The following is a 134,851-nucleotide window of genomic DNA, read 5'->3' as shown; positions in this document are numbered from 1 at the left end:
CCCACATCCTCTTGTTAGTTATTTTAAGCTGAAAGCTGGGTAACAGCAATCCTGCCTAACATATTGCTTGTTTACCTAAGATGACATCTTAGAAGTTGAAAAGTGGCACATGACAGTCCTGCTGTCCTTTTCTTCTAGTCATCTGCAATGAGTTGAGTAAAATCTGTTGACTTTGATGAGGAAGAAACATCAAGGTTGGGGGATGATACATAAAATAATAAACAAGTTTGAACTGTATGTAGACTCTTGGTAGACTCTTATTTTTTTCTAGTAATTAACCAAGTGATATGGATTCACTGACGAAGAAACATCTCAGTGTCATTTCACACACACTCACACACTCACACACACACACACACACACACACACACCAATCCCCAGCCAGATGAGGAATCTCATTTGTCTGTTGTTGGGTCAGAAGATGCCCCCTGCAGCTTTGGGGAATATTGTTGCCTGGGTAAAATAAGAGGGTGTATTTCACAGGACCTATTAGTATGGGCTGCAAGCCCATTGTGAGAACAAAGCCAACCGCTGGATGAAAGTACAAGTACCAGGCCAGCTGAAACTCTCTGCCTTTAAGTTTTGTTTATTGTACACACATGCACACTCACACGCTCTCATTCAACACACACTCACACAACCAGCTTGTTAAACAGCTCCAGATTTATTTTTTAACATGAACTAAAATGTCTAGTATGGTCTGGAGGTTTGACAGAACCAGACAAGCCTGCTCCTTCCTGCCACAGGCTGGAAGCATCCAGGCCAGGCCTGAAAGCTGTTGGCACTCCATGGAGATGAAGGGCTTGAGACGGTTTGCCCTGCTCCTCAACATGGTCATGCGAAAAAGGGAGAGAAAATAAGGAGCAACATATGCCATCATGGCCTCTGACTGATTGTCTAGTCAAACTCCTACTTTTAAAGAAGGAAACTGAAGTCCAAAGCACACAGTGAGCCAAAGAAAGAACCAGTGCCAAAATCTGCATTTTCTAATCAGGATAAGATTAAGAACCCCAAGGATCCTAGTAAGTTCTACAAAGATTACGGTGCTAGTCCCATATGTTATTCAACAGAAAATCAGTAAGCAATGTATCATTCGGTACTGTAACACACTGAATTTTCTCATGTAAAGTGTCTTTTTGGAAATATTTCATATCAAATGCCTTTGGACATATTCTCTCCCAACTTTTGATTCCCTTGTCTTGCTAGTGCTCTAATCTTAAACTCATTCTCCTCAACAGAAGCAGACTGAGCAATATCCATGCCACCATTTCCCTCCTTATCTACCCCCACCTGGGTTGGAAGAGGCCTCAATTTTAGGCTGCCTCCATGGAGGAATCCTCTCGACCTTAAGTGGTCACCCAGCCCCTGCTTGAGGGCACCATGAAGGCAACACATGATCTCCTTGGATAGCCTATTCCATTTTTGGACTATGGCTTTGATTATTATAAGTTCTGTTCAGTGTTGATTTGGAATCTGTCCTGCTAAAGTTTCCACCTAGGGACATTGGGGCTTGAGGCCCATGCACAGAACTTTGAAGTAATCCTGTTGAATTTTCTTTCTTTTTAAAACCACCAAGATATTTATAGATTTCATGTACTATATTTATTATACCTCCCAATCTTAATTCAACCACCAGTATAATAGCCATCTCTCCCTTATATATCAGTGATGATATATATCAGTGAAGATAAAGTAAAAAAAAAGGAAACAAGGAAAATACATCAATGCATGCCACTTGAAGCATATCTTCAGATAAACACTGTTCTATTCTTTGCATGATCATATAGCAGGTCCTGGCCCATAGAACAGGTTCAATAAATGACTATGAACCACCTTGCATTTTGGGGAAAACCTCATGCTGGTTACTAGTGCTTATGTGTCTTTTCTACTAAGTACAAAAAATACAATACTTAAGCAAGCCATCCTAAAATTTTTCTATGATACTCATCTATAGTTTGGGACCATCTGTTTTTCTCTCCTTTACAAATTAGAATTGTAGTTGCCTCTTTCTGCTTGTTCCTATCGTACATTGTATCTTAGCATTTATGAGCAGTGTTCACCAATATAACATGTAGGTTTCTTGGAATACATAGATGTAATTTGCCAAGGGGATATACACTTATTTAGAACAGTCAATTAAACTGATTTTAACAAACATTCTTTTTTTTTTTTTTTAATTACGTGGGCAAGCACCGGAAATCGAACCCAGGTCCTCTAGCATAGCAGGCAAGCATTCTTGCCTGCTGAGCTACCGTGGCCCGCCCTTAACAAACATCATTGGAGCCTATTTTGTGCTAGGTCTTGTACTGACACTAGAAATATGCAAACAAATATGATGCAGTCCCTACCTCGAAGAAGCATATAGTTCAGGGAGGAAAAATAGAGAGTTTTAACACAATATATAAGGGATATCAGTGATACATTCAGAGAAGGCAATGAGCACACAGGGGAGAGCCACTGAGCCCAGGCTGGGGGGTTAGCAAACTATGCTTGCAAAAGATAGTACTGGACATATGCTTGAGGAATAAACAGAATTCGCTACACAAAAGTTCAACAGAAGAGCATTTTGAGGGGAAAAACAATTAACAAAATATAGAGGTGTGAATTTACATGAAATGTGTAGGAGCTAGAATGTTCTTGAGTGGAACTCAGTTTGAAGCCCAGAGCCATGGAATGTGATGCTGGAAAGATCTAGGGTTTTGGTCACTGAAGTTCTAGCTTTCCATGGCAAATGGCATGGGTTTTAGGAGATAAGTAGGAAGATGTTATTGAATCATGATATCTTGTTAAGAGTTACTAAAGACGTAACTCTTGTTAAGAGTTCTTGGTTGCAAACAACAGAAAAATAGCTCAGCTAACTTAAGGGGAAAAGGAATTTAATGAACAGGGATGAGATAATTCATAAAGTTGATAGGAAAATTGGAAAATAAGGTGTGGAAAATATCACTTAGGTCAATGAAAGAAGGAGAACCATCGTGCATTATATGTTCAGTTATGGGTTTCTGCCATGCAGTCTATCCATGCTATTTGGGATTCAAATCTATCTAAGTTCATCTGATCACATGTCAAAAATTTCTTCTGTAATGGAGCAAATAAATATTTTAGGCTTTCATGCCCACAGTCTCTGTATCAACAACTCAGCTCTTCTCTTATATCTCAAAAACAGCCTTAGATAATATGTTTAAAAAAATGGGAAGTGACTGTGTTCTAATAAAATTTTATTTACAATAACTGGCCACAGGCAGGATTTGGCTTGCAGACAGTTTGTGGGCCCCTTATCTAATTGAGTCTACTGTGAAGATTGCTCTCCTTAAGAAAGATGGAAGCAAAATAAAAGCTGATGGATTTGCTTTCCCTTTGTCATCCATCAACATTTTACCCCTTGTCACAATCTCTTCCTCCTTTCTCCCTTCACTTTTTCATTTCCTTTTTTCTCTTCAAAGTTCATTTTTAGAATCTATCTGGGTTAGTCCACCATTCCTTTGTACCACAATACTTATTCTTCAATGACCATGGTCCTATTAATTTTAACTTTCAAACAACTCTTTAAATCAGTAATTCATTCACATGTGCCTTCTTTTGCCTCTTTCATTAAGAAAAGTATCACTTGCCTCCTTCCTTTCAGTTGCAAAGATTTGGCCTGAGTCCTGTTCCTCATATGGCAATATACTTGTCATATGGTCTTCTTGGCTTATCACCATGGCTTTGATCTATCGAGAAGAGTCATGCATTTAGTACGAAGATTACAATGAGCTCTACTCTTTGGGAAAAAATTCCCTGCAATACTTTCATGTTTCTACATGTGTTTCTGAGCAGAAGCACCTCTGGCCTTTTGTTTTGGACTATATTTTCAAGGATGTTTATATAGTATCTCCTCTGGAGCAGAGAGCAGATTTGTTTACTGTCTAGTATAATAAAGATAATGTATTCTTTGAACACAAAGTTTGGGTAGGTTTTATTTGCAGCACATTGTAAAGGATTGGGGATTTCTAAATTCATTTGTTCCTATCTTGTGACCCAACCAATGGCAGGTCAGCTGTGAATTAGCCTTTTTCACATTGCACTATGTATATACTGGGGCATGAGGAACTAGTATAAATGCTGATGGTTTGGTTACTGCTATTGTTGTAGCAATAATTTATTCTTTGTCTCTGAGCCAGGGGTCTCATTTCTCCTGCCAGTATTCATGACACTATGGCAGGCTGACTTGTTAGCTTGAGTGACATGAAATCTTGACACACTCCACCTCCCCAAGAGTAGAGAAATATGGGAAATACCCTGACTCTAGGAATTAAACTATGGTATGGTAGAGCAATGCTGTGCAAGGATACCCTAAAAGAGAGTGTCTTATCTAAAGATGTAATTCTACCCATTCTCTAACTACTCAATGGTATAAGTGTTGAAGCTGGTTTTCTAGGGATAACTTTGCATTCTCAATAATTTAGAAAGAGAAAAACCTAATAAGTCATTTATAAATGACAGTGCTATAACTATTAGTTATAATTTACTTGCAATATCCTGCTCAACCATGACCCAGTTCCAAGGTCAATAAGAACTGATAGAATAATTTTGGCCTAGTGTGGGCAGCTTTGAATAGATACTGCATCAATAGAAGGAGAATTCTATGTATTAAAAGCAATAGAATCTGAACAAGATGAGGCAACTTGTCCCCTTCTTTTGTTCTGTCAATTGATATCGAACCTTGTCTGTGTAAAGAACCACTGTATTTAGCACTAGGATAGGAGGTGGGGGGAAATGATAGGGAAAACTCAAGGAGTTCAATGATCAGAGAAACAAAAAGCACAAAATAGTATTAGGAAGTGGAATAAACACCATTATATTAATATTATGCAAATTGAATTTATTTGTGTATATGTGCAGGATTAGAGGGGTAGGATTCAGGGAAAGATGTTGACACTACATGAAAGGAAGTTAGAGCCAACTGTAGTGAAAGGGAAAGTTGTCCAGAGTTGCTGAGTTTTGGAGCAATGTTTTGGGGCAATGGAAAGATATAACTTAAAAAAAAAAAAAAAAAAAAGGTTAGGCAATGTCAGTATTGATTAGTAGCATAAAGGTAAATGAAAGAATTGGTCAGCAGCACAATGGCGGACAAAGATAAGAAGAGGTAGGATAGGTGGTCTGGGCCTACATCTGCCCCTCTTAGTAACTAGCTCTGTGACTCAGCCTATTCCAATCTGTCTTTATCTGAAAACAAGGAGGTGAATTAGATAGCTTTTCAAAAGACTCTGAAATTTTGTAATTGGGTTTTAAGGAAGTAAGAAGCAAGTTAGCATAACAGTGTCAGTGTTGAGTTATAATGAATATTGGATTGGAGAGATGTGCTGAGCAATTGGCAGTGGGAGAAGAAGCTGGTATTGAATTTAAGGATCAGTAAGGAGCCACTATTTGTCCTTGAACAAAAATTACAAGATTAAAATACCTGTAAAATTCAATCAAATAAATTTCTTAATAAGGCTTTCAAAGTAACTATATTTAACCCAGACTCTTTTTTTCAGGAGGTTTGTAAAAGCTACATTTCCATCTATTCAAATGAGGGTAATAGCAATTAAAATATCAATTAAATTATTTCTCTTATAGCCTTTGAGAGATGGGAAGTTCCTTGAGCAGTACACAAGAAACGTTTGAGACACAAAGTTAATGACTATTAACAGATGAGCTAGATTAATCCTTTATTATTTAGAGTGGTTTTGAATCTGGGGGACTTAAAAGTACTTGGTTGCAACAGATTTCTTTAGGATCTGATTGGCTTTGCTTTAACTGCAATTCACAAGACAGTATTGAGCACTGTTTTAAAAGCCTACATGTCTATACCCATATTAAAACTAAATCCATTTTCTTATTCTATTCCACTCTGTTGTTTTCAAGCATTCATTTTACCAGTCAATTATCTCCCTGGGGATATCAATCTCTGTAGAAGTCCTCATTTCCCTAAACCTAAGGCCTTGGATAGAAGCAGAAAAGGCCAGTCGCCACCTTCAGTCTGATGTGTCTATCCTAGCAGAGTCAGGAGCTTCCTGGAAATGCAGGCCAAATTGGGACTGTCCTCAGATGGTGATCTAAGGCTGTCATGCAAAGAATCTAGAAAAGTCTTTGGAAGCTGGAGCAAGCACAAACCTGTTTGGGGGACAATGAGATAAAGGTCCAATTTGGGAGCTTCCAGGTACTAAAAAAGGCAATATATGGACACTTAAACTCATTTGTAGTATCTTTACAGCCAGGATAAACCCAAGCTCTTTCAAAAAATTATCTTAATTCTCACATTACATCTCATTTCTTATCCTCATTTTACAGATGATGTAGCCAAAGATATGCTTTCCAAGATTCAAGAGAGATATCTGAGCTATGGTATTGAATTAAGGGCACAGGAAGAAGTTGAAGAGTAGGTTTAAAGAAGAGGTTAAATATGTATATGGGTAAGGATTGCCAGGTAGATAAGATATTCATAAATTTTCTTTCAAAAGAAATCTCCTCTAACCTCTCAAAGTTCATATTCAACTTGTCTGCATAAAAGAAAACAAAAATATCTCTAGTTCCAGATTGTTTTCCCCAAGAACATAGAGTTCAAATTAATGTCATTTGTAGATTAAAAGTAGCTCAAAAGGTTACTTCAGTTAAGGTGTGACCTTCTTCAATCAGGATGGATCTTAATCCTATTACTGGAGTCCTTTACAGGAAGAATGAAATTCATGCAGAGTGAGAAAAAAACATGGAAAGCAAGAGCTGTGGATCAGTGGAACCTGGAAGAGAAAGGAGAGGCCAGGAGAGGCTGTTATGTGCATTGCCATGTGACAGAGAAGCTAAAGATCAAGGATCGCTGCAGCCAGCCCTAGAATGCCAGTCTTTGAGAAGAAAGCATCATTTTGATGATTAATTGACTTGGACTTTTTCCTGGTTTTAAGACCATGAACATTAATCCCCATTATTTAAGCAAAAAAAAAAAAAAAGTGGCTCAAAAACTTCTCTGATCTGACGGGATCATCTGTGCTAGACACTCAGACTTTAGGATTTACCCATAAAATATATACTTGTCAAATAAAACTGACTATACACATTTTTCTTCAGAGTAAATTGTGTCAATGGTTTGCTGAGGTAGGAGGAGACGGTGGGTATTGTAAAAGGAAGTGAGAATAAAGTACAAGTGTCATCGTCAATATCTTCCTTCCAAAAAGTAGTTCAGATTTTGCTTCCTCAACCCCTAAAATAAGCCATTTGAAAAGCTACAGATGAAGCTAACTTTCTCTTAAGTTAACATTCCAAATAACTTTGAAGCTATCTGTACAATACATTCGGGTGCTTTTTTTTTTTTTTTTTTGCCAATCTAAAAACAAAAAAATGGTATGAAGTAAAGAGGTGGGTGGGTTTATCTTCCCATTTTTTCTTCCATGAAGATTTCTGTCAGGTCATACCTTTAGTCTTTATAGCTGTTCTTTAGAAAGCAATAAATTTTTAGAAGATATGCCTAAAACCATCCCATAGGTAAAATTTAAAATCAAAACCAGAGGAAAAATAGCTTTCTGGAATGGAAATCAGGTAGGTAAGCCTGAGTTGGGTGGGTTGGATTCCAGAAGACACCCAGATTGTGTATTTTAATGGTCCTTAACTTCTGACAAGGGATTTGCCTCAGGTGAACAGGATTAAGATAATAGGATAATGGGGATCTCAGAATTATTCCTCAGAAGAAAATTTACTGACTATTAAGTGCTAAATGATTTATGCACATTCTACATTATCTTTCCCCAAAACATTTTATAGTTGTGGAAACATCAGAGAGGTAAAATAATTTGCATCAGAGCTTTCACTCATCCATTTAACAAATATTAATTAAAAATATAATATGTATCAGAGACTTTAATGGCTTTGCATATACAACAAGGAACAAAAAAGATAAAGCCCTTGCTCTCATAAAACACACATTCTAGTGAGTGAGGCAGATAAGCAAAAAAGTTCACACTAAATATCATGAGGTTGAGAGACACCATAAAGGAAAAGAAACCAGGGAAGGAGAATTGAAAGTGAAGGGAATGTACCATTTCACTCATGGTAGTCACCACAGGCCTGTTGGACGACCTGACGTTTCAGAGAAGCAAAAAAAAAACACAGACACACACTATGCTGATACCTCTGGGGAAAGTTCATTAAAAAGAGGGATGGACAAGTGCAAAGGCCCTGAGTTAGAGAGCACTTGGCTTGTTGAGAAACAGAAAGAAGGGCATGTGGCTGGAAAGAAGTGAACAAGGCAGAGACAAACTCAGTGAGGTGACCAAATGCCTGATCACATAGGGCTTTTTAAACATAGGAAGGCTTCAGAGTTTATTTTGTGTGAAGTTGGGAGGGTTTTGAACAAAATAATATAAACAGATTGTATACATTTTTAAAATCCTCATGGCTGTTATGTAGAAAATAGACTGACAGAAAAGGGGAAAATAGGGCATAGTATAAGCAGTCTGGACTGATGAAAGGCTACTGAAGTATTATTCCATGTAAGAAATAATGGTTGCTCAAATGAGAAAGCTAATGGTAGAGCTGGTAAGAAGTCTTTGGGTCCTGGACTTGTATTAGGGTAGAACCTAGATGATTTGATAACAGATTTGATGGTGATTGGATATGTAAGTGAGAAAAAGAGAAAATTTGATGATAAAAATGGATTTGGATTTGGGGGATATATAAAGTTTCAATTTAGAGAGATGAGGTTTGTTGAAGGGGAGGGTTCAAGGTGGTCTTTGAACTGGTTAAATTTAAATGTCCTACTAAGCATCCCAGTTGAAATGGCAAGCAAGCAGTTGGCTATATGAAGTTGTAAAGTTGATAAATAAATTTGAGAGATCTCTGTGAGATTGGGCATGACCATAAATCAGAGATTAAAAGGGAAACTAAGAGAGTATGTGGGTCCTAAAACCAAAGTGAATAAAATGTTCCTAGAAGAAGGGAAAAACAACTGTGTTAACTGGTGCTGCAGAGTCAAGTAAAATAAAGACTGAGAATTGACAATTAGATATGGCAGCATGGAAGTCAAGTGGAGCCATAATCTGAAATTGGTAAGGTTGGTTGGTTCCCATGGAGTGTTAGGAATGGGAGGCTGATTGGAAAAGGTTCAGGAGAAAATGGGAAGTGAAGAAGTATAGAGACTAAATCCAGACAACCCTTTTGAGGAGTTTGGCCCTAAGGGGAAACAGAGAAAAAGGGTCAGAGCTGGAATGGGATATAGGGTCAAGGAAGAATTAAATACTTTCTAGGATCCAGAGATCTATCTATACGGACAGACGATCACACAGCTAATGAGAGGCTGTGTTGGTATTAGGCTTTGGTCAGTCAGTTCCAAGTCCGCCCTTTTACACTCTGCTTTGTGATTTTGGATCTGGAACTCTCTAAACTACAGTTTCTCATTGCTAGTTGGTTCTTGTTTTGTTCTGCCATTAGGAAATTCTAGAAGGACACTGGAACACTGGAAGAGGAATAGGGTCCATGCTGCTTCCTGTTTCCTACCCTGGTAGCAGTAGTTGGAACCAATAGCAGCAACTGGTTCCAGGTGTTGTGTATTTCTACACAACCCAAACCAATATCAACACACCCTCTCATCAATACCACAACCGATGGCAGCCCCTCTGCTGAGGCCCTGAGGCTCTAGGACCACACCAGCTAAGCAGTCAGACCCCTTCTCAGGAGGCTCTGTGAGGACCCCTCCTCCAAGCTTCTAAATTCTAAAGCCCAACCTCTCCCCTTTGTTCCTACAGTTAATACCTCTGGGTTTCTTCGGTGTTTCCTTTGAACGTCTTTGATCTTTCAGTATTTATTTAACAATTTTATGAATTATGTTCCTTCTGTTCAAATAACTTGATGGTTTATGCTTTCCTGACTAAACCCTGACACCGAATCAGAGTCAGGATTTCAAGTCAGGACTGATGGGGGTCGAACTCTACACCCTCGCCACTATAAGATACTGCCTTTCCAATAGACATGTTCACATTTTAACTTTTCAAAAATGTTTTAACAAAATGTAATGAGGAATTACTCTCCATAAAACTAGAGTCATTCTGATACATCTTCAGACAATAGTCAGACCCCTTTACTTGCCTCTGCATTCCTCTGTCCTCCTCCTTACCACCACATGACTTTTCTTGGTCTCCCAATCTTTTATTATAATTCTAGCCATAAATCCATCAGTGTATTTTATATATTGAATATATCTTTCTATATATCTTATCTAGCTAATCAATCTATCTCAACTATCTTATCTATCTAATCTATCCTTGCCTATCTAAAATTATGATCTTCTATTATAATGCCATATATTACAATGCTTGCTTTTCCAGGTCACACTTCTCATTCTTATTTCATTGTTCTGATTGAAATATTTCAGGTCCCTGATCCTATTTCCCATTTTCCATGATTGGTTAATGGAAAAGAGAGAGTTAATGTTCTAACTATTTTTTGAAATCCATGCCTTGATCATAAATCCACAGTCCTACGAAGTCTTGTGCATCTTATAATCAAGATCCCATCATGCAATAAGCTTAGTCACATGTAGAATTAATGCCGTCTCTGTGGTCTCAGTTTCCCCAGCTGTAAAGTGAGGAGGTCATAATAGGCAATCCCCAAGAATCTTTTATCAACATGTCGCTAGGCCAAAAACCTTAGCTATATTAGGCTTCCAGAACTTGCCCTGTCTTTTAGCTCTTTTTTTGATCCTGGGTTTTGCAGCTAATGGACTGTTACTCCATTCCCTAAAATAATATAAAATTCAATTGAATTGGTAACAGTTCTTTGATTTACCCTAAAGCTTAGCCAACCCTTAGAAACCTTGCAATCTAATCTCTTCCATTCCCTCCTTGGTTCCTTTCTGAGAAGTCTTTAAATTGCATCTTTAGCTCACTGAACTCTAATTACTTTCCTTCTTTTCTTCATTGTTGCTTAACCTTCTTCATCCTTGGTTTCTCCTTTAACTCATCCAGTGCCCTCTTTTAAGAACCACATTTTTTCTTCCTTGATTTATACTCAAACCCATATACATTACTGATGTCCCCTCAAAGTTATAAAGAATGTGGTCATTAATCATCTGCTGCTACTGGACCTTCTTTTGGAGACTGGATGCCGAACAAAAGGGTTTCTGTGGGTGCGTGTGAGGCTACTGCAAAGGGCCCAGGCTGAAAGCCGAAGAGTGGAATCAAAATTCCAACTCCTTTATTTATTAAGTAGCTGCAAGTCCTTAGGAAAATGACTTAAAGACCTTGGCCCATAGTTTTCTTATCTAGATACAATAATATCTACACAGCTATTTATTCAACCAACATTTTTGATAATATTATGGAAAAGATCATTTAACAGCTACCCATTCACCCCCACTCCCACCCCTAATGTTAATGAAAATCTTGATCCTCTCCTCAATACTTTACAAGTATGTCATGTAAATTGACTTTCATTTCTTTGTAAATGATGTTCCCTTCTCTTCCACCATCCTTTGTTTCTTCACTCCCTCCTCCAACCTCTCTCATTCTCTTCCTCCACAATTTTCCACCCAATACTTATTCAATTCTGCTCTTTATGAATCAACTCAGCATGTCTCTCTCCAGAACTATATTCCCTTTGTTCTCCCATCCTCCAGCCAGGGTTAAGGGGCCCTTCTTCTACACTCCTAAGCCCATGAAGTATACTTCATCCTTTCTGCCCTAACACTGTTTACACAATATTTCAACTTTTGGTTTACTCATTATTTTTCACTAGACTAACTCCTTGTGGAAGGACATAGACTGATTTATTGTAATAGCCTCAAAATCTACCTTAGCACATAGTAGGCTATCAAATATTGAATGAAGAAAATAGTTTCCCAGCATTCACAGTTTCAGGCTCAGTGTTTTCTTTCCTTCTGTTTTAAGGATGTTTTTGGAGGTATCAGGACAAAAAAAAACTGCAAGCCCTTTGTAGGGACATAAAGCACATTCAGCCAAAGAAGGAGGAAGAATATGTATCACTGCATCTTATTAAGTAGAAAATATCCTAAGGGGAATATAGGAGAGAAAGAAATGCATTAAAAAGGCAGAGAGAAACTCCCCCAAAGAAGCTTTTGTTATTATTGTTATTATAATTAAAGGAAAGGAATTTGACAAGATCCACCAATTTTAAGGAACAAAAGAATGTCAAGGGACAACTACTAAGAGTGGATCTTCACCTCCATTTTCTAGCATACTGTTCAGCTGGCCTGTAAAAGTGCATCCACCATGCAGCCACCATGGGGAAGGGGAAGCCAACTTGCAGTTAATTAATTCTAAAGAAAAACCTGGCAGCTAGATTAAAAGGGCAGTGGATTAATCTTGAAATTGAGAAAGAACACCATACATCTTTCTGCTCCTTTCCATAGAAGAAAAATGCCTGAATGTTTGAAGTTTTACATCTCTGAATATTCTCCTTTGGTGATTGAAAAACAATGGGTCTATTCAGAAGGCATTTTCAACTATGTGCACACACAGATATGCCCAGGTACTCTCAGGATCATGGATGTAACTTGAAGCCTCCATGCTTTGCTGCCAACTAGAAACAAAAACAGGATAAGGCACAAGAGCCCTGGCTGACCTGCACACCTCACAAAACTACTCTGCAGTGTCAGCAGACCTATCTGCTTCCCCAAGAAGTTTTGCAACCTGTGAAAGCAATCCCATGTCCTGAGAGATGGATGCCAAGTCTGGCCCAGTAAAAATAGGTTGCACAAAACAGACCCAGGGAAAGGAGAATGGCTTTAGCATATTCTTGAAGATACAGACTGAAACTTTGTCTGTATTGTCTAGTAATTTCAACAGGACAAAACTTACTTAACTGTGGGCACGTCTCTCACACCTGCCTCTTGCACTACTCGAGGTACTGGTCACCATGAGCTTATCATTCTCTGAAAACCCTTGACCCATTCACGACTGCTTCCCCTGCCTGGTTTGTCTTCTCCTGCTTTCTTCTAGTACAAACTGAGGGAGATTTCTGCTGACTACCTTAGACTCTCATAGAATACTGAGTGAGATTGTAGTACTTATCATATTTGCAGAAATCATACTTGTATGAACCCAGTTCACCCACTAGGCACAGAGACCTCAGAACAGTGCTCATGTTGTTTCATTTTTATATCCTTGGCACTTAGCACCACATGTGAAACATAGTAGGCTCTCATTAAATGTTTCCCAAAGAAATGAATTTCACTTACTTAGTCCTCAGTTTCTACAAATGCAAAATGTAGAGGCAAGACTATACTATCTCCAAGGCTTCCCACAGCCCTGATATGATATGCTCCTACAAAACTTCCCCAAAAGTCACAGAAATGAAGAACTTAGAGTTTACAGACAAAACATTTGCAGCTCAAGTGCTTGCTGAGCACAAACTGTTTAACTGGCAAAAGCAGTCAACTGCTTTCCTCTGCTCCACCCAGTGTTGCTTCCTTTGACATTCCCACAAGGAAATTTTTCCTGGAAATTCCTGACTTCCCACAGGATCACAACTCTCTCACAGGATCTCCTGAGCCTTACTAGTTACTAAAGGAAAGGAAGAGACCACTATTAGCAAGGTTCATTAATGCAGCAGGTTTCAGTGAATTGAAAAGATGCTCATTACACTCCAAGTTCTTTAGCCCTATGTGTGTGGAGAACTCTAAAGGGATTCTGTTGATAATTCAGTGTTGCAGCCTAGAAAACATGCCCTGTCACTACTGGTCACAACTCATTGACCTGGCCAGACCCATGACCCCACCCAGCCACAAGGAGGACAGAAAGTTCAGCCTTGTTTATGCCAAGAAGAAAAGATCAGGTAACAGGGAGAAGCACTAGACATTAGCGCAGTGAAGCCCCCTGCATGTGGGAAATATGCAATTAACAAAAGGAAAGAAACTCATAGGACTGAAAACATTTACTGTCATCCTACTTATCTAGCATGCATTAAAGCAAAGCCCTGATATTTTTGAATGGCCCTAATGCTTGAATGTGTCTGAGAATCATCTCGTTCAAAAGGCAGATCCCTGGGCCACATTCCCTAGGAGATTTTGCTTTTGTAGTTGGAATAGGGCCTTTGGAGTCAGCCTCCCAATTGATTCTGAACACAGCTGGTATCTGTATCACTCTTTGAAGAAACTTGTCAAACTTTCCTTCCCATTCAAGCAAAAGCAAATCTGAGTTTTGCATACATACCCATTTGTAAATGGGACATTTTCAAAGTATTACACATCATAATTTCCACAATTGCAAATACACAATCACACAGTCCTTGTAAGGCAGTTAGACAAAAAAGCAGGGAGGAGGAAGTGACTTTAAAACCCATAACAGGAAGTTCCTTTTGCACAGGCACACCTAGTCCTTACTCCAGTTAGTGTCCAAGAAGAACGAATGAAAGGTGCAGCTCATCTATCCCTCATTAGAATAACCAAAGGGGAACAACCCCTCCAAGTCCTTGTACTGTAGGAATCCCAAGCTCAGGGTGTTTCTCTTCTCTTGAAGAATACCCATGCTCACCCCCTTAAAGTGTGTACTTTCACTTTTGGGGTCTGACTAATCCTTCCTGTGACAAAGTCAAAAACCTTCACAGAGTCAGCCCCTAGTTGATGTCTCTACCTCTCTGAGAAATCTGGGGGGTCTCCAGCATCAAGCTTGATCACCTTCTCACTCCACATTTCTCACCCTTACTTCACTGAGGATTCATCCTTTGTTCTAACTCCAGAACAAGGGAATTCCTCCATCACTTAGGGGGTGCCACTGTCCCACTCATAATTCTGGATGTGGGGAGATGGGGGGGATTCTACTACTGGGTTTGGTGATCCCAGGACAGTATGTTTTTTACTCCAGGTCATGATGTCACATCTATAAGGCTTAGATGATCCTTTCCTAATAATTGGATGTCTCTTTAGGCACCTCCTACTTTGCCAATGGGTTCCCCCAAGTCCACTCAGAGACCTGATTTATCATTCACATTCACCTGGCATCAGACTTTCACTCCTCACAAGACACAGTTCTTCCATAGTGTATACTGTCTAGAGAACTACCCAAATACCTTTAAAGACTTCCTTCTTGGGCAAGTAATTCTATATAGGGATGACAACTTTACTATCTGGTGCTCACCTACTTGCCTTGGAGATACCCAGGCAAGGGTAGGTCTCTGGGCATGCCCAGAGATCTCATCACCTGGAGAGTCAAAATGACCCAAGATGCTGGATCTAGGACTGGGTTCAAGGATTGAGTCCCGTATACAGTCCCTTCCTACTTCTCTTTTATACCCCCCCTTCTATACTTCTCTCTTTTTATCTTTCTCATAGGCAGAAACATAACCAGGAGAACAGCCAAATGTGGGTAATTGTTCACCTATCTCTACTGACTTTCTCCTTCTCTCCTGAAAGAGTGGGACACTTCTCAGCTTATATGGCCTAAAAAAAAAAGCTAATTTTCCTCTGCAACATAGCTTGGCCCTAGTAAAAATTAGATAGAGAAGTTTGGCCAAAATGGCATCCTAAGGTTTAACACCATACTTCAATTAGACTTCTTTCGCATGAGATAGGGGAAGTGGACTGAGGTTCCATATGCTCAGACTTTCATGGCCCTTTACCAAAACCCTAACTTGCAAGGAACCTGTTGCTTGTGTTACTCTTAAACCTCTGATGATACTCAGGATGACATTCTATATAACCCTCTCTTAAGTTCACCTTCTGCTTACATGGGAACCCCTTCTGGAAATCCTGAGGCTGCCCCCTCACCAGTCCATGAGTCTGCCAAACACACTCCTATTGGTCTGGTAGACCACTAACATCCCCCACTTTATCAATCCTCCAGCTCTCCTTTTCCAGGACAAGGACAGGGTAGTACCACTGGGATTCCCCAGAGCAGACTCTCCTACTACACTCTATCTTGAAAACTTCTCCCTCTCCAGGAGGTGGCAAATGGAAGTGTTGGAACTATCTGGGTACGTGCACCAATTTCTATGACTGACCTGGCCCAATGTAAACAACAATTAGGGTACTTTTCAGAAGACCTGGCCAAATTCACCAAGGAATTTTAGTCTCTTTCATTCTCCTTTGACCTTGAGGAGACCTTCACATCATCATATCTATCCATCTGCTGCACCCTGAAGGAAAAATTCCATATATGGACAAATGCCCAAGCCCATGCAGATAATCTAGCAGCAGCCCAGACAAACCAGTACCCAGTAGAAGCTACTTTGGTCTCTAATAATGACCTTAACTGGAACTACCAATGAGGGCAGGCAGACTTAAGACACCAAGACCATAAAATTTCCTGTCTTGTAGCAGGAATGAAAACAATGCACCACTAAACCAATAAATTTCAGTAAAATTAGAGGGATAGCCCAGGAGAAAGACAAGAACCTTGTATCCCAGGAATGCTTAGAAGCCTTGAAGAAATATACTTACAAAGACCTCAACTCCCAGAAAGGGCAGATTTTATTAGGTACTTACATTATCACTAATCATACCCAGATAGTAGAAGGAAATTGCAGAAAATGGCTATAGGACCAAAGAACCCCTTTAATCAAATGCTAGACCCTGCTTTTAGTGTTTTTAGTAAAAGAGACAGAGCTGAAGAACCTAAGAAGGTCCAGCAGGGTTAGCAAAAGGACAAAAGGTAGATTCATTTAATAGTAGTTGCTATAAGTAGCACCATGTGCCCTCATGGCTATTCCAAAGGCCAAAAGGGACAAAATGGTGGCTATTTCAAATGTGGAAAGTTGGGACATTGAAGCAGAGAGTGCCATGGCTTTGATGGGCCACAAGGGGCTTGTCCTAATGCAAAAAGGCCACTAGAAAAGGGACTGTCCCCACCTCCAAAGAGAAAAGGGGGGGCATCCTACATCAGTGAGAGCCTTGAGCAAGAATTGAAGAGACCCCAAATCCCAACTGGCTCCCACTTCACAGCTAGCCATAGTAATGGAGGAGACTCAGGTGACCCTTGGCATGGCAGGTTAGACTACTGACTTGTTAATTGATAAGTGAGCAATTTACTCTGTCCTTGGCCACCACTCTTGGACCGTCCTTGAAAACTTGCACCATGGTGAAGTTGACTGTAAACCAGTTCATATCACTCTTACATTGCAGGTTAGGAGATGTTCTCATAAGCTTTGAGTTCCCAGATGTCTCTGGATGTCCAACCCCTCTTAGACAAGAATCTCTTACAACCCTTAGGCTTTATAAACAAACTCTACCTTCCTTTCACTCACATGCAGACTCATCCTTGCCTTAGCATGGTCCAGCATGCAGTTGATCTCTTTAATCTATGCCCTGCTATATACATGTCCCATATTCTTTGTGATCTGACATGCAGACTGCTGATGTGAAACTCTGGGCCTCTGCCCTCCTATTTTGGACCCCCAAGCTACACATGAGGCACACCAACATGAAGCTAACACCCTCTCGTATGCTTCCCACATGGTCTTGATTACTTCCTTCATCTCTTGCTGAAATCTAACATCACCCTAGCACCTCCCACCACACCAGTTGAAAGTGTTCTGTCCATAGGTACCTACTTCATCACCCCTAGTAAATACAGTGTCTTTTTGTTTATATTCTAACTCCACACATCCAAATCAAGTATATTCGGCAGCCTAAGTTCATCACTCTACAGCTACAACTTTTGGATTAATGAGGACCACACCCCATCACTATCAGCATTGGCCACAGAATCATCCACCAGAAAGAAGGCACTACCATGTATGACAAGGGGTGCATACTCACCATCTCTAAGTTCCCTAGGAGAATTACACTCCTAAAGAAAAATGTCATTCACTCCCAAGGGGTGGGGCTGCCTGGTTTTTCTAGGATCAGTCAAGAGACAGAAGCAAATTCCTTGTATTATCTTCAGGCATTGCGCCCAACGCTTGCATCAAATTCTATGACCACCTGACAAGAACACCAGGAATAGTCTGGGATAAAATTGGGGCATCATGTTTAACTCTAATGACAACTCTCTAGGGTCTTGCTTTCAGCATGCAGTGGAGCATGGATCACTCATGAACAAATCAAACTCTAGCTGGCTACATCATCAGCCAGCTGTGCATCATCTGAGACAGTAGCAATCTAACATTCACTGTCTCTCTAGACCCCAATTAGGGAGTATTCTTTCTTTGTGGGCATAAAACCTATCTTAGCTTAACCCTGTGGTGGTCAGGGACACGCATTTAAGTATATTTGGCCATAATACTCAAGTTTAAGAATGGAAATGAGCCTTTTCCACTCTCATCTTCCCAACTAGTCATCCCAAGCCAGAGTCAAAAAGCAGTCCTGTTCCTAATCCCACTCCTAGCTACCATTGGGATTGGGGAACTGCAGTACTGGAGCTGCAAGGATAGTCCATGTAGGGTGAATCCACCATAATATCTCCCTTGAAAGATCCACTAGCATCAAGTGAATGGCCTTTACCTTAGCCTTCTCCAAAACCAAGTAAATTCATTAGTTGGCATTTTCCTCCAAAACTGATGAGCCCTAGATGCTCTTACAGCAGCACATGGAAGAACATGTGCATTTCTAGGATTGCTGTTTTTATGTTAATTAGAGCTCAAAGATGTCACTGAATTTTAACTCTCTTAAGGACCTGGCCACTCGATTGTCTACCCAGTCCCAAAGCATCCCATTTAATTTATTGGGGATTTTGCCACCCTGGATAGATATCATTTTTCCTTCTTTTCTTTTTGTCTAATGCTGCTAACCACCTTAGTTCTCAGTTTTGTGGGCTTTTGTCTCTCTCTCTCTCTCTCTTAGAACACTGAACCTTAATAGTAATAGAACAAGTCCTGGTACAGATTGGACTCCCTTGTAAAACATCAACAGAAAACCAAGGAGTCACACCAGAACAGGAAAGATGCAGAAAAAGCCCATACCCTCCCAAAAGTATCCTTAGATATGATAGCCAAAGAATTCTACTACCATTACAGGCAGGGACAATGCCTCCTCTTTCAGCAGGAAGAAGTTAAAGAAGACTGATCTCCCCACTTCAAAACCCCTTCAGATTAAGGGATGGAATTTCCTGAGGGGGAATGAGGCAGTTAGAAAGGGAAGCAGGGAGGGGGAAGTGACTCTAAGATCCATAATAGGAAGTTCTTTTTTGTGCATGCACACCACTACTGTTGGCACGCAAAGAAAAACAATGAAAGGTGCAGCTCACCCATCCCTCATTAGCATAACCAAAGGGGGACAACCCCTCCAAGTCCTTATAATACAGGAATCTGAGATAGATGAGCTCACATAAGTGTCTGTGCAGGTGCACATGGCATCCAAAAAAGTCATATAAAGCGGACTTCCTGATGGTGATCTTTTAGACTGACGACCAGTACATATTACGGACACTCCAGTATTCATGGAAATGCAAGAGAGTGGTCTCTGTGACAATCCATGTAACTAAAATAATTAAAAAAACAACAAGCAAGAGTTCTTGCCTGCCATACTCTCTTCCCTTGGAGAATGCCCATGCTCACCCCTTTCAAACTTGTACTTTTTTGCTCTGCATTTAAGTTTTTCTGGCTGTACACACTAATTCTTAAATCCTTTCCTGAGACTAAGTCAAGAATTTCCAGGGTGACAGTCCCTGGTTGAGGTCTCAACCTTTCTGAGAACACCAGGGGCTCTCCAGAATCACTTGATTTTCTCATCTTCAATTCTTAATTATTTGATAGTAACCACATTCCAAGATTCACTATTTGTGCCTCTTAAATGTTTACTTTCTTTGAAAAATCAAATTAGACACAGCTCAAGCAACACTTCAGTCTCAGACCCTTACAAAAATCAGGAAGTAGGAAGTTTGAGAGTTTCAGCAAAAGAGGATAACTATTTCTGGAAGCAGTCCAGAGACACTAGAAGTTTTCCAAACTCAAATTAAAAACAAAATACTTTTCCTCTCACAATGAGACTCATTTGGGCTAAAACCCTCATTAAAAAGCCAAGGAATCTTTGGGTTTGAAGCTTCATTCATACCTTCCTGTCAGTTTATCAGCTCTTCAGCTATACTTAAAGAACAGAGGTCTTAATCAGAGGAGGTTGAAGTAACAGAAGTCTGGGGAACTTACAGAAGATGTTTTAGGTACTAAGGCAGGAGGGAAGGAAAGGATGAGAAAAGGGTACATACAATCTAGAAATAGAGAAACAAGACCAAAAGCCTCCGACTTTGCAGTCATGCCAAGGATACTGGAGGCTGCCTGAGAATCACTCATGATTACTACTTTCAGTGATATCAGTGTCAACAAAAGGAGAAAAACTTATCAAAGTCCATCCTTCCTTATCCTAAGTCTGGAAGCACATACAGTCCTCAAAGAGATCACTTTGATCCCCTGTCCTAAAGAATGAGTTGCAAACTGCCTCCATGCAGCTTCAGGTCTTCCCCAACCAAGTCTGATCTTTCCTGGGGTAAAAAAAAAAGAATAAGGAACACAGGGAGAGGGAGGAGCAATGCCCTCCCCATCACCACCACCATAGCTTGTTGCTTTTTTTTTTTTTTTTTTTTTTGGTTCTTGGCAAGTACCAGGAATCGAACCCAGGTCTCTGGTATGGCAGGCAAGAACTCTGGCTTGTTGTTTTTTTAATTATTTTAGTCACATGGATTGTCACAGAGACCACTCTCTTGCATTTCCATGAATACTGGAGTGTCCATAATATGTACTGGTCGTCAGTCTAAAAGATCACCATCAGGAAGTCCGCTTTATATGACTTTTTTGGATGCCATGTGCACCTGCACAGACACTTATGTGAGCTCATCTATCTCAATTATTTCACAGAAACAATGCAGCTCATTCTTTGGCAAATACTAGCATATGAAAAAGATTGATTTCCCAGCACTTTAAACCCAACATTTCTAAAAAGGAACTTATATTCCCCCCTGCAAACCTGTTGCTTCACCTATACCACTTGTCTGCTGCTGAATTGGTAGCCAAAGCCAGAAACCAGGCATTCTCCTCCATTTCTTTCTCTCTCTCACTCCCCTTAGTGATCCAAATTATCACTAAGTCCTTTAAACCATGTCTGGTAATCTCCTGTTAAACTGGTCTATTTCTATCCATTTTCTCTGCCATCACCAGTCATTCAGATGAGGACACCGTAATCTTTCACCAGGACTACAATTAAATCTCCCAGCTGGTTCTACCTGCCTATCTCCATTCTCCACAGCAGCTAGATAGCCTTCTATAGCATACTGGACCATCTCATGTCCTTCCTTACTACTTTTCAATTGTCCTCAGAATCAGATTAATCATCTAAATGTATGAGGCTTTTCATGATTTCTTTAGCCTCAGCTTCCACTTTTCTAAACCCAGCTTTTTGCATATCGCACTGTCCTTGTTCCCATTTTCTTGACTGTCTCTGATTGTGCTAAATTCTCCATGCTTTTTCTAACTGTAGAATTTCCCAAATGTATTTTTCTGGACTATGCATGCCCTCCCCCCATTCCAGCCCTAACGTTCTAGTCTGGCTAACTGCAAGTTATCCTTCTTTCAACTTAAATGTCATTTTGTCCTACAAGCCTTCTCAGAATCCTTTCCCTAGCCCTGTCCCTGGCTACATTAGAGGGCCTTGTTATAAGCTTTGAAAAGTGCCAAAACACTTATTACCCAGTATTATAATAGAGTGTCTATTTGTCTGTCTTCATATGTAATATATGACCCAAGGCAGGAAACAATTTGTCTTACTCCTCATTAGTTTTCCACATTCTGACAAGAACCTAGCATGTAGTAGGTACTCAATAAACTTATAATGTTATCAAGAGTCTTAATTAAAGTGGGCTGGTGCCTATCTACACAAAGCTATTAAATGAAAACAGTGCATAGCATCTATTAACATTGGCTGTGTTCATAATTACCAATAATAACATGCCTTGAAAATAGAGGAATTATTTTTGTATAGAAAGAACCACTTTATTTTAATTTAATTTTTAATTATATGTATGTAATTAGAAGTTCAAACAAAAAATGCATATTCTGAATATATTCAATTTAATTTCAATTTTCCAACAAAAGCTTCTAGTTAAGTAATTCCATAGATTCTTTGCCTTGATAAGATCACCACGACTGTTGAAAAATTCAAAGAAGAAAAAACCCTCACACTGATTTCTTTTATGTGTATATTTTTTAAATACAAGAATAACTGACACCAAGGGATATCCATTAACATTTTTAGTGGACAATAAGGGGCCTTTCATGGACACAGTACTGAATTACATTTTACAGGATTGAGTTTCCAAGCACGTTGCTCCTCGGTGATTTCTGGCTCATAATGTATTGACTTTCTGCTTGGGCCAGAGCTTACAGAATTCCACTTCACCTAGCACCGTACCAGGTTACCCATATTTTATACAATTCTACTTTCAATAATATTCCCATAGAGGGGACAACCTGGGCAGTATGCACCTTGCCAAACCATATCTCCTAGATAGTGTACTCTTAGAAAATAAAAAAGCATATGGTAACAAGCAGTCACTATAAAGCTTATGTTCTATGATGATGACAGAGTACATTTTCTTATAACAGCTAGTTTGCTTGTTGCCCCCGTTTTAGACATGGGGGATGGGCAGGTGATATGGAGAATGAACCAGCCTTGTGAGTCTGACAAATGTGAAGGTCCAAATTCTGGCTCTGTTCCTATTAGCTGTTTGCACTTACCTAGGTGAATGTTCTGAATCTCAGTTTCTTTATCTCAAAAATGTCTATAATGATATTTATCAAATATGATGTTATAATGATTTTAAAACTTCGCCTATGTGAAAATATCTAGCAAGAGCCAGGAATCTAGTGTGCCTATTAAAAATTAACATAGGCATCCCCCCAACCACTCAATTTTGGGAAAAGTCAATGAAATGCAATGTGTGATGTGAATGGAAGATAAAAGATACTGAATGACTTTTCTGCCTTTCACTCTCCTTCCCCATGTTTCCAACTTACGCAATATTAGAGTAAAAGGATCAAGTTCCTTACACTACTAATGCAACCACCAGTGTCTAACATGTTAAAAAGTAATTGAAAGTCTTGTTACACATCTGATACATGGCAGGTGGGGAGAGGATAATTCACATGGGTTTGGCTCAGTTTTAGCAAAAGCCGACACAGACCTTGTAAACAGCTACCATATTCAGAGAAGATCAAGAAAATGAACTTTAGGAAATCTCTGTAAAGTATTAAATTTCTATGAAATGCAATTATCTAAATCACTTAGAAAGGCACAAAGTAAACTGTATATTCCACAACTTAAATATATGCATTTCAGCCCTCATTTTTTAAGGCCAAAGTAGAATTTGTCTTTGTTTGGGAGTTATCCAGACATAAACTGTGATGAGTTGAAAGGAAAGTAGCAATGATAATTTTACATTCATCTTTCTAATTCAGCTTCACACCTCGAAACCAAGTCACCATAGTTAGCCACTTTGATATATATTTCTTAATTCAGTGTCATTTTCCTTGGCATTTTGCCTTCATATTACTGTTCAAGTTTTACCCTTATGAGTGACTATCATATTTCCCATTTTTTGTCCAGGTTTTGTTTGTGAAGTTAAACTTTAATATTAGCATTTTGCCTCAAATCTTGGCAAGTCAAATCACTGCTTTAAGAACCTGCCAATGCTGCTGAATTTCCTTTTCAGTGTGACAATCTTGAATATGCTTCGATCCTTTGCAAAAACTTAATCTTTTATTTTTAGGTTAAAAAGTGTGACCATGTCAAAAAGACTTAAGAGTCAACCAGAAGAATCTCTCACTGACCAAGGAAAGAATGATGGATATAGATCATCACCACTTTGCAATCTTTAATGGAAAAAAAATGAATTGAAGCGATGGCCATTGATGGCTGCTAAAATCATTGAGTGAAAAGCTGATGGAGAATTTAATAATGGATGGATCAGCCCCAACAACATCTAATCCCATCAACCAATCCTAACATCACCCAAAGAGAGGAAGGCAGAACTTAAGTGTCTATTGATGGTGATAGAATGTCACCACCACACCTATGAGGCATTCCAGTCAAAAAAAGTCTAGCTTGAATCTGATCAAGCCACTAGATCTAGCTACTAGTTTATGGGCAGACAGGAGGATATGTAAAGGATCATTATAGGGATTCAAACAGCACAATCAAGAGTGTAAATAGCAAGAATGTGAGTAGCTCCATAGGACATATGCCCCAGTTCTTTCTACATTTGCAAAATTCAAAAACAAATGTGTTAAAGATACTTAAGACATATCAACCAAATGCTGTATCTGGACCTTGCTTGGATCCTGATTTGAACAAATCATACAATCAAGGGGAAATTTAAGTACTGACTGGATATTTGGTGTTTTAGGTGTGATAATAATATTCTCTTGGTCTTCTTATAAAATGAGTACTTATCTTTTAGGCATAAACATTGATGTATTTTCAGAAGAAAATAATATGATATCTAAGATTTGCTTCAAGATAGATGGAACAAGCTTTGTCCCTTCATTGATGATTGTTGAAGCATGGGTACACGAAGGTACATTTTACTCCTCTCTCTACTTTCCTTTATGTTTTAAGTCTTTTCCATAATATAAATAAAAGAAAGAATAAAGAGACCAATGCCTAGTGAATGGTTTGCCTCTTTCTCTGTCCCCTCCCACAAAGCAGACTATATATATATCACTGACACGAAACTACAGTCCTATACCTTTACAGAAATATTTATTATTCTCTAGTGCTTTCTCCAATATTTTCCCTATATTCCATAAGGAGATAAATGGGTCATATATGAGATGTCAAAAGAAATTGCCTTCCTTTGCAATCACTTCCAACTTCCACTAGTACAAAAATCCAAGTGAGTGCTAAAAGGGAAATGCCTTGTGACAAGGTCAAACAAGACAGATGAGAAATATGGCTCGTGAAGAAAAACTAACAGGTGCATGTTTTATTGGCATGATAAACGTGGAGAAAACAGATGTGGATTCCCATATAACATCATACTAAACGATTTAGAGTACATTTTCCCCCAAAGAAGCTTTTTCCCTAGCTCCTATTCTTGTCATTCTGATTGCAACTTCTGTAAGCCTCTTAGGGACTGGGGCAAAAGAGTTTGTGAAGATTCTATTTTTGCAGGAAATTTATAGAACCTGAGGCATGACCCCTATTGAAGCAGGCAAACCTGTTTGTTGAGGAAGAAGGGGCAAAAGTCAGACTGACACCAACCTAGGCTTCTATGCCGGGCAAAGGGGGCTGATGGAACCAACCAGCCAGTACAGCTGCCAAAGCAAACTGACTCAACCCTCACCCAAAATTCTAGAAAGTATTGGAAGGAATGCCAGCAAGGTTATGGGGCTTTGTTTGTTTGGGGTTTGTTCATTTCTTTTTGCCATACCTACTTGCGATCATGTCCAGGAAAGGCTTGAGTGTCATGAAGAATCAGTTACAATTATGGAGTTCCTCTTAGGCTCATCTTTGAAGCTATCATTTCAGAGCTATAAGTGGACTAATGTGAGATCATCTAAATTAAACAGTGTGTTCTGTGTTCTATCAACCTTCACATCCTCAGATCTCAGCACAGTGCCTGAGATCACATTTGTTTCTCAATAGATGATAGTACAAATGAACTAAGCAGGAAGGGGGAACGTTTGCTAGATTGTTTCTATGGGTGATTGACAGGAAAAGACTTGTTTTAAGAATCCATGCCTCAGATGTTCAGAATGCACCCTCTCATTACTTTCATCCAAATGCTCCACAGGTCCACACAACTGGGTACAAATTTTCCTCATCTCCCACTTGGACAATACAATCTCGTTGTCTTCTAACTGGTCTCCTCCTCCCTCCAGGTCCCCTTCCCCTTTGACTCCATCTACCTCACAAACCTGAGTAATTTCTAAACTAATCTGATTGCACCACTGTCCCCCACAATACCTTGCAGTGTCTTCTGTCACCCTTACAGGTTGCGTTACCCTACCTTCATTCCTTCTGGAGTCTCAAACAGTTCCCACATGAGTGAAGTTCAGCATTCATCACCCAGGAGTGAAGCAGTTGAATTGCTTACTGGACAGTCCCTCTATTTGCCACGTCTCCTAATGGTACAAATGATTTCTGCTGACTGAGATTTACAAGAAAGACTGGGAGGGATTACTTAAACATATGCTGAGATTTTTCTTTAGCAATTGAGTACAGCACAAATGCCCTCAAGTGCTTAACAATATTAGATTGTAATCTTTAAAAAAAGAAAACAAAAACATTAAGCTGACTGTGGTAATATTGAGGAAATGCTGCATTATTAAACTTTTAAAAAGCTCTTGCTAGGATTCATTTTAGTCAACCCCCCACACACCAAAATGTGTTCAAGCTTGTGTACTTGTTTTTGTCTGTACTGATAGATTTAGAATCTATTAGCTAGTGAATTAGCTTGGATGCTCAGAGTAGCTCATCAAGACACAGACTTGTATCATGGCATTTGTAGACAGAGTCCATAGCACAGTCATATTTCCGGCAGAGACAGGCTCATTCTGGTTCATTGCCCAGGAAGGGATATAAAAAGGGAGGAGACCCGAAGGTGGCCTTTCACTGGACCCGGGCAAAGCTCAGCAGAGGGAGCCAGCAGTGGGTCCTGAACTCCCTCGATTCCAACTGTGGATAAGGAAAGATAAAAAGGTTGAGAAGTAACCAGAACAATGCGGTAACTACCTTCCAACACTATACAACTCAAATTCTCCAGAATCTCCTTCTTCTAATCCTTTCATAAACTACTTACTGTGGCAAGCTACTTAACTACTCAAATACCTTTAATACGTTCCTGCTAATTACAGAACAAAGCCCCACAGTTCTCTGCCTGATATTCAAGCTTGCACCTTCTCTTCTCACCAGGATAATCCAATTTTATTTCCTCAACCTGGAGTGTATACCTTCTTCAAGATCTTCTACATGAAGTCTTCAGCTACTCTAAACAACACTGCTCTGCCTTCTCTCTGAAAATCAGGGTTTAACTGATTAATGTGTGCATGCATGTCTTAACATCGAAACCATAAACTCCTTGAAGGCAAGGGTTTCAAGTAAAAAGAATACCACACTAAGAATCAATCTAGCTCAGCTTTGCCACTTACTTGGGCTGTGCCCTTGAACAATTTACTTACTTACCCTGCAACTTATTTTAGTCATATGGAAATAATCCTGCATATCCTGAAGACCTCTCAGAGTTGCTGACAATCACGTTAGTAAAGAAGTACCAAAGTAGTTTATCAACCAAAATATTGCCGTGCAGTTTTGTGACATATTAGAAATACCTACACACACACACATACATTCACACACTTATAATTAGTATACCATAGAGCAAACTACCAGGAAGCTAATGTTAGAATTAGCCACACGTTCTATTTTCTTCAGCTTGGAAGTTTGCCAACAACATCACCAGCTAGAATTGAGTTTCAGAAGGTCACTGACTAACACTTTACTTGACAAAGAAGATTCTGGATAAATGTTTGATGAATAAATGAATAAAGAAATCATATGAAAAAGAGTTTATTACAGTTATCTGCTACATTCTAAAACCATAGACATCCTGGCAAATTGTACACCACCCTGCAGATTTCATAAAGTGCCATGTTCTAATTATCTAAGAAACTAACATTATGTATCAGAGGACACTAAAGAAGCCCAATATCCCTGTTAGAACTTTGTTCCTTGAGAAAAAAATTACAGATTATGTGTCACATTTAAAGTACAACATTATATCAGTAGGTCAAGATGTGCTTTGGGAGAATGGCTGACAAAGCATAGTGTCAACATAGCATTCAACTCCAGACCTAGATTAAAGGTTAATAGAACAGGGCAGGTGATGGTGGTGCAGTGGCAGAGTTCTCACCTGCCATGCCAGAGACCCAGGTTCAATTCCCAATGCCTGCCTATGTTAAAAAAACAAAAAAAGTTAATAGAACAGAAATTGTGTCCAATATGGCCTATGGCAATGGAACTGGGCTCAGCTACAAATCTGACATACAACCTCTTCAACAATCTCATCAGAGTATCTCCTGGGCCATAATTCACATAAAATATAAAGTTGGAAATGGCAGCCAGCCACACTGCCCTAGAATTACATCATATGTATTCATTTAAGTCAATGTAACCAGAAATGAGGCCCCTTATCCTGGACATATGCAGAAAAATAGATGAGTGCAGGTAGGTTGTCCTCAAATAGTTCTAAAGAGTAAGCTGAAAGAAGGCAGAAGACCTATAATGTCTCACTGATAACAGCTTCTATTCAAACAAATATGTATTGAGCATCAACTGTTTGCTGGACTATGGGGGTAAAAGTTAGGAATAAAAATGATTCCATTGAGGGTGCAAGGGTAGTTCAGTGATAAAATTCTTGCCTGCCATGCGGGAGACCTGGGTGTAATTCCTGGTCCATGCACTTTCCAAAAAACAAACAAGCATAAAAAAACAAATAAAAATTCAACAAATGACACTGCAATAACGGAATACTTACAAGGAAAAATAATGCAATATGAGCCTGCCATTCAGCATACAAAAAAAAAAATTCAGTTATAGTCCATGCCCTTAAGAAGATGACAGTCTCATAGGAGGGAAGACAGAAATGCTAACCAGAACGTTTTGATTAATATGATAAATAATCAATAGAGATAGGTGTTCCTAACAACCTCTTGCAAGGGTGGTCATGCAGGGGCACAGTTGTGGACTGGCCAAGGGCAAACCAGCAACGGGAACTTCAAACCTTTCAAAGGATGGCTGCTGCCAAGAATTCCATGAGGTCATAGTAGGACACCACCTTCAGAAAGCCAGAGAACATAAAAACCACACAGTAACATGTAGGCTTTACATTTGAATTTAATTAATAACCCCTGATTACCATGCCCAGTGCTGGCCGTACCCACTGATGTTCGTTTGGCTTTGCTGGCTCAGATGCTCAACTACCAAGGCTATGGAGCAATCAGGGAAACCAACCTGTAAGTAAATAATTATGTACAATAAATGGTCATGTTATAACCCATTTAATTTCTCACACCGAGACTCAAGGGATGAGAATTATTAACCTCACCCTATAGATGAGGAATTGTGGCCCAGCTGGGTGAAGTAATTGCCCAGCATCACCCAGTTGGTGTGTAGAGTGAGAACTCATTCAGCAGAGCTTCTGGCTCAAGTTCAGAATGCTTTCACTGAGAGCAACTTGACCCTCAGCAAACATGCAAACAGTATCTCTTGTGCCTTCTCCCTCGAACTGTGTGCTGATTATCAACTCCTGAAAAGTCACAAAGCCACATAAAACCAGGTTACCCTTTCCAGTACTTTCTTCAGATCTGGCTCCTTAGCTTTTATCCCATCAATGCTCCTCTCCTAGTGCTCTGCCCTCATAAAGTTCCACCATTGGAACACATGAGTATTTGAGTTTAAGACGGTAAACTGAGCAGATACATATTTATCATGTCCTTCCTGGGAACCCAATATACTTGTGGTCAAGGAAAAAATAGCTAACAAAAGTGGGAGGCCTTAAGGAGATGAGAGATTTTGCAAATGTTCTGGAAGTTAAAAGCATTGATGGAATAAAACTGCAGACTCCTTGATTTCATAGGTGTAGCAACCAAAGAACCAGAGAGTCTTCATGAGTCTTAACATGTCAGCATGGCAGGAAGGAGAACGTAGGAGAGAAGGAGGGTAGGAGGGTTGGAAGGAGAAGAAAGGTAGAGAACAGGGAGATTTATGGGGAAAGGAACTACCTCCAGCCTTACTTTTTCATCTAAGATGTTTCAAAGCAATAAGATTATGTCACTGTCATAATAAAATTGGAGGGCCATTCTCTAAACAAAATGAGCAAATTGTCTGAGAAGATTTAGAGTGACTAATGGGTGCATGAATGCCCAAATAAAATTACTAGGCATTCAAGTACATACGTTTGCTTTATAGGATGGCCCATCAGGTGACAATCTCCGGACACATACATGGAGCTCCCAGGCTGTCTCTCTGTGGCCCCATTCTTACCCAAAAGCTAAGACATTTGAGACAAGCCTGAAACATGAACTAGAAATACCAAAATAAGAAAAAAGGACAAACAAAAACAAAACAAAACAGAGGAAGCAGAAACAATTTAGGAACCAAAAGGAAATTTCAAAATAGCTTAATTGTTATCATCAGAAAGTTGGCATCATGATATTCAAGAATACATTTATGTTCATAAGACAAAAATAGGTATCTTTGGAAAAGGAACAAGAAGGAGCTTTTGGAAACTAAAGTTATGATTGCCAAAATAAAACATTTCACAGGATGGTAGATAAGGTATAGGAAATCTCACAGTTTATAAAGCAAAAAACACAAGTGCCCCCAAAATTATGCTTTATTTTTTATATAATTATCTCATCCTGCAATCACATTATTTGCTTACTTGTCTATTTTCTGTGTACTCCCCAAAATATAAGGTGCTCAATGAGTATTTGTGAAATTAAAATAAGTGAAAACACAAAGAGACAATATGAAGCAAGATAAGAAATAGAAGAATCATGGGATATTCAATGCTTGATTAATAAGAATTTTAGATAGAATCATGAGAAAAAGAAGAGAGCAAGAAATTTTTGATGAAAAAATTAAGAGAATTTCCCAGAGGTGACAGGGAAATACAAAAACCCCAAAGAACTTGAACAATGACAAGAATTCATGGGGGAAAAAAAAGACACCTTTTTAGAAAAATGATTGTAAAATTTCAGAATACTAACAAAAAAGGGAATACTCTAAAATCAACCATGGGGATAGAAGTGGTGGAGGTTAGGGGAGGAAAGTATAACACAAAAAGAACAAGAATCAAACTCACATCAGACTTGTCATCAACAACAGTTGATGTGGAGCCAGAGTGAAAACTCAAGACATTTTAGCCATTACACAGTAGCATAACAGGTAGATAAAATGAGCATTGACTCTGGAGACAACTGCCTGGATTCAAATTTGACTCTATGATTTAACAGCTGTTGTGTCTTTGAGTAAATGACCCAACTTGTCTATGCCCCAGTTTCCTTATCAGTAAAATGAAGATCATAACTCCTAGCTCAAAGTGCTGCTATTAGGATGAAATGAATTAATTTAATTTGGGGGACAACCCTGAAGGACAGTGGTGAGGGGAAATCCTCCTAGTCAGCAGAACTTTGAGCAATACACCTGGTTGTTCATTTTGCTTGGAAGGTGGAACAGCCAGAATTGCATTTGTATGTGGATTCATGGGCTGTCACCAATGGTTTGGCTGGATGGTCAGGGACTTGGAAGGAATATGATTGGAAAATTGGTGAAAAAAAGGTCTGGGGAAGAGATATGTGGATAGAACTTTCTAAGCGAGAACAAAAAGATATTTGTGTCCCATATGAATGCTCACAATAGGACAACTTCAGCAGATGAAGATTTTAATAATCAAGTGGGTAAGATGACCTGTTCTGTGGATACCAGTCATTCTATTTCCCCAGCCACTCCCGTCATTACCCAATGGACTCATGAACAAAGTGGCCATGGTGGAACTGATGGAGGTTATGCCTGAGCTCAGCAACATGGACTTCTACTCACAAAGACCGACCTGGCTACAGTCACTGCTGAATGCTCAATCTGCCTGCAGCAGAGACCCACACTCAGTTCCTGCTATGGCACCATTCCGTTAGGTGATTAGCTTGCTACCTGGTGGCAGGTAGTTTACATTGGATCATTTCCATCATTGAAGGGGCAGTGATTTGTTCTAACTGGAAAAGACACATACTCCAGATATGGGATAGCCTTCCCTGCATGCAATGGTTCTGCCAAAACTACCTCTGTAGACTTATAGAATGTCATGAAATTCTCTGATCTTACCATGTTCCCCTTCATCAGAGGCAGCTAGTTGATAGAAGAGTGGAATGGTCTTTTAAAGAATCAATTGCAGTGCCAACGAGGTGGCAATACTTGCAGGGCTGGGGCAATGTTCTCCAGGAGGCTGTGTTTGCTCTAAATCAGTGTCCACTCTATGGTGCTCTTTCTCCCATAGCCTGGAGTCATGGGTACAGGAATCAAGGGTTGGAAATGGGAGTGGCACCACTCACTATTACCCTTAGTGATCCACTAGAAACCTTTTTGCCTCCTATCCCTGCAGTTTTAACTCTGCTGGTCTGCAGTCCTAGTTCCAAAAGGAGGAATGCTTCCACTAGGAAACACAATGATTCCATTGATTTGGAAGTTAAGACTTCCACCAAGACATTTTCATCTTCTCATAATTCTGAACCAACAGGTAAATAAGGATATTACTGTACTGGCTGGGGTGATTGAACCTGACTATGAAGGGGAAGTAGGACTGCAACTATACAATGGCGGTAAAGAAGAGTTTGCCTGGTATATAAGAGATAGGACATCTCTTAGTATTACCAGGCCCTGTGATCCTGTGATTAAAGTCAATGGGCAATTGCAAAACATCAATCCAGGTAGGAGTACCAATGGTCCAGAAACTTCAGGAATGAAGGTTTGTGTCACCCTACCAGGCAAAGAGCCACAGCCAGGTGACATGTTTGCTGAGGGTAAAGGGAAAATGGAATGGGTTGTAGAACAAGGTAAATATGTACTATGACCATGTGACCAGTTACAGAAATGAAGACCCTAATAGTATGAATATTTCTTCTTTGTTTTATAATGAGTATGTAGGTATAGGTACTTAAAACAAATATCTTTGTTTTCTCCCCTATCTTATCCCCTTATCATATGATGCAAGTTGTATTAGTTCATGTCATAGTATTTAAGTTATAGGATATCAAGTTTAAGAGTGAATATTACCTAAGGACTTGTACCCTATTCTGGAAAGATTTAGCATATTTCTGGTTTTATGCAGGGCAGTTAGGGTGAGTATTGTTAGGTGAAAAATAATCCATTATTGTCTTATTTAGTGATTAAGTATCGCTTATGGTGATGTTTATAGCTGCCAAGTTGACAAGGGGAGAACTGTGATGCTTAAGTTCGTGTGTCAACTTGGCCAGGTAATGGTGCCTGGTTGTTTGGTCAAGCAAACATATTGGCCTAACTTACTGTGAGGACATTTTGTGGACTTAAATCATCAGTAAATTGATTGCATCTATGGCTGTTTACAATGGAGGAAATTGCCTTTAGCAGTAAGAGACATTTAATCTAAACTACTGAAGGCTTTAAAAGGAGAAGTGATGACTTCAGCAGTCAGAAGAGAGAATTTTCATCCATACTTCAGCCAGCAGCTTCTCCTGAGGAATTCATTGAAAACCTTCACTGAAGTTCCCAGTTTGCAGCCTGCCCTGTGGAATTTGGACTCGTGCGTCTCCACAGTTGTGTGAGACAATTTTATAAAATCTCATAATATTTACAGATCTCTCCTGTCAGTTCTCTTTCCCTAGAGAATCCTGACTAAAGCAGGGGGAAATTGTGAAGGAAACCAAAAATTATACAATAAAGGCTGAAATCATAGCACACTGCTATATTCTTTAGTGGTGAATAAGTGCATTAACATAATAGCATAAATGCTCCCCATTAGCCAACATCCTAAGTCAACTTGAAGATTATACACAGGAGAAAATTTTTGTTATAGGACAGAACGTGAATGGCATCAATGTTGACAGTATAAAAGTAAAAGTGTTGGAGTCAGATGGAGGGGGAAGGACATTTATGGAAAAAGATGTGAGTGCACTAATAGCTCTTTCTTATAAACTAGAAAATCAAGAGAAATTGTCTATAATTAATGGAATAAGAAATAGAGTATAAAAGGCAATTGACAAAGGAAAAAAGGCAGTAATGTATTTATTTCAGAAGAAGTGAAGAATAGAGATGGGGATATGGGTGAGGTAAATACTTAATACTGATAGCAAGAAGTCAACGGGAAATATCTAAATTAGACATGGTCTCAAGAAAGGAGCATATGTATACTTATATTTAAAGACATGGAGGTTATTTCTAGAAAACACAGGAAGCAATAAAAGTGGCAGCCTCTACGTAGGATATCAAACTAGGATACTTTGCAGGGCAATAATAATAATCTACGTGGGGGAGGGCAATAAATAAATCAAGGGTATGCAGGATGTATAGCCATCCTTGCTAAAAGAGATTGTTTTTAAGAGCTCTTTATTTGGTACAATCAATAAGATGGTCTTGGGAAAATCCATGGAGAAGGGGGCTTGAGGGACATTACAAATATAGCATTTGATATTTGTAATGATGTGTATGCAGTACTTCGATAAATAAAAAACTTATTTTAGAAAACTGAAAGCTGATTTAGGCCATGATACTTATGGGTTTACTAAGAGTTTACTACAGAAACTTAAAATCCTAATAGGATATTCAAGGAATCACAGTGTCTTAAACACTAGCAATGTTATTCTCCAGAGTAAGTGTTGCCTATTATAGGCATACTGATCACGAATAGACATAACGAAGATGTTGACCCATCAATTTACAAGGAATTTTTTTGTTGTTGAACTAAGGGGAAAGTCACATAATATAAACTTAACCACACTACAGTAAACAACTCAGTGACATTTAGCACATTTACAATGTTGTGCAACCACCACCGACATCTAGTTCCAAAACGTGCTCATAATTCCAAAATAAAATCCAGTTGCCATCAAGCAGTTAATCTCCATTTTCTCCTCTCCCCCAGACCCGTATAATCACCAATAGTGAATTGACCTACTCTGGATATTTTATAAAAATGAATTCACAAGCACAAAAAGGAATGAAGTTGTTAAGTATGCAATGATGTGAATGCACCTGTGGGACATTTGGTGAGGCAAATTAAGCCAGGAACAAAAGAGCAAATCTTATATGATAACATTTAGAAAACTTATAAGAAAACTGGGGCAGATCGGAAACTCTTATAGCAGTCGCTTTTAGTCAAAAGTGGTAACTATTATTTCTGGATTTTGAGAAGGTGTTTTATATATGTATGGCCTGGTATTTAGAGATAAGAATGAATCTGATTGGGTCAGGATTAAGGTAATTCAGAATACAGGGGTAAGGGAGATATCACCTATATTTTAGAACTTCACCTACTCTTTGATACCAAAGGAAGAAAGGTTTATTATGTCTAAAACCTAAATTTTCTGCAGCACATAATCTACCTCAACCTGTCTGGATAGATCATTTAAACAATCCAAACACAGGAAGCCCAGAATAAGAATGAGAGCCTTTAATCCTGTATAGCTTAATATAATGCCTGGATACATCCAAGAGTATATTAAGCAGATAATGAAAAAGTATTATAAAAGTCCCTTGAGGGATAGGAGAAAAATTATGGAACTATTAAACTTTACCACTGGGGAAACCCTAGATACTGTGCCAAATATTAGGGACACCCGAATCAATAGGTGAAGCCCTTGATCTTGAGGCTTGCTCTTGTGAAGCTTATGTCTATAGCACAGATGCTTAGCCTACTATAGGCAAGCCTAAGAGTTACTTCCAGAGGGCCTCTTTTGTTGCTCAGATGTGGCCTCTCTGTCTTTCAGCCCAACTCTGCAAGTGAAACCATTGCCTTACCTCCTACATGGGACATGACATCCAGGGATGAAAGTATCCCTGGCAGCATGAGAAATAACTCCCAGGGATGACCCTAGCCCTGGCACCATGGGATCAACAATGCCATCTTGACAAAAAGGGGTATCAGTGGCTGAGAGAGTTCAAATAGAGTAGAGAGGCTACACTGGAGGCCACTCTTATGCATGCTTTAGTTAGACATTGCTACCTACCATAACTTGCCAAACCCCAATCAATACCATTCCTGCCAATCCTAAAGAATTCCTAGGCCATTACATAATAGTCTACAAAGGTTCCATGCACTAGGGTAACTTTCCAAAACCTGCAACTTCTGGATGGGTCCCTGGACCAGGAAAGTCCTGAAATGCAGTGGAATCAGGCTTTCTAGAATATCAACTAGTTCCATCCCCCATCCCATATTATCAACAGCCCCTTCCAACATTAAAAAATTAGAATAGATATTGCCCAAATAGGACTAGAGTGGGAGAAAGATCAAAGGTGATGGTGGAGTTATACAGAGAACTTCATGTTTAACAAATGAGTATGAGTGCTGTATCATTCTGCTGATACTTCTTTTAGTCTCCAGTATCTTAGAGGAGCTAGAAATAAAAACCTAAAAGTGTGGAATTGCAACCCATACCAAACTCTGAAATCTGTTCTGCAAATAATTTCTGTGCTGTACATTGTAATTTGTTACTTTTATGTATCCATGTTATTTAAAGAGAAGGAGGAGTGTAACAGAGAAGATAGGATTTAACAAATGAGTATGACTGTTGAATCATTATATTGATATTTCTGTTGGTCTCCAGTGTCTTGGAGTAGCTAGAAGGAAAAACATGAAATTGTGGAACTGTAATCCATACCAAACTTTGAAACCTATTCTATAACTACTTGTTACAAAGTACTTTGAAATTTATTACTTTTTCATATATATGTTATATTTCACAATTTAAAAAATGTTAAAAAATGAATTCACAAATATGTGACCTTTTTTTGCAGGCTGTCTCCATGTGATGGAAAAATATGGTTGGAAGCAGCTCTGGAATGATAATCTTTCAGCATCACAACTCTGACCAAGAGAGTCCTCACCCCTAGCGCTATTCGAAAAGTCCTGGTACATGATTGCTCAATGTAGGTCACATGTCCACATCTTAGATTCATCACCAAGGTCAGGAGAGTTAGTTCCTTTGATTGATCCCATTGTTCAGGACAGTTTGGTTGGCTAAACCTGCCAGAATGCAACATAGCAGAAAGGGGTTGAATTTTCCAAAGGGGATTTATTAGGTCAGAAATTTATAGTTCTAGGGCCATAAAAATGTCCAAACTAAGGCATTGACAACAGGATACCTTCACTGGAGAAAGGCAGATAGTGTCTGGGAGTCCGGGGTTCCTCTGTCACATGGGAAGGCATTAGACCTTCTCTCCAGTTAGGTTTTATAAGGGCCCTCTCAGCTCCTATGGGTCCTTCTGGCTTCTCCCGGGATGTTTCTTTCTCTCTTAGCTTCTCTCAGCCCTGAACTTTCTTTCCAAAATATTTCTCCATTAAAAGACTCCGGCAAGGGATTAAGACCCATCTTGAAAGGATAGGGTCATATCTCCATGGGAACTATCTAATCAAAAGGTCCCATCCAGCTCTACTTCCAGAATTGGATTAAAAGAACATGGTGTTTTGGGGGGATGCATAACAGTTTCAAACCAGCACACAGGGCATGTTACCAGGAAAAGTAGGTAACACTGACAGTATCATAAGCCAGGCAGCCACCCCAATTTGAGCATATAACAAGGCCCAACAACATTTAGGTTTCATGTTTGGGTTCTTATCGTTAATGATACCCACAGAACTATGTACTGGTTCAAACAGAAATCACTTTCAGCTAGCTAGATTTAAAAGGGGGGAGATTTATTACAGTATTATTTGGCCTACATGGTGATTGGAAAAAAGCACCCACAGCACCCAAATTGACACATTTCAGAGAGATTAATTGGCTCTCAATATGAATTCAAAATTCCTGGGGAAGATACCTACTCTTCACTAAGTTACCTGTGACCAGGGGGTCACAACCTGAAAAAGGCAACAAAGAAATGGAGAGTCTAAAGCTAGAATTGACAGTGGTCATTCACCCTCTGTTAACCCAATGGCAGACACGAAGGCCATGATTTTATGAAGTAATTAACTTCATTATTTGACAATTCTCTTGTTAGAAATTTATAGCATAGCTTTGGAGTTAATTCTGAGCTCATGTCTTAACTGACTCAAGTAGCTTGGATTGAGCTCTTTGTCTCTTGAATCAGTTACAGCTGATTCAACCACCAAAGCCACCCATGTGGAATTCTATGCCCTTTGACAAGTTCTTTAGTTTCTCTGAGATTCAGTTTCCTCACCTGTAAAATAACGTTAATAATAGAACCTTTCTCATAGGAGTATTATGAGGATTAAATGAGATGCACTAATTTAAGTACTCTGCTTAGTGCTGAACACAACTGTTTGAGAAATAGCTATTATTTGTGTTTTAATTATTAATATCACTTACAATAAATTAAGCTAAAACATACCTAACTTCATTTTTTTACCTACTGAGCCATATTCTATGGTCTGCAGCAACACAGACCAGGGCTGCCTCTTTCGCATGACAGCCCTTCAAAGATTTGAAACCAGATTTCTCCCCTGTTTAGAATAACTGCCAGGTATGGAGCAATATAGGCCAAAAAGGCAGCTTTTGGAGCTAAGGACATGAGGTCTGATCTTTAAAAAACTGTGTACCACTTTTAGGGCCCTAGACTATGCTTACTTTCTCTGAAATTCAGATTTCTCATCTGGGTACTGAAAGCAATTATATAACTCTGATGAGTTTAAGAGCTGAATGAGATAATACCAGCAGTGTTCCAGTATTGGAGTAGGCCCTATATAATACATTTTATTTTGTCAGGAAAAAAAGGTGATGACTCAATGTTTGACTATGATGAACAGTGAATCGTGGATGCATTATAAACAGGTAAAGATAGGACCAGAAAGCATTAGAATTATCTTATCATCTGCAAAACTTCCCAGTTCCTTTGTCCATTTATTCAGAGCCCTATTCTCTGCTGAGGACAGTCATGATGACTGATTGTAGTTTGAAATGTTATCACTCCAATTAACATGATTGCATTTTAATTGGGATATATAATGGTAGCTATTGCCAGGTCTGGAGTAGGATATTGGGAGAGGAAGCCCTAGGCAGAAAGAACCAATAATAATATGTAAATTGGTGGCTTTCAAATTTTATGTGTATCAGAATCATTTGATTTAGTAAATCTGGACAGGATCATCCCCAGGTGATTATGACGAAAACCAGAATTTGAAAATCAATGTTGTTAAGTCAGTGGTTCTCAATGTCAAGGGCCCCACTAGAGTCATCTGTGACATTTTAAAATATACAAGCCCAGGCATCACTCTCCAAAATAGTTTTGATTGGCCTGGGGTGGGTCCTAGGCAAAGACATTTTTTTTAAGTCCCCAGGAGATTCTGATGTTCAGCCAAAGTTGAAGATCACTGTTGCGTGTCTTTCTGCACCCAAGTAGGCCAGGATGAGTGATAAGTGGGGACCAAGTAATGCAGTCCTCCAACAGATTTCCAAATTGCTGGACCCACCTGTCAAAGTCAAAGTCCCTTTTGAAAGAATGTTCCACCTCTCCGTGGTAAGTTGCATATTTACAGCTATTTCCTCTGTTCATTGCCAGGCCTGAGACATTGTTGAGTGCTACAGAGGAGCTGTTATGCTTCTCTCCAGGTGGGTAAAATGATTCTGAAATGTAATTTTCTGAGTACAATAAAGCAGAATGCATTATATATGTATAAATTAGTAGTCATAATAATAATGAAGCTTCAAAAAACACTTACTAAAAATGGTGTGACTTTCAAAGAGGCGAAAGCAATTTAATGTAAGGGTAAATTACTATTCCAGTGTAGAGATCTGTTGGTGTGGCTTCTATTGATAATAATGCTAGTTACATATGCTTATTCAGTAGGCATGGTAATCAAACACTACACTTAAAGGGTGACTTAAATTGTACCCCACATAGTTGGGCAACATTCTGCTTCCAAGAGTTATTCATCTGCAATTAAATACTGAAAATCTAAAACCATGTCATTTCAGATTTTTCTAAATCCAAATCAAGGAAGTTTGCTCTTGTCCTTGTTTCCACTTATGAAATATATGAGAAAATAAGGCAGAAGAAAGATGGTCTATTTTTAAAAAGTTAACTGTATGTGTTACCTGGACTCGCCTGTGCACATGAAACAAACACTCAATGTATCTTAAGTGCTTTGGGTGAGGTAGAAGCAGAATCTCAGCCTGTAGCCATATCTCAAAATAACCCATAGAAAAGTGAATAAGCAGGCATTGTCATAAGAGAAAGCATAATGGAGCTGGCCTTGCCAAGGCTGGTGAGTCCAGAGAACTAGGTCTCTCAGGATCCAGTGAAGCCATAGAACTCAGGTCGTCTCCTCATGTGTGCTCAGTAGGCTACTTGGGCTGGAAGAACAGCTTCTTCAGCCACCTTTGGCAAAAGAGTGTAGAAGGGACTATCTGGCCAGAACTGCATGTGTACTGGAACAGTAAAGCTGTGCCAAATAAAGCTGCTTTAGGAATCAGCTTCATTCCTCATCTCTCTTTTTCTCATGAATCTCTGCTTTTTCTTCATGTCTGCTTTACTCTCCTCTAATTACTGACTTTTCAACTCATCCCAAATTTAACTGGGATGAGTTTGGCTAATTTCTGTTAGTGCTTTGCACCAGTGATCCCATGAATTATCAGCCAGCCAATAGATGGGTTCCCTGGTCTATTTTGAGGGCTATCCCTGCACAAACAAATAGACCAGTCCTGGTTTCTGAAGCAGGGATCTGTGGATAAAGTAGAGTCATCTAGAATGAGAAGTTGGGTGTAGTGGGCACCCTGTTTGATATGCTCTTAAAACCACTCCTGCTCTTTTCTAATTCTGCTATTCCTAACCAAAAAAACACCCTAATCTATATGACTTTTCAGTTTCTTCTCATACATGCTTCCTATTGCCTTCTCAGCCTTATACCCTCCCTCTCTTATTTTTTTCTATGTCTTTCATATTTTCTTTCCTCTACGTCAACTGCCTTTTTCCGTTTTTGCAGTTCAAACATTCAGTAAAGAGGATCTGTTTGATCCAGATGGTATTGTCCCTATTTGGCAAAGGTCTCCCTTTAAAGCCACACCTTAGGCTACTCGTCAACCAATCAATTTGCTATCTTGATCAGTATCTTCCCTTGATCTAAACAATTGAGTCCAAAGTGGAGTGGGTGTCATACGGTCATGTATGTGTACCTTAACATTTCTTCATTTGGCTGGAACCATGAAGAAAAAACACCTCATAAGGAGTTATACTGGTCATTGTTTCAGGGTGTGAACAAGATCAATCAAATTTAAGTAAAAAGGGGTTTTATTAAAAGTTGTTAGCTTTACAGAATCTCAGGTAGGCTCCAAAAACCAGACTTGGATCACATACCATCAGGGATAGAGCAGATTGGAGAAATACCCAACTACTGAGTACTGTTCTAGTAAAACACAACTGCTACGAAATCTGTTGCTCACTCACTAGGCTACTTGGCACTAAGGAAATTCTACGTTGGCTTCACCACAGGACCATCAGATGCCTCTATTACTGGGCTTACCTAGTAGTAATCTGGTCTCACGTCTGGTATCTGCTAGCTCACTGAGTTCATCTCTACTTCCAGGGCTCACATCAGGGATTTATTTGGCAGAAGTAGGATCATGGGTGAAACCTTAGATACAAAGGATTGAGAGGAAAGATATGTTTTAATTTTCTAGCCTCTGTGGTTTCAGAATCAAACTAGTTAATAATTCAAAATGGACTGAAAGAGTCAAAATATAGAATCTATCACGGGAATTCTGATATTTTAACATTCCAGCATCTCTCATTCAATCATTAGAGAGTACTGTAAAGAATGCTTTATTTGGGAAACAGTCAGAGAAGTACTCTCTTGCTGTTCTCCTTCTAATAAATGTGGATTCTCTCCATTGAATTAGTCAGACTTCTAGTTCACTCACTCCTTTCTTCATGGCTTTGCTGAAATTCTTGTAGCATCCTTTGGAAACTCCTGCTTCTTTACCACAAATATGTGCAAAATGCCAAATTTCAAGATCCAGCTTCTACCTCACTTCTTTTAAGATACCTGCCTTCCTTAAGTAATACTATCATATTGTTATCTCTTCTTTAATCCAAAACTCCTTATTCTTTCCCTCAATGAATGATACTGGGTTTATTAGAATTTATCTTTCAGGTACATGTTACACTGTTCTTGCCACCTCATTCACACAATAGAACAGGCATATAGCACTCATACAATTGTTCCTTATGACATAAATATTGATGATTTCAAACACAAGTAACGGGACAAAATCCTTTTAGAGCTATTGGTAAATCAGAACTTTCCCTTTGGCCTGAAATAAAATTTATTCATTTCAAATTAGAATCTTTGGTGTGTCTTAGAAACTTGGAAGAACAAATTAGTCATTTATAAATTTGTAAAAAATTACAAAAACACAGTGGACTGTGTTTTTTGGCAAGTTTCTGACAGCAGTTAGAAGCTTGTCTGTGAAAGGGAAGGGGCTAGTTTTGGGATATGAATGGAGTGTGTGGGAGGGAGATGGTGAAACAGGAGAATTGGGAGGACGAGCTCATTCATGATGAGAGGACAGAAGGAAATAACAGTACGTTCAGCCCTTTTGTCAAACTCTTCCCAGGACTCTCTTATTGCAGAAGAAAAGCACATACGTAGAGAAACTGGGAAGGTGCAACTAAACCTAAGTACAATGAAGACATGACAATGTCATCTATTAATATATTCTGTTCACAGCACCTGGCACAGGGACGTATATGAATAAACCGATTTGTGCATATTGATTGATTATTACCTCATGAACCTAAAATTTGTTATTTCCATTCAAAATTTGGAAAATGGTCTCCATAAACTAGACTGTGTAGTAGAAAGTCATCCAATATAATTCCTTTCATATATTCCTCATGCATATGCATCCTCACTAAACTCTTCCTGCTGTCACTGCTAAACCAGGCCTCCCACTCTCTACCCTACCTTTTCCAAGCCAGGCACACCTGCTACCCTGGGCACTCACTGCTGCCTCCACATCTTGCTGCGTAATGCCATTGTCAACCTCACTGCCTGGCGTGCATGTCATTCTCCTTCACTGGAAGAAGGAATGTTTAATTATTTTTAATCAGTGGACATGGCATCTTGCTAGACAGCGACACTTGGGGGATCCAACACCATCTGCCTTCTACCAGGCGCCAGCTGCTCTGGTGGATGTGGGTAGAACACTTTAGGACATGGCACTTCCGCTGCCAAGCACCGACCAGCCGCTGCCTCGCGGCACGTTCTCCAACGTAAGGCGGCCACTTGGGCTCATTCCCTATCATGGATCGCCTCTCACCCCTGTACCCTCCCACAGCGGTGCTCAGCAGCCCCAGCTCCCAGAACGCTCCCCAATGGGCCTGCCAGGAATAATGGGGTGTCCAAATATAAATGTCATCCTAGCCCAATTGGCCACAGATCCTTCCATCACCATTAGTCCACCTAATGGAGCTGCTGACTTCAGTCCCACAGAGAACCGTTCCCGGCCTCGCAGCAGGCGGACCCGCCGAGAGAAATGTCAGCCAGCTACAAAGAAAGAAAGGAGGGGAATGTCTCTTAGAAAAATCGCCTGGTAGTCCAGGGTGAGCGGTGCCCCGGTGAGTGAGCGCCTGATCATTTGTGCTCTGCATGCTCTCCTCCCAGAGCCATCCCTTCCACCACCTACCCTCCAGGCAGTTCCTCTAGCGGCGCCAACGCGCGCTCCTTGCAAAGCCGCTTTCGTTTGCTGCAAGCGCTGCCGGTTCTGGGGACGCTGGCCACCTACTTCCCAAGGAGCTCGAGGGACTCCCAATTTAATTCCCACACTGAGAATCAAGGCCCCCAGGTTCTTTTCACCCTCCTGCCAGCCCGTTCCTTTGTAAAAAGCCGAATTAAGCGGCTCCAATTTCAGCTTTTATTTTCATGCAAAGTGAAAGATCATCTCCCGGTCCTAGCTGAAGGCAAGATAAAAGCCCCAGCTGAGCCTTCTCCGGGAGTCAGTTTCACCTCCCCCAGGAAAGCAAACTGTTTTTGTGCCTGAGGGAAATTACGGAGACTCACACTTTCATCCAGCGAGGGACAAAAGGGAGGTCAGGTGCTGAATCTACCAGGAATCGGGATGTGTGAAATGTGATTAACCCAGGAAGGAGCCAGACTGAGCGAGGCTGGGGCTTCTCTTGTCTCTGTGTGTTTCCCAGGGTCAGGGCAGGAGGAAGAGTAAACAAAAGCATTAAATAAATATTTTTCCATTTAACCCGCGTGTGAATGCATATTTCACAACTCCAAAAGTACTGATTGAATCGATAGTGCAGCATTAGCCTAAATCACGAATGTGGTGCATATCTGTTGCATTCTCAGCATTTGTGGAAAAAAAGAGGGGAAGGAGAGTTGAGAAGGGGGAGAGGTCCCAGAATGAGCATGAAGCACATTGTGTCCCAGTCCATCAGAAGCACTGTTGAACCTTTTGGGGCCCATCAGATAAGCTCACTTAATGTTATTTCTCAGGCTAAACACAACCCACCAGTGCCTGTAGAATTAAAGTCATCAATAGCTGAGCTCCTGCATTTACAGGAAGACACAAATAAAATCCCTACTGATATGCCCATCAGAGCTAGAAGTTCTCTGTCCCCTTTCAGACAGATTTTCTGTAGGCGCTCTGGGTGGTAAATGAAGCTACAAGTACATTCGTCTCTTCATCTTTTAAATACGTAATGCCAATTTCATTTTCAAGCACTTTGCTTGGAATGCATTTATTATTATGTTAGGGTTCTGTTTCCACCAAACTACCCCCCCCCCCCCCAGTCTCCCTGCTTGGACAACTTGTCTCTGGTGTGAGATGTGGGCTGGAAACAGATACTGTCTGAAATTGACAGGCGGGGTATTAAATAATCACATGAAAAATTCCAGTAAAAATAGAGTCAATTATCAAAAGATTAACACTTTTCAAGACAGGCATGATGCTTTAAAAATATTCTTCAAATGTGAATTATTTAATCCTTTGTGACTAAGGAAATCTTTGTGTGTACTGGGGCAGGAGAGAAGGGGGATGTACAATGGTGAAAAGTAAGAATATAATATATGGCACAGTGAGAACATATAAGTTATAAAACCTATGAGATGGTTGATAACTAAATCAAATCTTGATTACTCTCCTATATGAAGAATTCATAGATATTTTCTCAAATATCCCTAAAGGATTAACATAATAAGCTATCAAGTGCCATTGCAGCTACTTCACAAAAATGTAGTTAAGGCGACACTTATCTAGCAGTGGGAAACACAGTTCTGAGAGAAGGCACTTCATATATTAAAGCTTTAAATAGTTTTCATTTAGGACCCTCTTCACTAAGGAATTGCTGCTCTGGAGGCTGGCAGGGGTCGAGCATTTACCAGTGTTTTTCAGCCAGGCGTAGGAGGGCTTCTTGTGCCTGAGCAGGGCTGATGCTTAAGGCTGAGAAGCAACTCACCTCCTAGTGAGTTTCCACCTGATCCTCTGGAGGCAGAGAGCTGTTGAGATGCACAGAACAAGACTTCCCTAAAGCCAGCTCAAGTGGGATTACCTTGGAGGAGGGCTAATATTGACCTTCAAAATCGAGAAGCACCAATGTCCCCTAGGAGACTTCCCCAGAGGAGCTAAAGCAGATTGCTCCTGATCAATACGCTCTGTTTCTTTATTACTCAACTCCAGCCACGGAGACTTTCAGCGGCCTTTGCACTAGGTAGAGCTCTCTCAAGCAAATGAATCAATTGACTTGCTTTAGAAGAGTTTGCTGAAAGGGCTAGTCCATACAAGAAGGGCAGTTTTGTCTCTCCAGTTGGACTGAAGGTCCACGGATGGGACAGAAACCGGTAAAATCAGGGAGTCTTGCCTGAGCACATATGGTTTAGAGAGGAGAAAAGCATGATGTGAGATGCAGAAATTTGTACTTGAACTAGCTTAAAAAGTTTGACTACTCTTACCTACTCCTTTCCTTCTACTCATTTTATGAGCAATATATATTCTGAGTGATCATCATACATATTCTGTAATTTTTCACTTAGAAAAATAGCTTTTGCGTTTCACCCAGCTTCTAATTCCAAAATTAGTTCAACATCTAACAGTGAATGTAGAAATATGTACCCCTTTCTTAGACATTCCCAGGGCTGTTATCGATTTATGCTGCATCGTGATTTTAGTCTTATGGGACAATCACTTTGTTAAGACTATATTTACTGTTGTGGCTATTAAATCATATTAATTACTTGGCAGTTACACAGAGGGAAAGCCGCCACAAACTGCAGCAGTGACAAAATTCAGTTTTCCTTCCTAGATAAACTCAATACAAAGATAGCCCTGTCCTAGTTTTTCAATGGCATTCCAACTTCTTTTTTCTTTTGCATATCTTACAGGAGCATTAACCTTAGGGTTGCAGTGAGCATTTTGCTTTAGATTTGAACTCTGGTGGAAAAGCCCCTTGAGGGAGAAGAAGCAGGATATAGACAAGTGCTAATGGTAACACAGCACAGAAGCAAATTGCCCATCAAATGGGACAACTTTAGTTTCACAGAAGAATTTGCAGGGGTAAAAAAAAAAAAGGAAAAAACAGAAATCTTCCAATACTGGCTGTTCTTGATTTAAGTTGTTTTTAGTGGATTTCTATGGGAATAAGGATTCTCTCTGGAGCTCAGGGAGTTTTTAATAACACTGTCCAGATCTAAGTTGCCTGAAAACTCCCGAGGTGGCTTAGTCAATACGAAAGTGAGAAAATGAGGGCTGTGCAGCGAAGAGGTTTCTTACACTGGGATATGAGTTAATAGGATCCTTTTGAAGATATGCATGAAGCCTGCAGCAGATTCAGCATGGATACAAGGGCTGAACTCACTCCTTGGTGGATGCAAAGTGGGCTAGCAAGTGGCCACTGCAGACCCTGCACATATTTGGCGCCTGCAGAAGGCATCCCTGAGAGAGCAACTGCTTCCCTGTTTCTGCTCCGTGCCCAGCCCCATCCCACTCACAAAGATCTAGCATTACCTCGTACTTAAGAATTCTGGCCTCCTACCAGAACTATCTGAGTGAAGGTTGCTGACTCTTTCGGATCTTTTGGAAAGATTCTGCTTTGCTCTGTATTTTAATAAAGCGTCGGGTCGAATTTCATCCAAACTGGTTCACCTGCCTTCTTGCCTTGCATATTGATTTTGGCCATTAATTTTGGGCCAGCTTTTAGCTCAGTTGAAGCCCTCGTCTGTGATCAAAAGACCTGCTTAAATGCCTCTGATGATCTTCATTTTTTGAGTACCAAATACCTTTCATTTACAACCCACATCTTAACTGAAGTCCCCAAGCCAATGAAGAAGGAGAGAATAATGAGGAACAGGGATGATGCACAAGGGTCATTCTGGATTCTTACTGTTATTTATTCATTTGGGACTAGCAAACAGGCTCACCCTTAACGGTGCACTAAGTTTTGACTCCAGTAGAAATGATAATAGGTGCATTTTAAAAAGTAGATGCCTCTTCTGTAACAACATATTGAACTTGTTAGAAGCAGGAAATAGCCTTTGTTGCCCCATTATGAGTTTTGTAAAAAGAAAAGTACCACAGAAAATGCTGGCACTTCATGCAGCCAGCTCCTAATTTAACTGGTGCCCGTTCAGTGGTTTTTTGTTTTTGCTTCTCTTTCTAACGAAGCATGGAGACCTGAACTATGGGATATATGATTTTTGCTCTGCATTTTGTAACATCGAGAGAAGTAGCAGAACTATTCTCACTTGAAGAGGTCTGCATTTCACTAAGTGTACCTGTGCTAGTTTGAAATGATGTATGTACCCTAGAAAAGCCATGTTTTAATCCTAATCTCATTTTGTAAAGGCAGCCGTTTCTTCTAATCCCTATTCGGCATTGTAAATTTGAAACTGTAATTAGATCATCTCCCTGGAGATGTGATTTAATCAAGAGTAGTTGTTAAGCTAGATTAGCTGGAGGGGTGTCTCCACCCATTTGGGTGAGTCTTGATTAGTTTCTGAAGTCCTATAAAGGAGGAAACATTTTGGAGAATAAGGGAGATTCTGAGAGAGCAGAATGACATAACCACAAGAAGCAGAGAGTCCACCAGCCAGCGACCTTTGGAGATAAAGAAGGAAAATGCCTCCCGGGGAGCTTCATAAAACAGGAAGCCAGGAGAGAAAGCTAGCAGATGACGCCGTGTTCGCCATGTGCCTTTCCAGCCAAGAGAGAAAACTTACCTGTGTTTGCCATGTGCCCTCTCACTTGAGAGAGAATCCCTGAACTTCATCGGCCTTGAACCAAGGTATCTTTCCCTGGATGCCTTTGACTGGACATTTTAATTGGGACTTTTTTGGCCTTAGAACTGTAAACTAGCAACTTATAAAATTCTTCTTTTTAAAAGCCATCCTGTCCCTGGTATATTGTATTCTGGCAGCTAGCAAACTAGAATAGTACCTGTCTTGATAGTAAACTACTTTTCTTTCGATACCTCACATCAACCCCTTACCTCCTTCTTTCATTCTACTTTGCCCAGACATTTCCTCCAGGCCACCTTTCCATTTCTACCTCTCATCCCTTCAAGCTTTCGCTACACATTTTTACAGGGTGCTCTAACTTCAAGGGCTTTTCTTTCTTCTTTAATTTTATAATAGATGTGTCACTAAGCTGTCTGCATAGGAAAGTCCTAAAATAGACTTCCCCACCAGCATGCCTACTAGAGTAAAAAATGTAACTTTTTTACATGTATCCTTCTCACCTATGTAATCATGCTAAGAAACAGCTTAGAATCCATTTCCCATGTGTGGTATTTAAGGCTCATCTGCCCCAGACCCTCTTTCAAACTGTAACTTTTGAGAGGATGGAAGATGTTAATTTCCCTTCCTTTCCTGCCTCCCCCGCTTTCCTTATTATGGCTCTGTAACTTGACCTTCTCCATTTTCCCCTTAATCTCTCTCTCTTTTTCCTGGTCTCTCGGGGGTGATACAGACATTCCTCTACTTAATAATTCTCCCTTACTGTGGCCAAAAGCAGGTCGTAATGCACTACTCTGGTGCTCTGTCTCTCTTACTCTCTCTCTCTCTTACACCTAGTTTTACATTTCCCCACCTGTTTTTCTTGCTACTCATATTTTCCAGGAATTCCATGAAACTTTCACTCAAGCTGTTTAAGCATATATTCCTTCAGGCTGCCAAACGACACTCTCTAGGTGTGTTTTCCCCAAGTCCCCAAGTACTTTTGCTAACGAAACTGCTGAACAGGAGCTAATTTATCACTCTGTTATCACTATATTAGGGCATGAGAGAGCCATAGGTAAGATGAATTATGGATCCAGCCAGTGTCCCATGCATCCTGTATGTCAAGGTAAGCAAGTGCTGTGTTGTGTTATCTGTCAACCTCCTAAACAGCTGACATTTGTTATTTTAATTAATAGTTTACTTTGCTGAAATAATTTCTGTGAGAAGCTGTGACTTTTTATTAAATCTTCACTGCAGCATTGTTTTCCCCAGATTGCGAGACAAAAGCTAATTTTCAAAACTGCTTCATCCTACAAGGTCACAGTCAACAGCTTGTGTGCACATGTCAGGGAAACATCTGCTTCTGTGCCACAGATATAAGTAAAATTTGCTTTATTTTGAAATTTAAATTTACTTTTAGTTGGAGAAAAATGATGAATCAGTCATTAAATAGCTATTAAGTGATGTTGATTAGGGAAGACTTTTTAACCAGTCATTTCATTTCACAACTGACGCTGAAATTTCCCCGACCTCAGCATTCTGCTTAGACATTGCAGGGAGCTGTGGTCACTGGCACATCTGGAGTTGGACCAACTTGTCTTTTCATTAATGCAAATCATTATTATGTAATTACTCAGCCTGCAATGGAGAGATCATTGATTTTTTTTGCCCAGTAGCAGTATTTTGAAGTCACTGATGACAAAGGGAACTTTCAGGACACTCCAAACTATACAAATTAGCTCCAGTTCAAGAAAGGCAAACTTACTTAAAAGGTTCCGACACTAAATTTAGTTCTGAGATTTTCTCTTTGCTTGGAATAAATTAACCAAGGGAAGTTGGTTCCTTCATGTTGTTTTAATTACTTTGGGCAATGCATTTTACTCATCACATTTCCAAGACAGTAGCACTTTAGTGCTCTTTCCCCAAATGGACTTGTGCTCTTCTGCCCTTACTCATACTACTGTATCATATCCTAATACTCGGGGGGAACCATCACTTTTCTGAGAATGCCAGTAACGCCTTTGGAGAGCGATATTCTAATCTGAGCAGTCGCTTATTCCTCTGATGTTTCTGGGTCTTGTTTCCTTGAGGTCACAGATGTCCTAAAATATTGGCTTTCAAATAAGCAAATTACTGGCTTTTGATTATGAGATCCTCATCTTTTTGAACCATAGAGGCTACTGATTTCTTATGTTCAGTGTAGACTGAATGATTGGTCCCCATTCTCTACAAGTCCTTGAATCTATACCCTTGCCATGGTCCCATTATAGGAAGGAGTTTTTCCTTATCTCTGACTTTGTACTCAACTTGTGACTTGTTTTTTTTTTTCTTTTTAAACAAATGGCATGTAGGTGAAAATGACAATGAGCCAGTTCTAAGCCGAGGCCTCAACTATCTCCCCATGTTTTTACTTGGCCTTTTGCCCCTCTACTATCGCCATAAGAAAGCCATACCCCTGGCTAGCTCACTGGTTCATGGAGGATGAGAGGCACTGGAGCACAGCTGTCCCTGCTGAGCCCCAGCCTGGGCCAGCTGACCTCCAGCCCACTTGAAGGCACACAAACTGTAATACATGATTCTTGTTTTAAGTCCATTGACTTTGGGGTGGTTTGTTGTGCAGCAATAGCGAATGTAGCATGTGGTGTTTTTTTATTCCAGCCGTATGGAGGTACAATAAACTTCACATATTTAAAGTATATAATTGATAAATTTTGACATATTTATACACCCATGAAACAATCATCACAATCATGATGATGAACATATCCATCACTACCCAACATTTTTTACTTTCTGTTATCTCTCCATCTTGCCCCTCTTCTCCCTCACCATCTCCATTCCCATCCCCAGGGAAAGTGTCATTTTGGATATATTTTGTGTTCATTTATTTTCTTGCAGTCTACATCTAACAGTTTTTATGTGGGCTATGCTCTATCATCCCTAGTTCATATGTAAGCACTGTGCTCAGATTTAACTTTTACTGTCTTTAAAGGCCCAGTGCCTCAGATGGAAATCCTTGGTAGGAAAAAAATCAAAGAATTGGCCCAAGAGCACAGACTTTGGAATTACGTGAGACTATTTTGGATTCTAGCTCTGATATTTAATTGCTCTGTGATTTTGATCAAGTTGAGTAAACTCTCTGAGCCCCCATTTGCTCAAACTGAAAATGGTCATAAATATACCTAGTCTCATTTGGGTTGTTTTGGGGACCAAATGAGATAGTGCATGAAAAGTGCTTAACATGAGTGGCAAATAGCATATTATCAGTAAATTGTAGCTGCTGTTACGAGCTTCATGCCATCAGGATAACTGCCACTTACATACACAGTAGAGCCCAGAGCAGCAACCTGCACTGTGCCTGGCATATAGCAGGCACTTAAAACACACTGATTGACTAAAGAAATGAACACATTCACTTCAATGTTTATTTCTTTGGCCACAACTGGACATTACACTTCGAAAAATGAGAAGTTCATTACATTGAGTCAAGGTTGGTATTTATTTCTCCCTTTTTAATAGCCTTACTCTTAAATTGTATACCCAACATTTCCTACAATCCCTAGGTCATCAGTGAAGGCTGCAGCAGCAACTACGGTGGGAAAGGGGACCCATGCCCCAGACTGATATCCGGTACTTACTTTCCGTGGGACTCTGAGGTCTAGATCACTCAGAGCCTTTTCTGGGCACTTGCACTTGCCTCAGATTGTCTTCTCTCTTCTTCCAGTCCCACCTTCTTTGCAAAAATAGAATAAAGAAATATAAGAGAAATAAAGGGCCATCATTCTGCTTCAGATGGGGGCTCTAGGAAGCAGGAAACAAGTTGTACTAGCACAGATCTGATCCCTTCCCTCTCTTATTCTGTCTCCCTCTGCTGTGTTTGACCCCAAAGGGTCTTTCAGCCTCTCCAGGCAACTCTTCCTGACTTCCCTGGAGGTCATCTGGTGCCATTCTATGTCCATCCTGGTTACTTTAGGAACCTACTGCCGACCCTGCTCCTGGGCTCCTGCCAGCCTCAGACCCTGATACCTTACGTTAATAGCCCATTTTCCTGTCTATGACCCTCAGAGATTTTCCTCAACAAAGTAAGAGGACAAATGCTCCCTCTTTGGCCGAACACTTATAGACCCCAATTGGGAGTCTGCGAGGCTGCTTTGCTACCTCACAACCCATAGGTGAGTTTCCCCAAAGGTGTCCTTTCCATGGTCAGACCCTTCCCGGGTCAATTATCAGACTCCAAATCCCATCTTCCTATAAATTTGCTTTTGTTATGCTCGGGGCAGGTACTGAAAACTACAGCTCCCATTTGTTAGCTGGTGCCCTGCTTGGTTCCACCAAGAGAAGTTTCTAGAGGAAGACTGGCAGATGAGAGGCATGGTAAGGGGCTTGCTTCTTTCTATGTGTTTGCAATTCCTGATTACGTCACCCCACCAATGCCTTCAACACCAACAGCAGCAGGTAATTCCAGGCTCCAGCTATTTCACTGGCCTCTTCATGCCCCTCTGAGCTGGAGCACTAGCCATGTAGCTCTGGCTAGGCAGAGCTCCTTTTCTGAGCTGCTGGTTCAGATAACTCCAACCTCTTCCCTTTGTCCCCCAGCCCTCAAAGTGGTAGCTGCTTCCTGTAGTTATTATCCTCATTTCCTTTTACAATCCTTCAAAACTCCAAGATCCTTACCTCCTTGCCTCACCTCCCCTATCCACTCCTACCTCCTCACCCCCCAGTTTACTTAAACAACAGTGGCCTGACAATACTGTCAAAAGTTGAAATTCCCAGAATAGCGGCCCTGAGGGTAGAAGATATTTGTTATGCTGGTATCTGTATTAAATTTTTATATTGCTGCTTAGTAAACTACCACAAACTTAGTGGTCTAAAACAGTATATATATGTTATCTTACGGTGCTGTAGGACAGATATCTAACACAGGTATCTCTAGTCTAAAATGAAGGTGTCAGGAAGGCTGCCTGGTTTCTGGAGGATTTAGGGGAAAATCTATTTCCTTGCATTTTCCAACTTCTACAAGCTGCTGCTTTCTTCCATCTTCAAACAAATCTCTCTCTCTCTCTCTCTCTCTCTCTCATGCTACCATTTTTCTGGTTCTCTGCAATATGTGTCTGCTTCTAAAGATTTATGTGAGTAAATGTGACCCACCTACATATTCCAGGAAAACCTCTCCTTCTCTCGGTCCTTAACCATAGTCACATCTTCAAATTCTTTTGTGAGGTACAGTAACTAATCACAATTTCCTGGGATTAGGGCATGGACTCTTTAAAGGGCCATTCTGCTTACCACAGAGTCTTTCTAATTTCCATTTAATCTTCCTTCTTTCTTGTTTGACATACCTCCCATCCTACCTACAACTGAGGGTTTTGCTCAAACTTGGAAGCATGTTTATGAGGTTTTTGTTTGTTTGTTTGTTTTCTTTTTTTTTTACATGGGCAGGCACTGGGAATCGAACCCGGCTCCTCCGGCATGGCAGGCAAGCACTCTTACCTGCTGAGCCACCGTGGCCCACCCTGCTTATGAGTTTTGAAGGGATAGCAGGAGACAAAGATCTGATTCTTGGTTGAGAAAGTGTGTGGTGACTTTTTACCAGCCGGCGCACCTTTCTTTGGGCCTCAATGTTCTTACCTGTAAAATGGAGAGATTGATCACAATGGTCCAACCTGGCTCTAAAATATCAGGATTCCAGCCAAGGGTAAAAGGGGCATCCTAACTGCTGTAAGGAAGAAGTCAGAGAGCAAAGCAGGCTGGCAGATAACTGAGAAATAGACAACAGACGATGCGGATGCCAAAAATATATTGGCACCTTTCACCAAAGGCGCAGAGTAAGGGTTTTCTGCTCAGGTTTTTTCCATCCTGCTCTGACTAGGCTGTGCCAAGGTAGAAACCTCCACTCATCCAGTTCCTGCAGTGGGGGCAAGCAGGCCAGGCCACCAAAAGAGAGGTACCAGCTTCTGGAAGGTGGTGTTGGCAGTTCTCAATGATTGTGGCAAGACTCCAAGACTGTAATCCTTTTCTCAGGGGCTTGTGAGGTAAGCTGAGGAACTTCCCATATGCCTTTCTTGGGAGGGAAGGACTCTGGGAGAAGGAGCTAGAATGGAGTAGGGTGGGGGGAGTAAGCTCGCTAGCCAGAGTCTACCTACCTATCCCCTTTATTTTTAAATTGATTGATTGAAAGAAATAGTGGAGAGAACGTAATTGTAATTCCACACTCTGGGTTTTTTAATTTGTTTGTTTGTTTTTGTTTTTGTTTTTGTTTTTAACTCATTCCAAAAGTCAATACAACGCTTTGTTTGCTTTGAGACCAGATGATTTCTCTGAGGTTTATTTCAACCATACTTTTGTTTTTTGGATGTGGTGAAGAGCTATCTGGCCATAGTATTTGGTGAGGAAAATTCAAACAAATGTCTTCTACTAGGGCCCTCAATGTGACTCCAAGTCACTGGGCTTCTTTGCAGGGCAGGGCCGGGGGCAGGGGTTGGGTTGTAGATAAGCGGCAATAGGCCTTCAACTCTCACGAGTCATCCATAAAATGCGTCTCATCCATTGAAATGCACCTCACTATCGGCTTTTCTGCCGTTTGTGTTCCTTTATTCTCTGAGTGTGTGTCTGCGGATATGGAGAAAGTAACCACTGGAAAAAAAAGAGAAACATGCTTTCTCCCTGATCTATGGTACGTTTTGTATGTCTTTTCTGTTTTTTAGGGATTTGTGTCTTTTAGAGTCAGGCTTCATTTCAGAAGGCAGTTGGGTTGACTCTGCGATGATGTATTTGTGTGGAAGAGGGAGGTTATTGGTTTTTCCTCATTTATATGTAAGGCCTCTCACAGGGAGATATTTTTAGAAACATTTTTTGTTTCTCCTCATATTTTTTTCCAGTTGCAATGTATTTGCTCACTTTTGGGGTCAGTGGTCTGTATCCCTTTGGTGTGCAAAGTTAGAAAAAGAAACATTTGAAGAGTAGAAAACTTCCTTGGTACCCATCATGACATCATGTTTGTCACTATCATCTGACCAATAATGGAAGGGCCCCGAGTTTCTTTCTGAGGTGGTTTGGCTTTTATGGATGGTGAGGCTGAAAGACTCTGCATTCTTTTCTATCCTATTCTACCTATATGCATTCATGGATGAACTCCACCGTTGACAGTTCTGATTTTCTTTCTGCCACAGTCAGCTCTGTTATCCTGCCTCAGGCTTGAACCTGCAGCCGCTGAATCTTGTATTTGCTCTGCCTGAGGCCTTAGCCTGCTGCTCTTCCCTTCATCCCTTATTTGTTCCTTCGTTGTGCCACCTGTTTGTCTCATCTGGCACTATAATAAGGCATCCCTCCATCTCCTTATTCTACCCCTAGTTAAAAAAAAAAAAAATCCCAGGTGGCTCTCTTTCACCTTGTGTGTGTTTGAATCTGCCCCAGCAGCTATCGAATTGCATTTTCTTCAGGCACATGAATTCCAAAGCCGATTTCCATTTGTTCTAAGAGAACAGACCTCACTGCAAGACATCAGAAAGGCATGCAAGTACTCTGTGCACACTTAAAAGAAAAATTAACAAACAGGAATGGTGATGTGTCCAGCACCAGTGACACTGATAAGCCAAAGGCCCTAGTAAAATCTCTTTTTAAGTATAGACTCAAAGCACAACTCCTGTCAAGGTCAGCAAATCCCATCCTGCCACCTGGCTAAAAATATGACTCCATGCCATCTCTTGTCCTAGCGTTGTGTTGTTCATCTGGCAGCCACTCACCACATGAGACACTGAAGCACTTGAAGTGTGGCTAGTTCAAGTTGAGATGTGCTATAATGGGAAAATACGCACCAGAGTTCCAGGACATAGCATGGAAAAAATGAATGTGAAATGTCTCATTGATAAAGTTTTTTTTATTGATTACCTGTGAAATGATAAGATTTTGGACATATTGGTTAAATAAAATATGTTATCAAAATAGATCTCACCAGTTACTTTTTGCTTTTCCCAATGCAGCTAGTAGCAAAATTTTAAATTACGTGGCTTGCATTTTATTTCTATTGGACATTGCCATTGTAGAGTCTGGTTAAGGAATGACACTTGGAATTTTTGTTTTTCTACCTCTTGAAAAGCAATTTTAAAACACTGAAAGTAAGGAATTTATTACTTTTCATTTTCTTCTCAGGATATTTTGCCTGATTTTGGGTCACCAGCAGCAAAATTTCTGTAAAATTTGGACATGTGCTTTTTTTTTGACACATGCTATTTTTAATGGATTTAGTTAACCTCTTTAACAAAAGTTGGTTTCCATATTTATATACTACTTTATACTTAATAGAAGTTGTTTTCTGTCCTTTTTCTCTTTTCCTTGCTTTTTTCTTCTTTCTTTGCTTTTTCTTCCACCAAACTCAATCTGTTTTGAGATTAGTTTAACATTTATGAGTACCCCCACTTAGTACAAGAGCTTATAAATAATATACTCCCTGCCCTCAAGGAGAATATACTTCTAATGAACAAAGACTGGCAAGTCTAACGTCCTCTGATCATAAAATTTTAATAGAAGAAAAGGCTGTGGTATAGATTACATTTTCATCATGTTTTGTCTGGTTTTTGACAGTGATTTTTGTAATAAAGCTGAACCAAATGGAGCAATAGGTTTGCTGCTATGGATGAAACCCTGTTGTTGACATAAATCACAGGATTTGGGAGACCCCAAAAGACGTTTTCCAGGATCTGAAAAAAGCTAATAGGGAGCAGTTATAGACTGCTTAGTATATGCCAAACCCTGTTCTAGATGCTTTGCATATGCAGATTCACAATAATCTCAAGAGGCAGAAATTTTTTTATGCTTATCTTACAGATGGGGAGATTGAGGCCTGGAGAGGTTAAGTAAATTGTTTAACATCACACGGCTAATGAACGTAGGAACTAGGAATCATTCTGGTTACAAAGGCAGGGTTTTTCGTTGTTGTTTTGTTTATATACCAGTACTCCTCTTTTAAAGAATCACTTTACACCTACACCACACAGCATGGCATTTATAAGCATATATGACTCCCTAATAAGATAAAGCAAAGGCACTATTGTTCATCTTATTAGAAATGAGATACACCAATACTTTATAGTCTTCAAGCATTATTGCACTTTAACTTTCATAATTTGACAATATATATATTCATGAAACCATCTGCAGACAACTACTGTTTAACAAAGAACCCTTTTAGGTTGACATAACAGTCCTAAGTTGTTTATTAGGTATGAATTTTACAAACATTACTTAAATTAGCTGTAAAGGAAGGAGCTGGAGGGCATTGTGCCTTCTCCAAGCTGTACAGTGAGAACCACCATCAGTTTGGTAGAACTTATGGCCCCTTCCAAGCGTCAACCCACGCATCTACCGGTACTTGCGGAGTGGCTTGGTGATCCACTGGGTGTCAGGATTTCTTCTGATAGCTTTATGGAACGGATCAGTGAGGATAACCGCAAAGAATTTGTATGTGGACTCTTCACCAACCCAGTAAGAATTCAGGACTCTCAGCGCCCCACGGTGGCATCCAGCTCACTCTTTAGCAGCAGACTGGAGGCTTCTAGCAAACTTCAGCTGGTTAACACCACCATGGACACACTTGCCTTAGGTTGCACCCTTAGGAACCCAGTGTTTGTGCCCACCATGGGACACTCGAATCCTATAGATAACATGACCTTGCTGCGCCTTGTATCCCAGGCTGCACGCTTTATCAAGCCAGGTGGAACAGGGGCCCCTGGGGAGCTCAAAGAGCTGTGTGGTACTGCCAGCAGCAGACCCTCAGAAAAAAGCACATTGCATTGGGCTGCTTTTTCCTCCATTGCTCCTTACAATGGAGGAAGTGTACTTACAAGCTCCCATCCTGGCTTACCAAACTCTTGCTGCACAGGAGGCAAGAGGAGCTACCAGGAGGCAGAGTCCCTGCATCTGGATGGTTGAGGCGAAAGGTGACTCCAAAGCAGCAGTTTTAACCTCCACACCACACTGCTTCATTGGTATGATATAAAAGACTCAAAATTACAGCTCCTTCCAGCTATGCATGCTAAACTTTGAAGGTCACCTGCGATTTGGAGCACAGTCTCTCTAAATTTCATTGTCACCTGCATTTTATCCCACCACATCTTTTGCCATACATTAAGTAAAAAAACAATTCACCTTGTTTGCATCCTTGCTTTCCTTGACATCTGTATGAATTGAACCTAATATGCCTAACAGGTAAGAGACAAGTGGTATAAAGACGTGCCCAAGATAATCCACAAAGTGATCTAGAGTTTTCTGTACCTACTTTCTTTGCAGTTCTTTAAGGAATGCAGTCCATATCCCACTTTTTGTTCATGGATTGTTATGAGAAACTCATTTGCATATCTGAAGAAGGAATGTGGCTTTTAATAATCTTAATGGGAACTAGAAATAATGTCATTTTCCTGATAAGTTGTCATTTTGGATATTCATCTTCCTGGCACCAGAATACAAAGCATGTAAATCTGTGAACAGCTGCCTGTCATTAAAGAAACTGATGTGACATTCCCAGTTTTTGCAGTCTTTCCCGCACCAATTTTTATACTACAGGCTGCTTTGATTTCATTTTTTTTCCTCTGGATTTTTGTTCTTAAAAACTAATTTCCAATGTGAGTCCATAGTAATTCATATACTTCTCAACACAAAAGCACATTATTTAGAGAATACACTCCCTGTTTGATCCAGGGATTCTCTCCTAGCAAGCCTCTGAATCACCTTGGCAAAATCTTTAGCAATATTCTTGGAACCTTCTGACATTATGCTTAATTAAAGTTTACATGTTAATATTGAACAATAAAATGAAGATAGCATAATAATGCAGAAAAAATAGAATGAAAGTAATTAGCAGCAATGATACTTGTTCGTTCAATTGTATCATTGCACATACATGTCCTTGCCAATTTATAATTTTTTCAAGTTATTAATTATAGCTTCGGAAGCAGTATATTTAAAATACCACAGGAACCATCTCCTAAGCATCCCTAGATTTAATGAAAAGCTGGTGATTATTGCCTTAAATAGCAGCAGAGATGCTTCCCGACCTTAGAGAAATCAGTTAATCTCTAATTTCTCTTGTGTGTGAACAAGCAAATATTATTTCTCACATTTTTCTTGAAGTTCATTTAAAATAATATAACTTTGCTTTGTTTACATATTCCTTACAATTCAAATGGGATTTTCCCTTATCTCCAGATTGTTTTATTTATTTTTTTTGAAAGAAAATAATACCAGTATCTCTTATGATTGAAAACTATTAGGGCAAAATCTAACAGATTAAAAATATGAAAGTTGTTTAAAATTGTGCTGGCAAGTGGGGGGGTGGGGAACCAAGGTGTATGAGAGACATAGAAATTACTTTACACATGTCCTTCAAAAAAGTTTAATACATAGTCAGGTCACATTACTGCACATCAAATTCTCTAGGTCTCTGGCTGCCAGTAGCAATTATCTGTAAAAGAACATGTTTTCCCCGGTGACTCGCTATCGGGAATTTTTGAGTATACCTAAGCATAGCCTTGAGCAAAACTCCTACGGGGCATATTTGGAATACAGGATTTCATTTGGATGCAATATCAAGGTTTCAGTGCAATATGTCTATCTATATATTTTTACATCTGTTTTACCATATTGATGTGTTTATCTGTTGACTTTAATTACATGATGTAAGTATATATAAATGTAAATAGTACTCCTGAGCTTCCACCCAACTTTTGTCATGAGTTATACAAATATATTTCCCTTGATGCCTAGATGATTTTATATTATAATGATGTCTTCTGAATTTTCATGATTAGTTTGCTCAAAAGGTATTGGCTATTTGCGGATTGCTGAGGCATCAGGTCTCATTCTACATGACCAGGCCACATTTCATTAGTTCCCAGTGACCAGAGGGGTATCAGTTCGCAAAATCATCTTTCATCCCAACTCTGCACAAGTTAATGATGATGCCTCCTTTTAAAGGCAGTTAAAGTATGAGCACACATTTTTCAACATTGCATTGCCAATTTGTAGAACCACCAAGAACTGGAAGAATAAATGTTTCATTCAGAGTTCTCAAAGTAAGTTCAAATACTTAAAGGTTTAAATGTAATACCTTCTGTTCTAGGACTTTAAAGCCTCGATTTTGCATGCTTTGATTTGGATCAGATTTACTCCATAATGAGATGGTAGTTCCCAGGAATGTGCTTTTCTAATGTATATGTATCAAATGTTGGGGCGCCCACTGAGTTAGGATTTATAAAGGAGCAAAACGTATCATTGGCTCTAAAAAGAAGCATGCAAAAAAAAAAAAAAGCTTAGTCTAAAAATTAACCTTGTGATCAGCCTACCTCTTAGCAAACTTTTGAGTAGTGCAGGACAAATCCTTTACTACATTTGACGTAGCCAAATTCTACATTGTACTAGCCAAAATGAAATAACTCATTTTTATGTTTCTTTCCATAATGAAAATATGGTCCTCTTAGTGACAATAATAGTCCTCACCAGCTCACCCAATGTGACCTAAAGAGACTGTCATCCCACAGGAACAGTGACAAGTAAGTTGCTAGGTTGCAAAGTACATCATTTGTGAATGGCTCTCTGGTGATCACTGAAATTGGCTAGTGTGGACCTGAGTGAGCTAGGCAGGCACGATGGACAGTGTCACTCTAATACCTGGACTTGGGCCACATATACACCCAACTTAGCTGTTGGGAAATTTACGAAGGTATCTGACTTATTAACTCTTCAACTTAGGGACTTCTCCAGTAGATTTATAAAGGGTGAGGCTCAGTCATGCATGTTTATAGGTGCCTGGGATTTACCAGGAATATCTCCTTTCAGGATTTCAGGTGATTCCCCTCACTAAGAAAAAAAAATTAGAACCTCAGTTTTCCTGTAATTCTACCTTGGTTAAGGAAAGCTGGAAAACATCAGTTTTTACTCTAATGCATTAGGTTTAATGTTTGCAAGAGCCATGTAAACCATTTGGGATTTTTATAGAGCCATATGCACTTTTACTACTGCAAAAGACAACAGTGTTACAGTCATGATAAATAAAATTATTTGCAAGCCATTGCTGCTTGGACAATCCAATAGTGTGTTGCATTTTAGCTTCTGTGGCTACAAAATGTAAATGAAGTTGTAACAGCAGAAATTTTCATCTTTTCTACTTGTAGTAATTCTCACAGAATCACAAATGCCTTTCTTTCCTCTTCCTGGATCTCTCCAAATAGATCCCATTTATCTGATTGGCTTTCTGTCCCATCTTTCTACATATTACAGCTAATTAGTACCCCCTGATGAGAAACAGTCCACTGATGGAAAAAGCAGTTAGATAAGATCTGCATTAACAAATGTAGTTCATTTAATATCATTTGTGCTGCTGCATTATTAATAATACATAATTACCCTGCACAGGCTGGAAGGGGAGAATAAAACTGTTCTTTAATTTCTTGGCCTTTGCAAAGAAATAGTGTATTACAGAGAATGAAACAGTGTTGGGCTATTGGTTGCCATCCATCATAAAGCTTCATGTGCCACACAATTTTATTAACTTTGGGTCTAACTAGAAGTTCTATATTTCGACACAATTGCAGACGACCAAGAGACAACCATTCTGTGGAATTTTGAAAGGGCTAACTTCTTGTTTCAGAATGTTAAATTGGGAAGTCCAACAGATGGCTTCCAGAAAGTTGAGGTTTTCAGCCTATCAAGAGTATTTCACTGTAATAGGTAATGGATACCATAGTGGTGGATAATTAATGCTCACGCTGATTTATTTAAGCACAATAGAAGAAACCTGACTTCATTCTCCCCGTTCTCCTGAATTAGGGTGGGCTGGATCAGAAAGAGCTTCCTGCAGAAAACCCATGTTAAGATAGTTAAACCAGCAGTGGTGGCAGCGTCAGAAGAATGGCTAACTTTGATCAAGTCCCTACTTTATGCCAAGTTTTATTCATTCTCACAACAATCTTATGCTGGGGGTTACTATTTTGATGGTAGAGGTCATTCAAATCTGGCAAGACCTCACACATTGTGTTGAAAGAAAAATCTCCAGAAAAGAGGCCACACTCCCTGCATGTTTCTTTACTATGCATTCTACCTAGTGAAGCCAAGCCTCTTAGACGTGGCTGGCCAGATGGGGCAGTGTGAATGCGTGTAGAGCTGCCCAAGGCATATGTTTGCACAGGTGAGGCAGGCTGGGGTTGCAGATCTAGCAGCTGGCCTCAGAAAACTGCGGATCCCTCCCCATCCCAGGTCTGATATAGTACCAAAAGGAATAAGGGAACAAGGGAAAAAAGGCATATGCAGACCTGAATGTTTGAGGCATGTTTATTTTTTCCATGTTTATTTTCTCCAATTAAAGCCACACATAAACCATTCTACTTTGTTCATTAGCCCACTCATTTAGTCATCAAATACCTATTGAGTTCCCACTATGCCAGACATTTATTTGCAAAGGGAATAATGGGGATTCAAAGAGGAATGCAAAATGTTCAATGACAAATAAGAATACTTCTGCTGTCATCAGAGAGTATGGTTGTGAAAACAGACATTAAAATAAATTATTAAAATTTGTTGTGTTTGGGTACAATATGGGCACAATGTAGGGTCAGAGATTCTCAGAGAATGATTGCTGCTTTTCGTGTAGACTAGTAGGAACTTATTTTCTCCTTAGGATTATAATCAATTTTGTTTTTAATGATAAACTACAAATAGCATTTTATTAGCCTTCCCTAATAGTATTGTTACTTAATAGCACAAGGCATCTTTCTTTTTAGGACCATGGTTATCAACATTTCAATATCCCTTTGAAACACTTGTCAACCAGGGATATGTAAGAATGGTTAATATACATGCTAACAGCATGATAAAGATAAACTGGCATTAGTGTTTGTATATAACTAGTAAAATATTAGGATAGTATCTTTATCTGTACTGGATTTTATTTTCCCCAGCACACAGATACTACAATTTTCACATGGGATCATTTGTATTTTTCTCCCAAGTATTTTAATGTCTACAAGATGCAGGACAGAATTAAAATCCTTCGAGAGTTAAGATAACTTCTATACTGTCATAGCAATTAATTCAGGTCTTAGTGCAATAACAATCACTTATACATTGAGGATTTCCAGTGTCATCTACTTCCCCTGCCAACATGTGGGTCCCCAACTCCCTATTTCGAACTTGAGGCACTGCTGCAGTCTCCCTAGGGCATTGTAAAAAGATAGCCATAGTATGGTGGAAAGTACCACTGTTCACCAAAATATATCCTCTCTTCCTCCTGGGCACACAGCTAGACTATATTTCCTACCCTTTTCTGAAATTTGATAGGAAATGTGACTGATTTTTAGCGAAAGAAATGCAAACAGCAGTGATGAGCTCCACTCAAAGTCTAGCCCATAAAACCTCCTGCAGGCCATGATCCGTTTTCTTTCCTTGCCTACTTCCTAGAAGTAAAATGAGAACGCAAGGCCCTCCAGGCCAGCAGAGGCTCACTATGGAAGGAGCCTGGGTCATCGACTCACTGCTTGAAAGAGAGCTTTCCAGGAGAGCCCAAACCAGGAGCGCTACTTGTTGTATAATCAAGAAATAAATCCCTATTGTGATATTTTAAGGCTGCTTGCTTTAGCTGTTGGCCTACCCTAAAACACATAAGCTCTTCAATTCAATTATCTAAAATAAGTAGTTTGGAGGAGTGTTTTGGGCAGAAAATACTGGAGGATGTTGCATGGAACAATGCTACCATGCAGGGTAGAGAGTGGGGTGGCATTGAACACCGTTATTATGTGGAGTAGGGATAACATGGATCACCCATCTCCTGTAGGGTGGGGGTGGGCATTGAACACCACCATCATTCAGAGTGATTACAGCTTCCTCAATTTCAATGTCACTTCCTTTTGCAAGACATTCCTAATCCCACTGTCCAAGTTGGGTCTCTTTAGGATACTGCTCTTGCTTGGAATACTGTGCTTTTCCTTCATGGTACATTGAACACATAATTAAATAATTGATTTGCTTGAATGAGTGTTTTCTTCCCATACTATTATATTTCCCGAAGGCTGGAAACTATTGCATCTCCTGTGTCTAGAATGGTGCCTGATATATAGTTGGTGCTTATCAAGTATTTGTTCAATGACTAGCTCTCATCCTTTTGTTATCTATCCCAGCTTGTTTTTTCACTCCCCTAACAGAAACGAGATTTCTATTTTAGGAAGTTACAATCAATGACCTGAAAAGCCCTTTCTAATTATGAGAATAGGATTTAAATCCTCATTCCCAATAAACATGAGTCTCCTACATCCATGGAAAGCAAATGCACACATATAAACTGCCCCCACCATACACACACATGGACACCCTAGGAGCAATTTCACACGGACACCTGCCAAGAGCTAGCCCTTGCTACTCATACAGTCGCACACCTTCATCCAAAACACACACAAAATAGACACGGACATCACAGAAACGAATCTACTCCCAAAGACACACCCCCTCCACTATTAATACACACTCAGACAAACACACACACAAACACTTAAAACCATTTAACACCTGTCATTTAGGTGACATTTATTCTATGCTTTCCTACCTCATCCAATAAAAGGGGAATGCATAAATCCAAAACTAAAATAGCATTCTTACTTCCATTGTCAATTCTGTTTTTGGAGCTGCTCTTTTTAAATCGGTGTCCTCTGTGGGAAGAAGAAGTACACGGGGCACAGAGGGGAACAAATGTCTCTCCTCAAGTCATCAATTATTCTGTAATTTACATTGCAAATGTTATCAAAAATGCAAATGTATGTGACATTTCTAATTGTTTCTAGATCATATGCTAAGATAAACATTGGCTTGGTTAAATCATATTTCTAAGAATAAGAGAGCTGAAGACTTTGTTGTTATTCTTTATATTTAGAGGTACTTAGAGAAAACGACAAAATATTGTTTTTTAAAGTTATCCATCCACACTAATATATGCAGTACTCATGTGATAAGATATTTTGGAGTAAAGAATATGATAGACAATGTCACAAGTCAGCCAGCGACGTGTGAGGGTTACCCACAAACATTTAGCCCTATGTTGGGGAAGGAAGGGATGGGAAGATATACAAGAATAACAGTAATAAGTCACTACAAGGTTTTCTCTAGGAGACCTCAATATGCATAATCAGTTCTGTTCTTCTCTACCCATCCAGAAGTTTCCGGACATAACCTCTCTACCTCTTTCCACTTTCCTGGTTACCCACCCTGATGCCCACTTCAGAATAAGAAAGATACTTAGCTTAGAATTATCAATCACTTTCAGAAGCTAAGTAGGCAGCTGGAGACAGAGTGGAAAGGACTAGCAGTCAATTGTCCCTGGTTTCTTGCCCCCAACAAGGCCTCTGTCTTTTTTTCCAATGAGTGCTATCCATGCATATCATAAAGTTGCTGGGACATGGTCCAGAGCCTTCCTTAACAGTATATGAAGTCAGTCACAATCTCGCCATTGATGCAAATCCACATAGAAGTCCACTCATCCACATTTTTATGTAGGAGACCCATGTACACCAAGGGGAGTATTTAAACAGGTGCCGTGTAGAAAAGAGTAGGTGGCCCCACCCTTTTGATGGATAGAGATCACCTGCATTAAAGTCTCAGGACTTGATTGAACATCAATTTCTGGAATCACTTTCTCCTTACCTTCTGCCTTTCTCCAACCCTGCCCAGCAACTAGGTTTGCATGAATTGTACCTTCCAGTGGGCCTGAGAAATTCCTTTTAGTGCAATGGGAATGCCAAGATGTTATCCACAAACACTCAAGGGAAAGCCAGTTCTTCACTAACAGGGCTTTGTAGGGATTCTGCTGAAAGCTGTAGAACCTTTCCTGAGGGTAAATTAAAAAACACAAGAAAGACACAGTCATAACTTTTCATTACGTTTTAGAGGGCTCTTTCTTTTTCTTTTTCAGCTTCTCAATAGACAGGGTATAATCCCTGGAGTTTTTGACAACTTGCTTCAATAGTCAAGCTCAATGCCATACCACATGGGAAGATCATGAGCCTGAGAGTTAGAAAGACCTGTCTCTGTTGCTTACTAACATGCTTACTAACCCATGAACTTACATGAGTTGCCTAACTTCTCTGATACATCCATTGTTTCACTCTAAAACTGCAAATAATACCCTTCATCACAAGCTACTGCTAGTTCTATGAGATTTTATTCACCACTATATCCCTAGTAACTTAAAAACTGCCTTGGGCATGTAAGAGGTTCAATGAATGATCCTGCTTGACTGAATATTTCTAAACTCCTGTATAGTGTCTAACTTCTAATAGGTGCTCAGCAGATATTATTTTCCATTTCCTTACTGCAAAAGCAGAAAAGAAATCCTGGTTCCTGTATGTTTTTTGATTGCAAATTTCACTTTTCTCCTTGGTCAGCCACACCAGGACACATTTCCCAAGTAGTGATCCAGCAGCAGCTAGAAGAAAGGGTCAGAAAAAATTCTTAAATGACATCATTGTCAATGGTACAGGGCTATGTTTTTAAAAAAATTTTCATTCCCCATATATCCTGTTGTCTTCTGAATTTCCCTCACTAAATGGATGGTATTTACCCATATGAAGAGTCATCATCATTCAGCATCATCTCAAAACTGACCTTCTGTTTTAAATCAACAGCCTGGAAATAGACTTGAGAAACAAACGTATTTGAAGAGAAAAAGGAATCCCTATTTCATCAAGTTTCTACTAACAAACAGAGTCAGCCATGAACAATTTGATAATATAGTTTTACTTAAGAAAGTTGCCTTCCAAAGAGAAAGTGAAGAGAACTTGTCCTACCCATCTGCTAATATAGAAGGAAAATGGAAAGAGAGGCAGAGAGTGGAAGCTGGCCACTGGAAATGGAACAGCAGACTGTGGTCTGGGAAGGGAGGAGCATGACAGTCAGGTGAAGGGGAAGCTGAATTCAGGTAGGGAAGGGTCTTCTGTCCACTCTGGGAGGCTTTGGCCTCTCAAGGATCCTCTCACCCATGTACCTGGTCAGCCACAGCCTGGGTAGACAGAAAGCAAGACTAAGCTGGCACTGCCAGAAGTCCTAGGCTTCCCATGGCCTGAGAACAATAGGAAAATAACAATGATAAGGGCTTAGACTGTGCTGAGCAATGTTCTAATTCCTTTACATATGACATCATTTAATTTGCACAGGAAACTCATGGGGAAGTTACTATTATGATTCTTATTTTACCTATGAGAAAACTTAGGCAGGGAAAGGTTAAATTACTTACCACAGTAGTTTTCTAGCGGCTAGTACTTACCAAGCATGTACCCTTTACTTAGCACTCAGTACCGTAAATTCTTTACATGTATTAACTCAGCTAATCCTCACAATGACCGTATGAGGTAGGTATTATTGTTAATCCCACTTTATAGATGAGCAAACTGAAGGCACAGTGATGTGGTTTTCCTGAGGTCACTCAGCTGGTAAGTGACAGAGCTGGACTTACATGGAACCCAGGCAAGCTGGCTTCAGAGTTCGTGCTCTTAATCAGAAGTTTTTTCAATACACCTGAAGTAGGGTCTAGTACTTAGCAGAAAATCTGGCTAGGGATTGAGCAATAGGTGACCCTGCTGCCAAATGATAGCAAATAGATCTTCAAAGCCAAGGCCAAGTGGAAATCAGAGCTCCAGACCTTAGAGGGTCTACAGAGCCAGGGTAGAATGAAGTGGTTCCAAGTCCACCAGCAAGGTGGGAGGTGGCTGAGCTCTCTGCGAGTCTTAAATACGCCGAGGAACAGATACAAGTTGTATCGGTCATAAACTTCAGCTTTGACAGCAGCAGAGTGGGACCAGAACCTCCAAATGTCAGTAGACATCCACCAGGGCACACTTACTGAACCAAGCAGCCCCCACCTCTCACCCCTACCATCACAGCAGAGACCAGCCCAGGGACCAGAATGATATTAGCAGAATGCAACCCCCCAACACAATTTCACAAGTCATGTAAGCTGCCCAAATGCCACCTAAAAAAGTGCAGGAGGAAGAAAGCAAATCTGAAAAATGGAGCATTCATTTCTTCTGGACAGAGTTCAAAAAAGATCATTTAAATTAGCAAAGGCAGATATTGTATATGGGAACGTTGAAAATAAGGTTGTTTTTTGTTGTTGTTGTTGTTTTACCTGCAACACATTGGGGTGGGAAGCCTGTAAGGAAGAATAGATGATTAGTTCCTGAAAATTAAGAAACCACATTTTCTTTGAATATCTGAGGCTCGTGTGAATAAATGTGAGCTCAGAACTCCAAAAGACTCCAAGAGACCGTCTAATGAAACACCTGCAGTATATTTATTAACAATTAGGATGAAGAAATGGATAATATACTGATTGAATTGGTGGTTGATGCGAAGTGGAGGATTATATTGAATGCATGATGTGGCAGAATTAGGATCTGAAAAGCTAACCACTGGCTGGTCCAGTGAGCCCCATCTGGCCAGAACAAATGTAATCTAGATAAAGTTAACTGAGCTAAGGTACAAAGAACCAATTGGACGAAAATCGTTTCTGAATAAGGATGTCTAAATATCTGAACATTTACCCTATTGAAGATGAATTCGATTATGGACTCCAAGGGAAGAACAGTAATGATGTTTCTTGAGCCCTCCCTATGTCCCAAGCAGATGTGCCATCTCATCGAATCCTATGATACATATAGTGTTATTCCTATTCAATTGGACAAGGAAATTGGAGTTCAAAGACCAAGGTCACACACAGCTAGTAAGTATCAGAATCAGGATTCAAACCCATGTCTGTCTAACCTCCAAGTGCCCAGGTTCTCTACACTACACAAAACTGCCTCCCCAACATACGGCAATCAGTTTTGGGGGGTAAACTGTTCTAACAGCCAGGATCATTCTCTGAAATTTAGTTCATCTCTCAGTATTGGAGGAAGAAGTAGGGCCAGTCCTAGAGTGGGAAGGTAGAGACATAGGAGATGAGGTGCCATTGGCAAGGAGTTTTCCTAAAATTCTGAGGTTTTTTTATTCCACCTCTGAAAATTTGCAGAAGCTCTGGTCTATGTATTAGGTAGGTCTTGCTGCAATAAAATGCAACCCCAAATCTCGGTGACTTACAGAAACAACCTTTATTTCTCTTTCATGCATTTGAGGGTTGGCTGTGGCTCAGTTGTGGCTCAGCTGGGCTGGGCTGGGCTGGGTTGCAGCTGTGGCTTGGCTCAGGTCAAGGTCTGGTCAGTCTCACTTTTCTTCTTGTTCTGGTTTCTCAAGTTCAGGGAACAGCTGCAACCAGGACGTGTGGGTCACACATGGAGGGCAGAGCTCAAAAGCATATTTAAAGCCTCTGGCTCAGATGTGAACATCATGTTTGCTCACACTTAGCTGTCTGCCAGAGAAAGCTCTTTACCTGCTCATAACAGCTACTCAATAGCTGTATTTGAACTGCAGCAGATTTAACTCATTTCCCCGTTAGAAAGAAAATCCATTTTTTCAGAATTCTTCATTGCGCATTGATGGTGCAACTCCACTGAGAGTTTGTTTCCTCTAGTACTTTTTTGCTTGTTCATTTCTTTTTGGTTTTGTGTTTGTTTTACTTTCAAAAGAAACTGTCCGGAGTGATGACAAGCCCAGACCAATATGAAATAAAGGAGTGCAAAGAGGTGAGTGGAAATATTCCAAATCCCCCACAGCTTCCATGCTACAATGAAAGGGTGTAAATAGCTATGCAATTACATCTTTAGCCATGGATGTTTATTATTTATTTCTTTAAACTTTGGATACATCCCTCACATATAAGCCTCGGGGCACATTTACAAGCACTGCTGAAAAAAAGATTGAGAAAGCTGTGTTATCTATTTATTCCAGGGGAGATTTACTTCATTTATTTATTTGTTTGTTTATTTATTTATTTATTTGATTTATACAGCTGGGTCTGGTGCAAGCCCCTGGGCACACTCACATCAATTAAAACCACAGATAGAAGCAGAATGCTGAATACAAACAAAATCAACAATTAATGGACTATTCCCAACTGTAAAGCACTTTGGCAGAACCTTCAAATCATTCCTCCCCACTAACCCCCTTGGGCAGAAGGCTGGGTTAACAGATGGTTAAACAATGTTAAGAGAGGAGAATACAGCATTAATAGTATAGACGGAGATGGGAAGAGAGACAATGTGAGAAATTCACTGAATAATTCATCAGTAAAGATTCAGGTTGAATTTGTGGACTTGGGGCTGGAGTTCAAAGTAGCAGTGATCTGACAGGTGAGCAGACACCACAGTTCTGATGATGGAGAGAGCAGAGCATGAGAATAGTAGAGTAAGAAGAGTTAGATGCTGACTAAAATTAGGTACCCAGGAATATCCCATCCTTAGGACTTACTGGGAGTCTGTCCAATTGCTGCGAGTGATCTGGTTTTATTATTATCTCACTATCGGCACAATCAAGTTGTTGGTCAAGTAAAGCTCAGCTTCTTTGGGTAGGTAACCACCCCTGAAATCGTGTGCTATTGCAGTTGACCACTTAGGCAGCTGCTACAGAATGGAGTGATGCCTTTAGATGGGAATTAGAATAGGGCAAGCAATTTTGACCTTTGGTATTATATATTAGTGAAAACATAAAAAGAAAGGAAGAAAAAGAAAGGCTAACTTTTTCGTGGTTAGGGTATAATTATATTTTGTAAATTCAGACATTTATATCTCATGAAGGAAAGCATATAATCCAATACATTTTTACCTATCCACTGTGTAATAACCGATATCAAGATATATAACGTTTCCAACAGCACAGAACTCCTCCTCGTGCCCCTCCCAGCCAATATTCCAGCCCTAAAGATCACTATTCTGATTTCTGCAACCACAAGTCAGTTTTGCCTGTTCATATAAATGCTTCATGTAAATGATATCATACAGTATACTTTCTTCTGTATCCGCACTTCTTTTACTCAGCATTGTATCTGTGATAGTCATCCATGTTTTTGCAAGTAGCAATTCTGCATTTTTTACCGCCTTGTAATATTCTGTTGTGTGAATATACTACAATTTATCCATTCATTCAATTTTTGATGGATGTTTGAGTTAGTTCCTGTTTTATATTATTATTTTTAATAGAGTTGCTATAAAGATTATTGTACAAGTCTTCAGGTATTTACCTAGGAATAGAATTGTTGAGTCATTGAATTATGTGCACTTAACTTTAATAGATACTGCCAACCAACTTTCCTTAGTGGTTGTACCAATTTACACTCCTATTAGAAATGTATGAGTATTCCAGCTGCATCATATCCTTGTCAACACTTAGTATTGACAGTCTAACGGCAGCAATGATGATATGCACTCACATTCCATTGTGGTTTTGATTTGCATTTTCCAGATAATGCTACATACCTTTTTAATAGCCCGATTGGCCTTTTTGATAGTCTCTTTTATTAAGTACCTATTCAAGTCTATTGCCTATCTCTTCATCAGGCTGTTGGTCCTCTTCCTTTTTCTTTCATTTATTTGTAGGAGTTTGTAATATCAAGGATATAAGCTTTAGTTAGGTATGATGATGAATTGCCAATTTCTTCTTCTTGTCCATGGCTTGCCTTTTCACTATCGTAATGGTATTTGTTTGTTTTTTTTAATCGTATTTTTGATTAACAGATGTTTTACAGTTTACTGAAGCCCAATTTACCAAACTTTCATCTTTTATAGTTAGCGCAGTTTGTATCCTCTTTAAGAAATCATTGCCCACCCCAAGGTCATGATATTCTCCTATGCTTTTTTTTCCCCCTAGAAATTTTACTGCTTTACTTTTCATATTTAAGTCTACCCATTTCAAATAAATTATTTTTCTATATTGATATTCAATTTTTCCAGCACCCTTTACCAAAAAGGCCACCTTTCCCTCACTGAATTGCAGTGCTCGCTTTGTTGTAGAGCAGTCACATATGTATGGTATACTTTTGGTTTCTAGTCAGTTCCCAGGTCTACTTTTCTCCCCTTGCACCACGACAACACAATAAGTCTTGAGACCTGTTAGTGTGGGTTCTTCAACTTAAATCATTTCAATATCTATGTATGTTTATCTTTCACTTATCTTTCTGTGACTTTCTTGTGTTTTGTTTGTTTGTTTGCATGTCTCTGCATTTGACTCCTGTCTGACACCATCTCTATATTTTAACGATTTCTCTTCTATGACTTTATTTCTCTCTCTCTGTCATGCAAGGGGGGTCACTAGCACCACATAGTGCAGAAATAACAGGATTTATTTGGGAGAAAAAATTACAAGCATGGAAGTAACAGGGTGCATGATGCCTCCTGAAATCTCATTATTCCATAGCCAATGCTGAGTATAGACATTTTATAAATAATATGGATGAGGTTTCAACAAAGAAGAGTCACCATTGCTGGTAGGCTAGGCATGCCAACAGAAACACAGCAAGAGAGAACAAGCCTTGCCCCCACACCATGTTTCATGTTTATAGATTAATGTAGGAGGAGCTAGAGATCATATATTTTTTCTAAGTAATAAGGAAAATAGCAAAGAAACTCTAAGGCCAGTAACAGTCTAAGGAATGTATAGACTGAGGATCAAGGTCTCCTTTCTGAGGACCCTGAGAACAGCTTTGCCTGCCAGGACCATTAAATGCAGCCAAAGACCTTGTCTCTGCACAAGTTGAGCCAGCTCTCTGCCAGGCTACCAAAAAAGGAGGACAAGGATGCACCTCTAGAACCGCTAGATTTGTCTGTCATTATTCTCCATTCTCTACATTCATTTTTTCTGAAGTTATTTCACTGCTCAACATTTCTTGAAGGCCTTCTAGGAGGTGAACGAAGCATTAAGCCTTCCAGACACAAAGTGACTCAATGACATTGCTACCATGAAGAAGCTCACATTCTCACCAGCAGTCACAGTAAAGAGAGTTCTAGGAATGATGACAGGCAGGGGAACAGAAGTCGCCAGGCCTCACTAATCCTTCAGGCAGTTCACACTCTGATCGTCTAAGTTTACAGATGTAAAGGCTCATACACTTGTAAAAAGAATAGAAGTGAGTGGTTTTAAAAATTAGTTGTTGCTTTGTATTTATATCTGCTAATTTTCAAAGCAGATGCATCCATAACTGCAAAATTTAGAAGCACTCTAAATATCCAGTAGGAAAGGAATAGTTGAATAAATTATAGTAAATTAATGAGATGGAATATTAATGTAGCATTAAAAGTGATCATTAAAAAGACCAAGTAGCAAAACGGAAAAGTGATCCAAATTGTGGGTATGTAAAAATGCTATGTTTATGGTCAAAACGTGTTGCAGTGAAAAACTCGGGGATAACAAAATGTTTGCTTTTACATTTTCCTTTAATAGAATTGGTTTTCGAGTAAATCTAGGAGCAAAAAGCAGAAGTCAGCTTTTCTTATTTCTTTTTCTGTTTCCAGACTTATCTCTGCTGCGTATTTGCATAGATTAATATAAATATAAAATAATCATTGTTTTTTTAAAGTTATGTGAATATATATGTATGTATGTATGTTAATTCTCCATTAAAAACAGTTCTTATCAAAATGGACACAGGAGCAGTCCAGCTCAGAATAAATAGCAAAGGAAATAAACTTGATGGCTCAAATTTAGGCACTGAAATTTTTGTTTTTTGCACTTCCCATTCCTAAGAGGAGAAGGGATAATTCTAACATTTCTTTTGACTACACCTATAACAGAGGCAAATGCCAAAAACACTTCAGCCTCCCTGTAGCGAGGACCTCCAGCTATGTCAAAACTCTGGCCTCTCCTGTTACCAAAACCAGAAGGTCCACTCTGTGGTTCTGTTGTGGAAGGGGAAGAGCAGGAAGCTTCTGCCTGAATCCTGAGATTCCTTCCATTAAGAGGGCATGCCACCCTGGCCTTCTCTGTATTCTTGTACCCCCCACTACGAGAGGTAGAATGAGTAGCTGAAGTACAGGATCTGGAGATATTTAGCCCTACCCTCTGACTCCCCTCTCTCTGTTCCTCCACGCTGTACATTGTTACAGAGCAGGCTTTGTCTCTACGCCGTTGGTCTTGCCCAGCCCCATGCTATTAGGCGGATAAGTGGGTAGAAATCTGTTTCTGAGAATGAGGCAGCTCTGCCCACAAATACATGCCACATTTTTCAATTTTACCTTTATCAATTACAGTGATACTTTGGTTTCCCGTCTCTTTTATTCTTTTGTTTTAACTTTTGATATGCTCAGAATTCGTGCAAGGGAGAAGGATGCTACTTGTTGGATGCCTTTGAGAATTATTGCAGGTCAGTTTCTCTGGGAAGTAGACTTGGAGAAAGAAATTGGCCCACAGGAAGTTCATTTGGGAATGCTGTTGGAACTATGACCTTGGGCAGAAGAGAAGGAAGTAAGTTTGCCAGAGAGGATCTGGGCAGTCACAACAAAGAACTCAATTGCCTTCAGGGAGAGTTCTGACACTCAGATGGTCTTTTAGGGCAAGATGGATTTGGGGGAGCGTTCACCCTTTATACTCTCCCCAGTGCCCAGAAAGGGGGGTAACCTTGAGTGAGACAGTTCTCTTTGACAGAGCACTTTTCAGAGAGGGCTGAAACCTAGGCCTTCAATCAGCAGCACTCCTGAAAGCTGAGGGATAGTCAGTCCTCCAGTCCTAAAAGGAGATCTATCTATACCTACCCCAACAGGATCCATGGTGTGATGGTTACATTCTGGTGTCAACGTGGCCCAAGTGATGATGCTCAGTTGTCTGGTCAGGCAAGCACTGGTCTGATCATTATTGCAAGGATATTACGTGGGTTGTTGATAAACTGGAAAGCTGGTGTATTAAACTATCAGTCTGTTGATTGCATCTACAGTTGATTATATCTGTGGTTAACTAAGGTGCATCTCCCACAATGATATAATCTAATCAGTTAAAGACTTTTAAGGAAGAAAAGAAACTTTTTCACTGCTTCTTCAGCCAGTGAGCCTCTGTTGTAGAATTCGTCCAGACCCTTCCTTGGAATTATCAGCTTCACAGCTTGCCCTGTGGATTTTGGGCTCTTCCTTTTCCATGGTTGTGTGAGACATCTTTATAAATCTCATATTTACAGATCTCTCCTGCTAGTTCACTTTCTCTAGAGAAACCTGATTAATACAGCTTGGTACTGAGAGTGGTTCTTGAGAAACAGAATCTTAAAAATGGGTTTTTACATTTGGTTTTCTACTCTGATTAGACTCAGAGGTACTAATGACTCTGTTTCCAATAATCAAGATAACACTGACAGTCCATGAGGTGAGTTAGCAAGAGAGTTACTCAAAATATTACCATCCGATTCTTCTACTTGCATGCTTATATGAGGCAAGATTCTGGGTGAGAGTGTTTTTGACATCTTTACAGAGTTTTGTGGAGTTAACAGGTATGATGATGTTGGCTGGTTGTTGTTAGATGCACTAGATACAATGATGAGGAAAAAGGGTGAGCTAAAGGCATCAAATTTGCAATGTAAGCACCGTATGAACAATATAAAAGTTTCCATGTGTGCCCTGAAAGAAAATCTTATTTCTTGTGGTCGCAGACTTGAGATCTCTGAAACCAGACACAGAGCTTCGTTGTGTGAGTAGCAGATTTACAATGTAAACTAAAATCCCAAACTTTCAGGGTGTCTGCTATTAAAATAGGGTCTTTGATTGGAAAAGAATAGGATCCTGAAACCTGCAATGAAGAAATATGGCTTGATAATGATGGCGATGGGGGGATGGACTCCCTAGAATGTACTGAGCCTTTGCTAGACAGACCTGTAATGGATTGCCCTGAAGAAAGAGTTTCCCTACCTCCAGTCTGCTTGGAGGAAATAACTTTCTGGCCTCCAGTTACCCAGGGAAGTTTACCATCCAGATTCCACCTAACAAGATTAACCCTTCAGTGTCTGCTAACCCTATAACCACCTTCCCTGGGGAAACAGCCCTCACTTTCTGTCTGGAGTGACTAATCCTGTTTCACCAGATGAAACTGTAATGGAACGCCCTGAGGTAATTGATTTGAAAGACACTTCTATTTTTTTTCATGACCCACTCCCACCAACCCTCTTTGCTTCACCACCTATAACTAGACTAAAATCCCAACAGGCCCCGAAGGGTGAGATACAAAATGTGACCCCTGAGGTGATGTTCTATACTCTGAAAGAACTTCATGAGTCTTCCAATCTATATAGGCAAAAATCAGGGAATATGTGTACGAATGGATATTAAGGGTGTGGGATAATGGTGGAAGGAATACAAAGTTGGATCAAGCTGAATTTATTAATTTGGATCCACTAAGCAGAGATTCTGCATTCAGTGTTGTAGCTTGAGGGGTTAGAAAGTGCATTAACAGTTCGGATGGTTGGCTGAAACTTGGATCAAAAGGTGGCCAACATTACCTGAGGTCGAAATGCCAGGTATAATGTAGATGAGGGGATCCAGAAACTTACAGAAATTGGAATGTTAGAGTGAATTTATTATGGAAGATCTGCTCACACACCCAAGGAAAGTCCAGAGGGCACTTCTTTCACCAGAACCTTGAGAAATAAGTTCATGAGACTAGCTCTGTCATCCCTGAAGAGCTCTGTAGTTGCCCTTCTCTGTAGATCAGATATTACTATGGAAGCTTCTGTCACTGAACTGGAATCCTTAAACATAATGGGGGGATGATTAGATCCCGAGTTGATAGAAGTCATGTAATGACAGTTAATCACCATAGACAAGGTGGGTGTGGCCACTATAATGGACAGCAGACTCAAAGCAGCAGTCAAAATAACCTGACTTCCTGAGACTTGTGGTGTTAGCTAGTAGATCATGGGAGACCTAGAAGTAAAATAGAGGGGCAGTCTACTAAATTCTTGCTTGAGCTGTATAAGCAGAAGAATTCTAGGTCAAGTGAATAGAAGTCTAACTTGAATTACAAAAACAGAGAGTCATGGCCCCTTAATCAATTCCCAGACTTGAGACAGTTTGCAGACCCAGAGCTCCTTGAATAAGGGGAAGGCCAAATACCCTTGGGGAAGAACCCTTTAACAATGTCCAAAATTTACACCCTTAATCTTCCTCCCAGCCTTCCCCAAGGAGACTTACGGCCTTTTCCCAGGGTGACTGTGTACTGGGGAAAAAGAAATGATCAGATATTTTGGGGATTATCAGACACTGACTCAGAAGTGACACTAATTCTAGAAGTAGGGACTTATGGAGATCAGGTGATTGATGGAGGTTTAAGCTCAGGTCCATCTCACAATGGGTCCAGTGGGTCCTCGGAACCATTCTGTGGTCATTTCCTCAGTTTCAGAATGCATAATTGAAATTGACACAATCAGCAGCTGGCAGAATCCCCACATTGGTTCTCCAATTCATGGAGTGCAGGCAATTATGGTAGGAAAGGCCAAATGGAAGCCACTAGAACTGGCTTTACCTAGCAAAATAGTGAATCAGAAACAATATGGTATTCCTGGAGGGATTGAAGAGATTAGTGCTGCTCTTAAGGACCTTAAGGAGCCAGGGGTAGTGATTTCCACCACATCTCCATTCAACTCTCCTGTTTGGCCTGTGTGGAAAACAGATGGGTATGGAGGGTGACAGTGGATTATTTTAAATTTAAGCAGATGGTGACTCCAACTGCAGCAGCTGTTCCAGATGAGCTATCATTGCTTGAGCAAATCAACACATCACCTGGTACCTCATATGCAACTATGATCTGTCAAATGCTTTTAGCTCAATAACTGTCAATAAGGACCATCAGAAATAGTTTGCATTCTGGTAAGGCCAGAAGTATACTTTCACTGTCCTGCCTCAGGGGTATATTAACTCTCCAGCCCTATGTCACAATCTTGTTCGCAGGGACTTTGTTTCTACCTCCCACAAGACATCATACTGGCCCGTTATATTGATGATATCATGTTGATTGGACCTAGTGAGCAAGAAGTAGCAACTACTCTAGACTTATTCATAAGGGATTTGTGTGTCAGGGGATGGGAGATAAATCCAACAAAAATACAAGGGCCTTCCACCTCAGTGAAATGTCTAGGTGTCCAGTGGTGTGGGGCATGTCGAGATATCCTTCCTAAGGCAAAGGATAAGCTGTCATATCTGGCATTTTTCTACTACCAAAAAAGAGGAATTAATGTGTAGTTGGCCTCTTTGGATTTTGGAGACAACATATTCCTCATTTGGGTGTGCTACTCCAGCCCATTTACAGAGTGACCAGAAAAGCTGCTACTTTTGAGTGAGGACCAGAACAAGAGGAGGCTCCATGACATGTCCAGGCTATGTGCAAGCTGCTCTGCTTCTTGGGCCATGTAATCCAGCAGATCCAATATTGCTGGAAATGTCAGTGGCAAATAGAGATACTGTCTGGAGACTTTGTCAGGCCCCTATTGGAGAATCACAACACAGACCCATAGAATTTTGGAGTGAAGCCATGTCATCAGCTGCAGATAATGGTTTAGCTGCAGATAATACTTTCCTTTTGAGAAACAGCTCTAACCTGCTACTGAGCTTTAGTGGAGACTGAACACTTAACCATGGGCCACCAAGTTACAGTGAGACCTGTGGTCTAACCCACCAAGCCATAAAGTTGGGTGTGCACAGCAGCACTCCATCATAAAATGGAAATAGTATGTAACAGATAGGGCTTGAACAGGTCCTGAGGGAACAAGTAAATTACATAAGGAAGTGGCCCAAATGCCCATGGCACCCACTTCTGCCACATTACCTTCTCTTTCTCAGACCAGAGTTATGGGAAGTTCCTTACAGTCAGTTGACTGAGGAAGAGAAAACTTGGGCCTGGTTTACAGATGGTTCTACATGATGTGCAGGGGCCACCCAGAAGTGGACAGTTGCAGCAGTACAACTCATTTGTGAAATGTCCTTAAAGGAGAGTGATGAGGGGAAATCCCCCTGGTGGGTAGAGCTTCAAGCAGTGCACCTGGGATGTTCATTTTATTTGGAAGGAGAACTGACCAGAGATGTGTTTGTATACTGACCCATGGGCTGTTGCTAATGTTTTGGTTGGATGGTCAGGGACTTAGAAGGAGCAGGATTAGAAAATTGGTGAAAAAGAGGCCTGTGGAAGAGGTATATGTATAAACCTTTTTGAGTGGGCCAAGAACATGAAAATAATTGTGTCCCATGTGAATGCTCACCAGAGGATGACTTCAGCAGAGGAAGGTTTTAATAAATAAGTGGATAAGATGATACATGCTATGATCAGCCTCTTTCCCCAGTAACTTCTGCCATTGTCCAATGGGCCTACGAACAAAGTAGGCATGGTGGTAGGGATGGAGGCTATGCATGGGCTCAGCAACATGGACTTCCACTCACAAGGCTGACCTGGCTATAGACCCACACTCAGTCTCCGATATGGCCCCATGTTAATGGTGGCATATTGGACCACTTTCAGCATAGAAGGGGCAGCAATTTGTTCTGACTGGAGTAGACATGTACTCTGGATATGGGTTTGCTTCCATGCATGAAATACTTCCACAAAAACTAACATCCATGGACTTATGGGATGCCTTATCCACCTTCATGGCCTTTCACACAGCATTGCTTCTGATCAAGGAACCCAATTCACATCAAATGAAATGTGGGAAAGGGTACATGCTCATGAATTCTCTGGCCTTACTGTGTTCCCCATCATCTAGAGGTAGCTGGGTTGATAGAATGGTGGATTGGCCTTTTGAACAGCCAATTATGGTGCCAACTAGGTGACAATACCTTGCAAGGTGGAGGCAGTGTTCTCCAGGAGACTGTGTATGCTCTGAATCTACATCCACTCTGTGGTACTGTTTCTCCCATAACCAGGAGTCATGGGTCCAGGAATCAAGGGGTGGAAATGGGTGTGACACTACTCACCATCACCCCTAGTGATCCACTAGGAAAATTTTTACTTCCTATTCCTGAAACCTTAAGTTCTGCACTACAGTCTTAGTTCCAAAAGGAGAAGTGCTCCTACCAGAAGACCAAACAATGATTCCATTCAACTGGAAATTAAGACTTCCACCAGGCCATTTTGGGCTTCTCATGTCACTGAATCAACAGGCTCAAAAGGGGATTACTGTTCTGTCTGAGGTTATTGAGACTGACTATCAGGAGGAAATTAGACTGCAACTACATGAGAGAGGTAAGGAAGAGTTTTTTTCGAACATAAGAGATCCCTAGGGTGTATCTTACTGCTACCATGCCCTATTATTAAAGTCAATGGAAAATTGCAACAATCCAATCCAATCCAAGTAGGACTATCAATGGCCCAGAAGCTTCAGAAGTGAAGGTTTGGGTCACCCCACCTGCCAAAGAATCATGACCAGCTGAAGTGCTTGCTGAGGGTAAAGGGAACATGGAATGGGTAGTAGACAAAAGTAGTGATAAATGTGAACTACGACCATGTGACCACTTACAGAAACAAGACTGTAATTGTAGGAATATTTTGTCCTGTTTTGTTATAAGTATGTTTGCATTTGTTTTCCTCTTATCATATGGCATAAGATGTATTGTTCATGTTATAGTATTTAAGTCATAGGGTATGAAGTTTAACGGAGAATGTTACCTCAGGACTTGTACCCTATTCTGGACAGATGTAGTGCATTTCTGGTTGTATGCAGGACAGTTGAGTATTAAGTGAAACAGATGTCTGTTATTGTGTTCTATTTGGAAATTAAGCATGTTTCAAGGTGATATGTATAGCTGCCAAGTTGACAAGGTATGGATTGTGATGGTTAGGTTCTGATGTCAACTTGGCCCAGTAATGATACCTAGTTGTCTGGTAAGGCAAGCACTGGCCTGACTATTACTGCAGAGATATTTCATGGCTGGTTGATAAACCGGAAGGCTGGTATGTTAAATCATCAGTCAGTTGATTGTATCTGTGGCTGATTATGTCTGCAATCAACTAAGGCATATCTCCCACCAGTTGAAGACTTTTAAGGAAGAAAAGAAACTTTTTCACTGCTTCCTTTTCAGCCAGCAAGCCTTTCCTACAGAGTTCATCTAGACCGCTCATCAGAACTGCTGGCTTCACAACCTGCCCTGCAGATTGTGGACTATTCCACTCCTGCAGTTGCATAAAACACCTTTATAAATCTCATATTTGCAGATATCTCCTGTTGGTTCTGTTTCTCTAAAGAACCCTGCCTAGTACACATGGGCTGTTGATTCTTTCAACTAGCTTAAGGTTGAGCAAACAGTGTTATTTCTGAGGATATTCAAGACAATTTTCAGTATCATGTGGTATATATGCATTGGCATATGTGCATGTGTATTCATTAAATTCTTTTTAAATATACATATATATACATACACACATATACACACATTTTAGCCCAATATTATAGAACCTATAAGCTATTACGATTGATTGGCAGAAATTGAATTCTAAGAAGTACTCAAACACCACTGTCAAGATAGTATACATGTTTTTCTCTTTCTCTGCCAGCCCGCCGCGCGGCACCCATGCCCCGCAGCAGCCGACCCGCCCGCCCTCCTTCTCCCCTCTCTTTCTCCGCCGGCCCGCCGCACGGCGCCCACGCCCCGCAGCAGCCGACCCGTCCGCCCTCCTTCTCCCCTCTCTCCCCCCTCCTGCTCTGGCGGCTCTCCAACCACCACGGTGCCCTCTTCCCCCGCCTTCACCAGCTCCTCCACCACCAGCCTCGACAACATTGCCGCCCTCACTTTTCCTCCTCCAGAACAGCTACTGGGGAAGAGGAGACAATACAGAGCAGCTCCTGGAGCCACGATGGAGATCAAAGGGACAGCGTACCCCATCCTGGAACGGCTGACTGTCTGGGAGAACCAGCTCCGGTGAGAACACCGAGGGACGCGAGCTTTCCTGGGCGGGATGGCAAGCGGTCGGAGTCCCTCCCTTCCTCCTTCCCAGGCCAGCTGGCAGAATTGGGCAGGCGGTCCCCTCAGGCCGCGGTGGCTGGTGTCCCTACCACGCGAGGCCCCCCAGACCAACTGAAAGAGTTGGGTCAGAAATCCCCAGACTGCGGAGAACGGTGACCATGGGGTCCCTTCCAAACACGTGACTCCCCGGTCCGCCTGGGAACAGTGCACTTTCACGGGCTGCAACAGCTGGCGCCCTTCCGCCACGCTTGGCGCCCCGGGCCAACTAGGAAATTTGGTCGGGCGCTCTCACGTGCTGCGGCGGCCGGCGACCCTCCCCGCGTTCGGACCCCCGGGCCGGCTGGCACTCTTCCAAGACGCTTCGGCTGCCAAACCTCCCCTAAGGCGAGAGTTTTCCAGAGTTAAAGGACCCACAGCAACTTTTACTGGTGGGACCCGCAGACAAACGTGTGCCACGAGCGCTACCTACTGGGCAGGATAAGAAAAACAGAACCCAGAGACTTCACAGAAAAATCTTACAACCTGTGGGGTCCAATACTCAGGGAAATCTGACTAAATGCCCAGACACCAGCAGAAGATAACGGATCACGCTCAGAAAATTGAAAATATGGCCCAGTCAAAGGAACAAACCAATAGTTCAAATGAGATACAGGAGCTGAAACAACTAATACTGAATATACGAACAGAAATGGAAAACCTCTTCAAAAAAGAAATCGATAAATTGAGGGAGGACATGAAGAAGACATGGGCTGAACATAAAGAAGAAATAGAAAAACTGAAAAAGCAAATCACAGAGCTTATGGAAGTGAAGGATAAAGTAGAAAAGATGGAAAAAACAATGGATACCTACAATGATAGATTTAAAGAGAAAGAAGATAGAATTAGTGATTTGGAGGATGGAACTTCTGAATTCCAAAAAGAAACAGAAACTATCCGGAAAAGATTGGAAAAATTCGAACAGGGTATCAGGGAACTCAAGGACAATATGAACCGCACAAATATACGTGTTGTGGGTGTCCCAGAAGGAGAAGAGAAGGGAAAAGGAGGAGAAAAACTAATGGAAGAAATTATCACTGAAAATTTCCCAACTCTTATGAAAGACCTAAAATTACAGATCCAAGAAGTGCAGCGCACTCCAAAGAGATTAGACCTAAATAGGTGTTCCCCAAGACACTTATTAGTTAGAATGTCAGAGGTCAAAGAGAAAGAGAGGATCTTGAAAGCAGCGAGAGAGAAGCAATCCATCACATACAAGGGAAACCCAATAAGACTATGTGTAGATTTCTCAGCAGAAACCATAGAAGCTAGAAGACAGTGGGATGATATATTTAAGTTACTAAAAGAGAAAAACTGCCAACCAAGACTCCTATAACCACCAAAATTGTCCTTCAAAAATGAGGGAGAAATTAAAACATTCTCAGACAAAAAGTCACTGAGAGAATTTGTGACCAAGAGACCAGCTCTGCAAGAAATACTAAAGGGAGCACTAGAGTCAGATACAAAAAGACAGAAGAGAGAGATATGGAGAAGAGTGTAGAAAGAAGGAAAGTCAGATATGATATATATAATACAAAAGACAAAATGGTAGAGGAAAATATTATCCAAACAGTAATAACTCTAAATGTTAATGGACTGAATTCCCCAATCAAAAGACATAGACTGGAAGAATGGATTAAAAAACAGGATCCTTCTATATGCTGTCTACAGGAAATGCATCTTAGACCCAAAGATAAATATAGGTTGAAAGTGAGAGGTTGGGAAAAGATATTTCATGCAAATAACAACCAGAAAAGAGCAGGAGTGGCTATACTAATATCCAACAAATTAGACTTCAAATGTAAAACAGTTAAAAGAGACAAAGAAGGACACTATATACTAATAAAAGGAACAATTAAACAAGAAGACATAACAATCATAAATATTTATGCACCGAACCAGAATGCCCCAAAATACGTGAGGAATACACTGCAAACACTGAAAAGGGAAATAGACACAAATACCATAATAGTTGGAGACTTCAATTCCCCACTCTCATCAATGGACAGAACATCTAGACAGAGGATCAATAAAGAAATAGAGAATCTGAATATTACTATAAATCAGCTAGTCTTAACAGACATGTATAGGACATTACATCCCACAACAGCAGGATACACCTTTTTTTCAAGTGCTCATGGATCATTCTCAAAGATAGACCATATGCTGTGTCACAAAGCAAGTCTTAACAAATTTAAAAATATTGAAATCATACACAACACTTTCTCGGATCATAAAGGAATGAAGTTGGAAATCAATAATAGGCGGAGTGCCAGAAAATTCACAAATACATGGAGGCTCAACAACACACTCTTAAACAACAAGTGGGTCAAAGAAGAAATTGCAAGAGAAATTAGTAAATACCTAGAGGCGAATGAAAATGAAAACACAACATATCAAAACTTATGGGACGCAGCAAATGCAGTGCTAAGAGGGAAATTTATTGCCCTAAATGCCTTTATCAGAAAAGAAGAAAAGGCAAAAATGCAGGAATTAACTGTCCACTTCGAAGAACTGGAGAAAGAACAGCAAACTAATCCCAAAGCAAGGAAAAGGAAAGAAATAACAAAGATTAGAGCAGAAATAAATGAAATTGAAAACATGAAAACAATAGAGAAAATCAATAAGACCAGAAGTTGGTTCTATGAGAAAGTCAATAAGATTGATGGGCCCTTAGCAAGATTGACAAAAAGAAGAAGAGAGAGGATGCAAATAAATAAGATCAGAAATGGAAGAGGAGACATAACTACTGACCTCACAGAAATAAAGGAGGTAATAACAGGATACTATGAACAACTTTACGCTAATAAATACAACAATTTAGATGAAATGGATGGGTTCCTGGAAAGACATGAACAACCAACTTTGACTCAAGAAGAAATAGATGACCTCAACAAACCAATCACAAGTAAAGAGATTGAATTAGTCATTCAAAAGCTCCCTAAAAAGAAAAGTCCAGGACCAGATGGCTTCACATGTGAATTCTATCAAACATTCCAGAAAGAATTAGTACCAACTCTCCTCAAACTCTTCAAAATAATCGAAGTGGAGGGAAAACTACCTAATTCATTCTATGAAGCCAACATCTCCCTCATACCAAAACCAGGCAAAGATATTACAAAAAAAGAAAACTATAGACCAATCTCTCTAATGAATACAGATGCAAAAATCCTCAGTAAAATTCTAGCAAATCGTATCCAACAACACATTAAAAGAATTATACATCATGACCAAGTAGGATTCATCCCAGGTATGCAAGGATGGTTCAACATAAGAAAATCAATTAATGTAATACACCATATCAACAAATCAAAGCAGAAAAATCACATGATCATCTCAATTGATGCAGAGAAGGCATTTGACAAGATTCAACATCCTTTCCTGCTGAAAACACTTCAAAAGATAGGAATACAAGGGAACTTCCTTAAAATGATAGAGGGAATATATGAAAAACCTACAGCTAATATCATCCTCAATGGGGAAAAATTGAAAACTTTCCCCCTAAGATCAGGAACAAGACAAGGATGTCCACTATCACCACTATTATTCAACATTGTGTTGGAAGTTCTAGCCAGAGCAATTAGGCAAGAAAAAGAAATACAAGGCATCAAAATTGGAAAGGAAGAAGTAAAACTATCACTGTTTGCAGACGATATGATACTATACGTCGAAAACCCGGAAAAATCCACAACAAAACTACTAGAGCTAATAAATGAGTACAGCAAAGTAGTAGGCTACAAGATCAATATTCAAAAATCTGTAGCTTTTCTATACACTAGTAATGAACAAGCTGAGGGGGAAATCAAGAAACAAATCCCATTTACAATCGCAACTAAAAGAATAAAATACCTAGGAATAAATTTAACCAAAGAGACAAAAAACCTATATAAAGAAAACTACAAAAAACTGCTAAAAGAAATCACAGAAGACCTAAATAGATGGAAGGGCATACCGTGTTCATGGATTGGAAGACTAAATATAATTAAGATGTCAATCCTACCTAAACTGATCTACAGATTCAATGCAATACCAATCAAAATCCCAACAACTTATTTTTCAGAATTAGAAAAACCAATAAGCAAATTTATCTGGAAGGGCAGGGTGCCCCGAATTGCTAAAAACATCTTGAGGAAAAAAAACGAAGCTGGAGGTCTCGCAATGCCAGACTTTAAGGCATATTATGAAGCCACAGTGGTCAAAACAGCATGGAAGATATGATATATCGACCAATGGAATCGAATAGAGTGCTCAGATATAGACCCTCTCATCTATGGACATTTGATCTTTGATAAGGCAGTCAAGCCAACTCACCTGGGACAGAACAGTCTCTTCAACAAATGGTGCCTAGAGAACTGGATATCCATATGTAAAAGAATGAAAGAAGACCCGCATCTCACACCTTATACAAAAGTTAACTCAAAATGGATCAATGATCTAAAAATTAGGTCTAAGACCATAAAACAGTTAGAGGAAAATGTAGGGAGATATCTTATGAATCTTACAACTGGAGGTGGTTTTATGGACCTTAAACCTAAAGCAAGAGCACTGAAGAAAGAAAGAAATAAATGGGAGCTCCTCAAAATTAAACACTTTTGTGCATCAAAGAACTTCATCAAGAAAGTAGAAAGACAGCCTACACAATGGGAGATAATATTTGGAAATGACATATCAGATAAAGGTCTAGTATCCAGAATATATAAAGAGATTGTTCAACTCAACAACAAAAAGACAGCCAACCCAATTACAAAATGGGAAAAAGACTTTAACAGACACCTACCAGAAGAGGAAATACGGATGGCCAAGAGGCACATGAAGAAATGCTCAATGTCCCTGGCCATTAGAGAAATGCAAATCAAAACCACAATGAGATATCATCTCACACCCACCAGAATGGCCATTATCAACAAAACAGAAAATGACAAGTGCTGGAGAGGATGCGGAGAAAGAGGCACACTTATCCACTGTTGGTGGGAATGTCAAAGGGTGCAACCACTGTGGAAGGCAGTTTGGCGGTTCCTCAAAAAGCTGAATATAGAATTACCATACGACCCAGCAATACCATTGCTAGGTATCTACTCAAAGGACTTAAGGGCAAAGACACAAACAGACATTTGCACACCAATGTTTATAGCAGTGTTATTTACAATTGCAAAGAGATGGAAACAGCCAAAATGTCCATCAACAGAAGAATGGCTAAATAAACTGTGGTATATACATATGATGGAATATTATGCAGCTTTAAGACAAGATAAACTTATGAGGCATGTAATAACATGGATGGACCTAGAGAATATTATGCTGAGTGAGTCCAGCCAAAAAGTAAAGGACAAATACTGTATGGTCCCACTGATGTGAACGGACATTCGAGAATAAACTTGAAATATGTCATTGGTAACAGAGTCCAGCAGGAGTTAGAAACAGGGTAAGATAATGGGTAATTGGAGCGGAAGGGATACAGACTGTGCAACAGGACTAGATACAAAAACTCAAAAATGGACAGCACAATAATACCTAATTGTAAAGTAATCATGTTAAAACACTGAATGAAGCTGCATCTGAGCTATAGGGTTTTTTTGTTGTTGTTTTTTACTAGCATTACTACTTTTATTTCTTTTCTCTATATTAACATTTTATATCTTTTTCTGTTGTGTTGCTAGTTCCTCTAAACCGATGCAAATGTACTAAGAAACGATGATCATGCATCTATGTGATGATGTTAAGAATTACTGAGTGCATATGTAGAACGGTATGATTTCTAAATGTTGTGTTAATTTCTTTTTTTTATTTTTATTTTTTTTTCTTTTTTCTTTCTTTCCATTAATAAAAAAATAAAAAATAAAAAAAACTTTCCCTCAATTCTAAGATGCATATTTTTCACATTTTAAGATATCAAAATTTGTCTTGTAATAAACGTACATTTAATGCAAAAAAAAAAAAGATAGTATACATGTAGTCATTAATTTGTTCTGTGAGCTTTTATTGAGTAACTACTAGAACACTTGTAAGGGAATACATTGGTATAGACACTGTACCTGCATCCATCAAGGGTTCAAACTCTGTGCCTAAATAAGGCCTTTTCAGAAACTCAAATTACATTACTCCTTTGTAGTGGTTTGGAACTATATGTGCCTCCAGAAAATCATGTTCTTAAAGCTAATCCATTCCTGTGGGTGTAAACCTATTGTAAGTAGGACCTTTTGATGAGGTTACTTTCGTGAAGTCATGGCTTAGGGTGAGTCTTGATCCTCTTACTGAAGTCTGTTCAGACAAAGAAAGCCATGGAAGCAAAAGCTGAAGTCAATGAAACCTGTAAGAGAAGAGAGAGACCAGCAGATGCTGCCTTGTGCCTTGCCATGTGGCAGAGGAACCAAGGATCACTGGCTGCCAGTCTTCAGGAAGAAAGCATCGACTTGATGATTGCTTGATTTTGACATTTTCTCAGCCTCAAAACTGTAAGTGAATTAATTCCCATTGTTTAGACACATCCTATGATCCTATGACACATCCTATGGTATCATTTCCTGGTATCTGTTTTGAGCAGCCAAGCAAATTAAAATACCCCACTGCTATATGAGTTCCCAAATGTGATATATTTCTTCATCATAATATAATTTTTGCTACCTTAAAAATCATCTGTCCCACCTTTTATAATCTCTAGTGGAGACTATATCTGCCCTTTTTGCCACTGTATATCCCTAGGACCTTACAGAGGTTGATTCAATCATACAAGTGATCGATAAAACTTGTTGAAGCAGTGAATGAATAACCAAACCAAAGAAATGTATGAAGCATTATGCAGATTGAGATGTTGATGGGAGTGTGTCCAATATTTGAGGGACTGAGAGGAGAACTAAAAGATGCCCCATTTTTGAAAAGATCTAGTAAGTTTAATGATTAGTTATTAATTCAGTGTGGCTGGAACAAAGGGTGATGTAACTGCAGATAAAGGTTAGGGAAATGAGCTGTATGATTTAAATATTTCAGGGGGAAAATATCAAGAGTTTTCCAAAGGTTTAACGAATGTAACCAGGGGCAGAGTCAGAGCCAGGGGGTGAAATGCAGAAAAGTAGGAAAAGCACAGGATGCATTTACTGATGCTTCGGAACTCAGTCACACAAGACAAACCTCTGAGTGTAGCAGGTACCAGTTTGGAGCAAAGGGAAGAATAAGAATCTCAGAAAAAAAACACAGAAATACCTGACTCTGATGTTCTAATACAGTACCCAGTACCCTTGCTGAAAGCAGGAACCCAACCTGGGCAGAGACCAACGTCATACCCATACATACAAAGATTCCATTTGCATATGTAGCAGAAAATCTTTTTCTTTGGTTACGCCTGAATTATTTTCTAAGTAATAAATATAAACAAGTCCAAGAGGTGCTGAGCAAAAGGTTTTGGAGGCAACCAGGTAACACAAGGACTTGACATGATTCAACCTCTGCACAAGCAAATTCAGCAGAAAGCAAGAAGCAGGAAAGCCACAAATCACCTTGGGAGAATTTTCTGCAGTGGAGACCAAAGAAAATTCAAACAGACTTGGTTCACCATTAACAACACATGACAGCTAAAAATCGGAGAGGCCATCATGAACTCTGTTAGCTAAGCACACAAGATGAAGGTCTGGGGAAAAGCAGAAGAGTGCAGAGAGAAATAGGAATGTGAGTAGATGTGCAAAACTTTATAAATTTTTTAGCCAAAAGGTTGGCCATGGATATTGAAAATTGAAACCTATTTTTCGAAAGTGTTTAGGTAATGGTATTTAGAGATAACCTGCTCAGGTCGGGATTAAGGTAATTCAGAACACAGTGGTAAGGAAGACATTGTACATATTTTAGAACTACACGTAGTCTTTGAGACCAAAGGAAAAAAAGGTTTGTTTTGTCTGGAACCTAAATTTTCTGTAGCACATAATTTAACTCAACCTGTCTTTGTAGCTCATTTGAACAATTGAAACACAAGGAGCCCAGAATAAGAATGAGGGCCCTTAATCCTGAATAGCTTAAGGTAATGCCTGGATACATCCCTGAAAATATTAAGCAGATAGTCAAAAAATAATGGCAAAATACCTTGAGGGATAGGAGAAAAAATATGGAACTATTAAATTTCACCATCAAGGAATCTCCTGATACTGTGTCAGACATTAGGGACACCCAAATCAATAGACCAAGCCCTTGATCTTGTGGAGCTTATGTAGCAGAGAAGCTTAGCCTACCTATAGGTATGCCTAAGAGTTACTTCTGGGGGACCTCTTTTGTTGCTCAGATGTGGCCCCACTCTTTCTAAACCCAACTCTGCAAGTGAAATCATTAACCTCCCTCCTACATGGGATATGACATCCAGGGGTGAAAGTCTCCCTGGTGACATGGGAGATGACTCCCAGGGATGAATACAGCCCTGGCACCATGAAATCAACAATTCCATCCTGACCAAATGGGGGAAAAGAAGTGTAACTAAAAAGTATCAGTGACTGAGAGAGTTCAAATACAGTCAAGTGGCTACTCTGGAGGTCACTCTTACACAAGCTTCACTTAGACATTGTTACCTATCATACCTCGTCAAACCTCAAGCAAAACCATTCCTGCCAATCCTAAAGAACACCTAGAGCAATATATAAGATTCTACAAAGTTTTCATCAACTAGGGTAACTTCCAGAAACCTTCAATCTCCAGATGGGTCTCTGGACTGGATAAGTCCTGAAACCTAGAGAGCTCAGCCTCTCCAAAACATTAGTTAGTTCTATCTCCCTACCCCATATTATCAACAGCCCCTTCCAACATGAAAAAGTTAGAATGGGCATAGCCCAAATACCCCTAAAGAGTGGGACAGAAAGATTGAAGGTGATAGTAGAGTTATACAGAGAAGTAGGGTCTAACAAATGAATATGATTGCTGAATCATTAAATTGATAGTTCTTTTAGTCTCTAGTATCTTAGAGCAGCTAGAAATAAAAACCTAAAACTGTGGAGTTGTAACCCATACCAAACTCCAAAATCTCTTGTACAACTAACATTGTGCTGTGCTTTGAAATGTATTGCTTTTTTTGTATATATGTTATTTTTCATAAAAAAGAAAAGGAGTTGACAGTGATGATTAAAAAATTATTTATTCCTTCTAACCTCCAATATTCTAGAGCAGCTAGAAGGAAAAATCTGACATGATGGTATGGTAGCTCATGATAAACTCAGGGTTGTCCTATAACTACTTATTAAAGAGTGCTTTGAAAACTATTGTTTTTCTCTTTCTTTGCTTTGTATATATTTTATATCGTACCATTAAAAAAAGTTGAAAAAAAAAGTGTTTAAGTAATGACTGCCAGGTTATAATCCATTGGGTTTAGGGTAAACTGCAGGTAATATATTTTAAAAATATTTTTAATTTTAAGATCATAATTAGATAATTGTATATGTGGTAGAAAACCAGAGAGAATTAACTCCATTCATCAGAACCACATAAAAGAGATTCACAAAGCTGTGGTCCTTGATCATATTCTTCTAAATATAATTTTAAAAATACTTTTTAACTGCCATCTTTAGAAACTTGAATCGATTCCTAGCTCTAGACTTTCTAGGGATTCTTACAGATCTGAACTCCCTCTCTTGCTCTTTGTATGCCCTAGATCTTTCAGAGTAGCCTCTGTGTTTAATTTTTTAATATAAATTTATTTAAGACTCCATCTTGATCATTTTAGGTAATATACATGCAATATGGTTCAGTCTTCTTAGAGTTATGTTTAGAAGTATAACCAATGAAATGATATGGGGTGGTGTGATTTTCAAGCATTTTAGCAGAATTCATTTTTAAAAGTAAAACATACATCATCACCATATTTATAAAATAGAAAGTAGAGTGAATTCCTTGGTTGAAAGTGGGGCTTGTAGTAGTGGTGGGTGCTTGTAATAAACATGCTACCCGTTCAATGTCCCTTATCCCCGGAAAAGCGTTGGATCACACAGAATCCATAGGTCATAGTTTAGGAACCACTGATGGGGCAGAGAAAGGACTGGACCAAGAATTGGAAAAACTAGCTCCAGCCACACTATGTTATCAAGAAATCATGTGACCTTATCCAATCAGCAGCTCTGAGCCTCAGTCTTCCCCGGGTGAAATAGCAGAGAGAGAATGAATAATTTGGAAGACTCATTCTAATTAATTATATCTTAATATCCTGATAATAGAAGTTTATTTCTTGGAGAAATTATACCTCTTTATTGAATGAAGCTGCATCTGAGCTATAGGTTTTTGTTGTTGTTGTTGTTACTATTATTATTACTTTTATTTTTTTCTCTATATTAACATTCTATATCTTTTTCTGTTGTGTTGCTAGTTCTTCTAAACCGATGCAAATGTACTAAGAAATGATAATCATGCATCTAATGTGATGATGTTAAGAATTACTGATTGCATATGTAGAATGGTATGATTTCTAAATGTTGGGTTAATTTCTTTTTTTTCGTTAATTAATAATAAAAAAAAAAGTTTGTACATATCCATTTAAAATATGTGCTTGTCTGAAATTTCCTGGTCTGGGATTTATCCTTATGTACATTGTGTCTTCATTTCCTATTCTGGGATCGCTTGAAACCACGTAGTCAGAATCCAATCCTCAAATGTTTTCTAATTTTCTTGAACGTTCTTCCTTTTCAGAATTCTGCTGTAATATCAAACCTCTCTGTTCTCCTCTTCTTTTACAGTGCCAGGTTTCTGAGGTCTAGGGGACACATCTTGGTTATTGCTTTCAGATGGCATGGCATGAACACTTTTCCCCCCAGGTTTCGATCACATCCATTTCATCAAACAATTTCCCCTTGTGGCTCAGAATTAGGTCCAGTTTACTGGTTTCTCCAATCCCTTTTTCTGACCTCCAGGAGAAGAAATTATTAGAAATAGTGGCCTCCTTTAGTTATATGGGCAGGGAAGCCAAAACCCGTAATCTCCTGGGGTTTAAAGTGTTTCACTGGCCACCCCTTATCAGTTGAATGGGAATGAATATAGACCAAGTTTTAGCTCCTGAATTTTCATCAGGACAGACCCGTTAAAACGATTAGCATATAGAATGGGGATTGCCAAGTCACTCGGCTGCTGATCCCTCCCCCTTAGGGATGGACTGGCAAGGTTTTTGTGTTCTGGTCCACAGATGGGCCTGCCTTCACTGGTGTCCCTTGTGCATCTTCACAATGTCCAGTACACTCTTTCTCATAAATACAGTGAATGGGGACAAAGCAATCTGAGGGTACTTAGGAGAGACTGATTGGTAGGAAAAATGGAAATGATTCCCCAGTTTTTCATCTTATGTCTAATTTCTCATCAGTTCCTCTTAGTTCCTAACGAAGTCTCCATTTGGATGTCGCAACTCACTTCAAAGAGACCACAACCTAAGTCAATATTGCCTTTCTACCAATATAATTCTCCTTCCCAAGCACCTTTTTAGGTGCTTCTATTCTTCCAGTTTCCCAGTTTCTCCTCCATGACCTTCTAGTTAAAGCACTTTTTTTTTCAGTAATAGGTCATGGGAAAATCTACCCACTTTAAATGGTCCTTTGATTATTATTTTTTCAATTTTCAAAAAATGTGCCAAGTGGAGTGAAAGCTAGAGAAGGTTTGCAAGAGTAGTGTGCTTTTGACTGCTTATTTAACTTCTCCTGAGTTCAAACACAATCTGAGGGTTGAGGAATTTTAATTATAAAGGTTGCATGATAAAATGGCTTCTCAAAGAAACACTGCTGAGTGCCTGTTTGTTAATTGGTTTTTCTTTCTCTGCCAAATGCATTAAGAGTTTGTCATATTTTAAGTATAACGTAATTAGATATAAATTCAAGAGAAGAGTAGACATTATGAAAGTTTTGACCCCAGTTTTCTCAGAAATTATTATCACTAATTATTTTCTCTGAATTTATGTTCATAGCATCCTGTGCCAAGCCACAGAGGCTCCCTGGCATCAAATCTGATCGGGGCTAATAATGGAAATAATGTAGGGACCAGTATCCAAGCTAAGCCTCATGGTGCTCAAATATATCTGTAAGAACGTGCCACCATGCCTTTCCAATGCAATACTGAATCATTCTAAATCTCACACTGAGAGAGGGAAACAAAATATAGAAAATAAAAAATGAACCCAGGAGCAGCAGGTAAAGATTAGCTATAGAGAAACAAACTATGTGATGGATCCAGGTGTTTTCCCTGCTGCCTGGCATCAGTGGGCAAAGCTTTTGAAAGCGCAAGGCCTCCTTTGGTTACTAAGCCCAATTTCAGTTACAGTGCCACGCTCTCCATGGGAAGCAGTGCATATTTACTGGGGTAAACAGAGGTGTGTGAGGTTTGAATAGCATATGGACCTCTTTTTAAGGGAGTGATGGGAACGAAAACAGAGGCCATTTGAAATAACACAGACCTGATGGAATTCTACTTGTTGGGCTCAAACTAAGATTAGAACTAACAAAATTACTTTTAGGCCCAGAGAGGGAGTGTCCTTGAGACCTGTCACTCATGCCAGAACCTACATTGCTATGTGAGTTGTGTCTTAACCCGAGGCACCCAAAAAATATTTGTATGCCAGATGAGATCGTTAAGAAAAATCTATATAGGGCTTAGTTTAGTTTCCTTCTTTCCGTGTTATCTGTAGGGCAAGGTATTTGATTATTTCTTTTAATTTTAGGGAGAGGGAAAGGATTCATTTCAGGGCTTGGCACTTCTCTCAGTCATTGTGGCTATATGGAAGCAAAGTAGGAAAGTGCAGCATTTATTCTTCAAAATCTTGGAATTGAGTTCATATCTGATGATCTGTGACATTTTTTTCTCAGCAGTGATTGTATTTCTCTGGAACAAAGCCAGGCCATTAGAAGAAATGAATAATTTGTTTGTATATTAAATCTGATTTTTTAATGTATTTTTATTGAGATATCTTCACACACCATCCAATCTATCCAACGTATACAATGAATGTTTCACAAGATCATTCATCACCACGATCATTTTTAGAACATTTGCATTACTCCAGAAAATATCTGTTTTAATTAGAACAGGGAGCAATTGCAGATGCTGAGTTAGGAAATAATTTGTGGAAATAACTTGAGAAAATTTATGGCAGAAGAGGCTGTATTGACCAAAGAACAATTCTCTGGTCCTAGCATCTGTTCTGGTTGGTTGGTTAGTTGGTTGGTTGGCTGATTGTTTTTTTATCCCCCAGAGGAAGTGGTAGTACGTACAGTTGGTTCTCTGTCCAGGTCTCCTTTACCAAGTTGGTACAATCATCCTAAACTGCAGTGACTGTTGTCTACTAATGATTCACAACTTCTCTCTTTTCCAGAGTATTGCTCTTCATAGACAAGAGCCCCCTTACAAAGGAAATTATACTCCCCACCCCCTAGGGCAGTCCACAGACAATGATTGGCCTTGAGCAAGAGAACTCAGAAGGCTGATCCACTTGCTCACAGCTGGGTATCTCTGTAGTACAATTTTTGCTCCAATCATTCTCCTACCCAGTGGATCTGGCCAAAGCTAGACTTGGCTCTTTCCTTTTCCTGTCTTGCTTCTCTCACCCAGTCATAGGATTTTTCTAAAGAGCATACTCTCAATAAATTAAGGGCACTGGATTTATGTCTCAGGTTTTGCTTCTTGGGAACCCAAACTAAGACTGGTGCAATTTTTTTTTTCTATCTTACATTAGATTTTAAATCTCCATAATCTAGGCAAATCATTTCATGATGATGAAGAAACTGATTAATGAGATTATTAACTATTTAAGGGCTTCCTGATATGCTGAATCACTATTTTAGGTCCTGTGAGAAATCACTGCTTTCTCAGTACTTCCCTTGTGCCTTGTCCATGCTCTATAATAGTACTTACCACATCATATGGTAATTATTGGTTAATATACTTTCTCTACTCATTAGATCATATATTCTTTGAGGGCAAGAGCTGGGTTATATTCATTTTGTCCATCCTATCCCTTCTTCCCATCTCACACGTATATCAACTCTAGCACAGTTCTGAACAAATAGCAGTGAGCTCAGTAAATCTTCATAGAATGAATGAATGAATCAAGATCACATTATGTCCTGTGTGAACCCTAGCCCTTTTGCCTTTGTTGGCTACTTCCTTCATCAAAAAAAGACAGAATTCTATTTTATGATATATTTGGTATAAAGATGAATATATTAGTATTATATTTTAAAACATTTTCTTTGACCTAAAAGTTCTCTTATTTTAGTTTCTGATTTCCAATGTAACTCTAAAAGTATTGCAGACCTTACATATTGTACCTATTGAGCCTAATTGACAAGCCAGCCCTCGAATGAATGGCCACATCTATTAAACAATGAAACTTTTCTTATAGGCATTTATCTTTACTTATGTAGGCTGATTTAGGTTTATTTCACCCAGTTTGAATAATATATAAAATGTTTGAATACATATTCTTTTTCGTGTGTGTTTTTTAACTAGAGTAGTTATTATATTTTTTATTTTTATTTTTTTGCATGGGTAGACACTGGGAATCAAACCTGGGTCTCCGGCATGGCAGGTGAGAATTCTGCCACTAAGCCATCATCACACCACCCTAGAGTAGTTACTTTTAATCCATATGTTACATCATGGGGAATTTACTAGAAATGTTAATGTGAAGTACTGCTCAGTTCATTTTGAATAGCAATTTAAAATGACTGGCCAAACTTATTGCTAGCTGGACACCCTACCATTCTTTGACTAGAACAAGAAAAACATTAAAATTCACAAGAAAAAATTAATTTCCTAGTATAACATTAGGGATGATGATTTCAAATAGCCACTATATATTATTAGTTCATAACTACTATCTACAAAATGTCATGAAAATTAAATTTCAGATGGTAGATGAGGTTTGTCTCACTGAAAAAAAAAGTTTTAATAAATATTAAGCACAGAAGTATTGGGGGATGATGAAGATTCAGAAATTAAGCATTGAGCATGTGGGCATCCATGTGACACCAAAGAATTAAGGACTCAAAAAATTGCTTAGCTAAATGCAACAGCCAAGAAGGCTGATCTCACTATTTTTGTGCTGCGAGGAATGACAGTTCATCTAATGGAAAATCTTTCTTCACGATTTATGCGTTGTTAGAAATACTGCATATTAGGATTAATTAGGATTTGAGAGACATGGATTCTTAGAAATGAGGCAGGGCCTTAGTGATCCATATCCCTTTCTGTATAGAAATAACCTACCCAACATCCTGCAAAATATTAAACAGTGACAGCTTTAATATTCTCCATTATGGGAAACTTACTCCCTACAAAGCAACCTGTTCTTCTGTTGTACAATTGTAATTTTTTTTTAATCCTGTTGATGTTTAGCAAAAATATACTCCTCCCCTTCCAAAAAGTATACAAAGTTAACTCTTCATTTAGGTGGTGTTTCACTTTCTTGGGCTGCTCAAGCTAATACCATACAACCGTCTGGCTTAAACAATGGGAATTTATTCACTCAGTATTGAGGCTAGGAAAAGTCTTTATCAAGGTATCATTCAGGCAGTGCTTTCTTCCCAAAGGCTGGTGTTCTAGAGCTGGCTGCTGGTGATCCTTGTCCTTGGCTCCTCAGCACATGACAATACACATGACAGCCTCTTCTGGTCTCTCCCTTCTCTTTAGGGTTCCACTGAATTTCAGCTTCTTGCTTCCTGTGACATTCTCTCTCTCTCATGTTTGAATTTCATTCTTCTTATAAAGAACTTCAACAATAGGATTCAGACCCATACCTTAACTGAAATAGCCTTATCGAAAGGGTGTACTTACAAGGGACTCACACCCACAGGAATGAATTAAGTTTCAGAGCATTTTTTTAATGGGGTACATAGCTCCAAACCATCACAGATGGTATGTTAGGAAAGTGACAGATAGAACAGTATTCACTTTCCAGAATTGTATTCTCCAGCACTAAAGCAATAAATATTTTTTAACCTTTAGTGATTTTGAATAAAAAAAAATCTTTCAGATAGTGTGGAATGGTAGACAACGTGGAAGGTTTTGAAACAGAGAATTATGAGTTTTAAACCTGGCTTATACATTTATTCGCCTCTGTCTGACCTAAGGAAGTGACTTAAACTCTCAAAGACTTATTTTTGTCACCTCCAAAACCTTAAGGGTTGAGGGAATTAGAGACAGTGTACATAAAGCACCTAGCACAATTCTTGCTACGAAGAAAATGTTCAAAATATGGCAGCTGCAATTAGTTTGTCTCCTTAAACATGCTAACTTTATTTTGACATTATAATGATTCAGGGGTGATAATTATGAATGTTAATTATTGTACAGCACTTGAAACAGGTCTCAGTGTTTATCACCACCTTAAAAGTACCCCCAAACTGCTCTCTCTGGTTCTGTGGTTGCCTTTTAATTTTTCTCCTTCATTGCTCCTTGCTGTCAGATCATACTGGCTATTGTCAGTGTGTCCTCCTCCTAATTTTGTCTGCTCAGGTCTGTGAATCAACCAAACAACAGCCAAGAAGTCAAACTTTTCATCATTCTGTTTAAAATAAGTGGTCATAGATTCTGCAGAGGAATTCTGAGATTCCCTTAAAAAGTCAAGTTTTCCCATTTCAGAGCCTAGGTTTTAGTGCATGTGTGCTATGTCAGTTATTTCAGCACCTGCTGAGGACTTTTTGCCTTCCTGCCAGGCTCATGATTGTCCTGTGGAGAGTAGAGATTATCAGAGGGCTGACATTTTGATAAATACAGAAGGTGGATAGATGGAAGATGATATAGTCTGTCTGTATTCCCAAGAAGATAGTACACCTCTGTTCTCCATCAGTAAAATCAGGCACAAACATGAAACCTGAGCCATTTCACAACTGAACAATGAAACAGATAATGTAAAATAGATATGAAATAGAGAAAGACATAAAGCATCTTCCTTATAATCTAACTAATCAATGCTGTTACATATGTTGTACCCTCTCTTTTAAAAAGTGGATGATGAATCTATTTGCAGTCTTATCTATTAGAATAAAAACTAAACACATTTGTTTTCAGATATACAACTTTTTCATTTCCTGAGATCCCCATTCATATGCTTTCTTCTAACATGCTTTAGACAGCCAGAGTTTTTGTATATAGCTCTCATTGTGAGCCTTTATTCTAAATTGTATTTTGATTTAGTTGTGTGGTTTTCAAGTGGTTTTCAGCAATGCTGTACCTGATTTCTTTACTAGTCGGTAAAAATAAGATATTTTTGGTTATATTTTATTTGATTAAGTCTAGCAGCAGTTTACCCAATGATTTTACTAAGTTTAAAAAATCAATATAAAGTCGCCTCTCTTTTAGATTTCTGCTTTTTTCAAATGATATATGCACTACATGCGTGTAAGGACCCCAGTAAAGAAATAAAAGTTAGATTGCCATCATATTCTTGACATACCCAAGTTGAATAAAGAGTGAATGTTTCTGTGCTTAGATAAACACATAGTTGGTCCAAGTTGGTAGGATCAGTTTTCTATTGCTATGAAGCAATTACTCCAAACAAACATTTATTATCACAGTTTTTGTGGGTCAGAAATCCAGGTGCAGCATAGCTAGCTGGGTGCCTCTGGCTCACGGTCTCTCGGGAAGGTGCAGTCAAGCCATTGGCAGGGACCAGCTACAGGCACGTCAAGGTTCAACTGGGATTACAGAATCTGCTTCCAGACTCGCTCACCCAGGGGTTGGCAGACCTTAGCAGATCCACTTCTAAGCTCAGCTCGCCCATGTGGCCTCTCATCCTGTAGGTCTCCCCACAGACTGTTAAGTGTCTTCACAACATGGCAGCTGGTGATGAGAAAGTGAAAGTGAGAGAATCAGAGACAAGGACAGAACAGACTGTGCCAGAGAATGCTAAAAATGGAAACCACAAATCTCATGACATCCCATCACTTTTGCCATATTCTGTTCATTAAAAGTGAATCCCTAGGTGCAGTTCACACTCAAGGAGAGGGGATTACACAGAGGCGGGAATCCCAGGAAGTGGAGATCATTGAGGGACGTTTTAGTGGCTGCCTACTGCAGTGGAATAAAATGTATGGGTTTATATTTACCAACTTTTCTTCACCCTGACAGTTTGGACATAGCAAAAAAAAAAAAAATTAAATCCTTATCTGATGGTTTTTCTATATAATCATGAACTACCTGCATATCCACTTATTACAGAAATATCCTATTTAAACTACTACCCAAAACACTCCAACAAACAGCCTTTTGTTATGTATAGTCATCATGGCACACAAGTTCTAGCTGATCATCTGAGCTCATGTCTGCCTCTAACTGAAGGATCGTAGTACTGGGAAGTAGCTGCAAAAGCAATTAACATTGACTGAGCTCCTCCAATGGGGCAGACTGTTTTCAAACATGTTCATGCAGATTATATTTTATCTTCACCCAAACCTGCAAAGAATGTCCTTTTGTTCCCAATGCATAGATGAAGAACTTAAAGGTAAGTAACTAGCCTATGGTCCCACACTTGAAAAAAGGCAAGGGATTCAGGATTCAAACCAAAGTTTTAGGGATCGAGAACCCATGCCATGTCCACTAGTACATCATACTGACCCATGCCTAATATCTTTGAGTCTGGGCCTTAGTTTTTCCCAGGAAATGTTTAATGGACAAATACCATATATCTAAAAGATCTGTTGGCATAGCCATATCCATATCTGTCTGTCTATCTTTCACACACCATATATTCATATACACATGCATGATATATGCATATAATATGTATAGCAGGAAATGGATATATAATACAAAGATGTAGACGCATAGGTCAGAAATCCTTAAAATAAAGTACCATTTTATACTAATTCCAAGTAGTATTCACGTATTGGGAGTTTGTATTAGATTAGCTGACTAGGTATGATGCTTGATTTCCTCATCTGTCATTTTCCAAGAACTTCTGAAACTCTCTGGTTGGCGACAGGGAAAGAGTTACGATCTGAGCAAAAAAATTAGATTCACACTCAGACTAACTGTCTTTAAGTCTTGGCTCTATCATTTATTTTCAGCCATACAACCTTGGGCCATATGCTTAGGCTGTCTAAGCCTGTGGTTTCCTTAGTTTTGCACTTCCGCTAACATTTCTTGAGTACCTACTACAGATCAGACTGTGCACTGATGACTTTTGCATAAATCATCTCAATTTGTAAACTGTGATAGCAATGCCACCTAGCAAGGTTGCTGTGATGATGAAGTGGGCTGATGCACATGTGAGGCCTTTATAAACGGCACAGGCTCCTACAAATGTTAGAGTGTGTCATTTTTCCGTTTTCCACTCTGGTGCCTCCAAATGATAAAACTGTAATTTTGACCTTAGAAACCACTGCTCATCTAGCTTTATCCTCTAGCTAAATGATCCAGAGGTAATCTAAGAGTTATATTAATCTTCTCCAGTCTCAACTTTAAGTCTTATCACTCCTCTGCTGAATAAACAAACAAACGTCAAAACCTGAATAATATCCAACTCACTTCCATGATATATAATTTAAGGTCTTCCACCATCTAACCTCAACTTGCGTTTCCAACTTTATTTTCCATTACATATTCTGCATCAGCTTTTCAACAAAGTAAAATAACTTGCCATCCTCCTCTTCAAACTCTAAACTTTGTTTCCTTGTGGCTTGTGCTGGCATTCCCTTTCTCTGGTCTTTGCAATTGATACATGTAAAGCATTAGGACACAGCCTGGAATGTGGTAAATCCATAATAAATCATAGGAGTTATTATTTTCACTATGACTGTTACCATCACCACTATCACTACCAGTCCTTCAAGTCCTATTGCAATATTTCCTCCATTACAAACCTACGTTACACGCTCTTCTACACGTGCACAGCACTATTTCCTAACATTTCCAGGGGGGACTTTAGTCACTTTCTATGATGTGTGAAATTATACACAAATCCATTCAACATATATTTACTTAGCACCTAATTCCTAGCAGACCCATGTTAGATAAGATGCCATGCCTAACCCTCCTAACTGGTTTCCTTGCTTCTCCTCCTCTTGCACCTCTACCGTCTTCTGTCAACATAGCTGCTAGAGTGAATCTTCTAAATCTTACATCAAATTGTATCAATTCTTTGCTAAAAATCATGCCACGGATCCCTGTTTTACTCAGAGTTTTCACTTGCAGTGGTTTATAAGACTTTTGTCATGTGACTCTGCAAAATTTCATCAAAGTTTCAGCAAAGGCCCCATCCCCTACTGTTTTCTTCCTTGATCACTCTGCTCCAGCCACGCTGGCCTTCTTGATGTCCCTCAATCTTACCCTCAGTGTATTTGTACTGACTATTCCCTCTACTGGAATATATAGGAAGATCCGAGAGATCTACTTGGCCCCTTTTAAAGGTTGCTTTAAATATTACCTTCTCAAAGAAGCCTGCTCTGATCATACTATTTAACTTGCTCCCCAGCTACTCTCACTCTGCTCTGGTTTTTCTTTGTCTATGGTATTTATCCCCTTCTATCCAAAGCATAATTTACTTCTTATGTTAATTGTTTATTATCAGTCTCTTCCTCTTGCTTCAAGAGCATAGAGGGTAGGGATATTTACTGGTTTTGTTCACTGATATATTCTATGCAATTATTGTGCCTGATACAGAGTAGACTCAATATCTGATGTCCTAATTTCCATACCTTCAGAGAACCTAACACAGCATCATACAGGTAGGAGTTGTTAAATAAATATTTGTTATTGAATCACTTTTAATCTCTTTAAATCATATTTCTAGCATTTTCAAGTGGCTTCATTGTTCACATTTCTAATAGAATGTATTTCTGACATTATGTATTATATATGTATATATATAAATGTATATATGTGTGTGTGTTTGTGCATGTGTATATATCCTCTCAGGTCTTCAGGCACTATATTGTGAATATGTGATGTTTCAACGGGAAGTTTTCCTTTTCAGTTTTGAAAAAGTAATCAACATGCATACTAACTTCAGGTTTTCTTCAGTCCTCTTTTCTTGCACTTAAAGCATGGGCATATATACTAGGTATTTGTGGTTAGTAAATTGGTAAATCAAAAGAAAAATCAATTCAGTTCAATTCAGCCAATAATTAATAAATATCTACAATGTGAACTATTTCACTGGTTTTACAGAGAGAAAGAAACAACACTTCTACTCTGAAGTTGTCATAAAATCCTGGGTGAAAGAAACATATGAACAACTGGTTATAAAATAAAAGCAAATATAAGAACCAGAGAAAGGATACAAAGTTGTCTGGTGAGTTTGTGTAGATTGCGTATATCTGAAAAGAGGCATTCATCTCTCTGCTCTTCGGCCAAACCCCTGCCAGGGCAAGTTCCCTCCATAAAGAGGTTAACATTCAATTAACCAGAAAATCCATTAATCAGAATGCCTTGCCTCTCAAACTTGTCCAATGACAAAGGGTTTAGTGTTCTTTCATCCTTTTGCGCATCTACGCTGTCTTTGAGCAGCATGAAAGGCGATGTAAGTAATAACCCTGAAGCTAGACTTTAAAGCTGATCACAATCATTTGGTAACTTGACCCCCCTCTCCCCCAGGCCTCCCTCCACCTTGATGGATTTCGACTGGGGGCTGCTCCCAGTTCCTTTGTGAAATTTTTTGCTCACGATGACTGATTGACAAGTGGAGACTTTTCCTTTACTGGGGAAAAGAAATTTCCAGGGTCATGCTCCTTGTATTTGCAAAGAGCTCTAAAAGCTCTGCAGAGTGAAAAGAGTCAAAATTGACTTCTTCCTGATGATCACAAACTTCATGACAGGGGGAGAAAAACAAACAGGGAGATTGAAGCTGCGATGCAGAATGTGAAGATAACTACCAAGAAGGATGATTTCAAAACAGTCCTCTAGGTAAATATGGAGTTAGATACGCAACTAGAAGCTACAGACATTAGAGAGAGGGTACACAGGCTGAAGGGCCTCAACCCCAATCAAGACAGGGTCTGCAGTAGCGACTGCCAAGAGAGAAGGATGACACACTACTGTGCGGACAACTTGCTTCATGAAAAACACAACGCCTACCACAGTTTCTATGGACTTGCTATTCCTTCAAGATTATACTATGTATGTCCTCGTAGGTGCTTCAGTTGTTTCAGGAAAAAAATTATATTTCCAATATACATATTCATATGCCTATAAACTATATCTGTAGTCTCCATACTCATCTTGATTTATTCATAAGGCCCTGCAAAATTCATAGCTTAGCAAGGAAATGTTTTAACTCTTCTTATCTCTTTTGTGGTCATTTTCAAAACAGGATGACTAAAAGGTGGGAGTTTCAAGTTCCAGCCGCTTCGGAGCACAAAAGAGTTCCATATACTTTAGATCTTCATTCCTAATAACAAAGTCCTGAATTTTGAAGAGGGATATTTTTATCCCCAGGAAATAATCTTCTTTAGAAAAAAAAATAGCTGAAAAAAAAAAAAACTAGTTATATTGGTATGTGTTTAAGCCTTTATATTGAGAAGGGAGATTATTAGCATAGTGGTTTGAGAAAATAAGTAGGATTCCTGTTTAATGAAACCCATTTTCATTACTGCTTGGCTTCGTGACTAGATAGCCAAAGGCAAGAAGGGTGCAGAAGCTGGTGTTGAACGAGCTGATTACGGAGAAGTCATAAGGATACAAAGTGAGAAGCCGGTGGGGTTATATGGGAGGATGTGAGGAAGTGGGACGTTGTGAAAAAGGCTCTGAGAGGGCGACATGGAAAAGGAATCAACTCCAACACACCGCAACCCCGCGTCCATCATCTGGAATGCGCTCCTGGCCCGAGTCACTGAGTAAGATTCAGATACATTACCCTTTCCATAATTTCATCACTAACAAATATGACTGTTCACTAGTGAGAATGAAAACGATTAGATTTCATGCTTGAGGATTCCTAGGAATTTCCTGCACCTTGGAAAAATCTCTAGTTTTATATCAGAGCTCAGAAACAAAAAATTATGTGCTTGTTTAGCTTTTCACAAAGAAAGTTCCAAATGCATAAGAATATTAATTGCTAATGAGAATGTAAAGAGGTGAAGAAAAAAAAAGGGGAAATTTCATTTATTAGTGTCCCCAATAAAGGAGTAGATTTTAACCATAGATGCAAAGCATGAGTGTGAGATCTGGTTCATTCCCAGGAAAGACAGTTGAAATTATCATGGCTCTGTCTGCCCACCTATAAAATGAAGAGTAAATACACACTTCAGGTTTGACAGGGGACTATTAAAAGGTTTACTTCTATAATTGATGTAAAGGGCATTGAGTTATCCGAATAAATGAAATTATGTAAATGGAAAGTATCATAAACTTTCACATCCATATATCATTCATGATCCCCCAGTCAGCAAGCAAGTCTGGACAGAAGTATTTCCCCCATAAATAATTTTCTGAACAAAAAGTTAAAAAACCCAATGCTCTGGAAAACATAGTAAGCTCCATACCATATAATTAGTTGAGAAAGGAATTGTGCTGGTCATTTCTACAGTGTTCACACTATCATCCACTCTCCAGAAACATTCAATTAAGTCATCCTATTGTTTACAAATCACATGCAAACCCAAATATTGCAAGGTTAGCCTGTTCTTCAAATAGCTACACTTCTGACATAATTTCACAGCAAACTGGAAATACAGAGATGCAAGAGCTTTCCCGGTTGTTGCTAATCTTCCCACTCCAAATTATACTGCTGCTTCTGTATTTTCTGCTACATTTGCTCTTTTTCAGGTGGAGCTGACAATTCTGAGGTCACACTGGGTCATCAATGGCAAGCTGACAGTAGGACACATGGCTGTTTGAGCTAAGTCATTAATAAGTGAACCCATGGAGCGCCATTTCATTAGCGAATGTATCATTAAAAGCATCACCTCCATGACTTACTCATTGTTCTTTGCCCAGCCTGGCCCCTGCCTTGAAGCCTTAAAAATAAAGAAACCATGCTAGCCCACTGAAGGGCTGAGACCAGCTAATTAGCAGCACCTTTCCTGCATATTTTCTTCTCTATATGGCACAGAGCAAGGGTATCTCTCTCCCCACCCCCAACTATAGCTATTTGCTTCGGGGAAAGAGAGGGAGGAGGAGAAGCGATAATGATCCAAAGCAGGGAAATAAAGCCAGGGATCTAGGAGACAGCAGCTTGTGTCCAGGGTCCAAGACTCAATAGTTCTATTTTGGCATTATTTGGTTGAGAATACCAAATGCCTTAGCACATAACAGCCCTGGGTATTAGCCCCATCTCTACTACTTACTAGCTCTGTGAACTCAGACAAGTTACCTAATGTCTCTGAATCTCAGTTTCCACATTTGTAAAATGGGAATGGGAATTTGTCAAATGGAACACATGTAGAGTATGTAACACAAATGCCCTTATTACTATCAGCTTCAAAAATACATCAGCATCTCTAAAATGACTCAAGCATTTCTTCCTCGGCAAGTCTTCTGGGCTAGTCTACATCTCCCTGTTCCCTAAGGACCTCATTATCAGTCTGAGTTCGGTTTCCAGACTTTGTGTTCTCCAAATACATTGTTCTCACAGCACTTATTAATCCACGCTATCTTCTGTTCAGGACTCCAAATACATCATGACAGACACAGTTGTAAGCAAAGGTACACTTTCAAGATGGCTGACTAAGACTGATTTATATGGTCATAGAACTGGATTAAACCACAAAACCACACAGTAATCACATCTAAAATGGCTACAATGCTAGCTAGCACTTGAATCACCCAAATGATCTAAATAGCTGACAACTGCAGCCTACAGGCATGATCTGAAACAGAAAGAAAGTAGACCTGGGAAGTCCTTCATTTTTTCATTCAACACATACTTATTGAGAGCCTACTATGTACCATGCACTGGAGAAAGAATGGTGAACAAGACATAAATTATTTACAACTGTGATAAATGCTAGTAAGAAATACAAAGTGTACAAGAGTGAGTCACAGTCCTGAGGTCATAGAAAATTTTCCTTATGGAATGATATATTCATCAGCCATTGCTGCAATCACTGCTGCATGACAAACTACTCCAAAACTTAGTGGCTTACAAGAATAGGCACTTTTTATTCTCATTCACAAATCTGTGAGTTATCTGCAGCAGTTGTGCTTTAGATTGTAGGTTTCCAGGGATTAGCTACAAAATCAGGGCAAGTAAATCTCTGCTCTCTGCTCCCAATTTGGGGCCCAGGATGAAGAAGCAGCACCTGTCTTAGACTTGCCCTTCTCATGATTAGAAGAGAAGTCCAAGTGGCCAAACCCAACCACACAAGCATATGCAAGGTCTCCCTTCATGCCACATCCCCTAATATTCCAACAGCTTAAACCCAGTCACATGACCAAACCCATTGTCCATGGAGTGGACAATATACCCCACCTACTATAGTTCTCTGCAAAGTCATACAACAGAGGGAGTAAGTGAGGAATAACAAAGCATAATTCAATCACAATTGGCTTTAAGTGCCAGTTATGCTAAAACATAAAGTATAAGCCAGCATTAACCAGGCAGAGGAGAATTCAGTAGGACTAACATGAGTTAGTTGTTCCTTCAATTAAGAAGAATTGTAGTTATTCTCAGACACTATTTTCTACGTCACATGTCTAAGATACTAATAATAACTAACTTTTCTCTCTAGTCCCCTGCCGTGGTCCTTGAAAAAGATAAACAATACACCCCAATAGTTGTATGGGGTAGCTGGGGAGATCTTTTATGCTATTCCTAAAGGGAATTTTATAAGCCCCATAGAAGTTTGTAAGACAATATGGATACTTGTTACAAATGGTAGCACTTACTCCCCTTAATTGAAATGTATGAGGACTGTGGAACAAGGGTAAAAGTAGGATTTGTCTATCTATCATTATGACAAATGGACAGTTTATCGCTTTGCATTTGCTCAGCACTGCAGGAAAAGGGTGTAAGTTCAGAAAAATCCATTTCCCACAGAGCAATTATCAATTTTAATATTAAATTTTAAAATGATTTTTAATTTATCAACTGGTCCCTGAATTCAAAGTTGGAACTGTCAGATCTCTGCCTTGGATATTAGGCTGATGATGGTTCATATTCAAAGTCCATAGATAATGAAGATTTTGTAAATCTGTAATGCAGTTCTTTTTTTTCTCATTGTAAAATAATTGATCTTGTTGCCATTAGGGAGATGATCAACTGCTCTACATTTCTTTCTGTCGCCTATACTTTTTTTTGGTTCAAATGCAAAGCAAAACATTCCAAACTAGAACCCAATGTTCATTAAGGCTGCCTGATCCCTGGAAAAGCAGTGTCCTGCTTCACTGAAACTTTGAAAGTTTCCTACTTTGATGCAGTGTTGAAAAAGCAGTAAAACAGAGGTGAGCAGTTTTATAGTGAGAGGTCAAAAAAGTATTGCTCTTCTTTTGCCCTTCATTCTCTTGGCAGCAGAACCTTCTCTGGTCTTTGGTTCAGAGTCCAGGAGAAAATTCTCATTCAGTTAAAAACAAAAGTGAGTCAATTCGTGCTCACCAAAATTCACACATGGGAAGCTAAGACTGCCACAGAGACCAAAGTGCCCTGCTGGGTCCTGACTTGACAAAGGGCCTTGAAGGGTATTGAGTTGGCCAGACCCTGGGATATGTAATAGTTCTTAGAACTTAACCTTTCCTCAATGCTTAGACACCATCAAGGTCCTGTCCAGGTCTCAGATGCCGCTCTACAATCCAGCTGTAAGATGGCACTGCCCGTCAAGATCTAAGACACTGTCTTCAAGATCTAAGACACAGCTTTCCTCTCCAGGTCTAAGGAAGCATAAATAATAAAATCATTGAAACACTCTTCACTAATCAGATGGCCAGTGTACTGTCATATTAATTATAGTAATTCCTGATCTTCCACATAACTTCTGAAACCTAAGCATGCTTTGATTTTGTTTCCTTTCAGAATTTTCTAATTCCTCTAGAAACTTATATGATGGAAGACCTGAGCAATTTAAGTAGTAAATGATTGCCAAGAATTCTGAATTCAAATGTAATTTGGCTTCTTATCATCATCTATCTTCTAAGGTGGAAATATTCCACTTTATATGGAAATGAGAACAACTAGCTAGCCGATAAAAGGCAGATATAATTTTCTCCCCAATTTAATGGAAACTGCTAGATCTAAAGCACCCTGAAGGTAAGGCAGCATCTGCTATAGTTTCTGCATCATGGTAAATACCTTGCACGATGCCCAGCACATGAGAGGCATGAAAAATATTAGTATGGATATATACATGACTGTTAAGCCAGCCCAAGGCTGTTGAATGACTCAAAATAACCCACATCAGAAGAAAGGACAAAAATCCTGCTTATCTTCTAAAAGGTGTGATTTTTTTTCCCCCCAGAAGAAAAATTTCAAAACCACTTCTTTTTCCCCAGGGAGAGAGAAGATCAATGCCAGCCACCCAGCAGTCACCAGACACCCCACGGTGTGTGCAGACCTGATGGAGGAAAGAAAATTGAGGTGAGAAAATAGATTTCACTTTTGTGCTTTAAAGTGGTTATTATAAGCAATAGGGAAGAAATAATTATTTTTTAAATGATAAGCAACAACCTGAACAATGTGACAATATTCTATTTAAATGTAACTTTGTGAAACGTGGTTATTTGGTGGGTGCCTAGTTCTCCCACTTTGGATGCCTTTAGGCTGTCAGTGAGAAAAACAACTTCGAGTCAAATCACATCAGGCAATAAGTTGCTGGTTGTTCTTGCCATTTTCCTAAGGAGCATAATGGAAAGACCTCTTTGCTCCCTCTGACAACAAAAACAACCACAGCCATTTAAAAAAAAAAAAGATTTTTATTCTTTTATGCAAAATTGTGCAGTCTTCTCCACATCAAGACTTTCAGTGGCATGGTTTTGTTTCTGATGAGTTTTTTTTTTTTCTTTTTGACAGCATATGACTTCTTCAATCATAGACAGAGAAATAGTCAAGAGGATAGCATCACAAACAGGACTCCAGCAGCTTTGGAAATTAGAATCTTGCTTTCTCTTCCTGAATATAAAATTCAGATCTCCAGATAAATTCCAGACCCCTCACTAACTCTTTCTCATCCACCCTTTCAAATCCTGTCATCTTCAGGGCCCATAATTTCATTTCAGCATCTAGTTCACAGAACTCTTTCAGAAAGGTAGAGGAAAAAGCATCTCTCATCCTGCCTCTACTTTGCCACTCCTTTGCACCAATTATAACACCCTGGAACACTCAGCAATGTTTCTGCCAACTCTGATGCTCTGATTCCCGAGCAATCAGAGAGGAGTCCCAGCCAAAGAAGACAGAACAGCGTTAGCAGACAAATGGAAGACTGGATACATTTTCCTATGAAGCCTACTGGGGCTCATTTACCAGAATCTTAGTCTCTTTTAATAAAGAGTTGACTTCAGTCTTTATAAAGCATGACAACCCTTAAGCGCCAAACAACTGGGGCTACTCAACATAGGAGGAGAGTGGCCTCTAAGAAGCCACCTGGGTGGTTGCAATGATATTTATTTCATCATCTGCACCAGAGCACAAGATCTAGAAAGGGACCTTCATTCCAGATAGTGGTTCTGACCATGAGTATAATATAGTCTTGGAAGCAGATACTAACTCAGAGGGTTTCTTGAATAATAGAAAGTCCAAGACAGCTAACGATCTACAGGGGGATTGAGAGTCATGGGATCTCTACCTCTTATGGTCCACTGGGTCTAGGGACCCTGATAAACACAAAGTAGAAGCTTTGTGCATTTCCTGAAATACTTCATTAATATATAAGCATTTGTATTGTGTGTGCGTGTGTTTCCATTCTCAGCCCATAGGACTTATCAATCTTTAGGAGTTAGCTCAGCAGCAAAGCGAAGTTTGTTTCCTTTACCTTCAACTGCTTCATGTCAGCTTATAAAAATAGAAATCAGTCAAATATCCAAACTAACAGCATTTCATCAGTCTTACTTTGCCCTTAATAATTCATCCCTCTTATGTTTACTCTAATACCTGTGCAGCATAAATATGCATGATATGCAGCTGTGTATGTTTAAGCATTTTCATGGATAGACTAACAGCGGGAGACTTTTGACCTTGGTCTGAAGAGAAAAAAGTTCCTGCAGTAACTAATGACAGAAATGACAGTCTCATACTTTAAATTAAAGGGGGAAGGGGAGAAAACCCTTCCCAGGACAGAATTTCTTAACTACGATTTAGATTTCAGTCTAAGAAGTTTTTTTTATAAATTACATTTAGAAACAGTTATTTTTTTTTCCTGCACCAGGCTTAACAAAGATAATACCTATCCATTTGCCAAAAACTTTATAGAGATGTTGTGAGAAATAATAAAAGAATGTCTGTGGAGCCTTGGAACTCCTTGGGATAAATATGCTAATAAATACAAAGGCTTTTTATTAACTCTAGTAAATATCCTGTCAGGACAAAAAGGAAAACCACAATAAGAGTGAGATTTGGGTGAAATCTGCTAACTCCTAATCCAATTATTCTAGAGGCTTTGATTGTTTTTTCCTAACTCTCTTAAATGTGTAAGGAGTGTATTAGATATTTAACATCTTATTTTCTCACTGCTTGAGGTTTTTCGATATCTTGGCAAATAATGCCAGGTATTAACAAAGACCAAGTAAGCACCTATAGATTGCTGGCACCTCATCTTTTTCACTGCAGTCAAGAAGCAGTAAAAGACATGAACATGGAGCTTTGTTGTTTATAACGTGTATCATATGCTTTCAATCTCAAAGTGAATTTTCCAGATGTTTTGGTCCATCTCTTTAGTGTGTTTGAACACTGCGCTGTTTTCTCCTTTTCTGTTTCTCCTAAAATATACAAAGTCAAAGGCTCAGGCTGAATTGAACTCATTCATCCTTCTTTACCATTTTTCAATGAAAAATCAGGTGAAAGGGAAAACAATACCTCCAAGATCCCATTTGCAGATATAATATTATGAGAAACCTGACACAGAGTTATGTACCGGCTTGTAATGGCACAATTAGGATCTTTATCTGAACAGGAAAGCGTGGGCCGAAAGGCATTTTTCATTTTCTGAACAAGCACCAACCAAACTCGGGAGGCTGTCAAAGTTAAAGAGGCAGAATGTTGCATTGATAAGTTGTACTTGGTGATGCTTTTTCTGGGCCCAGAGAATGACAGATCCAGAAATCAGCATCTGTCCTAGAGGGAATTCCAAAACTCTGCTGCAGGTATTACTTCCGTTGGTAGGGTCACAATTGAAACACCAGATGGGCAAAGAAAATGGAGCTTCTTTCTTTTCTACAATTGATAAAATCTCTCTCATAAACTCTCTCCTTGCTGAATAGTTGATGGGGGTGGAGGGTGTAGAGTAACAGGCTTTAATGATGTCTCAGTCTCCTCTGGGTTGCATGGCCTCTTCTGGATGATGTTTCAATCAATTCAAAGTTTGCTTCTCAATGATATTATTTCTTCTTTCTTCCTCTTCTTTCACCAAATGATGCTTGGGTGTAGGGGCAAGTTGCAGTCCTCATGATTTGGGGATGAAGAGGCCCTTAGTCTTGTGCTATTACCTAGCAGGTGTCCATGGCAAGCTGACTGGTCCAGTCTTTGAGTATTCCCTGACTGGAAATGCTCCTAGTGTTCACCATTGAAGTGAGCAGCTGTAATCAATGATGTTCCTTGGGAACCAGGCCATCTCCCTTTGAGGACTGACTCCCAAATTGGTCTCACTAGCCAACTGGAGGCTACAGTGAGGTCTGTGACCTCCATTTATTCCCCAACTTTTTTCTGTAGGTTGGAGCTCAAAACATGCCTTACTCTATGTTTCCCTACCTCCGTCTCCTCGCCTTCCACCATCCTGCAGAACAGAAGATACATTCATTCTATTTCCTCTTCCTCTATAACCAGGACATCCCCTTCATCAGAGCTTTGATGATTTTATGTATGGTACATCCCCAACCTACATGTTTACAAAGGGGCATATGGATCATGCATAGCCTTGGAGGTGGACATCTTCAAGGGAGCACCATTTAAGGGGCAAGAAAATACATAGATTAGTATTTTCAAAATATTAGCCCTATTACAAAACACTGAAACTGAAAGACTTTTTTTAAAGATGCAGTTAAGAAATTGGCAGCATGTATGTGTGTGTGAGAACATATGTGTATAAGTGGGGGGGCTTACATGGTTCTCTATGCCTGTGTCTTGGAGAACAACATGGTAAGGGTCTGTAAAGACTCACTGGCTATGTAGCATCTCAGTCTATTAGGGCAAGACCCTTTTGAATTATTCCATCTCCACCATGTTAAAACTTGCAGAGTATTTCATCACCTGTCTCAGGTGATGGTGTTTGAAAATAGATGCGAGTCGTCAACCCAGAACGCTTTCCTTCTAGAAACCTGAATATTTCCTCCAGGAGGTATTGGGGAAATACCAAGTCATTGGAGACTGCTTTTCCAACCCCAACTGACCTTGACCTGGGTTAAAATATTGTTTCCTAAGAGCACCTCATAATTTAGACTCTACAACAGAGATCCCTTCTGGATTCTCCACGTAGAATATTTGTTCGGCTCCCCCTGCCCTGACTTCCTATGGAGAATAGACATAAGTGCCTCTACTCCATTCTGTGGGTTAAGTGGATGTTTAGACCATCTTTTGCTTTCCCTCTGGAATAAAGTAAATCTCCCAAGTAGTATCCCAGAAGTTATTTTTAAGTAGACTCAACTTTATGAACAAAAGGGGCAAGTAAAGAGGAAGTCAAATAAATGAAACTTCCTAGAGAAAATTCCATCTGGTAAATAATTATTTGCCATGAACTCTGGAGGTGTAAATTGAACTAACATGCTACTCATCATATCTCACTTATAACCAGTCTCTTTTTATAGCAGATGTCATAGGCCGAAGGCAACTTTCAGTTACTCACATATTATTTATGAATTTTATCCACATAAAACTCACATATAGTCTGCTTTTCCCCACAACTTTTTAGTGGATAATAATTGAGACATGAACATCCTTGAATTCACTTTACAATATATTGTTTCTTGATTAAGTAATACATAATTTTAAATAGATTAACTTATTCTAACTTTGTCTTGAAAAAACCTACGACTGAAGTTACTCTTCTAGGTGGTATTCTCCAAAAAAGTAATGATTTGGAGAGTTAAATGCAACTGGGTTCAAATCCTGACTCAGTTATGAAATTTCCACTTTAAGGGAAGTTGCCTCCATTTTATTTTGCTGCCTATGCAATGGAACTAACATCACATGGTAATTAGGAGGGTTAATTGAAATTAAGTCTATGGTAACAGCCTAAAATGATTTTTGACATTTTTTAACCCTTGATCTTCCACCATGGAAACCCACTTCTACCTGGGTTGCTTAAAATGTGGGGAAGAGAGAAGCCAAGATCAGAAAAAGAAATCTTCACACATTTTCCACCACATGATCATGTTTATACTGAGCCTTGGACACTGGCTGAAGCACCAGAATAAAAAGCATAATAAATAACATAAAATTCTAATAAACATAAAGGGGATGGTGGATGACCAACAAAGAAAAATAGCCTCCAGGCCTAGCACCAGAGACCACAGCTCCCATAGCACAAATCCTCTGCGCAGGCAACCCAGTGGCATTGTCAAACAGCCATGTTCCTTTGCTCAATGAGCAGGACAGACAGTGAGCTAAGTAAAATGGACAGAGTGATGGGCAAGACAGTCCCTGCACTCAAAATGCTTAGTGTCTAGCTGGGGAACCAGAAAAGATAACCTGCAATTCCAGGTCAGTGTACTGACTGCTGGCCGAGGGGTAAGTACTGGTTGCTCTGGTGGCCACAAGAAGGAGAATTTCTCAAAGGAAGTGGTGTCCGAATTGTGCCACGAAGGACAGGGATGATTAAGACACCAATACCTTTCCATACATGAGGAAGTCACTAAATATTGGACTCAAAATTTCTGCCCTTTCCATGTTCTCTTGCTCTCTTCATATTTTTCTGCAGAGCATAACTTTACTTTTACTCCTGAAACACAGTTAGCTTACTTTTCCAATTCCTCCCTATTGCTTACAGAGTTAATTAGCCACAATTTACTTAGTTGAATTCCCTAGAAGTCACTGGATTCTGAATCAGCTGTACACTCATCTAAGTGTGAGCTATAGAGATTGTTCTTATGATCAAATAATGTCAAGCATGTTTTTTGACAGATAGCACATACCGGGTTTTTTATTTGTTCAAAGCTAATTTCTGATAATGTCCAGTTCAACAGGCTCAGATGGCACATTTCATTTAAAAGTAACTAAAAATACAAGCACCTTTATCTTATAAGGCTTGTATTATTTGTACTTCTCTAAATGAACTGGGGAATATATTTGCATATCTGCATTCTTTTTTAATGTAATTTACAGAAACCCAATTCAAATTAACTTGAAAAGAAAAAAAGAAAATTAATCAAATTATAAGATATGACTGGATCCAAGTCCTCAAACATTCTTACCAGTGTATCCTGTCTTTTCCTCTCTCTTCCTTTCTCCTTCTTCTCTCCCTTACATACCTCCTTTTTGTTTGTTTGTTTCTGCTTTCTCTTCATTCATGATAGGTTCTTTACACAAGGTGGCAAAAATGTTCCCAGCAATCTAACTCAAAGCTGCATCATACTTGCAGCTAGTTATTACAAAGAAAAGTCAGGACTTCTTACCTAACATATTTAGCAAAATTCCCGAGGGTTACTGATTAGCTAAATTTGTGTAGTATGCCCAGCTATTGAACAATCACAAGAGCAGTTGATGGGGTAACCTGAGTGCCCAGATTGAGTCACATGCTGATTTATGGCCAAGATCCCACTTTCTTATAGTCAACGGCATTGCCAGGTTGTAAGAAAAATTGCTGAAAGAAAAAAATATTGGACAGGCAACTGCAACATAACAACTATTCATTATAACACAAGCTGATAGAGCATTATGCATTCTTGAACTAGGCCAGGAACTCAGGCTGAAATAGCTGTTTTTGACTCTTTGGGAAAAAAGGCACAGGAAATTCAGTAAAAAAAAAACTCACCTTGGAAGAAACCTCCCCTTCTGGGAAACACATGCAGGCATCCGAAGTAGCTAAGAGGCAAATTAGTCTTCTGACACACAAACCAATGCCTGAATACTTCAACTGTTGGAACTTCTAAACTAGTCCTGCAAACACCCAGAGAACAAAACACTGAGCCTAGATCAGGACTGTGCAGTTTAAAAGAATGGTGGGGAAATTAAGATAGTTCAAAACTGGACAACAGAGCTTTACAGATTATAAATGCAGCAAAGGTTCAGTAAAATATAGATTATTTAGTGGATAGAAAAGAAGTAAGTGAGATCTTCATTTTCTTTTGGAATCCTCTAGAGCCCATGTAACAGAATTAAAAATAGAAGTATGCTTGAAGCAACCATCAAAATAGCATTAAGCTCTGTGACAGGAATTGTTCTAGAGGCTGAAGACAAAAGGGCAGATGAGGCATGGTCTTGCCCTCAAGGAAGTCACTGTTTTTGTGGGAAAGAAAGACACTTAGGCAGATGATTAAAATCCAGTGTTCTACAATAGAGGTTTTTACAAGGTGCTGTTAGAGCATAGGGTAGACTGAGTTCTTTACCTGGGTGAAAAAAGCAAGTTCTTAGTCCATTCCTGTGGTTTTGAGCGCATTGTAAAAAGGACCTTTTGAAGATGTTATTTCTAGTTAAGGTGTAGCCAGATGAATCAGGTTGGGCTGTAATCCTGATTACTGGAGTCCTTTATAAACAGAATTAATTTCGGACATGGGGAGAGAAAGTCAGGGGAAGGAGCCACAAGCTGAAGTCAATGGAACCCAGAGAATATGCTGCCATGTGCATTGCCTTGTGACAGAAAAACCAAGTACCCAAAGATCACCAACAGCCAGCCCCATAACACCACAGTTTTGGGGAAGAAAGCACTGCGTTCCTGGCTTTGTACAAATGTTTTAGCAGCTAGGAAACTAAGGCAGAGCATATAGTATGAATTTAAGAGGTCACATCTGCAATTCTGCAATAAATATGTTCCTCCATAGTGTCTGAAATTCCACCCCAAAAGGTTGATTCATCTGGTTGAAAGATATCTCCTTTTAACTTTTAAATAGCCCTGGTAAAGATATCACTTTAATCAGGATTTTCAGTTTTTCATTGGTATAAATTAATCAATATGATCATTTCCTTGCTAATAAGTGCCTCAAATTAGTAAGCTCAGGAAATGGTGGTTTCTTGGGGCTAGTGGATTGAGGGTAATGGAACAGATGAACATTTGATGAGCAAGATCGAACCCCAAAAGGCAGACTTCCTCCAAGAGACTAATTAAGACTCAGGCTGGTTCAGGGTATCTGTTTAACCCTTTGGTACCCTGAGGCACTCCATCAGGACATTTAAAAAGATGTAATGTTGTAGAAGAATTGTTGGACAATTGAGTGATTGACTATGTCTAGTTGGATGACCATAAGTCAATCAGAAAAAATTGGAATGACTTTCCCTCTGCATGCCTCCCTTCTCCCCACTCAGGGTGAATATTTGAGTGATATTTGGGTCTTCAAGGTCTGGGAGAGACCTACCAGATAGAGACGGACCACCTGGCAGGTTACCATAATTAGGCGTAGGCATACCCACTGGGACACTTAAGCTGAATTTTTCTGACAAAGGTAGCTCCCTCTAACTGGGAGGTCTTGCATCCCCAGGCCCTGAATATAAGATAGGAGTTGCAGATTCTGAAAGGGACTTGGGGACCTTAAACCAACTCTGAGAAGACTTCACAGGTCTGGTCAAGGAACACAACAGAGAGGCACCCTGGACTGAGGATGAGAGACTCTTGTATCTTCCAAGTCAATGTGAACATCAGGACTCTTATCCATCAGAACAGTGGAGGGAAAGGGAGCCATAAACAGTGACTGATCGAAGACATCTCACCAGTCTTCATGGATGCGGATAAGCTAGACTTCATTTGATTTTGATAAAAGATATGGCAGGACTTGTACCTAGGATGGCATGTAATGATCCAATGTCATTACAGAACTACCAAAAAGTTACCATTTTAGCTAGGGAGATGCAATAGCAAAAGGGAAGATTGTTAAAGGAAAGCGGGGTATTCAAAGTCCATTGTAAACTCTTATCAATAATTTGTTTCAGAATGGGCATTTGACCTAACCTGGCCAATGAAACATAAAGAGAGGATGGCTGGGGCTTCTGAGGAAGAATTTCTCACTCCTAAGAAAGAGACAAAAAAGAGAGAGTCCTTCTACCTCAGGGCATCATTATGTTTAGATGAGATTGTTGGAACTGCTACAGTTATGTTGCTACCAGCCCAAGGACAAAGTGAACACGTAGAAGGGGAAGAGCTAAGAGAGTGGCTAAACGGTAGAGCCGGAGCCTTGACTGGCTTCACGTAGAACCACTGCCTTCTGACTTTCTTATTATAAGAGAGGATCAATTTCAATATCACTTAAGATAATTTGAGTTGGCATTTTCCTTCATTCACTGCCAAAAGCACTTGGTATACAGGTATGATGTATACCTTTTAGGTGTGCTAAATCTTTTTAGATGTAAGAAACCCCTTGGCACTTAACATAATTGGTTCATTAGGTGTTAGCCAGGGAGCAAATCACTATATCAGTGCCCCCCCTTGTCCCAACTCCCACTTATTCTCTATTCTATACCAAAGAACTATTATCCCATAACAATATTAGGTTCTATTTCTGCTTAAACACCTCTATGGGCTTCCTATTTTCATTAGGGGAAACTACGGTAGATAAAGCCCTTGCCAATCTGCTGATCCTGCCAGTCTCCGACTGCTCCATTCCATGTACCCAGTGCATGAACCGTTCTGGCTTTGCCTTCGCTCCCCAACACAATAGCCCATTTTGTGCATCTCTGGCCTTTCATGTGAGGATCGTGCTGCCTAAAACCTCTATCTCCATCTTCTCTGCCAGGAAAATCTCCTATTTTCCATCCTTACCTACCTTGTGAAGACTTCCCCTGGCTTCCCTTTACTCTGCGTTTTATAACACCTATGTCACATCTTTTAGGACATTTTCGTGTATCTATTCACATGCATCAATGCCCCCTGCTAGCCTGTGTGTCCCTTGAAACCATCTCTGTAACCTCAGCAGCTAAGCTACTTCTGGCCCCATAGTAATAATTCAATTAATATTTGTGAAATACATGAGTGAATGGACAGACAAATAAATTCAATCTCTTAGGATTTAGGAAAGTTAGAAATGCAAGTTTTTTAATATCTAGAGTCTTTCTGCTGAGTGAGCAACTATTTCCACACCTCTTAAGGGCATCACAGTTAACCAGTCCTCTAATGCTCCCAGCCCACACGGTGATTTATTTTGCCACCTTAAGCTATATTCTTGATTACTGCTTGTCCAAAGGGCCAAATCACTCTGGTGGGCATGACATTTTTATACTGTGTTTTAAGTGTGAATGTGAAAAAAAATGGACTTCCAGACACAGCGTGGTTATTTCAATGGTTGCTTAACAATGTATGACATTCTGTTAGGAAATCTAAGTTAGAAGCATGTGATCTAAGTGGCACAGAGACCAAAACAAGTATATATATATTTTAAAGAACTGTCTCCTAAATGGATTCATTTACTGATCAAACATAAAACATATACATGCATTTTTACCTAAGAAACCTTTTAAAAGAAGAAAATGTTGGTAGGAATTAAAATTTGGTAACATTTTTGCAAAAAAATAAGAAATCCGTAATATTTATATGTTACTAAGCATGAGTAAATGGAAAGAGAATATACATGAGAGCAAGAGCACAAAATAATGTATCCAGGCATCCTATTAATGCAGTTTTTCTCAACAGCTCTGCTTCAGCTGCTTGCCACTAGAACACAAACCATGGCATCTGGGTGCCTGACAAAGCTGCACTGGTCTCTGGCAGTTTGGAAAGTTAGCTGCAAATGGAGGTTTTCTAAGTGGTTGCTTGCGACACCATGCTGGTGGCATTAGTGCCTGGGAAATACCAAGAGCTAAATGTTTCCCCTATTTCATTTTCTAAATTTTATAGCCCAATGGCAGTCAGGCTGCAGGCATTGTATTCTGAAAGGATTATTGCACTTCCTGAGAACTTAAAGTCACTCAGCTTTTGCCCCCATGGCTTGGGACACCAACCGAGACATATTGCAATCACACAGCTGCAATAGACTGTCTCTCGTGGCTTCCTGCTTAATGATATTCCAACATCAGATCTCCCTTCTATTACGTAGACTCTTTGCCACCAATTCCTTTTCGCTTCTTTCAAGCCTTTTTTCCCCTTTTTTTTATTTACCTTGTTTATCTTACCTTCACACTTCCCTGACCTGATTACCCTTAGACATAATCAACTCCTGTTCTCCTTTATGTATCAGTGGCTGCTGCTTGATGTTATGGTGTTATTTTAATATCGTAACGGAAAATGATAAAGGCCAATCAATTACTTTGCATTATCCATAGTGTTCCATGGGGATTGATTTTCCTCTATGTAATCATGTTTGTAGCCATAAAAACAAAGATTAAAAAGGGTTTTCTTTCTATTTTTCATATTCAAAAGAGTCATATTAGTATCCCTGCCTCATAACAATGCTGCTAAGAGAGTTAAATCTCAACTAGAGAACCAGAGTCCCTAGGAGAGAGTGAGAGCCATGGACAGGGCCCAAGGCTGTTCTTTGGACTGTGGCCCAAGCCTTGAGTATTTGTTTTCCCTGCTGTTCTTCAGATAAATCTGGCATCACATTTATTATCTAATAAATGGCAATCCTGTGTCAGCTGCACATTTTTTTTTGCATTTCATAACAGAGTCCCATTTTGCCGCTTTGCTTTCTCTTTACCACATAAACTGCTTAAAATCTCCCACATCAAATAATCTAGAAAAGTGTCGATAATGAATCTTCCCCAGAACCGCTGTGCCATTCACTCACTTAAACCTCAGTTGCCTGCTGAGGCTCCCGGTCCTCGAGAATAAATATACATTAGAAGCAAGCAGGGCACACACAAAAGCCAAGAGATAATACAAAGCGGGCAAGCACTTACAGGAGGGGCCTGCGGAGATTCCCAGTCTCTCCTACAGCAGGGAGATTCTCTGAGCCAGGAATTGGCTTCAAAGAGATGAACTACAGAGACTAAGTCCTCTAATCACCAGCTTTACACGCACTGAGATTGATGGGGAGCTGGTGGGCAGCCCCAAACGTCAGCCCGAGATCCGATGGAGAGCGGAGCTCTCTCCACAGCCCAAGTCGGCCGCCAGAACCGTAGCCTTGCCATCCCCTTGGCCAAACGAGTAGACCGTTTGTCTTTTGTTTGGTAGAAAAAAATCCAAATAGAAACCGTGCCTGTCGGAAAGCCTGGCGCTGCTATGGCTTTGTCTGACCTCACTTTTATTGCACCAGTGCTTCAGACTCTCTTTGCCCTCGTTTTGCTCCTCTGTTGACTCTTGTCCCTGAAATAAGCAAGTTGCACATGTTAAAAAATCATTCCTGGTAATAGGGTGGGGAGTGTCAGGGTTTACATCGACATTCCCTTGCTTGTGTCCAGACACGCCCAAATGCCCTTGGAATCCCTGACTGTCCTGTCTTCTGTGCAGTGACCCTCAGGCTCCGGCAGGGCCAGGGGTCAGCTGGGATGCTTCTACTGCTGCTCACTCCTGGTTCTCCTCTCTAGGGGCCAGTGAGATTTCCCTCTCTGCGGCCCTTGGCTCCAGAAATCACTGCTTCTGTCAGTCGCCACAGTATAGCCTCGTGTACTCTAGGGTTTGGTAAGAATCTGATTTGCTCCTGATTCTGTTTAAATGTGCATCACCCAGAGGAGACAAAGAAAGGCTCTGTAACCTCTGTGGGTTTTGGAAATGTGGTTTACAAACTTGTGTTCTGTTCAGCCCCCTCCCCACAGTTTCTGTCATATTTACCCCTTCCCATTTCTTGAGGCGGTCTCCGCTTTTATAGCAGCCTTATGCACGGAGTCCTCCAGGGGCCTTTCAAACAAATGAAGGGAGAAAGTTAGGAAGGCCCAGCTTTGTCCCTTCTCATAACAAAGCCCGAAGCTTTGCTGGGCTAAATTCACTGGGCTAAAATAAAGTCTCCAACGGAAGTCTCCAGCAGCACCCTTCCTTTGAGAGTTCCTTCTCAGAGCCAGGAGTCATTTTTATTGCCTAACAAACCGTTGCTTAAGTGGGTAGTCTCCAATGGTTTTTATCTCCCCCTTTCACCTCCAGAGGCCACACAATTCTCCCAAGGGTGGGGCAGGCCGGGCAGCAGCCGTCCTGCGTCCTGCGGGCCCACCACTCACTAGCACTCTTATATAAGCTCAGGTTATCAGCAGGACCTAGGGAGACCTGCTGCGGTGGGAGTGGTCGAATGATCTGGAACTTTTAAGAAAGCATTCCAAATGCTTTGTGGCACACTTAGCCCTCAGAGGAGGGAGGTTTTGGGAACAGGGTCAGCTTTCTTCCTTGGGGAAGTGACTCAAACAGGTTTTGAGATTTATAGTCTGGGTTGTGACAATAAATAAAAAGAAAATATGCCTCCCAAACTCAGACTTTCTTTGGCGGAAGAGGTCCTCTGTACTTGGTTCCCTCTACTGCTATTCTCTGTTTTGACAGAAAACTGGTTTCCAGGAAGCTGCTCCAGGACCCGGGCCTCTGCTCTCCCTCAGCTCCCCTCCCAGTCTTACTTGCATTCCATCAACTTACCTCCCTCTTTTAGGGAACTTCCTTTCCTGCAAACCACCACTGCCACCCTCGCCCACTCACCGCCCACCCAAGTCAACTAACTCCAATTCCGCAGCTTCTACGTTTACCCTTTGCTTCTCTGCAGCTCTGGCAGAGAAACCTGTCCCTCCCGAATCAAAAGCAACTTCGCAAACCCATGAACAGCACACTGATGTCTGAAAACAAAGCCTTGCATCCCTCCTTGACCTATCATCCTCGCTGGTCCCAGTCACAGGCCACTACACCTCACTCTGGCTTGCACCTATTTGCAGCACAAGTCCAAAACACAAACACACAGAATTACATTTAAATATTCAAAATCTAGGGTGCCAGTCTGGGGTATGATTAAACAATCAGCACTTACCATATTACAGAATATCACTGGGGTGAGACTGTAGAGTTGCACGTATGGGTATTTTTTCCTATTTTCTGAAAACAGTCTTGATGTGTTGGCGTGACACTTCGTAAACATTGTACTTCTCAAAGCATCTTATGAATTGTGTCCAAATATAAGGAAAGCAGACTAGTTTTGAAATAACATCTGCCCTAATTTACTTGCTTCTACATTATGATTCTAATTGCGCTCAATATAACCTATTGTTGCTGGATTCCCCCAGGGTCTTGGAAAAACTAGCAAAAACAATGTGGAATGGATTCCATGTGTGAAATCGACAGGCTTTTTTTTTTTTCTTCCTTTGCCTTATATTAAGTTAGAATTTATCATACTCCATACCCAGTATGAAAAGCATTTCAAGTGATATGGATGAAATTATCTCCTGAAACTAATTTCTCACATAAAAATTGAACTTGCTGAACTCTTCTCACAAGCAGCTGGCAGGTAAAAAATGTTCAGTGAGTTAACTTCAGTTTGGGAATGTTCCTTATTTGGACAAATAATCTAAGTCATTTGTTAAAAAAAAAAAGAAGAAGAAAAGCAGTTTAAAGGTATGTGCATCTAAAATCTCCTTTTGTACATGTCTTCTATTTCATATCAGCTGAATCAATAACCATTTGCAGGGCTCCTCTAGGATACAGCATTCTAAAATATTCTTGAGGTTTCTTCCACCACTGAAAGTTGAAACAAGAATAAAATGATAAGGACATCTCCGTACATTTTTAAAAAAGCAAAACCAGGTATTTTTCTCAAAATCTACTTAACATTGAGGGAAAAGCATTTACGATCATTTCACTAATTACAGTTAATATTTTTAGTGCTTAAAATGTGCTAAGTACTGTATTAAGCACTTTATATGCATTATCTGTTTTGACCTACATACCAACTTTTTGAGATAATATTATTGCCCCCAATTTATGCAGATAAGGAACTGGAAGAGGTTAAGAATCATGCTCAAGACGACTCAGCTGGTAAACGCAGAACCAGAATCCAAATTAGGTCTGTCTGCATCACAGAAAGATGATTAAAGCACGAAGACCCAAAAGGGGTTTTGGTTGTTGATGACTGTTTTAATGCAAGCAGAATTTAGTGACTGTGGAAGAGCTGAGGCTCGAATATTGCTAGAGAAGATTCCAGTGGAAAGAATTGGGTCTGCAAGGAAAGTAAACTTTTATTACTGTGTTGTTTCAGAAGAATTGGCAGCACTAGTTACTCTCACAATTGGCGTGTACTGCTCTGTTACTTAATCAGTATTATACAGCACCACTTAATCCTTTTTATGGCTTAGCTTGTCTTGTAATGTTGTTGTACTGCTGATAAACTCATTCATAGGAATAAGGCACCTTTGAAAAATCGACACCACACTCTGCTTTTAAAGTGTAAGGACACTTCCTATATGAAAGTTTCTATTTTATCACAGCATTTATTACAACACTGGCAGTAACAGCAGAGCTACCTGGTAAAGACTTGAGAGGTGAAACCATTTTTTAAACAAATATTTATTAGACCTTCCTCTGAGATTCTGATTGTAGGGTATGAGTCCTGTGGAATCATCGTTTTTTTTTTAAAGCATCCAGATTTAATTTTACCATGGTAGGTATAAAGTACTTCAACAATTGAAACTATAATAACATTTTTAAAAATATAAAAGCATCTCAGATCTGAAAACATGCCCAGACTTCTTTTGTTTTCTTTTTACTTTTGACTCATAATGGCAACATTGATTATAACCTCTTCCGTAAAAGTTTTTTGTAGTCGAATATATAGAATCGCTAGCCGCTTTAACTTCATTAAAATAAGCATGTTTGAATAGAATTGTTTAACATTGCATTATGTGACAGCATCAGTCTGCTTCCTTTGAGAATCAATTAGCAGCTAAACAACTATACAGGCTCTGTAATGATACATGTCTGGGGTATTTCCCCAAATTACCTGGAGCAAGGTAAATGGCAAGAGAGCTTTGGTCACCAGGGAAAGCATGAAAGCATATACCACATAAGCATGCAGTTATCTGGGGGAAAAATCTGTAAGGAAAAAAGTGTACAAGGCTACATGGCAGCTGTTTCAAATAATAAAATATCATTTGCATCTATGCCAAGGGTGTTGGTTTTGTCGGCTGGTTGTATCCCACGCATTTTTCCTGAATTTGATGTTCTTTTTTTTTTTTTTCCGTTTAGTCAGTTACAATTAAACCATCAAGCAGGTACACTTGTTTGCATCAGATATAGGAGACACAGTAAAGCTTCATTTCAAACAGAGATGCCCAAGAGGAAAGGGTTAGAAAGTGATGTGCAAAGCTGTGAAACACTGACTAGCAATTTAAACTGGAATCAGACAATCAACCTGACTGAAAAAAACAGAAAGATTCCTTCACGTAGGCAGTGTGAGCAGTGGAAAGGGTAAGGGACAGCAGGGTGATTTTATTTTTAGAAATCTCTGCTAAGTATTTTTTATAAGCATCTCAATCTTTGTTAAAAAGAAACAGCAGATATGCACATTTTCCTTAGGGAAGCTTTTTTTTTTCATATAAAATTTTAGTAGTTAGCTACCTAGAGTGAAGCTTTTTGTAACAGAATGTACAAATTGTATTTTTTATGGTTCCTTATTTATAGTGAAATAGCCATTTTAATAAAATGATTCACTTAGATTATTTTATGGCTTTTCATTATGGATCTTCATAGTTTTTCATTTATTCTTGTCATTCTTTTAGCTACAATTAAAATGTTTGACTCCACAATGAATCCCAAATGGGTTTGATTTTGAAGTTATCTATTCAAAAAACTCACTAAAATACCTTTCTACAAATGTAAAGCTCTAAATCAACACAAACCTTTTGCTCTCATATAAATCATCTCTGAGTTAAGGTAAACACCACTCAGAGCACATTTGTAGCATTTATTTATTTGGGGAATGTGAAGTAAATGTGTACATAAAAGAATGAATCTCCTTTCTTCTCCAAATCATAGACACGATATTGATACCTATCTAGTGCATTTTTTTCTTAATGGTCAGGCCTTTTGTTGTGCTTTGTTTGAGCGATTGAGTTGGTTGTTGTTTTAGATTTGAAATATCATAAATAAAAGTTTATTCTATGATAGGTTTTTTCCCATAAGGTATGTGCCACAATTTATCTTAAATCATGAAAGAGAACTATTATTTTCAGCCTTGTGACTAATGTTCAGGAAAAGTCTTTGGATTGTGCATCAGGACTCAAATAAATCCAGCTTTTTTAAAGCAACAGGGCTTACATTTGTGGATATAAGCATGATAAATTGTGTCATATTACATAAATGCTTTTTACATGCCTGTTAGCAACCTAAGGGCATTTTGTCAGTCAACTGAATGTTTATGGTCCAAAAAAATGGTTATATCAATATAAAGAAATTGTGCCTCATCTTAAGGATGATCAAAATCAATGTTAAACAGAACTGATATGATTAATATAAACTTAACCTGTTAAAATTTAAATTAGGGATTTTTAGTTAAACCCTGAAGAAATTCAAAGGCACATTCTCTTTGTTTGAATATATCACTTAAATGTTCCATTCATTGCTTTTACAACATTCAGTGCACCTAAATATTTATAAATAAAATGAGAGATTTCAATTAGAAAATTTGAAGACAATTGCTGCTTTTATCACAGAATGCTTGTAGTTTAAAATGTAAAAATACTCACACAAACATACACATACCCAGAGCCTCTTTTCTACATAATTTGCTGAGTTAATGTTCCTTCTCATAAAATATATACCTTGAATAAAATGGATTAAATTTCTTGGTTGGATTTTAGAGTGCAATAAAATGATTACATTAAAATGACCATATTTTAAGGGAAAATAGCTACGTTGGGCTAATTTATTATTATTAGTCATTGTATCTAAAGAAACTTGGACTAAAGATCAAAGTGTATTTTGATTTGTTTGAAAATTGCAAATGACCCATTTCCAGTTTTCCAGCCCCATAAAGTTAGAATGCAGTCTGTGAGTACTCTCTGCTCTAATCAAGAAGGAAGGGGCTTCAGCTTCAAATGTCAGTGCTGTAAACATGTTAAATCTGGAAAATATTTTCTAAGCAAGCAACCATGTGTAAAATTTACCGAACTTGTCATGAAAGGGCTGCAGCTGCAAACCTGCAAACTTCTCACTTCCATGAAGACTCCAGATGTTGAGAAAGGGAAGCGAGGTTTTCATCTCAGTTCCCCAGCTGTTGTACCACAGAGCTTTGCCTGTCGCCATCTTCTTAAACAGGATTTCACCAGGTAAAGAAGCAGTGTTCGTTTCATGCCAGGAAAGAAAAGCATATGCTTACTTCAGAAGGTGCTAAATGCAGTTTACCAGAACATTGCCAGTTCAAACATGCTGCCATAGATTAAGGTTCACAATCTATCCGATTGCTAAAACCAAGTTAGTTTCATAAAAGCTTCCAAAATGCAGTGGGAAAATAATCAGCCAATTATAAAATTAAGCAACTGTCATGCACAACCGCCAAAAAGGATTCCTATTAAATGACACATATGCCTCATTTTATGAAAACTTTTAAAACCGTATTTGCTGTTTATAACTAAAAACATCTTGGGATAAATTTAAAACTTTGCTTTAATACAGAAATATAAAATATGCCAGATATCATCATAAACAAAGACAATTTGATGAATTTTTAAAAAATCACTAACACTACTTTTAACACCACTAGCATTATACATAATATTTACAATATGCAATCTTCTTTTATAATGTAAAGTGTTTTTAAAATGAAATCTGCACTTAAATGCCAATATCCTCTCCTTCTGGCTTCTCACTTTATGACACTAACACAGGATCTCATTCACCAAGCCAATTGAAATTTTAATAAAAGAAAGCAGGAGTTTCTAATAAACTCCTGCAGTGAGCTGATAATACTAAACATCTTTAGCAGCATGGTGTTTTTTTATTATTATTTTAGCTGTATATTAATATGCTAGTATTTGTAAACTCCCCAGTGTCGCTAGATTTATTCCAGAAGCCTCTACTACATTTTTCTATTGTGAAAGTTTATCTGACAATGAAAAATTCTTTTCTGGTGGTTTTCCACCTGACAACTACATGACAGGTAAATATGTAGCTGACAAATACATTGTGACTATGTATTCAGTGCCAGAAGGAGCAGCAACTGATTTTAGTTTATGTTGGTGCTGCTTTTGGGCTAACCAGGAACAAAACTCAACAGAGGCATTGTTTGGGCTTTTGTTGGTGATTCAGCAAGATACACTTACCTACATCCTTCACCACTGTATCTCGTTGCTGACTTTACCTTCTATTCCATCCCTCATCCACTCCCCACATCCTTACCCCCACCTCCCAAATATACCATCTCCACTTTTCTATCTGAGGACAGGGAAGGTGGCTGCATAGCTTTCACTAAATATATAATACACAAGGCTCATGTCTACAGTGTAGTGTGGACAGTGGAATTCCAATAAAACTATGGTAGATATTCTTTTATGACACCGGGGATGACATGGAACTGGTACTGTCCATAAGAATGGACTTCAACATGTATTATATGGGATGAGTCAACACTTACAGTGTTTACCTTGTGTTAGGCACTGTTCTAGACAACTTACGTATATGAACTCATTTGATCCTTCCACAGTTCTGTATGGCAGATACTGTTATTATCCCTGCTTTACAGATAATAAATCTAGAATACAGGAAAATAATTGGCCCATGTCATACAACTAGGAATGACTGTGCTCTATTTGAACTCAAGCAGTCTAGCCACAAAATCCAGCTGTTCATCCCCCTTTGCTCTGAAAACTATGTTGTTTTGAGGCTGAAACTGCCTTAACAACTGATCTTCATCCTCCTAATGACATTCATCCCCCTGCATCTTCACCGTTATGCTCTGAAACCTAATATCTCTGGTTTTCTTCATCTTAAATTCAGGAAGGAAAATGAATCATCACCCTCAATCAATGCTACTCCTTGTAATCTGATTAGGTGCAAATGACTAAGAAACATACTATTGCTGGTATTCTCAACACAAAGGAAGATAGGAAAAACTTTGATTATGCTAATTTGTTTTAGTTTGCTAGACTTTTGAGAGCAGACACCATAAAATGGGCTGGCTTTTAACAAGGCGAATTTATTAGCTCCAAATCAAATCATCATCAAGATGATACTTCCTTTCTGAAAGAGAGATAGTCTCTCTCTTCTCTTCTGGGTTTGATTGCTTTTAGCTTCTTGCTTCCACTAGCTTTCTCTTTCTCTGTCTGCATTTCACTTAGACAAAGGATTTATGAAGGACTCCAGTAAGAAGATTAAGACCCACTCTGAATAAGGCGGGCCACAGGTTAATCTAAGTAAAACAGGAGATTCTACTTACAATGGATCCACACCCACAGGAATGGATTATTTTAACTGTGTAGTTTTCTAGGATGCATACAGCTTCAAACAACCACAAGGTCCTTATAGGGCCTTTGTGAGGTTTAGAACAAAACTCAGAAGATGCACTGCTTAACAAATAGGGGGTCTTCTCATAAAATTTTAAAGGAACCCTTTCTCCCAGGCAAAGAGAACCCATGCCAGTGTACAAGGTTTGGTGAAAAGATTGCCATTTGCAGTGAGCATCCTGTTCAGGCATGAAAGGTAACCATGGTAATCTTACAAGCAATGTCGACTGGGCCAACTCAATGTGGAGGAAAACATGTGGGTCCCTATGGCCTGACTTGGAGAGTCCTGACGACAAGAGTACACATTTCAGGAAAGGAGAACTTTTGGTTTCTTCCAAAGCTAGGGATACTGAAGCAGGTCAACAAGGCAATGGCATCCCCAGAGACTGGTACAGGGGACAGTTTAAGCAGATGTTTAAAATGAAGACCAGAATATCATGTCTCCATTTTTTCCAAAATTTCTGTCTCCATTTTGAGGCCAGGAATTGATGCTTAGTAGCCTACCACAGAGGGCAGCATCGTGACATTTTCTGAACTGCAGCTTAGATGTGCTCACATTAGATGACTGGATGGTATGGCCCACAATATTCAATTATATATTGTCCACCAGGTGTTCTGGAATTAGTTTCAACAGGCAGGCTACCAGAAACTGTAGGCACATGTGAGAAAAATAAGGTAGCGGTTGATGATAGAAATACCATATATCTTTGTTTAGAAGTAGTGGCTTCTATTAAATTTAATTACTTCCCCTGTGGCTTTAAATCAAGGGCAGCTTCTGTTAAATTTAATTACTTTCCCCTGTGGTTTACATGGCAAAGGTGTCATTACTACTTACGAACTGCTTCTGGCCAAAGTGAAAGCTTGGGTATGACTGGCTTCCTTATACCAAGGGCTTCTCTCATAATTTTACATTTTCCCTCTATCCAATCACATATTTGTGTGGACATTTTATTCATGAACTCTGTCTTTGGTATCTTGGAAATGATTGAATTTGTAGCTGTGCTTGACAGCTGAAATCTGAAGGGAAAAAAAAAAGCAATTTGATCAATCGCTCTACAAAGATAGTCAGGGATAATTTTTACAACTTTATGGTACAAATGCTTCATTTCTCTAATGCACCAGCACATTAAAGGTTTCATTATGCACAATCCCCATAAAGGTGTACTTTCTTAAATTTCCTGAATGGGTATTTATTATCAGTTTTATTTTATTGGTGTGTGCTCAGGGTAACAGTTTTTACTACTAATTATGTCAACACCCATTCCCATCTCTCTTCTGCCCTCTAATTGCCAAAGCTCACATTCAATCGTAGCTACCTAACAACATTGCCCTTTATTGAATTGCCATTGGAATGTATTCCCAGAAGTGAATTCCTAAAAATTTGCTTCTCTAAAGATGAAGTGGATCTTCATTAACATTCTGAAAATGAAATGCAGCTTCAAAAACAAGGCAGCTTTCAGAACATTTTAGAATTTCAGAGAAATTTTGCATTATCTTTCCCATGATTCTATGCTGATGTCAGGCTGTATTTCAACTGAAATGCTGAAATGACAATGAAACCATTTCAATTCCATGCAATGTGCAAAAAAAAAAAAAAAAAAAAACAGTCAATTTTTCACTTGGCAAGCTGAAGTCTAAAGTAATTAAGCACTGCTGTGTGGGAGGCAGCTTCCTGCTCTGAAGTCAGCCTGAGATAATTACCATATTAAAGTCAAAACATCATGTGCCGCACTGATAGATAGATGGATGGAGAGATTGGGCATCTATTAAATGATCCATTTTGTTATGCTTCCTGGGAAATGTGCCATTGATGCCAATTAAGAAATATATATTCCAAGTGAGTATTTCTAAGTGACAAAACTTCTATCCGGTAAATTGAATTTATTATTTACTGATCATGAAGTACTTAAAGTCATGAAATCTAGATAGAGAGCAACCTATGAGGAGAATTACATGCTCTGACTCGGTTTACAAACCCCTCATTACCCAATTGCCACGTTAGCATAAATTTCTTCATGATAACATTTCTAGCCAAGGTACTTAGAGTTTTGTGTCATGAAAACTCTAACTGGAATAATAATGTGATATTGCAGATAATATGTAAACCTTCAGAAATTTCGAAGTCACAAGTAAGCTTTTCGATAAGTTGAAAAATTCATTTCTTATATGTTTGGAAAAAAGGTAAATGAAATATCCCTTAAAGAATCATCTTTCTTCAATGTCCATAAATCTCTTTTCAAGAAAAAGGAAATGGTTCCTCAAAATCAAAGTTGGATAGTAATTTATTAACACAATTCTGCTGAATACGATGCAGCAAGATTAAGTTATTTTAAACAATTCCTTGGAACCCATTTATTGAAAGTTAATGATTTATTAACATTCTCTTCTCCAATCATCAAATAAATAGTATGCTTTAAGCTTTCATAATGGTATCTGGTTAAAAATAAACTAAAGAAGCATTTTGGTCGGTGATTTAAACAGAACAGTTCATTTTCATGTAAATATTAGTGAAGGAAGAAAGAATAAATTGGCTCTGAAAGAGGAAGGCATCTCCAAACCTGGATCTTTTTTTATTAGTAGTATTAAAGAAGAATAGACAGCTCTATGTCTGCAGTGAAGGTTATGTTTGATCTTCTTTAACTACTTTCTGTGGGATTTATTCCCCACCATTTCCACTAGTTTATTGATACTGAAAAGGATGGATGACTAAAGCAGTATCACTTTAAAATCATAGACAAGAACTTTTGAGGATTAAAACTAATATTTCTCTCGTTGACAAAAATATGGATTTTAAAATAGGAAAATCCAACCATATAAAGATAAAATGGTAATTCGTTTCCCAAATGCCTTAATGCCTTAATATCACCTTTTGACCATGCCCTCTAACACATCACCTGATGGAATGGGGAGTGGGTACCTGTGAGTAAGACAGCCCTTTGAGCAAGGCTGACATTGCTAAATTTTGGGCCATTCTCATTGACAGTCCTAGGCTTTTGGTTGTATGTGTTTCAACGGAAGTCCTAAAATGAATGCAATTTTAAATTATCTTGTGCAGGGCTGGGGTAGGAATTAGGGGGTAGGGAGTTGGAAAGTGATGGGCTTTTTATTAGACCTTAGTATTCAAAAAGGAAGCTCGCAATCTACCTGACTTACTATATTCCTTCTCATATTTCTAGCAACACCATTCTCTTAACTTATAAATGGATTGAAAAGTAGAGAAAAAGTAATAATAATGGAGAGTAGGAGTAAGTAAATATTTTCTTTGATTTTATATAAATACATGTACATACAGCAAAAGCTTTCCATTTTTAATCAAAGTGGGAACCATATGAATTAATTAAAGTGGAAATTAGATTTTTGTTTTATTTTGTTCTAGTGAACTAGTGAACTATGGATTTTATTTCCTTCCTACTTTGCTTATACTTTCAAGATGGTCTATAATGAAGATTAAGTTGCCTTCACAGTTGACAAAATAAAGACAATTTTTTTAAGTAAGAAATATTTAGTCACCATATAATGTATTCCCAAACAAAATGAAGCATAGAGGCCTCAGGGCAGGATGAGGCTGCTTTGCTGTGGATGGTCCTGATTAGAAAACAGGAGGCTCAAGGAAAGGTCTCAGTGGCAATCAGCCTTAGGGAATGGGAAGCCAGCCCAGGCCAACTGAAAAGTTCTAATAACTCCAAAGTTGAGGCTTATTTGGCCACTTGTGTTCCATTCTGTAGATGCAAATAAGCAAATGAATTTAGAAAGAACCATAGAGTAGGAATTCCATTTACTGAATAGAGCTATGGTCTGAGAGTAATAAAATCTAGGTTTCTATTTCTGGCTGTACTACTGACTCACTTTGTGAATTGGGACAATTTAGAACTTAACTCTTTCCTTTTTCTCCATCTGTAAAATGAAGACAATAATAGGCCCAGCGTACTCTTTAGCAAAGCAGAAGGATTAGCAGATGCAAATTCCGGGCATGATTACTTCTGGGAGAATTTCAGTTCTTCATTGTGAATTGTAGCATCATTTTCATCATTTCATTTCATTCTCAAAATCCAGGTGCTATTTAGAGAATTTAACCTCAAACATTGAATTTATTTTCCTTCTTTTAACATCCATGTTTTTGAGGTTTCTCACCAAATTTGCTGCAACAGTGAAATTAGATTGTTCAGCTTCAGTTTATAGTCCATTTCATTCTTTAATTTCTGTATTCAGAGAAGATGAGTTTTGGTTTGCATTCACAGTGTTTCAGAAAAATAATAGATAAAATGGGTTTTCACTTGAAACATTTAAACTTCATGAAAAAAGATCTGACTTCACGTACTGCACTGGAATATTGCGAGTATAAATAGAATCATATATGTGGAAGCACTTTAAGCCTTCCTGAGAAGAGCCTTTCCAACTCTCATCTCCAGCCCCCAACACACATTTATATACCGCTAAAACTGACCTTAAACTACTTGCCAAAGTCTGTTTTGTTATATTTTGATTATGTATTGGACGGCACACTTTTAAGATCGTGCTCCTAACACGCTAAAAAAAAAAAAAAAAACGAACAAAAAAAGAGATTAATTCTATCTCAAACTCCTAAATCAAATAAACAAGACATCAATGCCTGTAACCTTTCATTCACACTTCATCCACCACCTCATCCTTTCCTCTCTTGCACTTCACTCGTGGTAATCTTCCTTCTCTCAACAAATGTCATATTCTGTAATTCAATCATACATCTTAATCAAAAGCAATAAGCGTAGCACCCGACATAAAAGAACACCTACATAAACACAGCCTTTTGTGCCTTCAAGTCTCTCTCACACTGACACTGTTAACACAAGACAGCACTTCTCATCACTAGAAACACACCCCTGAATTCATTAAGTGCTCAACACTTCCTCTAACATCATGGAAGGACAGCCAGCAGCGGTGTCATCTGATTTTAAAACAGACTGCCACTAAAGAAGTTTAAACTTCAGAATTAAGAAGAGATAAGAGAAGATTTCTTTTACTGCTAGAATAGTTCCCCCAAGTTACCGGAATAATTACCTGAGCCTTAAATATTATTTTTATGTGTAATTTGTCCAATAGCTCACGGCAACCACAGCGATTAAAGGGATCCTCTTCTCTCTTCAAATTTCCAGCCAAGACAAAGAAACAAGATTTTTTTGATGGACCGTGTTAACAGAATTTCATCAGATGGCGTCTCCTGCCATTTTCCTCAGTGTCATCACCTTGGAGAGTATGACCACGTTCACCGCGTGCCTGGGTAGGATAAGAAATACAGCCCTTTCTCTCCCCTCTCTTATTTTCATGACTTCACTTACTTTCTGATACTGTGATAATGTTTCTCTGATTGGACCTTAGTAGTCAAGAAGACATAAGATGAAAGACTCTAACAAAGCTCGAGACCCTAGCTCAAGGCGGAAATGTTGCTGGATGCCTTCACGTATTTTAATTTAACTTTTAAGATCGTGCTCCTAACACAACAGCTGTTAGGCTAGTCTTGTCTCTCCCTATTTTTACAATGAAGAAGACCAGGGTTCAGAACCAAGTAAGTGAAGGTTGCAAGATAGAAAACAGCAGTACCAGGCTGGGTTATACGTAGTAGGCATTCAGCAAATATTTGTTAGTAGAATGCATGAATCCATATCTAACTATGCTCTACCTGACACCAGGCAGAGATCCTGTAAGCATAGGATTTTAAAATACAGGACTATTAATTCCAAGCTACT

The 134,851-nt window shown here is 39.4% G+C and overlaps 1 protein-coding gene and 1 pseudogene across 6 annotated transcripts; one reads left to right on the top strand and one right to left on the bottom strand.

The window, feature by feature from the left end:
* The first annotated feature begins 28,724 nt into the window (after nt 1-28,724).
* Nucleotides 28,725-110,002, top strand: LOC143649489 (uncharacterized). Of its 6 annotated transcripts, XM_077119492.1 has the most exons (9): nt 28,725-28,896; nt 33,076-33,236; nt 36,428-36,559; nt 38,356-38,421; nt 39,149-39,198; nt 102,752-102,875; nt 104,192-104,415; nt 109,004-109,088; nt 109,521-110,002. In XM_077119492.1, exons 7-9 carry the CDS (start codon nt 104,339-104,341, stop codon nt 109,665-109,667), a joined length of 309 nt encoding a protein of 102 aa, XP_076975607.1. In that variant the 5' UTR covers nt 28,725-28,896; nt 33,076-33,236; nt 36,428-36,559; nt 38,356-38,421; nt 39,149-39,198; nt 102,752-102,875; nt 104,192-104,338; the 3' UTR covers nt 109,668-110,002. The 6 variants fall into 6 exon arrangements, 3 of the variants coding, with proteins under 3 accessions (XP_076975607.1, XP_076975605.1, XP_076975606.1); XM_077119490.1 differs by lacking the exon at nt 33,076-33,236; XM_077119491.1 differs by lacking the exons at nt 33,076-33,236; nt 38,356-38,421.
* LOC143649116 (large ribosomal subunit protein eL15 pseudogene) lies at nt 57,045-57,653 on the bottom strand (annotated as a pseudogene).
* Nucleotides 110,003-134,851: the final 24,849 nt, after the last annotated feature.

The sequence above is a fragment of the Tamandua tetradactyla genome, chromosome 11 (genome assembly GCF_023851605.1).
Source record: "Tamandua tetradactyla isolate mTamTet1 chromosome 11, mTamTet1.pri, whole genome shotgun sequence".
Taxonomy (NCBI): Eukaryota; Metazoa; Chordata; class Mammalia; order Pilosa; family Myrmecophagidae; genus Tamandua; species Tamandua tetradactyla.
This window is presented reverse-complemented; position numbering and strand designations above follow the sequence as displayed.

Excerpts from the sequence above, each read along its gene's own strand:
- LOC143649489 (XM_077119491.1), top strand. The coding sequence starts at position 104,339 with ATGGAAAAGGAATCAACTCCAACACACCGCAACCCCGCGTCCATCATC. Across the intron at positions 104,416-109,003 it reads CTCCTGGCCCGAGTCACTGA|GGAGAGAGAAGATCAATGCC; the intron begins GTAAGATTCAGA and ends CTTTTTCCCCAG. Across the intron at positions 109,089-109,520 it reads ATGGAGGAAAGAAAATTGAG|CATATGACTTCTTCAATCAT; the intron begins GTGAGAAAATAG and ends TCTTTTTGACAG.